A 141,259-nucleotide genomic window follows, 5' to 3' on the forward strand; every position below is an offset into this window, starting at 1 on the left:
TGGGGGATCGTTAGCCAGTGTAGACTAGGAAAATGCCTTAGGAAAATATACATTCTCATCATTCTTCTGACCAAGTCTAGTGATACTTTCTCCTATTTTTAGGTTCCTGTCAAAACCTCCCACAGTTGTGAACAGTTTGTATTTGAAAATAATGAGCATCACAAGGAAGTGATGTAAAAATACTATCATCTATACACGTAGACTCTCACAAGTATGATTTCTAATCTTCACAACCCAGCAAACTGAGTCCTGTCATTCCCATGTTATTAACAAGGATCTGAAGATTAATTCACCCAAAGCCACACAGGTAGAAAAAGGCTAAGTTGAAATTTTAAACCAGGTCTTTCCACCCCCAGGAACTCATGAAAAGACTAGCCTTCTAGAGGTCTCCTACCCCTAAATTAAATGTGCTCATCTTTTTCCTACCTGACTATATTCGTAACTTTCTTTGATGGAATTCTGTCCTCTCTGCTTCTCTCCAGGGCTTTAATTCTCCCAGTGAAGGCATTTATTGTCTCTTATTTTCCCCTCTCAGGACATTGTTCATCTTCATTCTGAAATGGATTTGTGACCTGTGATTAAGGCCCAGTATTCTCCACCTGATCACTCCTTCTCTCAGTGTTAATTATAGTCATAGAAAGTTAATAGGTTCAGAGCAAGGATAGGGTGAGGCCCAGAGATGTTTTTGTAAGCTCAGTTTACAGGCCGAATGCTCAGTTCCAAAGGGAAGTGTGCTCAATCCATGGGTTAGAGCCTAGATTCATAACATCCTATAGAGGTCATTTTTTTCCCAGGGCCCTCTGGTCCATATTATAGCTAAATCATTGGAATGCTGCTAAATAATGTGCAGATCTCTGAAGCAAGGAGGTCTCAGAGCTGCATTTACCCACACTCCTCATTTCTCCACCTTTAGCATTATCACCATCACTATTTTTCATCTTTATCGTGTCCTTCTGCAGAGGCACTCAATAATGTACCCATTGTGCAAGTAATCTAAAATCCTTTTCGGCAAGCAATAGTATTTAGTAGTAATAAAACACTAATTTGTCTACCAAGTGACATATTTATAGGAGCAGTTTACTTTGACATATTTTTATTATTTCTACTCATTTGCTAAGTACTTTCCAATACATATTTATGAAGCACATGCCTTTCCCAAAACAGTAGTGAAAAAATAAATCATATTATTTCTTTTATTAGTAGCAGCATGGTTTGTAAGTTCTAGTGCCCTGATTTTGTTACTTCTGGCAAGAGCCGAAAGAATTAATGGTGATTGAGCACCTACTAGGTGCCAGACTCTCTATGGAAGGCATTTTGCATAGATTATCTGTTAAATTCCCCTGAGACAATGTAATTTTACCAATAAGGAAAATATAATTCCCCCACAACATAGATTTTACCAATGAGACAAACACCTTACCTTGCCTGAGTAATTTGGCCAGAAAGAGCCCCGCAGCATTTTGAACCTGGATCTTTTCCTTATCCAAAACCCCAAATCATCATTCTACTTCATCAGCCCCCTCTTAACTTCTCTGAACCTAGTAAATTATGTAAAATATAAAGTATTCCTTTCTGAAAGAGGCCATGTAGATTACCCCAGAATGGAACAGAGATAAGACACAAGATGTTAACCCCAATTTTTCTATAGGAGGTAACTCTCTAAGGGAGCTATTCCCTAAGAAATCAGTGGTAGGGTATTTTCCAAAGGGAAGGGCCAGTACAAGAGTTCTACTCATTGCTGGGGACAGGACTGGTTACGTAGCTTGCAGGGCACAGTGCGAAATATGGGATGCTTGTTCCAAAAGTATTAAGAATTTCAGGATGGCAACAGTAGAATATAAGCACAGGGCTCTGTGCAACTGTACTGGTCATACTTCCTTGAAGCTGGCCTTGCCCGGACAGAAGGAAGCTGTCACTAATTATCTCCCAGGCATCAGAAGCCTCATAATAATAATATGAGGTTAAGTCCCATTATAGGCCTGGAAAAGTCTTCAGTGCTTTACGTAAACCATATGAACCTAAAGCAATTATAAGCAGCAGGTCTTATTTTCCCCATTTCACAGATAAACTGAGGCTTAAGGAGTCTAAGTCATGCAGTCTCTTGTAAATTCCCTAGGGGAAATTGGGAAGAGCTAATAAAGTAGATCTCTGATGCAGCTTTTTATGGTGAACTAAGCTGAAAAGAGCTCAGGGTGTATATAGCCTTGGCTGCTCTCTGGGCAAAATATGGAAAATAATCTTTTTTTTTTTTTAGGATTTTATATTTAAGTAATCTCTACACCCAACATGGGGCTCAAACTCACAACCCCTAGATTAAGAGCTACATGCCCTTCCGACTGAGCCAGTGAGGCACCCCAACAAAGAGTTTTATCAAAACGTTTACATATTCACAGCTGAAGGCAGCATGAGGATGGAGAGAAGAGTTTAGAATGAGACAGACCCGAGTTTGGATTCTGTTGCTATCACTTATTAGCCTTATGTCCTTAGCCTTGCTGGGCTCCTATTGTCTGTACAATGGAAATGATTCCCCATGCTAGAAGGGTGTCTGTTCTAAGATCTAAATGAGATGTGTACAAAGGGCCTAAGCACATGAGAGCCTTGAAAAACTTGCCTTCTGGACTTGGGGCTGCCCACTGGATGTCTAATTCCTCCATGCAACTCCCTCCTTTCTAGTAGTGCCCCATTTCCCAGAAGGCCACAGCATGTGCTTAAGAGAAGCCTGACCCCAGCCCTAAGGCTATTTTCTTGTTGGTCTCAGCCAATCACAGACCCATTTCCCTTGCCATGATTTAGGTGTGGGCTATAAGAAAGCAATTCTGTGCTAAGGTATGAGGTAAATCTTCTCTGGCCGGAAGTTGAATTTTCCTGGTTCTTAAAAGGACCCAAGGCCCGGGTTCCTGCCTATAGATACTGTCATGTCTGGATTGATGCTCAGAATGGCCACATCCAGAATTTAATGAGGAAAATGAGCTTGAAGACAAAACCAACACAAAAGGAAGGCAGAGTGGAGAAATCAAAGAGGCCTTATACCCCTTCACACTGAGCCACTGAACAAGCCAAACTCGGACTCCTTGTAACTGGAGATAATGTCCTTATTGTTTAAGCCTCTTTAGGCCAGGTTTTGTTACTTGCAGTGGAGAGCAGCCTCAAGGAGACATGGACCTTTTTTTGCCTGAGAGTCTCTGGGGGCTCAGGTGCCTGACTTAACGTCATCAAGTGCCAGCCCTGGAGTAGGGACTCAACATTAATTTTTTTCTAATATCAAACCCAGGACATACAAGAATCCTCTGTAGAAAGCTCTATAAAAAGCTACTCTGGGGAATCAATAACTATCTAGATCTAGAGAAAAAACATCCCTGCGTTCCTCATTTGCCATCTTTAAAATGCATTAGAGCCCACCCATTCATATAGTTAACCATTACTGAGCTCCCAGACTGCAGAGAGAACAAAAGGAAAATTGACATGGGGGCTCTTAAAATGGATCTTGAGCTCGTGGGCAGACAAGTGAACAGAAAGAGAGGCAGAGAGGGGTTATGATGTCTATCTAGACAACACTTGCTGCATAAAAAAGGGAGGATGTCAGGGTGAGTGTGCACCTGACACAGCAGACACATAAGCAAAGGGAGCAAAAGGCACTTGGGCAAAAGAGCCAGCCTGGCCCGAGGCCTGCTAGGCCAACGCACCGTGCAGCCTGCCCAGAATGGAGTGTGCAGTGGCAGCACGCAGGGTGAGGTGAAGCCCTGGTCTGAGAGCAAGATCCAGGGAGGAAGCAAGCTTGGGGGTTGGGGGGGGGCAGGATCCTGCAGGAATGTCACAAGGTGGTCTGGAGCAGCAGCGAATGGGGCAGCTTCCCGTGGCCAGTGAGGCCACCTGGGTGATGGCTGTGGCACCCTGAGTTGCAGTGAATTGTCCAGGGGAAGAGAAGTATGCAGATGGGAAACTAAATGTAACAAGGAGACCCAAAGGTCTCTGGGGTCCTGGGTGCCCGCTCCTGTTCTGCCATGGGGCCATCACTCCTCCTCTTTGGGCCTCAGTTTCCCTCTCTGGTTGGTCGTGACTACCTGGACTCCTGAGTTCCATAAAAAAAAGAACCCTTGAGTGATTGGGGAGACTGCTGTGCAGAAATTACCTCTGTGGGCTCAAAATGCCCAAATGTCAGGAGCGGCAGGGATTTGCAACTCCTAGCTTAACGTATTTTTCCCTGCTATGGTTGCAGAAATGGGCCAGCCCCTCATGGTGTGAGGATACCGAACATTAATTTCTCCCAGGGTCCTCTCTGCAAGCAGCAGTGCCGGGCTCCCCCTCATCTTAGGCTCACCAACCCTGTCTTCGTTCAGGCAGATACCCCGGAGCCAGCGTGCTGCTCGTTCCCGGTCCTCCACGCTTCCTGCTTCTGCCTCGGCTACGTTCATCATCTTAATGTCCTAGCTTCCCCCTGTAACTCTGACCCCCCTTTTCCTGCAGCAAGACACAACTAATTAATTACATGACAGGCTCTCTAACCAAGAAAGGCGACCTTCCTTTAAAAAATGTAGTCAGTAAACAATTCTGATCATTTCTCTACTTTGCCTTTTATTATTCTTTCCCTGGTGTCCTCCTCACCGCCCCCTGCCCACCCCCCCAGCCACGGCTACAGCCCTCAGATGGATGGCCACAGTGCCAATAACAGACAGGGGGGTTATTTCATACACTAGGGCACCAGGCTGTGGTACAGCTGGCAGGAAGAGAAGGGTAATTATATTGCATCTCGGAGCCACTGGCAATGAATTTCTGCATAAAGGACTAGATTTGCCATGTATTATTTACGCCAGCATCAATTTTCCCAGCTGGCTCTATTTACTGTGCAAATTCTCCTCTGTCTGTTTATGGGCAAGGCTATGGTTCAGCACCTTTGGCTACTCTATACTGTAGAGGGGCCCTGCAAGGCACTGTGCATAATAAACAAGTAGCTGGATTCACTGTGGTCACATCCTCCCTTCCTGTTAGATTATATCCCTGGGACTGCAGGGAGTTCACAATCTCACCTAGTCATGGTGATGCATGCAGGTGTGTGAAACCAAATCGGCAAGAGGGAAAAAAGGAATAACCGTTCTTTGGAACCTCACTAGGAGAAAGTGAAAAACAACCTTCTGGGGGGAAATTAGGTGGCTTTGGGGCTCAGGGAATTTCGTCTTTGTATTTTTCAGAACATGACATAGATAAAGGTTTTGCATTTACAAGGGCACTTCCACCTAGTACCTCAGAGACAAAGCTAGGGGAGCTCCATCTTACGGATGGAAAAACAGAGGCCAAAAACCCCCAAACAAAAACAAACAAAACAGACAGAAGCGGGGGCAAGCCGGAGGCTTCATGGCTCAGTCACTGTGTAAGGATGGAGTGCAGGCACAACTATGACACAAAGGGTTCTGCTCAGTTACTAGCATGCCTCTTCAGAAATGCCCTAAGCCAGGGTGAACTCAGCTCCCACTGGAAACATACATGATAGAAACAAGGAAGAAAACTTGGCACCGGCATGGATTTCTGGGTCCTTCCACCACAGCACCTCTCTCGCCTGTAGCTCTGTTTCCACAGAAAGAGAGGCTGCGGAAACAGAGATGCCTCTTCTGTCCAGCCCAAGAGCTTCGACTGGAATCCCAAGCGCTGGATGGCAGTGAACAGCAGGTGTTACTGTGCACAGAGTTGGGGGGCCCATGATGGCCCTCCCTTTCCCAATCAATAGAACAGTCACATCTGATCTCCCTGTGACGTGGGGCTCTGCTCTGGAGTCCCCCAGGTTCCAATGTCTACCATCTCCTGGAAACCTGTTGGCTGGGAGAAGACAGGAGGGAAGGGTAAGTTTTTGAGTGAAGCAGCCCAAGCCGGTGGCCACTTTGGTTGCAGGGTCTCAGCATCCAAGATGTCTCTATAAGACATCTGGGCCGATTCCTGGCTTTCCCCTGGGGCTGGCTCACCAGACGGGGAGATTTGGTCAGATAGGCCCTGCGCCAACTGCCTGACATCCCTGCCCCTTCCTCAATGTCCAGGAGAATCCGGGTGCTGGGTACAAAGCTCCAGGAGCGTCCAAGGGCAGGTTTGAGCTTCCCACTGTCCCTGTCTCGGGTCATGTGATTGGTCACCTGGGGAAGAAAGCATCAAAGACTTAATGCAAGTGTAGAGGACATCAGTTCCTACTGCTTCATTCTACAAGTGGGAAAACTGAGGCCTTGCACAGAGAAATGACTTCCCCAAGGCTCCATAAGTTAGTAACAGCAGGTCTTGCGTTAAGAACCGTGGGTCCTCACTTGTGCTCAACTCTTTCCATTAAATCACAATGCCTCAGGCTGGACTTGGACAGAAGGTGATGGGGCATGTGTCTGGGAAAAGCAGTGTTGTCTGCCCTTTGCTGAAGGGAAGCCAGCGGCGGGCTTCCCCGACCCAGCAGACAGGCATCCTGAGACCACGTCCACCCAGCCTTTTGTGTCAGGGAGTGCCTCTGTGTGTGGGGAGGTTGGGGGAGCTTTGAAAGGGAGGTCGTAATCTGGTCAGTCCGTTCTACTCTGCCCAGGATAGTCATAGGTAGGCGACCTGAGCCTCACGGCATCCTCTTAATAAGATTCTCCCCACCAGACCCCAACCAGGGGCAGGGGATGTGGCTTATTCGTCACCGAGTCCCCACTGCCTGAGCCAGAGGCACAAGCAGGTGATCACGTGCATTCTAAAGTCAGGAGAGGGAGGCCCTGGGACTCAAGAATACTGCTGGTGGGTGTAGAAATGAGAATACCTCCCTGGAAATTAGTTGGCATCTACACATTTAAAAATGCATGTACCCTCGGGGTGCCTGGGTGGTTCGGTTGGTTAAGTGTCTGACTTCAGCTCAGGTCATGGTCTCATGGCCCCATCGGGCTCCCCGTCGTGCTGTGTTGACAGCACAGATCTTGGAGCCTGCTTCAGATTGTGTCTACCTCTGCCCCTCCCTTGCTTGTGTGTGCTCCTTTTCTCTCAAAAATAAGTAAATAAACATTAAAAAAAAAAAAAAAAGAAAAAGAAAATGCATGTAACCCTGACTCAGGGAATATACTTTCAGGAGTTCGAGGAAATAATATGAAATGTGCAAAGAGATTTAGGTATCAGCGTGTTGTTCACTGGCGTCTTCCTTAAAATAAGAGGAAAACCAGGAATGACCTACAGGCCCCAAGATCATTATGGTATACGAGGGGCTGGCAAACTAATACCCAAATGTGGCCCAAAATTGTTATTGAAAATCAAATATGACTGGAACATAGCCATGCCCTTTTGCTCAAGTATTGTCTATGGCTGCTCTCATGCTATCTAGGCAGAGTTGAGTGGTTGTGATGCAAACCGTATGGCCATAAAGCCTCAACTATTTACTGTCTGGCCCTCTACAGAAAACTTTGCTGACCCCTGTAACCTAGGTATTAGATAAAATATATAACTGCTGGGGCGCCTGGGTGGCTCAGTCAGTTAAGCGTCCGACTTCGGCTCAGGTCACGATCTCACGGTCCGTGAGTTCGAGCCCCACGTCAGGCTCTGGGCTGATGGCTCAGAGCCTGGAGTCTGCTTCCGATTCTGTGTCTCCCTCTCTCTCTGCCCCTCCCCCGTTCATGCTCTGTCTCTCTCTGTCTCAAAAATAAATAAAAACGTTAAAAAAAATTAAAAATATATATATAACTGCTAAAAATGGCATTCTTAAAACATCTAAAGACATGGGAAATGGAATGAGTTTTTTAAAAAAATTTTTATTTATTATGAGAGAGAGAGAGAGAGGCAGAGAGAGAGGAAGAAAGAGAAGCCCAAGCAGGCTCCACACTGTCAGCACAGAGCCCAATATGGGGCTCGATCCCACAAACTGTGCGATCATGACCTAAGCTAAAATCAAGAGTCAGACGCTTAACCAACTGAGCCACCCAGGTGCCCTGAGTTTTTTTTTTTTAAACAAGGTTACAGTTTAGTTGGAAAGCTGGTTAAACATATAGGTATATATGCAGAGAAAAAAGATCCTATGGAGATATACAAAAATATTAATATGATTTCTGTGGATGTGGAGATTTATTGCAAATTTGATTCCTATATTTAACTATTTTGCCCTATGAGAAGAATGCAGACTTAAAAGGCAAAACTATTGAGATAGAAACCAGATTGGTGGTTGTCTGGGGCTGGGTGACCTTTTTGGGGTGACCAAAATAGTTGAGATCTTGATTGTGCCAGGGTAACAAGACTGGATACATTAGTATCTGTTAGCCAAACTTTAAATGAGAAGAGAGTTACTCTGTGTGAATTATACTCGAATAAACCTGTCTTAAAGTAAAAAGAAAAACAAGACTGTCCTTGACCCCTTGGCTATTTACGTCCAATCCCATCAAAATCCAGTGCTCGATGACCCAGGGAAGTTGGGCCAGGACCCTTTCCTAAAGGGCCACTTTCGGGTTTCAGAGGTTGCCATTTAAGGGAAGTAAACAGCCTAGAAACTGAATTAGAAATTGAATTCATGTGCCCCCTTGGCAAAGCCCTGGGATCAGACACAAAAGCAGCAAGCTGGCCAAGTCCAGTTCCTCACCATTACCGCCACGCCAACGTCCCGGGCCAGGGTCTTCAGCTCTCGAGCCATCTGCATCATCAAGGCCAAACCTGGAAGAGAAGCAAAGGGCGAGGGCAGCAGGGCACCCGGGACTAGGCTGGATGGGGACTGGATTTCAGAGCTGGGAGGCAAGGTCATGTCCCGGGCTGTGGGCTCTGCCACACCTCTTACCTTCCCTCTGCTGACCTCCCAGAAGTGGGGAGACCACGGCAGTGACCGAGTCCACAACCACCACCTTCACAGTCGCTGAGGCACTGCTCACCTGGGGAGAAGCAGGTGCCATGAACCACTTAGTCTCTAGGGGGTGTCCATTACAGGACAAGATTGCTCCTCTATCCGGAACTGGTAAGAAGTAAGTTCCCCAACCCCAAATATTAGCTGTGCAGGTTTCATGGACTTTCAGTCCCCCCACCCCACCTCCTATGTAGGTATGAGAGATTTTACTGAAGACTTGGGTGGAGAGAGAGGTTTTAAATCAAAGGACATCACAGATACACCAAAATATATTTGCGAAATCCCTGTTCCAAGTTCTATAGCCCTAGCCATGAATTTTCTTTTTCTTTTTTTAGGATTTTATTTTATTTTATCTTATTTTTTAGAGAGCACATACACACACGTGCGAGGGGGATAAGCAGAGGAGGGAAGAGAGAGAATCTTTCTTTTTTTTAATGTTTATTTCTTTTGAGAGAAAGCATGTGAACAGGGGAGAGGCAGAGAGAGAGAGGGACAGACAGAATCCCAAGCAGGCTCCCAGCTGTCAGCACGGAGCCCCACACAGGGTTTGATCTCACAAACTGTGAGATCATGACCTAAGCCAAAATCAAGAGTAGGGTGCTTAACTGCCTGAGCCACCCAGGTACCCCGAGAGAATCTTAAGCAAGTTCCATGCTCATGTGGAGCCCAACTCAGGGCTCGATCCCACGACCCTGGGATCACAAGCCGAGATGAAATCAAGAGCTGAACACTCAATCGACTGACCCACCCAGGCACCCCTTAAGATTTTACTATATTTTTTAAGTGTATTTACTTATTTTGAGAGAGAGAGAAAGAGTGCATGAGCAGGGGAGGGGCAGAGAGAGAGGAGAGAGAGAATCCCAAGCAGGCTCAGCATTGTCAGTGCAGACCCTCATGTGGGGCTCAGTCCCGCAAACTGTGAGATCACGACCTGAGCCGAAACCAGGAGTCAGATGCTTAACCGACTGAGCAACCCAGGCACTCCTTAAGATTTTATTTTTAAGTAATCTCTATACCCAATGTGTGGCTTGAACTCACAACCTTGAGATCAAGAGTTACATGCTCTACTGACTGAGCCAGCCAGGTGCTCCAGTCCTGAATTTTCTTAGCAGCCATCTTTCTCCTGATGGCCAGCCCTCCACCATCTTTTCAGGTCCCTCTTCTCCCTCTCCTTCCTACTCCCCAAATTCCTAACTTCCTGTGCTGAAGGGTTAGCCTTCTATTTACTTCACTGTCTCTTTCCAGATCATCATGCCTCTAGGGCCTCATCTTCTGCATCTGAAGTGGTTCTAAATATAGACTATATAGACAGCCATCTGTTAAAACCATAAACTTTTGTCTTTACACAAGCATTAGCATCTTGGACCTAACCTCCCTTACTCCTTATATCCAAGTCATTTGCTGATTCTGTTTCTACAGCTTTCTTTCTCACTTCATGCCGACCAGATCTTGGATATTCAGCATTATCTGGCCTGTCTTTTGCATGTCTTCGTTCATCTTCCAGTTTCTGACTCTCGGCCATCAGCTTGTCTAAGAGAAGACGGCAGAAGAGAAGCTAAAGCTGAAATCAGCTTAACTCTTCCTCACTCTGGGAGAGCAGGTTGAAATCTCTGGCTAAAATGGGGACAGCCAGGCTCTCACAACTGTCATCCGTGGCAGACAAAACCTAAAGCAGCCCCTTGACCCCCACCTCCAGGTGTACAAGCTCTCATATAATCCCCTCCCCCCAACTACGGGTGAGTCTTATGGCTTGCTTCTGACTAATACAGTGTCAAAGGTGTTGGAATGTTACTCTCTTGTCTAGGCTACGTTATACGGCAAAGGTAATAAAACATCACTCCCAAGATTACATTATGCTATATGAGACTGCGTGTTGCTCTCATTCTTGTGCTGTCTTGAAAGCAAGTGGTCATGCTGTGAACTGCTTACGGAAAGAGCCACATGGCAGACAACAGGGGGCAGTGTGCCAGCAAGAAACTGGACCCCACTAGGAAATGAATTCTGACAACAACCTGAGTGAACTTATAAGTGGATTCTCCCCCAGTTGAGCCTCCAGATAAGAACACAGCCCAGCTGCCATCTTGATTACAGACTATTGAGATCCTAAGCAAAGGCCCCAGCTAACTGTGCCAGACTCCTGACCCATAGAAATTGTGAGGTAGTAAACATGTGTTGTTTTAAGTCATTAAATTTATGTAATTTGTTATACAATAATAGGATACATACTATCATAACGGTCTTCCAGTAAAAAATACAGTCATTTGACTTGGGAGTTGAGAGATTTGGGTTATTTGCTTAGTTCTTATCCTTATTATGTGGTGACTATAAATAACTTACTAAACTTCTCTGGACCTCACTCTCATCTCTAGAAATAGAGGGTTGGATTAGATCAAGGCTACTTGACTTCATGTCTCAACACATATGGGTCATAATCAGCAATGGCTCCTATGGCAAGTATCTGTTCAGTACATTCTGAAGTTTGTAAAAATGATTTACTTTACATGCACATGTTATGCTTTGGGGTCAGAGTTTAACATGAATTGAGCTATTCTTTTTTTTTCTTTTTTTAATGAATTGAGCTATTCTAAGATGTCTTTCTAAATCTAGTAGCTCATAAATCAGTGCACCAAATCCTAAGTACCTAGGCAAGTATAGTGCAGTACCAATCCAAATGCCATTCTAAACTCCTCTTCCTTGTTAACAGGATTCTGAAGGTTTTCAGGTACTGGGCAGAAATCTCCTGACATCATGGAAAGTGGGCCCAACTCCTAGTCTGAGATACACATAAAACTCTGTTTTGGCCAACTAGATATAAAGCAAAGTCTACTAATGGCTTCTGAAGACAGATTTTTCTTTCCTGATAAAAGGAGAGAAGTACAGAAAAGGGGCCATCTATTACTGCCCTCAACACCAGGGTTGATGTGTGAAGACATAAGGCTTAGAGCTATAGCAGCCACTTTGCAATCATGAGGGGAAAGAGCAAGAGAATCAGACACACCACCCTAGAGCCCTGATACTGTGGACCAGCCAACCTCCAGACTCATGTGAGATAATTAAATGTCCTCAAGGTTCACATGTCTGTCAGGCAGACTCTATCACTTGCCGCTGAAAGTAATCCTAGCTGATCCTGTGGGGGAATGAATGCAGAAATGAGTATGACATGATCCTTGCACTCAAGGGTCTTACTGTTTAGCGGGAAAGATGGGCATGTAAACAATGAGGTACTCAGGAATGGATTTAGCACTCAGGAGTCCCATCCTGGAAGTGGCATGCACAGCTAGAGTCACCAGATTGCACATCTGCATTTCCAAACAGTCTGTCGTAGGGCACCTGCCCACATACAGATCACCCTGGCAAGTTGGGTGAAGCAGGAAGGGACAGAACAGTAGGCTCACCTGCTGGGACATAGCGCCTCGGAGGTCCTGCAACACGTCCAACATCTGGAAGATGTCAAACGCACGAACCACCTGGATCCTCTGGAGAGCTCCTGCCTAAAGAGGTGGGAAAGAGAGGGAGGGGCTTTCAATAAGAGGGAGCAGGGGATCAAGCAAGTTAAAGAGGGATTTTAAATCTGAGCAGACGCATCTAGACATAAGGACTCAAGTCCAAGATGGCAGATGGGTTTTGTCTACTGGGCCAGTTCTCACACTGGTGGTTGCCGGGGGCTGACCTACAAAGCCAAGTCAGAGTGAAGTCGGGGAAGTACGACTGGCAGAGCTGGTTAGGAACGTCTGCTGAGGGCAAGCAATGGGAAGGAAACACAGATGCTGGGTGTTTGCCAGCCATGACTTAGGGTGCGCAAGGGTTGGATTACCTGGGAGATCAGTGCGGTAGCATCCCAGCTAGGATAATGTCATAACAGGGGAAGCTTGAAGAGTACAGGAAGTATTAATAGAAATGACTATTAATCCAAATGGCCATAATTCTTGCAGTATAAGGGATACTTGGGTCTTTCTGTGTCAGAACCTCAAAGGAACTCAACCCTCCTACCCCTTACCTGCTCCTCCTCATCTGGGGTTCTAGCCTGAAGCAGCTGGAGGAGGCGGGAGGCTGTCAGTCCTCCATTGGAATCAACGTATACAACATTCTGCTGCAAGCTATAGGCCACATTTGCAGCCACACAAAGACATACCTGAAAAGACAAGGCATTGGGAAAACTTGAGCCCCCAAAATGAGAACTCCCCACCAAATCCTGTCCAAAGCCCAGTGACACGATCGAGCCAAGTTCAAGCCCCACTCCTCATCACCCATCCTCTCTCTTCCAAGTTCTGAGTCACAAGCACATTGGGAGAAGCTCCCTCAGGGATACGGAGCTATGCACCCACCTCCCCCTGTCCTCCTGGCTGCTGGCCGCACATGTACCTGGGTTTTGCCGCTACCTGGGCCTCCTACAATTTCAGTCACTTCTCCAGTGTAGAGACCAGCATCAAGCAGTTTGTCTAGGCTGATGAAAGAAGAGGAGGAAGGATGAGAATCAACCCAGGGGACTGGAGGGAACAGAGGGGAGTAGGAACCAAGAAGAAAAGGAAGACATTCCTTCCCAGCACTGGTTCTGCCCAGACGATCTGAACATCTCTGGGGAAAGAGGGCACGGCTACAAGATCCTGCTTGGGGCCATCCTCATCTGTTCACTCTCAGCCTAAAGATCACTCCCCACAGAGGTCTCTGCTGCCCCATCAAAAGGTCCTCCTTCCTGATCTGAATCTCAGTCCCTTGTGGGTTTCCTTTAAACTCTGAAATAATTATAGATTCATTAGGAAGTTGCACAAAAAAAAATCGTACAGGGGTGTTGCATGTACCCTTCGCCTCACTGTCCCTAACGGCAGCCTCCTGCACTGTAAGATACACTGTACCACAGTACAACATCGCCAGGCAACCCTAGTGCAATCTGCAGAGCTTATCCAGATATCCCCAGTGTTATGTGTGTGCGCGTACAGTTCTATGGAATCGTATCACACGTGGTTTATGCAACCACCACAATCAAGACACAGAATGTCTCCATCACTATAAGGCTCCCTTTATAGCCACCCTTTTATAGCCACACCCCTCCATTCAACCCCTACTCCCCTAACCCCTGGAAACCACCAATCTGTTCTTTATCTCTATCATGTTGTTTCCAGAATGTTATGGACATAGAATCACACTGTATGCAGCCATTGTGGCTAGTTTCTTTTGCTCAGCATCATTCCCTTAAGATCCATCCAAGTTGTTGTATCCATAGCCGTTTCTTTTCATTGCTGAGAAGGAGCCCATGGTAAGGATGTACCAAGTGTGTTTAACCACCCACCCATTGAAGTCTGTTCTAGCTGTTTCCACTTTGGGGCAATTATGAATCAAACTGCTATGAACATTTGTGTACAGGTTTTTGTGTAAACCTGTTTTTGTTTCTCTGGAATAAATGTGTAAGAATAGAACTCCTAGGGGCGCCTGGGTGGCTCAGTCGGTTGGGTGTCCGACTTTGGCTCGGGTCATGATCTCACAGTTCGTGAGTTCAATCCCCACATCGGGCTCTGTGCGGACAGCTCAGAGCCTGGAACCTGCTTCGGATTCTGTGTCTCCCTCTCTCTCTCTGTCCCTCCCCCACTCGCACTCTGCCTCTCTCTCTCAAAAATAAACAAACGTTAAAAAAAAAAAAAAGAATAGAACTCCTAGGGGGTGATTGGCTGACTCAGTAGAGCATGCAACTCTTGATCTTGGGGTTGTAAGTTCGAGACCCACGTTGGGTATAAAGATTACTTAAAAATAAAATGTAAAAAAAAAAAAAAAAAGAATACAACCTCGGGGTTGTGTGGTAAGCATATATTAATTTTATAAGAAACTACTAACCGATTTTCCAGAGTGGCTATGCCATTTTACTATCCCACTAAGAATGTATGAGTAATCCAGTCTCTCTATATCCTTACCAGCATTTGGTATTTATCACTGCTTTTTAAATGTTTGTTTATTTTTGAGAGAGACAGACAGAGCATGAACAGGGGTGGGGCAGAGAGACAGGGAGACACAGAATCCAAAGCAGGCTCCGGGCTCTGAGCTGCCAGCACAGAGCCCGATGCAGGGCTCAAACCCACTAACCGTGAGAGACCATGACCTGAGCTGAAGTTGGGACACTTAACTGACTGAGCCACCCAGGTGCTGCTATCACTACTTTTTATTGTAGCCATTCTGGTAGGTGTGCAGTAATATCTCACTGTGGTTTGGTTTTGTTGTTTATTTTTTTAATGCTTATTTATTTATTTTTTAGAGAGAGAGGAGAGAGAGAGAGAGAGGGAGGGAGGGAGGGAGAGAGGGAGAGGGATCATGAGTGGGGGAGGGGCAGACAGAAAGGGAGACAGAACCCCAAGCAGGCTCCGTACTGTCAGTTCAGAGCCCAGCACAGGGCTTGGACTCACGAATTGTGAGATCATGACCTGAGCCGAAATCAAGAGCCAAACGCTTAACTGACTGAGCCACCCAGGTGCCCCTCATTGTGGTTTTAATTTGCATTTCCTTAATAACTAATAATGTTTGACATCTTTTCATGTGATTATTTGCCACCTGTATGTCCTCCTTGGTGAAATATCTGTTCATGTCTTTTGACCATTTGCTAACTGGATTGTTTCACCATTGAGTTTTTTTTTTTAAGTTTATTTATTTATTTTGGGAGAGAGAAAACTTGTGTGTACATGTGGGAGAGGGGCACAGAGAGACAGAGAGAGAGAGAGAGAGACAGAGAGACAGAGAGAGACAGACAGACAGAGAGACAGAGAAAAAATCCCAAGCAGGCTCTGTGCAGAGACTGAAGTGGGGCTCGACATGGGGCTTGAACTCATGAACCGTGAGAGATCATGACCTGAGCTGAAATCAAGAGTCAGATGCTCAACCGATTGAGATACCCAGGTTCCCCTCACCATTGAGTTTTAACAATTCTTTATATATTCTAGATGCAAGTCCTTTGTTGAATATGTGGCTTGCAAATACTGTGCCCAGTCTATAGCTTGTCTTTTTGTCCTCTTTTGCAGGGCAGAAGTTTTACATTTTGACTAGTTTTTATTTTTACTTTTTTGATTAAAAATTTTATCTTTTTTTAATTGATCACACGTTTGGTGTCACATCCAAGAACCCTTTGCCTCACCCTAGTTCCAGAGATTTTCTATATTTTGTTCTAAAACCTTGACAGTCTTAGGGCACCTGGCTGGCTCAGTCGGAGGGTGCAACTCTTGATCTAGGGGTTGTGAGTTTGAGTCCCACGTAGGGTGCGGAGATTACTTTAAATAACATCTTGAAAAATAAAAATAAAGATAAAAGCTTGACAGTTGTACATTTAAGTCCATGATCCATTTTCAATTTTTGTGTGAGATGAGGGGTTTAGGGATACTTATTACCCCATGATGCCCACCAGCTCCAGCACCACTGTTGAAAGATTATATCCTTCCTCCACTGAAGTGTTTTTGGACCTTTGTCAACAATCAGTTGGCCATATCTGTGAGTGTACTGCTAGGTTCTCTACGCCACTCCGCTGATCTGTGTCTTTTGCGTGGCCAATACCACACCAGTCTTGATTACTGCTTTATAGTAAGCCTTAGCATGTGGCAGACTGATTCCTCCAACTTTATCCTTTTTTAAAATTGTTTTAGTGATCCTACATCATTAGCTTTTCTGTTTAATTGTTAGAATAAGCCTTATCTCTACCATCAAAAAAAATCCGCTGGGACTTTGGTAAGAACTGCATGAAGTTTTTAGGGCAGTTTGTGAAGAATTGCCGTCTTTACTCTGCTAATCCACGAATATAGTGGGTCTCTCTATTTATTTGGGTCATCTTTCATTTCTTTCATCAGCAAGTTTGAATTGTCAGCATACAGCTCCCATACCTGCTTTGTTAGATTTAGACCCAAGTATTTCATTTTCTTTGGGGCAACTGTAAATGGTATTATGTTTTAATTTTCCAATTCCACATGTTCATTTTCAGTATACAGAAATGCAATTGATTTTTATGTGCTGATCTTGTATCCTGAGGCCTTGCTGAACTCACTCAGTTCTAGGAGCTGGTAATTATTTTCTATGTGCTTGTTTTTGTCTGTCTTCCCCATTTGGCCCAGAGCACCCACGGGCAAGGACTAGGCTCCGACACTGGCATAGTGCCAGAAACACAGGAGATGAACAGTGAATGTTCCCAGAGAAGCAAGTGATAGAAAAGTACCAATTAGTTCCTATATTGCCAAAACCCTGGCTGCAGAAGCCTTGGGATAAACTCAAGACACAGCCAATTCCTAATCCACATCCTGTCCTTGAACCACGATGAAACAGGTCACTAACCACTTTCCACTCCCTGCCCGACCTGTGGGCTGAAGCTTCTCTATCTACACCACAGCCCATACTAATGGCTCCATGTCCTGACCTCATGCATCCCTTTCCCAGCCCTGCAAACCCCTTCCCAGGCCCCAGTACTCTGCAAAGGTTCTGGAAGACCTCCCCTGACCCTCCTGTGTACTCCAAGCATCACCTCAGTAAATACTCCATCTATTTCGATTCCAAGGACTCCATGATTATAGGCACACGTCCCTGCCAGTCAAAACACTCTTATCACCACTCCAGTAGCCTGTGGCTTCTCCCGCTGGGACCAGACAATCCCTAGCTCCATCACGGCAGCGGTTCTCCTGGGATGGTCCCCAGACCAGCAGCAACAGGGTCACCTGGGAACTGGTGTGTAATGCAAATTATCAGGCCCCGCCCCACATCCGCTGCATCAGAAACTGGAGACTGTATCTGATTTCAACAAGGCCTCTAGGTGATCTGGATGCGTGCGCATGTTTGAAAACCACTAGGCTAGACTAGTGATTCTCAATCCTGCCTGCATATTAAAGTCTCCAGAGGAGTTTTGAAAAAGAGGCCTCTGTCAGCAGTTCCCAGACTTGTCCGCACAGTGGAATCACCTGGGAACTTCAAAAACGACTGATGCCTGGGGCACCTGGGTGGCTCAGTTGGTTGAGCATCTGACTTCAGCTCGGGTCATGATCTCGCAGTTTAGGAGTTCGAGCCCCAAGTCGGGCTCTGTGCTGACAACGCGGAGCCTGGAGCCTGCTTCCTATTCTATGTCTCCCTCTCCCTCTCCCCCTCCCCTGCTCGTGCTCTGTGTCTCTCTCTCAAAAATAAATAGACATTAAAAAACAAAAAGTGTTAAAAAAAAAAAAAAAAACCTACTGATGCCTGTGTCCCATCCCCAGAGAATGTGATTTAATTGGTCTGCAGGAGGCATGGGCTTTGGAATGTTTAAAGATTCCCCAAGTGATTCTAATGCCCAGACATGTGTGGGACCCACTGACCTAGAGTAATTAAGTCAGAATTTTTCTTAACTTCCCATTTGATTCTAACGTGTAGCCTGGGCGAAACCACTGGTACTGACTCTCCAGACAAGAATCAACCTCGTTCTTGGCCACGAGGACCACGCTGCATAAGGAATTCTCAAATCCCCCTCTCCGCTGACTTCTTAGCTGTGTTCCTGTGTTTTCATTTCATGCCTCCTACTGCCCACAGGGCTCTCCTACCGAGCACTTCTAACTCGGGGCATGCGACGTCAGAGAGAGACACCTCGCCCCGCCTGCCTGGTGCAGCAGAAGCACACCCTGCTCTTACGACTTGCTTTGAATCCGAGTGATTTCTGGGAGTTAGCCTCCCCCTTTCCCTTGGGATTGGCTTTTAGTCTTTTCTTTTCCGGCCGTTCATTCCAACATGACCTAAGTACCTCACCATTTCCTGAAGGTCTTACTCTAAAACGAGGGAGATACAGAGACAGAGAGACCTAGCTCCAGCCTTGGAGATACAGAGATACAGAGAGACCAGCCTTCAGGGAATCACCTGTCTCCCCCAGTCAATACAGCTTCTTACAAGGTCCACTTCACTCTCTATTGTCCTTGTAAAGACTGACATTGCACATCAGGCTCTGAGATGGCCTACAACAAAGAAACTCATTTAATTTGGGTTAATGAAGCATTTCCTCAGCGTGACAACAGAACTCCCCACCTCCCTTTTAAAAGTTACATCCAGGGGCGCCTGGGTGGCGCAGTCGGTTAAGCGTCCGACTTCAGCCAGGTCACGATCTCGTGGTTCGTGAGTTCGAGCCTCGCGTCGGGCTCTGGGCTGATGGCTCAGAGCCTGGAGCTTGTTTCCGATTCTGTGTCTCCCTCTCTCTCTGCCCCTTGCCTGTTCATGCTCTGTCTCTCTCTGTCCCAAAAATAAATAAACGTTGAAAAAAAAAATTAAAAAAAAAATAAATAAAAGTTACATCCATCCGTTAACTGTCCAGAGAACGTTGTGAGGAGGGCAGAAACCCAGCATATCATCTGATTCCTCACAGCCACATCCCACCAGGTAGCAAGGCCTGTTGCGCATCTTTTCAATGCGTCTCCTGCTGTCACCTGCTCTCGATGGGACTCACGCACTCCACCGCTACTATCTCGGTCTTGGCCTCTCTCCTGCGAGTCTCCCTAGTCCGGTCCACCCTGCACACCTCTGCCTCCGTGCCCACAGCTCATTTTCACATCACGGCCTCCCTCCTGGAGGCAGGCAACAGGACAGAGCAGTCCGAGTCAGAAGTGTGACAGGTACAGCCTCAAGGGCCAGTTATTAGTTGTGCGAACTTGCCCACGTCACTTAACTGGAGTTCCGGTCTCTTCATCTAGCCAATGGTGGTTTTACCTGTGATGGTGGTCGTGGAGAACAAAGGAAATAATGTACTGTGGAGTGCTAGCATGGTGCTGGGTTCTTGGTAGGCACTCAGAGAAGACCCATACGTTCCTCAATGCCCACAGCCTGCCTCCACCTCAGAACTTTCCAGAACCACTCTGATTTCCTTTTCTTTAAAAAAAATTTTTTTTTTACATTTATTTATTTTTGATATAGAGAGACAGAGCACAAGTGGGGAAGGGGCAGAGAGAGAAGGAGACACAGAATCCGAAGCAGGCTCCAGGCTCCGAGCTGTCAGCACAGAGCCCGACGCGGGGCTCGAACTCACAAACGGGGAGATCATGACCTGAGCCGAAGTCGGACGCTTAACCGACTGAGCCACCCAGGTGCCCCTCTGATTTCCTTTACAACACCCCACTGCAGCCACAGTCCTGACCATTTATGACTTGACTTCTCCCTAAACGCTTCCTCTGCCCATGTTGCTTTTCTAAGCTCTCTAAGCCCAGAGGCCAGGTCTGCTTCCGGTGAATCGCTCCCTCCTTATGCTGCCTCCACACATGCGTACACCTCTCTTCTGTTCACCTGCTCTCCTATCTACCCACTAGACCCCACATTCATTAAGTGCAGGAGCCGCGCCATACTGGAACACCTATAATCCGCATGTATCTGGCACCTAGTAGGCATGCAGTGGGTGCTTGAGGGGTAAGAGACTCGGACCGCCAACCAGGAGGAACAAGCACCATGCTGTATGAATCTTGCCAAGAGAACGTGTTAGGGAAACAGCAAGGGCCAAACCAATCCAGAGACCTTTCTGGTGGCAGAGTTCCTCATCAAATTCTGCACGAACAGGCCAGGAAAGAGGTCAGACTCCCTTGGCCAGAAACTGGCTGTGGTCTTCCAACTCTTTCCCTTCCAAGACCACACAGCAGAATATAACTACTCCTCCATGGAAGCTCCCTTGGCTCCTCTTGCTGCAGGGTATGGGGCACACACCCGGCTCCCATCAAGTGTCTCAGGGCTTTTCCCACCACTCCACGCCCCTCAATCTCTAGGGCTAAACTCAAGCTTGCTTAATCATCACTAACTCACAAGGTCACTGAAGAGATTACATAACCTAATGTCAGTGGCTGGCACGCAGGAGGCACTCAATGAGTGTCAGTCTTGCCATGTTCTCTCGCCCTATCCTTTTTGTTTTATTTATCTTTGAGAGACAGAGCACAAGTGAGAGAGGGGGCAGAGAGAGAGGGGGACAGAGGATCTGAAGCAGGCTCTGCACTTACAGCAGAAATCCTGATGTGGGGCTTGAACTCACAGATAGTGAGATCATGACCTGAGCCGAAGTCAGACGCTCAACCGACTGAGCTACTCATGTGCTCCTTGCCCTGTCCTTCAGTGAAATGGGAAGCAGGGCCAGAGAAGAACTGCTTTGATCTGCTGAATAATAATGAAATACTGACATTTTGTGTGATAGGATAGTGGTTCTCAACCAGAAGCAATTGTGCCCCCACAGGGGTCATTTGGCAACATCTGGAGACATTTTTGATTGTCACAACCTGGGGAGAAGGGAGGTACCACTGTTATCTATTGAACAGAGGCCAGAGATGCTGCCCAAAATCCTATAATGCACAGGACAGACACTCCCCCACCCCCCGCCCTGGGGCAAATAATTACAAATCCCAAAATATTAGAAGTGCGAAGTCAAGAAACCCTGTCATAAGGTAAGACAACTCAGAAGTCCTGGCCATCTGCCCATGCTGCCCTCATCACAGCTTGAAAAACCCTGCTCTCTCTAGATTCAAGAGTGAAAGGCGGTACGGGAGGCAGCCCGGTCCTCCAGCCTCTCCCCTTCTTCCCCAAATACAAACCTTCCAATGCCAGTGGACAGGATGGCTGTGGAGGTCTTTAGTTCCTCGTACAGATCAGCGCCATTGAAGGGGAAAGCTGAGAACTGAGCCAGCAGCACCCTTCTCAGGGCAACCAGGGCCTACGAAAGGGGCGGGGGCAACTCAAGATGGGGCCTGGATCGCTTCAACCCAAAGCAGCCCAGAGCACACAGCAATGACCCGCCAAGGGAGGGGGCATCCCAGGGTCTCATACGCTGCTGCCACCCCAGTTTTCAATCTCTGGGAGCCCTTTGCTCCTTTGACTCAGGGTTGAGCATTTAGAGACACCCAAGTTTGTAGCGTGGAGATAGCTCACCTTGTAAGACAAGCCACACTTCTGGGCTACATCCTCCAGGTCTGCAGAAACCAGGTCCACCACTGAAAACAAAGCACACGTGGTTGATTGGCAGGAAGGGAGGCGCCGGGCTTCCCACACGTGGCTTTTCCTCTTCTGTAAAGCGAGGTGACGGTTCTACCCCGGGGCAGGCAGTCCCAGGCGGCCTACGTGACAGCACAGAGCCGTGGGGCCTGGCGGGGCGCCTGGCACCCAGTAGGGGTTCTGCCCTCCCCAGGGGCTCGGTTGGCCCCACTCCCGCCTTCCCGAGGCTCTGCAGAGCGGTGCGGGGCAGAGCACAGGGGTGCGGGGAGGACCCCTCCTGGCTACGCCTAGTCCGCGCTGTGCCCAGCTGGGTGGCGCGCACGCGGTCACCTGTCTTGATCCCGCGGCTCTTCAGAAGCTGGACTGTGTCCTGCGTGAGGCCCGGGCACAGCCCGGCCCTGAGAACGCCCATGTTCCCTGGGGGTCGGTCCGGGTAACGCCGGGCTCGGGGCTGGTCGTCCCGCGGGCCTCCGCGGGGCCCTCTCCCTTCGCCCCGGCGGCACCCTGCTCGAGAAGGGGCGCAAGGCGGCAGCGCGGAGGGGGCGCGCCCCACCGGGTCTCCGCGCCTCAGCCCAGCTGCTCGCGCCACGCCGCGCTTCCGCCTTCCAGGCGCCAGGACCTGGCTTGCAGCGCCATCTGCTGGCCGTGCGGCGACAGGGCGGTTGGGGCGGGAGCCGGCCCCCAGTCCCCAGTCCCCAGTTCCCCGCCCCACGACACTCCACCCCCGTGCTCCCCGGCGCCCGCCGCGCGCTGCGTACTGGACCCGCTCTCCGCCCGCCACGCCCCGCGCCCGCACACGCCTCCACCCGCCTCCGGGGGCGCGCGCGCAGGTCGTGCTGCGCGCCCCCGGGCGTCAGCTTCTGTTCTAAACGCTGGGCCGCGGAGTTCGACCCGACGGACCATCCCTGCCCTCAGGCACCTACGTGTTAGTGGGGAGGACAGTGAAGAGGAGTCCAAGATACCGGGTAATTACAGATTTCTATGGTAGGTGCTCAGAAGCAGCAGAGAGGGCATCTGCGGCTCTATTTTTGAAACAACACTTTCTCTTTTGGGGGATGAATTAACAACAAAAACCCTGATGATTTGGAACACAGAAGATATGATTTGGCGTTTTTAAATATCCTTTGCTTTGCCTCGTCCTCTGGGAAACATAAAACAACTTTACAACTCCTCACAATCCAATAAGGCGGCTGCTGTTTTTATCCCCAGCTTCCAGAGGAGGAAACTGAGGCTCAGCGAGGTGAAGTCACTTGCCAAAGGTTTACACAACCTGTAGGTGCAGAGCGGGACTTAGAGTGGACAAATCCACATGTGAGTGCAAACCCACTCTAACCACTCCCGGAGTTATGTGTCGGTTTTCCTACGGTTAGGTGGTTTCCTTGAGAACAGAAACATGTCTGGCCCATATTTGTATCCCTGTGCAGCATCCACCGTTGTCACTCAACACACAGAGACGCTCGGGGTGAGGATGTGGCACATTTAGAGTTCTAGCAGCAAAACCTGGCTGTATGTGGGCTGTGAACCCCATGAGCCATCTGGACTTTCCCTGTGCCTACTGACATAGTTGGGGTTTGCTGCCCAGGATTTCTGGATATAGAGCCTCAGCATTCTGGAGACAAACTCCCCCCTCCCAGAGACCCATTTCAGTGCTGCCTGTCTCCCAGGGCCCCTGCCGACTCCCACCTGCCCCCGGGAGCCTTTCTCTTACCACCTGCTCCTCCTTCCCAGAGCAGCTCCAAAGGGAACAGGTGGTAAGCATTTTGAGATCTTCAGAGAAGGACAGGGTTGCTGTAACCACAGAGCATTAGAACTGGAAGGGGCCCAAGGGATGATGTAGCCTGTCCCTTGTACGCCACTCCTCACACTGGCCCTGGGCGGCAGCAGCCTCCGATCAAGGGGGAGGCTGGCCCCTAATTGTTACACTCTGCCGTGATTATGAAGTCAGCTCATTGCACCCCCAGCCCACGCAAACTAAGGGTGGGTCCACTGCCCCCAGTTTCTCTCTGCTTCCTGTCAGCTGTGTGGTGACGGCTGCGGTCCCCAAACAGACAAGATGGCATCAAAGGCACTGTGTAAAGTGGGAGATGGGGGGGAGGCCATGCTGAAGAAGGAAAACCTCAATGTTCTGAATGCACTCTATCAAATGTCGAAGCCTTTTCCAAACCCCAAGTCTATGAACAGGACCGTCACTACCAAAGGACTCCCACTTTCCACAAGAGGCAGTTTGGTTAACTTCTTGGAGGAAGATACCATCAATCTACCGTAAGACACAAGTCTGGTCCTTTCCTTCTTTCTAAGGCCGGAGCTGAGGGGCAAGGAGAGGGTCCCGGAAAAGCAATGCTGCTTCCTTGACCTGTCACAGCTTGGTCCCTGAACTCCCCGGGAAGAGCACGGCACGTGTACAGGTTGCACTTTGGATGTCTGACCCCAAATCAGTTCTTGGAGGCTTGGAGGCCTCCTGCTCCAAAAGGCCTTCGAGGATTAGAGTTTTGTTGACGGTACTTTTTATCCTGCTTTGTCTAGCTGTGGTCCTCCCCACTCCCACACCCCCATACAGACACCCCTAGTCCATTCCATTCCCCATGGCTCCTCTTCCTCAGTCCCCCCTTTTGGTGCCTTTGCCTGCCTGATTATGTCCCCCCAATAGTCTGCCTGCTGTCAGCCTGAAGTTTATTGTTCTTCCTCAGTGATTCTGGGTTCTCTTTAGTTTGTTCCACAAAATTCTCTGAGCATCTCTAAGGTATCTGGCCTAATGTCAAGTTCTAGGAATGCAGAGTTGAAAAACCCAGCCCCTGCCTTCAAGGAGCTCTCAGTCTGGTGTGTGTGTGTGTGTGTGTGTGTGTGTGTGTGTGTGTGTGTTTGGAGATGTTTGGCAAGAATCAAGAATAATAAGCCCAATCTGTGCTATGACAGGACACCTTGAGGAACCAGACAGGGCTGTCACTGTCTAGAAATTCTTAATAATTTTGAAGAAGTGGCCCCATGAACTGTGTAGCTAGTCTTGATTACATGAAAGGGATATGACATCCAGTCCCTAAGGGACCTATAAGTAAGCAGGTGTGGCTAACGTGACAGATACTTGTAGGAAATGTCATGGGATATGACAGGAAAATCTTGGGCTAGGAGCCCAAGTTCAAATCCAAGTTCTATCACTTAAGATACATGACTATAGACTAATTAAGATCAGGGACCTTCAGTCCCTCATTTGCAAAATGGGGCTAACACCCATCCAGCAGAGCTGTCATGAAGAGCATAAAAAATTTTTGTCCAGCATATAGCTCAATACTTAACTACTTTCTGTGCCCACTTCAGCACTGCTCTTTTGAATGAGAATCTAAAACAGATATTCTTGGGGTGCCTGGCTGGCTCAGTCGGTAGAGCATGTGACTCTCGATCTTGTGGTTGTGGGTTCGATCCCTGTGTTGGGTGTAGAGATTAGCTTAAAAAATTGCTTTAAATCTTATAGATAAATAGAGACTCATTAGGACAATCTGAAGTATAAGTGACCTAAATACAAGACTCCAGCCTACAAAGGGCCTTGATGGGGGAGTCACCTATGGCAAATGTTCACCAAAGGCTAGCATAGAAGGTTTGGGCGGATCAGGATTTCTCAGGAGGTAGTCTTTGGGGCTGGAACTCAAGGAAAAGTTGGCATATCCATCAGCCATGAAGCCAGTGGTTGGCCTGGAGTGAGGGATCCAGGCATGTGTATTGATTGCTGGATCTGTCCGGAGCAGCTGGGGAAATGGGGTAAGAAGCAGAGGAGAGGAGCCAGAATGCACCAGAGGCAGATGGGAGCTGTGAGGCATGGGACCCAGGAGATCTGGGTTCTGGTTCAACCTCTGCCTTCAACTCACCTTGTGACCTTGGTTAGGGTACTTGGTCCCCAAAGGCCCAGTGACTGCTCCTGCTATACCACTGCTCTTCAAAATGTGGGTTGTGGTCCATTAATGGAGTTGACAGAGACCAGGATTATAAAAATGAAACAGAAGAATAGAAAATTCCAGAGCACATCACACATAGAGTAATTACTGGTTCGTGAAACGTGTTTCAGTTTTACATGTATGTATGAGTATACCAGGTTTCCAGGTAGTATGTATTTCTTCCTTTTGGTCAAGGAAAAAAAAAAAAAAGATTTGAGACCCAACCTTTTTGGATTCTGGACTACATCAGTAAAAAAAAACCCAACCAACCAAACAAACAAAAAAACAAACTAAGGAAACATGTACAAGGTTTTTCTTTGTAATAGCAAAGAATTGGTAACAAGACAAATGTCCATGTAATGGAAAGTGTACAACAGTTAAAATGTCTGAACCAGAACTGCATGTATCAATACAAATGAATCTAAAAAAACCAATGTTGAATGAAAAAAGCAAGCTGCTGACGGATATGACACCATTTATTTATATGAAGTTTTAAAATATGCAAAATAACAACTTGTGTAAGGATAGCGTACACATGTAACAAAGCTTTAGAAACACACATGAAGAATAAACACAAAATTTGGAATGTGCTGTACTGGTTACCTCTGAGCGGGAGGATGCAGACTGAGGAGGGGGGACACAAGTGTCAGGGGCTTTAACTGTACTGCTGAGGCTTTAGAAGGTGTACATGATTTGATACGTGTGTGTATTATGAAGTGATTATCCCAGTAAGTTTCATTACCATCCATCACCACACATGGTTATAGACTTATTTATGATAAGAACTTTCAAGTTCTACTTTCTTAGCAATGTTCTTCTTTTTGTTTAAAAAAATTTTTTTTAATGTTTATTCATTTTTGAGAGACACAGACAGAGCATGAGTGGGGAAGGGGCAGAGAGAGGGAGACACAGCATCTGAAACGGGCTCCAGGCTCTGAGCTGTCAGCACAGAGCCAGGCGCAGGGCTCGAACTCACAGTTCACGAGATCCTGACCTGAGCCGAAGGCAGACGCTCAACCGACTGAGCCACCCAGCTGCCCCTTTCTTAGCAACTTTCAAACATACAATATAGTAGTACTAACTATAATCACCATACATTATTATATATTAATATATTATTCTTGATATCTCGTGTATGTCTAAAATATTTCATAATTTAACAAAATTGGAATGGAAGAAAGGTTTTTGAGCTTTTACCCCAATATATTCATATTTACGTGTACTATTGTTAACTTTACATGCTACATATTAATAAATATTGTTAAATGTTGCAAAATCTAATTAGTAATTACTGTTCAACAGTAGCAAGTATTAGTAAAGCTTAATTATTTTTAATTTAGACACTTAGATATTTTTCCATACCCCACTAGATTGGTTTGGGCATTCCCCAGGGTATTTGCACCCTGCTGTGGAAGGAGGACTTAAGATTTTAGCAGTGTTTCTCAAATTCTGGGCCTCAGAACACATGCCTCAGAATCATCTGAAGATCTTATTAAAGATACTTTAGTAGCTTCCCCAGTCCCATCCCAAAGCGGGGCGGGGGGGGTGGGGGCAGGGACCAGGAATCTGCATCTTTCAGTAGGTGCCCTGGTGGGGTGAATGGACTGCTGCAGGGTGATAAGGATGTTCTGAGCTATTCAGAAGCATCTGGGGTTACTGGCGAGTCAGGCTCAAGGCCTGCCTTCGGGGAGCTTCCCAGCTGCATGGGCTGGGGTGGCCTCCTTCAGTGGCTCACCTGTCTCCCTCCCACTCAGGAAGCCGATGCCAGTGGAGGATTCTGAATGCAGCTCTGACGACACCAGCATCTCCCCACTCTCATCCACCTTGTTGAATCCCATCAAACTGGCTGTGACCCAGCCCAACAGCAGCTTCTTTGCAGGGATGCTAGAGGGGGAGCTGAACAAACTCAGCCTCTCCTCGATGGGCAACGACACACACAAGAGGGACCTGGCTCTCTGCCCCCGTCCATCGAAATCCCAAATAGTCCCTGGGGGCCTGCTGGACCTTGACAACCCTGAGCTGGACACAGACACCTCCTCAACACCCTCAGAGTCCTCTGTGGTCATGGATGTGCCGGAGGCGCCCTTCATCTGCGAACACACAGTCAGCGACTCCACGGCTGTGGTGAGTTTCCCTCTTCGTGCCTTCAAGTGCAGGCTTACTGGCCGCCCCCGTGTGCCAGGCACTGAGCTGAGCTCCACAGGGAGTGCGAAGATGCCTACCACCTGCATCCTGACCTCACGCTCCTGGCACAGGAGAGAGGCCGTGTCTGTAAAGCACTCCATTGCAAGCTGGATTGGATGCAGTTCTATGGGCAGAGTTCAGATCAAGTGCCACCAGGAATTCAGGGGGAAAGAAAAATTACTTCCAGGTGTAGGAATAAGCTTGGTGGCTTTGGTAGCGTTTAAGCTGGGATGCAGAGGTAGGATTTAAACATCCAGGGATGGGAGAAAGACATTCCATGGAGGGGTTGACACTAGCAACACCTCACAGGTGGGAAAAAGTGGGAGCAAACAGCCAGGTCCCAATGTAGGGCTCTCGCACTTTTCTGTGCCTACAGAGCCAACCGTCTTCTTAAAAATGAAATTCCTGGGCCTCATCCCTAGAGATTCTGATTCAGTAGGTCTGGGGTGGGGCCTGAGAATTTGCACCACGAACAAATTCCCAGGTGGTGCTGATGGGCCTCATGTTGAGTAGCACTGTTCCAGGTCCAGGACAGGGAACAGAGTGGGAGAAGTTAGCCTGGAGTCATTTTTTTGGAGGTCCTGCAACATTAGACTACTGTATAGATTTTTCTGTAAGCAGTAGAGAACAGCTTTTTGCAAAGCCTTCTATCTGGTGATATAAGGTGATATTTGAGCTGTATTTTAGGAAGATAAATCTGGAAGTCCCAGATGAGCAGTGTCTCTACAAGTGTGGTTCCCAGACCACCAACAGTGTCAGCATCGTATGGCAACATGTTTGAAATTTAAATTCTCCTCTCCTCCCCCTCCACCTGGGCCTACTGAATCAGAAACTGTGAGGGCCAGCAGTCTGTTTTAACAGGTCCTCTAGGGGGTTCTGATGCACACCCAACTTTGAGAACCACTGGCCTAGATGGAGGAGAAATTGGTAATGGGAGACCTGAGAGAAGACAGCATGGCCAGGAATCTGCAATGTTATAAAAACTCCCCCAGCTCCTTAGCCAGGCTTGGCAACCACTGTTGTAGCACAAAGTATGTGGGCTCTGGAACTACTGGTTTGAACTTTGGCTCTGTCACTCTGTGTGACCACGGGCCAGCCACCCGCCTTCTCTGAACCCGTAATCTCATCTGCAAGGAGTGAGGTGCACAAGATGATCTCTAAGGTCCCTCTCAACTAGTCTAGAAGAAATACGGGCTGGGGGCACACCCTGAGGTGGGTGGGGCTGCCCAGGGAGAGTTGCAAATGCTACAGGCCCATAGCATGCCTTATCCCTTCCATCAGACCTGCCTCAGCCCCAAGGAGGGACAGGGGATGGGAGTGGGGCATTCGGACCCATGGTTGGGGGTGGGAGGTGAAGGGAGGACAGCCTGGAGCAGGTCTGAGGAAGCCTGGTGGCGGGGGGTCTCTTCTTCTAGATTTCCTGGACGTATTCCCTGGGCAAGCAGCAGGTCAGTTTCTACCAGGTCCTGTTGCAGGAGGTGGTCAAGACAAAAGACAATGAGCCGCCCAAGACAAAGAATCGCCCGTGGATCTTCAACAAGATCTTGGGCACCACTGTTAAGCTGATGGAGCTGAAGCCTAACACGAGTTACTGCCTCACCGTCCGTGCGGCCAACACAGCCGGGGTGGGAAAGTGGTGCAAGCCCTACAAAGTGAGCCCTGGGAGAAGAGGGCCGGGAGGTCAGGGGATTTGGAGGCAACTCATCTTCTCGCTGGCTGCCTTTCTGCCTGGGCGGATGAGCATGAATTCCAGGCTGCTTCCTTCTGGGAGGTTTAAGGATTACACCACTCTGGGGCCCACTGGGAATGCAAACTAATATATTCACCAGCACCTCTGTAATGTTCAGCTTCCAAAGCCACTACTTTTGGGATTCTTCAACTCATAATAATCGTGAGTGGGCCAGGAAGTTAAGGGCACCGAGGGAAACACAGGGAAGAGGCGAAAGGGGGACAAAGAAGGGAAGGGAGGTGGGCAGGGGCACGGGAGGAGAGGCCCAGACGACTGTGGTTGGAAACCTCACACGACAGAGAAGGCACTGGTTTGTACCTGTTTCTGGAGTCCGTGAACAGGTGGTAAGGCTACCTAAGATCCCATTTGGCAAACAGCAAGGGGGTTGCAGAGATGAAGAGCTGAGCTAGGGTCAGGTCTGGGATGGAATTCTGAGGAGTTTGTTTTATTTCAGTTTGCAACCGTGGCCACTGACTTGAACAGCTTCCCCGAGAACAACCCCATCCAGATCACCGTGCAGCGCAAGGAACCCCAGCGGAAAACCGTCTCCATCGGGTTGGAGGAGATGCGGAAGCTGGAAGATCTGGAATACCTATTTCCCTACTAAGGAGGGCCCCGGGAAGCCCCTCACCTATCTTCAGCTTCAGCCTCAGCCCAGGGCTCTCAGGAACCAGAATCGTGAGATGTACCACCAGCACCATGCCAGGGAACTGCTGACCACCCTGCCCAGAGCCTGGTGGCGATGCTCCCAAATCTACACTCCTGGGCCCGGGCCTAGGCTAGATAGGAGCTCCATTCACCTGGAGACGCCACAGGCCAGGTCTGGTCAGCTACTGCCTACAGCTGCTCGGCATCCTCCTCCCCAGATCTGGGCTGGGTCCAGTCCCTTATTAAAGCACTGCAGGTCACCCAGCATACCGAATTGTGCTTCGTGTTGACAGCCGGGCTGGCTGCCATTCACCTTCCTAGCTTCTGCCAGGACTGAGAGTCTGGGTCGGGGGCTGAGGGGATATGGAACATATCCCCCTTTCCCTGGGGGAGGAAGAAATGTTAAAGACTAAAACGCACATACACTGGGATAAACAGCAACACTGGACAGAGGTGGTGGCAGCTTGTCGATTGTCAACAAGCTCTGGAAGGACGTGGTGCAAAGTGCACAGGTTATGGGGCAGGGTCTGCTCTAATCCTAGTTTTTCCTGGATGTGAGGGCACGGACAAACCATCTAAGATTCCTGGGCTGTTTCAGGGAGGTGAGAACCCTACGGGCAGGACAGTAGGGGTCCCATGAGGATCACGTGAGCACATAGAACGAGTGCACAGGGTAGGAACTCCGCCACTGGTGGCCCCCTTTGCCCTTCCTGCAGCCTCCCTGCAGAGACACACAAGGTGGAGACGGAGCACATCCAGATGATGTGCAAAATCACAAAGGCATGGTGGGCGGGGGATAAGAGGTTAGAAATGCCGTGGCCTTGAGTAGTCCGTACAAGAATCCAACTGCCAGAGCATTGAAACGGGACAAAGCAAAGGCAGGATGCATGGGAGGCAAGACTTTGTTCAAGCATTTGAGGACATCTGGTGGGGATTCCTTCCACTGTGTGACAGTCCTTATGGGGCAGAGAACCATCCTCCCATGTCACATCACACCCACTTCTGCTAGAGCCCTCACCACTGCACGCTGTTAGAGGGAGCCCCCTGGGATAGTGGTCACCTTCTGCTCTGTACCCTGAGAGCCCGGCACAGTGCTCGGTGCACTGCAGGAGCTCAGGAAGTGTGTTGTGTGAGAGAGGGGCGGACAAAAGAAGCCCTAGAACAACACTGGCCCGCACAACTCCATGGGCTGGTGAAGGTGTTCTCCATCTGTGCCGTCTGGTGCAGTGAGTAACCTTCAGCTAGCATCACAGAACTGCACTTCTAACCATGTGGAATTCTGGTAAACACAGCCACATGTCGCTAGCATCTGCTACACTGGACAGCACAAGCTCACATCATCCTCTGGCCACTATCCTATGGCTTCCACCAGCGCCCCCAGCCACAACGAGCCTCTCCCTCGTAGGCACAAGAGAAAGAGAAGAAAGGCCACCTCCCAGTCAGTATGGCTTTGGTGTAGCCCAGAGGGAAGGGTTAGACAGACTGACTCAGCACAGCCCTTGGGTGAGCCTTGGGGACAAGGAATTAACCCGAACACACAAAATAGAAGTTATTTATTTGGTCACAGGATCCAGGGTCTGATGCTGAATAGAGAGAACATTCAGGAAAGGAGGAGGGGCAGCAGCAAGGGTCTGGTCACTGCCTGCCCCCCCCCCCCCCCCCCCCAAGCAAGGTATGGAGTAACGGCCAACGGCTGAGCCCAGTGATATGTTCCCGTAACTTCGACCTCCTGCTCTGGGGAGGGACCTCACTGGGATCTGTCCAAGGACAGCAGACCACATTGGTTCACAGGGGCACCACCCTGGCCTTTGGTCTCTGTCAGGGTGGGCACTGGCAGCAGCTGAGTCCAGGTGGGAGTCCAAGAACTTGGGATTTCTCATCTCCTCCATCTGTGGAGAAGGGGAGGGAACAGCATGGGGATCCTATCTTGGGAAGGGGAGACTGCCATATAATCCCAGGAGCCTACGGGGGAGAACCTGTATTCACTTGGTCATTAAGAGACTGGCTACCATTTCTGCTCTGGCCACCCAAACTCACGCTGGGCACCCACTGCCTGCCCCGGCCGAGACCTCATCCCAGGGCCTGGCCTCTCAGATGCCCACCAAGGTCATCTGATAGCAAACAATGACAACATTTACAAGTACACGTGCTTTGGGTTCCCAAGTGTGTTCGCCTCCTATCTTTGATCTTCCCATCTACTGAGGCTTGACAACTCTCAGGAGGCAGGTGAACCACGCTCTCCAAAACCGCACAATGAAAGTCGGAACCAGGATTGGAACTAGGTGTGACGCCTTCAAAACCCAGTGTTCTAAGAACTACTGCCTCGTGCTGGAGGGACTCTGGGCTCACCCTTCGGAGAGCACCGTCAGGGTCTCCCATAATCACTGTAATTCTGCAGTTCTCCCTCTTAACCACCGAGAGAACGTGGCACCACACGCTGTCCTAGGCACCTGGAGAACCCTTAGAATTCTACGCCAGAAGGGAAAGGTGCAAGGAGTAGCCAACTTAAGGGCAGGAGAGCCAAGCACACCAACCGCCACCTCCCCAAAACTCACATCCGGAGGCATTTGTCCTTCCCACCACTTGCCACTCTCTGGCCATCTGGACTCCAGTCGACAGCATATACCTAAACGGAGGTGGGGGTGGGGAGAAGCAGGTAAGGTGTCGGGGGGTGGGGGGGGCAGGAGGGCCAGGCTTCAACCCCTACCTGCCCCACCTTTGCTCACGAGGTCAGCCATACCTCATCTGCGTGGCCTGGAAGATCAGCAGCCAGCTTCTGGCCCTTCACATCCCACACCTTCAGCGTGCTGTCACTGCTACCACTGACCAGGAGCCGGCTATCGGCTGACCACGCAATCTGGTACACAGCAGCCACGTGGCCACGCAAGGAAGCCAGGTACCTGGGCCAGGAAAGTGATGATGGGTATTAGGTCTGAAGGGGCCCTGTGCCCTCTGTATCTGGACAACTTTGCATGACTTCGAATCCAGTGTAGTCCCTGCTCAGCCCATCTGCCTGATAATCCCCCTAACACAAGTTGCTTGCTGACAAGTGGCATGGAGTAGTGGGCCAGGCTCACCTGGCACTTCCAGGTCAATACAGATTAGCTATGTCTATTTGGACAAGTCATTAGGACTTGTCATTTTGGACAAGTCTCTGAGACTCAGTTTCCTTATCTTGAAAAAGAAGGGAACGACCTATTTCAAAGACCGCTATACGGAAACCCACAATGGCCGAGACAGCAAGGCCCCAGCAAGGGTTTCCCTCGTCCCCTTTCTCTTCTTGCCCGTGCCTTTGCCTCTCTGCTGACCTGATTAACCTCAAGGGCACAGTATCTCGTTATACTGAGGCTTCTCAGACTTCAACGGGAGCAGAATCAGCTGATGACTTTATTAAGATGCAGGTTTTGATTCTTAAGGTCTGGGGTGGGACCCAAGACTCTGATTTCTATCAAGCTCCCAGGTGATGCTGCAGCAGCTGGTCTGTGGACCACACTTTGAGGGGGGCCAGAAAATGACTGCAGCTCAAGTCTACACTTCTGCTGCAATCCCAGCCGTCTTAAGGTCATTTCTCTCCTTTGATACAAAAGGAACTAGCACTTCAGTGCCCATTTATTGCCAGTCCTAAATATACCATCTCCCTTAGTCCTTGTAACAAAGCTGAGAGGTAGGTCTGCATATTACAAAAGAGGAGACAAGGCTCAGAACATCCAAATGCTTGCCAAGGCCACGCAGCAAGTAAGTGACACAGCCAAGCTCCTTCTAGAGGACCAGTGCCCTTCCTCTCCCTCCCCACGCCTCCACTCACCTGCCTGTCCTGCCATCCCACAGTTTGATGGACTTGTCAAAGGAGGCACTGGCGATGATGCGGGAGTCAGGGGAGAAGAGCACCTGGTTGATGAGGGCCTGGTGTCCCGTCATCCGTGCAAGGGGCTTCTTGTCCTCTGCTGGGGACCACAGGAATAAGGTGAAGTCGTCTGAACCAGACACTAGCCTCTCTGGGCCCTGGCCCTAGGAGAGGCAGAAAGCACACCGTGTTGGGCACGGTCTCAGACAGGACAGCCTGGCCTGAGCAGCAAACGCACCACTGATTGCCCAACACCAGCACAGAGGCCAGGACTAGGAGAAATGAGGCCCGGCCTGCTACCAACTCACATGAGACCCCTGGCAGTCACTTCCCGCAAAAGGAAATGTTATGCACCTGGGATAATTTCTAAGATACATAATCACAACAAAAAGCAAGGTACAGAATAGTGTACTAAAAAAGGGAAAGATTTTATGTGTGGGTTTGTACACACGTGTATGTATGCTGCATCCTGTGTACACATACACGTGTATGTGGAGGTATGAAGTCTCTGGAAGGAAAGACAGGACACTAGTAGCTCTGGATGTTTCCAGAAGGAAAGGATGGATGGGCAACAGAGACGGGAGACTTCTTCACCATCTACCTTTTTGTGTTCTTTGAAGCCTCGACCACATGAATGTGCTACTTAAATTAAACACAATAAAAAATACAGAAAATGCAATAAACAGATAAGCAAGTGAACACAACAGAATCACATGGTCCTATACATTAAGATTTCAGGATTAAAAACTAGGATTTTCATGAAGAACTTTCTGGAAGAGGAACGTCTGAGCTAGGCCTAGAAGGGGGAGGGGCCTGAGTGCCTGCAGAGGGTTTGAGAGACCAGTGGAGGAAGAGTAGGGAGCCGGGCATGCTGGCGGCAGGCACACACTCACCCGCACGAGGCTGTATCGGCTCAGAGCCCTTTCCTTCAACTCCTGCACTGTGGCCAGGTACCAGAGGGGAGAGGAAGAGATGAGGAACAAGGCTGATTAGAAAATCCAACACAAATGGCAAACACCCCCGGCCCAAGTTGCACACTAAGCCCAAGAACCGGCTGCTTCCCAGGCGGCCCTCTCCCACGCACTCACAGGACCCTCGGAGATCTTGGGCGTTAACCGAGGCCTCAGCTGGCTCGAAGGCGCCCGTGCGCAGGGCGTAGTCAGTGCTGAGTGCCATGGTGTTCACCCAGTGGCCGTGGCCTTGCAGGGTCCGGCACAGCACACCCTAGGGCAGAGGAAGACCGGTCAGACGCACACCCACCCTACTCTCCACCCTAGGGAACTGGTACCCCCAGATTAGCCCCAGAAGACAGCGACATGGGACTCAGAATTAGGTCCCTCGTTCATTGTGATCTTAATCAAATCACCTCTCTGGGCTGAAGTCTCTCCTCACTTACAAAATGCAGGTACTGGCCCAGATTGTTGTTTCCAAAAGTATGTTTCATGGAAAGGAACTTAAGTATGTGAGAAGAAAAGGGTTCCAGTCAAGTAACTCTGGGACGTGGCAGGTTTAATAAAGCTAACAACAGGCTTCCTGCAGCGGCAATTTCTGGACCACGTTAATGAACACTGGAACCTCCACTATCATGCAGCACCAACCACAGGAACCCACTGTTCCTGAAGCACCTCCTGCCACCCGGATCCCAGAACACACTGGTCAACATTCCTTCCAGCCCTGGCATCTCATGGCCCGAGATTTCCCCAGGCTGCTCTCTGGACCCTCCCAGCTCTTACATCGTGAGCCCTCCAGACTTTGATGGTGCGGTCCTGGGAGGCAGAGTAGAGAAGCCCGTCCCCTCCCCACCGGAGACAGGTGACTGACTGTGTGTGCCCGGTGAGGATGCGCTCACAGCGGCCCACAGTTGTATCCCAGACCCGCACGCTGCCATCCTTGGAGCTGCTGGCCACATAGCGGCACTCGGGGTTCCTGGAGAGGGGAAGGGAGATGTGGCCCCACTTCTGATGTGGGAACAGCAATAGCACCCCACCCCCTTCTTAGCTCAAAGGCCAGGGATAATGACTCAACAGCTTCCTGACTCCAAGACCCAGCTGCATTGCAAGGCAACTCTCAGGGCCCATGATGAACAGCCCCCTCTCAGGCAGCAACAGATTTGGAAGCCCTAGCCCACTGCCCGCCATGCCAGTACTGTCAGTCGGGCTGGCCATCCCACCCCCTGAGGCAAAACCCCTCTGCATCAAGCAAGGGAGGAGACCACCTTGAAGCCCTGGCTCCTCACTTCCCCCAGTTCTGTGAGCATCACTTACACGTGGAGGGGCTCCCAGCTCAGGCCTGTGATCCACTTGCTGTGGCCAGCGAGGGGCCTGCCCACCTGCTTCCCTGTGCTTGGGTCCCACAGGAGAATCTGAGGAACAGAAGCTTACTGAATAACCCTCTCCATCCTGTCCCTAGGTCCACCAAAGTTCCCGCCCACTGCCCCCAATCCATCTTTCCCTGAAGGCCCCAGAACCTCACTTGACCCATGTCCTAGGAAGGAAGCCCAGAGTCCCTGACTGGTTACCATGACCACCATCTACCTGGCCATTCTTGCAGCCCGAGGCCAACTTCTTGCCATCTGGGGACCAGGATATGCTAAGGACCCAGTGTCTGTGTCCTAGGAAAGCAGGGGAGGGAGAAAGCAAGGAGCACATATCTGTCTTTATCCCCAGTACCTAGCACGCCTGACATGCTGCAGAAAGTCCTCAACTAGCCCGAGAATAAATGATTGGTCAAACCAAAGGGGAGACGCAGTTTTCTAGGCAAAGGAAGAATTCATCCCAAGTGCTACAGCCGTGCATCCTGCTGCATAGATAGTACTTCCGCTAATAATTCCTTCCATGATACGTGGTATAAAGTTTCAAATCCTTTTTTTTTTCACCTTAACCAAAAGTAAGAAATGCATGCTACCTGGAAACCTAGTATACTCATACATACACGTGAAACTAAAACACATTTCACCAACCAGTAATTACTCTATGTGTGACGTGCTCTGGAATTTGCTTAAGGGTATGGAGCAAAGCAAAAATTATTCCCAATTTTCCAGATGACAAAACTGAAGCTTAGGGAGCAGGCCCTACCCACACAAGGTCACCCAGCTAGTGTGACCTCAAACTAGCAGCATCAGCACCAGCTGGAAACTTGAAATGCAAATTCTCAGGCCTCATCCCAGAACTAAAGAGACAAAAACTCAGGGGTGGGGCCCAGCAACCTGTAGGTTAACAAGCCTCCCTGCTGATTCTGATGCTCAAGTTTGAGAACCACTGTGGTGGGGGTTGGATTTAAGGCAGGTTCTCCTTGCTACTCAGCACAACTCACAACCCCACACCCTCTCTCTGGTCCAGTCTCTGGAAGTGGCTGGCTGGGTTCAAGGATAGCCACTACCTAGGAACAGGCAGCTGCTAACTGGGTTAAGGGGTTGAATTGGCTCTGGGCCTCCTCAGAAACTAAAGAGCTGAGTAAATGATCACCCACCTACCACTGGGTTAAGACCCTCCCTCTAAATGGCTAACTGCATACTGACCCTGGCATGTGAAATGGGGTGTCTCGGTGCTGAGATCCCAGAAGCGCACAGTGGTGTCTCCGGAGCCACTGGCCAGGTACCTGAGGAAGAAGAGAGGACACCTGACCTCTGCAGTGGGGACAAGGGGTAGGGCTTACACCAAAACAGGGCACATGTGCATTTTGGCTGCCTATTCAACTGTCTTCTACGCATACAGTCTGGGACTGGACTTTTCTCCCTCCCCTGAGGAGGAGAAGTATAACACTGATACCATATGGGAGAAGAACCCCCTACCTCAAGGCAGCCATATCTCTCTTCTTCCTTTCTAAAAGGAATGGCCACAGCCATAATCAGATTTAGAGTTTCTCGTTATCCGTGTAGGATTGCGAAAAGCAAACAAACTCAGTTTCACAGATGATGAAATAAGTCAGAAAGTGATTTGTCTGGGGCACACCGCCAGGAAGCCTACAGTTCAGCTCTCCTGAGATCAAGGCCAAGAAAGGCCCTTCCAAGGTGGGTGTCCTTCAAAACCAAACCCCACTGGGGAAGTCATCTACCTGGAACCCGTGCCCTGAGCTCAGGTCTATGATAGGCAGCCTGAGGTCCCATTGATTGTTAACTTGGGGTATCTGCCCCACCCCAGCCAGAGCTGTACCCCCACATTCTATTCCACGATTCTGCAACTGTCCTTACTTTCCTGTGGGGCTGAAGGCCACAGAAATGACTGCCTCGCTGTGACCTTCCAAAGAGCTGGTGCAGCGGGTCACAGCACGGACCCTGAAGATAGCCTGTGGCTGGTAGATGATGTCAAGGACCTTCTCTGTCTCCACTGCCTGTGACTCCAGCGTCCTCCCCAGTGATGAGACGATCTCAGCATCGTGGACAAAGAAAGCCAGCGGCACGGGATCCTCCTGGAGGGCAATGGCAAAGGGCAACTCCTCCATCAAAGGATAGGAGCCAGGGGTGCTCCCCAGTGTGCTGTGGCCAGGTGAAGCTTCACTCTCTCCAGCCACGGTGTGGGTACCCCCACCATGCCCACCCAAAAAGGCCTCTTTTATCCTCCAAGAGCAACGGCAAGATACTTAAAATAGTACTTTAAAATCCTTTATCTGCATCTCACAACAACCCTGGGAGGCAGGCATTCATATTCCCACTTGACAGATGAAAAAACTTGAGGCTCAGAGCAACTAATTAACGCAACGTCATATTGGTAACGACTAATCCAGAAAGAAAACTGAAGTCCAGAATTAGTGACAGTATACAGGATTATGCGGCGTTTTCTAAACTGCTACACCATGATGTACAATGTGTAAGAAGCATCCAAAACTCTGGCTGAAAACACAGACTCTGCCTTACCCCAGGGTCTGGTGTAGTAAACCTGGGGTGGGGTCTAGGTATTATATTTTTAAGCCCCCAGCCCCCCACCCCACCCCACTATAATGATGAATGGCCCCACTGGTTTAGAAGACCACGGGTTTTGAACCTGACATTCGGGTTCTAATTCCCAATCTACCACCTACGACATAGCATCGTACAAATAATTTACTGCCTCTGGGCCACACTGTCAGATGGGGATATTAACGAGGAGCTGCGTCGCGGAATCTGACGAGGTACCCGATGCGTTCAAAACGCGCGGTCTCTCTTCCCAGGTGGACCTCGCAGGTCGAAGCGTAAAGCGCTGTCACACGAAATACATCTCCTGACCGTCCCCCGACGTAGGTGGCACTGCCACGGACGCGCGCCAGGGTGGTTCTCCCAGTGTCGGCGAGCGCTGGGACCCCCGAAACCCCAGACCTTGGATCTCCCGGTCCCCTGCGGGCAGGCCCAGAGCAGGCCCTCCCGCCCGGGGGAGGAAAGAGGGACCGCCCGGGCCGCCGCTCACCTGGGCCAGCAGCGCGTTGCACACGAGCTGCAGCTTGTCCGGGGTGATGTCCACGGGCACGTCGAACGGGGAGCCCAGCAGCTGCCCGCCCTCATCCTGGAACTGCACCAGCAGCCGCTGCACGTCGCGCGCCGCCGCCTCGTCCTGTGCCTACAAGCGCCGCGGGGGTCAGCCACGCCGCCGGGCTGGAAGGCCCCCACTGCCGCTTCCCTCTGAGCTCGGGGACCCCGGGCCGGAGCGCCCCCACTCCCATTCACTCACACCCACCGCCGCCGCCGCCGCCATCCCGCGTTCGCACGTGGAGGAAAAAGACTCAGGCGGGACGGAGCGCCGCCCCCGGGGTAGGGCGGCGCTGCAGCCCGCGACAGCGCCCTCTGGTGTGGCGGAGGGGACGTGTCACGCCGTGCCGGCCAGGCTTCGACAGTGGGAGCACCTGGTACCTACTTCCACAGCCCCACCTTGGACAGGTGGCTGTCACCCCGACCCAGTCCATCCCAGTGTCGTGCAGGATACAAACAGCCTTTTGTCTCTGCAGAACAGGGATTTTTGCCCCACTTCATAGGTGGGGAAATCGAGGCTCTGAGCGGTTGACTTTCCCCCAAATCAGAGACCGGAAATGGCAGAAGACTAAATTGGGTTGGCTCTGACAGCAGCTCCTCTGCATGGGTGGCTTAGGAAACTAGAGCCTGTTGGGTTGCAGGCAAGAAATTATTATTCTTTTTAAATGGACCAAATCGATTCATAATTCTTGAGTACAAAAGCAAAAAATGTCTGCAGTTTTCAACACTGTAAAACAATAACAATAATGATGATAACGAGAGCAGTGTGTCAGGCATTGTTCCAAGCATGTCACACATATAACTCGTTAAATCCCCACCTTCCTCTCCCCACATTACAGATGAGGAACTGAAGTGCAGACCCACTAACATGAGGGCTCTTACCAGAAACCTGGGGTCTCTTGGCAGCTCTCCCCACATCTGGACGGTATCATGCTTGGTCAGGCTGGCCTCCTTAACCTGTCCTGAATTTGTTCTCTCCATCTCCACTATTACACTTTGGACTGAGTCACCGTAGTTGCCTACAAAAGCCTCTTCACTTGCCTCTCTGTTTCCACTCTTGCCTCTTCCGATGTATCCTCCACACTGCCACTGGGGTGACGTTTTCCAACCAAAAATCTGGTCTGTCACTCTCCACCCTAAAACCCTACAATGTCTCCCATAATAAGCAGGACAAAAGTCAAACTCCTTATGATGGCCCACTCAGCCTTACTTACCTCTCCAGCCACTCCTCTCTCTCTCTCTCTCTCTCTCTCTCTCTCTCTCTCTCAATTTTCTCTCTCTCTTTTTAATGTTTATTTATTTTTGAGAGAGAGAGAGAGAGCACAAGTTGGGGAGGGACAGAGAGAGAGGGAGACACAGATTCTGAAGCAGGCTCCAGGCTCTGAGCTGTCAGCACAGAGTTTGATGTGGGGCTTGAGCTCGTGAACCGTGAGATCATGACCTGAGCCGAAGCCTGACGCTTAATCAACTGAGCCACCCAGACACCCCACTCCTCTCTCTTTAAGATTAAATTCTTCTGGCTTTTGCTTAGTTCTTCTAAGGTATGACCCTTCTTACATCGGTGCCTTTGTACGTGCAGACTTCTCTGCCTGGAACTTTGATGGGCAGAGTTGTGTCCCTCCTCCCCAAATTCATATGTGGAAGCCCTAACCCCCAAGGTGACTGTATTTGGAGAGAGGGCCTATATGAGAGTAATAAAGGTTAAATGAGGTCATCAGGGTAGGGCCCTAGTCTGATAGGACTGGTGTCCTCAGAAGGAAGAGATACCAGATATTATCTCTCTCTCTCTCCTCCTTTCCCCTCTCCTCACATGGAGAAGAAGCCATATGAAGACACAGTGAAAAGGTGGACATCTACAAGCCAGGAAGAGAAACCTCACCAGAAACCAATGTTGGTGGCACCTTGATCTTAAACTTCTAGACTCCAGAACTGTGGAAAAATACATTTCACTTATTCAAGCCATCCCACCTGAGGTGTTTTTTTTTTAAAGTTTATTTATTTATTTTGAGAGAGAGTGAGAGACAGAGAGAGTGCAGGAGTGGGAGAGGAGCAAAAGGAGAGGGAGAGAGAGAATCCCAAGCAGGCTCCACCCTCAGTGCTGAGCCTGATGCAGGGCTCAATCTCATGACCTCCAGATCACGACCTGAGCCAAAATCAAGAGTCAGCCCTTAAGGTACTGGGCCACCCAGGCGCCTCCTGCCTGTGGTATTTTGTTATAGCAGCCTGAGCAGCTGAAGACAGGGACAATTCCTCATTCTTCAAGTCTTGCCTGAAATATACATGCATTCATTCAACAAATGTCTCTGCCAAACATTGTTCTAGGAACTCTACATATATTAACTCATTTAATCATTCACTCAGGAAACTTTCTCTGAAACAATGCCATGTTTCCCTATTATGTGTTTTCTCAACATCCTGGTATTCTTTGTATTTAGGAATCACAGATCCATGGAATTATTTCATCCATTTATTCATTGAATATGGTTGAGCACCTACTATGTACGCACTGTGATAGCCACGTGAAATATGTAAGTGAACAAAATAGACAAAAATCCTTGCCCTCATGAGTGGTCTCTGCTTTCACTGTCATTCACAGTTCCTGCTACATAGTGGATGCTTACGAATTGACATGGAGTGAATTACTGAATCAGGATTTGAATCTAAGATTCCTAGGACCTAAAGTCAGAGAACCTCAGTTTTCTGCCAGTGGCAGGATCCTTTATCCCATTGCTTCATTACTACAAGAGCACTTGCCCCACAAAGGGGCCCAGGGTTTAGGACACCATGATGGCAAGGAATCCCTTCTTCCATTCATTCCTTCATTCATTTATTCAGTCAACAAACCTGCAACAGACAAATATGCATCAGAGCTGGGCCTTGGGTCCAGCAGGACAGTAGAACCTGTCCACAGTCATAGCTGTGTGTCCAAGGTTACCGATCAAAGAGCAGAATCTTCAGTGCGTTTCTCTGCCATGGTCAGGTAGGTTTGAAGATGTATGGGGGGAGGGGGCAGAATTGTGATAAGTGAAGAAAAGCATCAACAGGAAGACACTATTCATTCATTCATTCATTCATTCATTCAGGAAGCCCGCGTTGGGCACTCACTCTGGCAGCCTCTGTGCCAGGGTAAGTCAAACTGCAATGAGATGCTGTCTTTACCCTGTGGGAGGGAGCTCACAGCCTAGGCTTGGAGACACTGGGAGGTGAGAGAGTTCTGAGTCCAAGTAGGAACAGACTCAAATTTGTCTCAGGAACCCTCAGTCAGATGAGAAGAAACAAGTCCTGCCCCAGGGGAGACCTGTGTTGTTCTTCCTTCTTGTCCCAGGAAGACCCTCTTTTGATGAGGGAGACTCAGTTGATCCCAGGAGAGGTCCCAGGTAGATGGGGGCGGGGGGTATGGTCCTCGGGCTCAGGGAATTCCAGACTGACCTAGCTCTGACCAAGAAGAAGCCTATAGTCTAGTGGGGGACATTAAGAGCCCACCCTCTCTGTCTACTGGGAGGGTAGGCTGAATGCATCCACTCCACACGGATGGGGGACACAGGAGAAGGCATGCAAACCAAAACAAAGCACCCATTTCCACTAAACTTGAACTAGTAAGCCCCTCTGTCTTTCAGAAAAGGAGGGACATTTCAACAATGAGTACTGGAGGGGTTGGGGAGTTGTGGGCAAGTGGAAGAGAGGGAGGAACTCTCCTCCCTCCAGAAGGGCATTTCTGGAAGTCTCCAGTTGGTCCTGGACCTGGGCAGCTGCTCTAAGTCTGCCAGCCCCTCAGCTGTCACTCTGCTCCCAAAATAGCAGTGATTGGGGGAAGGGAGGGGAGATTGTTTATCAGGGATGGAGGGGGAGAAGGGGCATTATAGCTGTGTCTCCCTCCTTTCTGGATCTTTCTCTGCTCTTTGTGGTATGAATGCCTGAGTCCAGGACTGCCCCTGAGTAGGACGCTGGGGCATAGGTTAGTCAGCACTTCCAGGTGACTAATGACTATCCACTCTGGGGAGGAGAAAGGCCCTGAGTATCAATGACAGACTCCAGGGACACCTGACCCTGTGGCCAAATATGGTCCGGAGCTACTGGCAGGGGCGATAAAACCTCTTGGGTGGGGGAGGGAGGCAGATTAAGGCTTGGTGGCCAGGGGGTGGCTCACAAGGGAGCTCAGCCGAACAGCATCACAGGAGGACAGACCAGGAGCACCGTCCTCTGAGAAAGTGAGCCCGCGTGGAGAGTTCCTCAGACCAAGGAGGGAGAAGAGGGACTGAGAAGAACTTTCAAGGCTTGCAGTGAGAATTCAGGCCTCCGGCGTGGTGGCTTCACCCGCCCAGCTGGGAGGGAAGGAGAGGGAGGCACGGGGGCTCTAAGATTCCTTCAGCCATGCTATTCTGCAAGCAGGTGCTATCATGTCCTTCTGAGCAATGGATTTGGGGGTGATAGGCATGGGTCCTTTCCAGGCAGAACCCTCACCTTCCATCCCAGTAGAAGGAGGCCCTGGAGCTCCAGACCTCAGGCCAGGAGTCTGGAGTGGGGGCTGGCCAGACTGAGCTGCTCCTGTCCTGACAGATGGCAGAGGCAGAAGCAGCGCAGCTGAAGGAGGAAGGGAACCGGCATTTCCAGCTCCAGGACTATAAGGCTGCAACAAAGAGCTACAGCCAGGCCCTGAAGCTGACCAAGGACAAGGCCCTGCTGGCCACGCTCTATCGGAATCGGGCAGCCTGTGGCCTGAAAACGGTCTGGAGCGGGCAGGGTGGGAGGCTGAGGGCCAGCACTCAGAGGCAGGGGTGAAGGCAGCCCCCCATCTTGCTGGGTATCAGACCCTTAAGCCCCCTTGTCCCAGCCCTTTCTGCTGGAGCCCTCAGGGCAGAGAAGGGCACCTCCCACTGCTTTCCTGGGCCCACTGCCTGACCCACTCCTCTGGGAGACAGAAATTCCTCCAGTTGGGAATCAGCCTAATGGGAACTGGCATCACGCCAGGGGCTTTTTCCATGTTATTTCACAGCATCTTACTAACAGCCCCGTGAGTCAGTTGCTGTTGCCATGCCCATATAGCAGATAAAACAAACTCAGGGCTCGGGGGGCTTAGTAACTCACCAAGATCTCCCAGGTCATTAGTAGCAGAGCCTGGATTCAAACCCAAGTTTGCCTAATGTCAGAGCTCATCTGCTCTCCCATGCCCAGTCGGGGGTCCGCCCTTGGTTCCCTGACAGCCAGCAGCTCCCCAGCAAACCCTGTCTGGTTGTCTCTGCGTTGGGCCTGCATTAACCCCGGCTGCTTCCCCTTCTCCATTTCTCAGGAAAGCTATGTTCAGGCGGCGTCAGATGCCTCGAGAGGTGAGTTCCCTTTCCCCAACCACTCCCCCATCCCCAACTCCAGCATCCCTGTTTTGTCTAAGAGGCTCTTTGTCAATTGAAGAAATGACAGATTGTGGAAACTCCATCCTAGGCATTGTAGGCGGGGCTTCGGATGTCCAGAGAAGGCATCCCTAAATGGCATTTTTGCAACTCGAATTATATATTAAATCATAGGTTGAGGGAAATTAAAAATTTTTTTCAAAAAAATTTTTTTAATATTTGGTTTTGAGAGAGAGAGTCAGAGCGTGAGTGGTGGAGGGGCAGAGAGAGAGGGAGACACAGAATCCAAAGCAGACTCCAGGCTCTGAGCCATCAGCACAGAGCCCGACGCAGGGCTTGAACTCCTGGACCGCGAGATCATGACCTGAGCTGAAGTTGGACGTTCAGCTGACTGAGCCACCCAGGCGTCTCTTAAATTTTTTTTTAATGTTTATTTATTTTTGAGAGAGAGAGAAAAAGAGAGAGAGAGAGAGAGGTGCAAACCAGGAGGGGCAGAGAGGGCAGACAGAATCTTAAGCAGGATCCAAGCTCTGAGCTGTCAGCACAGAGCCCGATGTGGGGCTCAAACCCACAAACTGTGTGATCATGACCTGAGCCAAAGTTGGATGCCTAACTGACTAAGCCACCCAGGTGCCCCTTGGGAGATTCTTTTATTAAAAGATGTTTCCAGAAATCCTCGTGTCTTGGTAATGACACACCCTCCGTTGTAAATTAGGGTATGCTCATCCTGGGGCTCCCCAGTGGTTCTGGGCATCAGCCCATTCCACTCTGTGGGATCAGGCTTCCTGAGAGGAGGAGGGAGGCAGTAGCCCATTGCACAGAGACTAGGGAGAGAAGAACATTAAAACAAAGCAAACCTTTAAATGTAACTAATTTCAACTTGCGCTTAAGTCAATGTTGACTTAAGTGCATTGTCAAAATGGGAAGTCTTTTCTTGGCTGCAAGTGTTGGGTTTTGATCTGGGCACCATTCTTTTAGGAGAAACAGAGACAGTGTGAAGTGAGCTCAGAAGGAAGGGAACCAGCTGGAGATGGGCCTGGAAATACACCCTGTGAAGAGCAGTTGAGGGACGTGGCAACATTTAGCCCAGAGAAAGCAATTCCCAGGTGGGATGGAGAGCTGCCTTCAAACACCTAAAAGGCTGTCACAAGGAAGAAGGATCGGATTTCATCTCAGGGTTTCCAGGGCTGAACTTAGGATAAGAGGGCAAAGTTACAGGGAGATATATTTCAGGTCTGAAGAGGGGAGGGCTTTCTTGATGGAGCTGCCTGGCTGCCTTGAGAAGGAGGGAGCTCCCCATTGCTGGAGGTATGCAAGTATCCATTGGATGCATGCTTGGCTGGGATCATGATGTAGCAGAGACTGAAATATCAGGAGCTAGACGCGATGACCCTTAACTTCCCTTGAGACTATGATTCTTACTGCCTCCCTCACAAAGAGGGAGCCTGGGGCCAGATAATCCACATGGGTGGATGATCTCCAATGAAGACACAGTGGCCCTGGAATTGGGGACAGTGGCAGGGGAGGGAGGAAGGCGATCTGCAGCCCAGGCCCCTGAGGCCCCGTCTCCCTCATTAGCTATTGACATCAACTCCTCGGACATCAAGGCTCTCTATCGGCGGTGCCAGGCGCTGGAGCATCTGGGGAAGTTGGACCAGGCCTTCAAGGACGTGCAGCGCTGTGCCACCCTCGAGCCACGGAACCAAAACTTCCAGGAGACACTGAGGAGGCTCAACACCAGTATCCAGGAGAAGGTGAGCCGGACCCCTACCCACAAGCTTTGGCTGCCTCCCCCCACTCCTAGTGGATGAGTTAGGGAAGCAGGACACCAGAGCAGGTCTAACCCTACCTCCACACTCTTGGGTGGAGTGAATGCATGGCACAGGCAGGTGCCAGAGAACAGCCGAGCAGAGGCACCCATCTTTGAGTGATCGGAGATGCTTGTTCCAGGAGACAAGCCAGCCAGGACTAGAACACGGGTCTTTTAAATTCCAGATGGAGGCTTTAAAAAGAAATTGTAACTTAGTATGTATGCGACATGATCTTCTCTTTCTAGGAGGACAAAAGCAGTACTGAGGGTAAGGTACTGCTGGATGATAGAGCCAGTAGGGAAATCTTTTCTAGGAAAACGAAGTGGAGTGGAGGAGAACTAGGATCAGAGATGAGAAATTCTACACCCTAGTCCTGGCTTAGTTGCCAATTTTCTAAGGGATCCCTTGGGGTGTCAGTTCCTCCTCTGTAAGAGCAGGAGAGTAACTGATCACTAAGCTCCTTGCTCCAAGACTCAACGACTCCTCTGTGTCTGGGGCAGCCCCATGGTGGGACCACAGTACACTTCCAGAGTGCAGACTCAGGGGCTGAGTAAACACAAAACTGAGGAGTGACCAGAGAGGGGGTGACAAATGAGAGACCCACTGGGAGGAAATGAGCCCCGATGGAAATAGGCAGGACTGTGGAGGAGCAAAGCAAAGTGGTGGGAGGTACGGAAGGAGCTGGCAAATGGTGGGAGTGGGGCAGTGGGGTGGTGGGTGATCAGTTAGGTCATTTTATGGTAGATTCAGAGCACTGGGGTTGGGGGTGGGGGTGTGAGGGATGAGACAGCCAAGCGTAATGGTTAAAAAATTTTTTTTTAATGTTTATTTTTTTGAGGGAGAGAGACAGAGCATGATCAGGGGAGGGGCAGAGAGAGAGAGAGAGAGAGAGGCAGAATCTGAAGCAGTCTCCAGGCTCTGAGCTGTCAGCACAGAGTCTGATGTGGGGCTTGAACCCACAAACCACGAGATCATGACCTGAGCTGAAGTCGGCCGCTTAACTGACAGAGCCACCCAGGTGCCCCCAAATGTAATGGTTTTAAATTGAGTGAAGAGGTGCTTGAAAACTGCTTCAGGTTTCTGATCTTAGAAATCGAGTTCTATTTTAGCCCATTTTTAAAGTATGTGATAGCTAATTATTTACTAGACTGCAAAATTTGGGTGATGATCCAAGCCCTCCAAGTTAGCATAGCAAACTTAACTAGACTGTAAGCTTTGTGGAGTGAGGACTTGATTTTGTTCACCATTCTATCCCCAGCATCTGCAACAGTATCTGGCATGTAGTAGTTATTCAGTAAGGGTTTGTTGAATGAAGGAATGAATGAATGAATGAATGAAAGAAAAAGAAAGAAAGAAAGAGAAAAAGGAAGAAAGAAAGAAAAAGAAAGAAAGAAAGAAAAAAAGGAAGAAAGAAAGAAAGAAAGAAAGAAAGAAAGAAAGAAAGAAAGAAAAAGAAAGAAAGAAAGAAAGAAAGAAAGAAAGAAAGAAAGAAAGAAAGAAAGTGTAGGGGCCCAGAGTAGATACCGTAATATTTACTGAGCCGCCTGGAACGTGGACCCCTGCCTACCTCCTTCCCCACTCCCTCCTTTCTCCTCAGCTTCGTGTGCAGTTCTCCACAGACTCAAGGGTACAGAAAATGTTCGAGATCCTCCTGGATGAAAACAGTGAAGCGGACAAGCTGGAGAAGGTGAGTGCGGGACAACAAGCCGGCCACCAGAGGGCGCACTCGGGACCCCTCCTCCTCCCCCCTCCCCCCCTCCCCGCCTCTCCCCCTCCTCCCCCCCTCCCCCCCTCCTCCCCCGCCACGGCCGATCTTCCGCTGCTGGCCCCACCGGATCTCAAGACAGTAACGCCTTGACCGGTCGCGGAGGAAGAGGAGGGCGTATCCTTGAAGAACGTGGACACAAACGGGCCAAAGGTTAAGCACTTTAGAAAGCACCTGGCTATAAGGGCCAGGACTAGGGTGAGACCAATGAGGGCAGGGTTGGAGTTTTAAATTTTTGAGATTTTGTTCACTATGATTTTTTTTTTTTGCATTGCATTGCATTGATTTTGATATTTTAAAATATTGCATTAGATGTTACTCACCTTGATTGCCGAGGTTTTCGGTGTCCCTGTAAATGGTGCACCCAAGGCAAGTGCCTCACTTGCCATACCCAGGTTTCCACCCTGAGAGCTGTTGAAAACAACATGTTAAAATAATGTTCTAGTCCATTATAAAATATTGTAAAAGGTCATCCTGAAATATGAGAATAGTTGCTCGTAATACCATCCTCTTAGCCAAATTTGTTGCCTTTTTTTTTTTTTTTAATGTTCCCTTCTGTTTTTTCTTCAGGGGGAAAAAATTGAACATCTGAATGGTTTTTGTTATTTGTTTATTTGAGAGAGAGAGAGCTGAGTGTGAGTGGGGGAGAGGGGAAGAGACAGAGAAAATCTTTAAGCAGGCTCCATACCCAGCACAGGGTCCGAAGCGGGGCTCAATCACACGACCCTGGGATCACGACCTCAGCTGAAATTAAGAGTCAGATAGATGCTCAATCGACTGAGCCACCCAGGTGCCCCTGAATATTTTATAGTTATAAGAATTGGGCAGACAATGCGTGGAGAATTTTTGTTAGTTTTATGATCAATAAGTCCATGTAACATGCAAATACCTTTTATAACAAACTGATGTGAGGACTTAATGAGTTGCTACAGATAAATGCACTTGGCGAGTAAATGCACTTGGCGAGTACACAGCCCTTGACTGGTAGAGTGTTAGTGGTCCTGATGGTACTTGCCCGGGAGTCTCTAATCAGCCTCATACCCAGCGTCCCACTCCCTCTCTCTTTGCTCACCTTCTCCTTCTCTCTCATGAGTTCTTCCCCTAACTCCAGGGTTTCAGGTTTTGCTGAGGCCTCCTCCCCTGATCTGGGGCCATTTAAGGTATATGTATCCTCCTCAAGGTTTTAGGGTGGGAGGACACTGGAGGACTTTCTAGCTCAACTGCCTAATTTTGCGGTCTGGGACCCAGAGAGGTACCATGACTTGCCCAAGGTCACACAGCTAGCATACAGCAGAATCAGTCCTCATACCCAGGACCCTAGAGACCCCTCTCCTCCGCTGTCTGCCCACCAACCACCACCTCCCTGAGAACGCCTGTAACTTCAGATTGCCCAGAACAGGTAAACAAGCAAACCCAAAATGCTGAAACCATATTCAAGGGAAAAATTTTAAAAGAAAACAATTCACTTCTCTTAAAAGGTAAACCGTGGCATATTCATAATTTTCAGGGTTTATTTGGGCAAAAGTGATTCAAGTGGAGTAGCAGCAAAACAGGAAGTGGTTAGGAGCATTGTACCTACAGGAGCCAGGGGAAAGGCTTCTAGAAAGACCTGGGTGGAAAGAAAGCAATGCAATTATTTGATTGGCTATAGCTTAAGCAGTTACATTATTTGGGAAAGCCTAGTTGGCTGTGATTGACTGTTCTTAAGTTTCGATTTCTTAACCTTGAGACATTACAGGCTTCCATTTGGGTTTGCTTACATTAGCTACTAGGGCATTAATGCCACTCAGTCTAATGGCCTTCTTGTTTAAATAATTTAAGACTTCAATACCTTGGTTTAGTACTTATCTGTAAGCATACATACACGGTTTTGTTTAATGTAAGTGCAATCAGAGTTAACCTACTTCCTAATGTTTTTTCCAAGTTGCTGGGTGATCTCGTTTATGGCTTCGTGGCTACAGTATATCTCATCAAGTTGGGCTGTATGTCAGTTACTTTGTTTCTTCTGTTGTGTCATGTTCCTAGGCTAGGTATCTGGGAGCAGGATTGTAGGGGAAGAACCCAGTATAAAGATGTTTTGGAAACCAAGTCCTTAACCAGCCCCTGCACTTGGCCCCTGCCTGAGGCCTTGGCAGCCAAACCTCCCCCCCCCCGCCCCATCGTGTCCTCCCTCCTCAGGCTGCCAACAACCTCATCGTCCTGGGGCGTGAAGAAGCAGGGGCTGAGAGGATCTTCCAGAACAACGGAGTGGCCCTGCTGCTGCAGCTTGTGGACACCAAGAGGCCCGAGCTGGTGCTAGCGGCTGTGAGGACCCTGTCGGGCATGTGCAGTGGCCACCGAGCTAGGGTGAGGGCCTGGGTGTGGCACAGGTGGCTGCCAGCCAGAAGATCTGGAGGGTGACATGTGGACAGTTAGTGGGTGGCATAAATAGACCCAGATGCCAAGTGGAGAGTGTCCCCCCACCTCCCGCCATCCTCAATTGTATGGTCCCGGATCAACAGAGATTGGTCCTCTGCATTTCCCTTTGAGCTGGAAATGCATTTATGCAAAGATAAGGCTAGTGAAAGTTTATGAGGAAGAGCTGAATGCAAAGGTTATGACAGTTTACATTGTATCGTCCTAAGTCTTCCAAAGCCCATGTATATTTTACTTGTAAAGCACATCTCAACCTAGACTCACCACATTGCAAGTGCTCAACGGCCCCATGTGGCAAAGTGGCTACTATATTGGACCGCCCAGGCTTAAACCTCTGGAAAGGGGCCTGGCTTGTGTCAAGAGCCTGCCTAGACCATGGGCCCCGTGAGGTGTGGCTGCCTGGGCTTAGTTCCCTACTGCAGGGGCATGGTGGGGATGGATGTCACCCACTTCCTAACCTGCATGGCAGCTGGAAGAGAGGGGCAGGCAGCTGACTCATTCTTGCTGGGGGTATAGGCCACAGTGATTCTCCATGCCGTCCGGATAGACAGAATCTGTAGCCTCATGGCCGTGGAGAACGAGGAGATGTCTCTGGCCGTCTGCAACCTGCTCCAGGCTGTCATCGACTCTCTGTCAGGAGAGGACAAACGAGAACATCAAGGGAAGGAGGAAGCGCTGGTCTTAGGTAGGAGGCATTCTTCAGGTTTTTTTCCACGGGGGTGGGGGCCAGGGAGAGTCGGTTGCCACCTTAGACGGGTCATTCCCTGTAGGTGGAGGTGGCCTGGTTTTATTTTTATATTTATTTTCTAATTAAAAGAGTGTTAGAGGCATAGGAGCATCATTTTCAATAACTGAAAGGTGGAAGCAACTCAAGTGTCCATGTGCGGGTGAATGGATAAATAAAATGTGGTACGTCCACACAACGGAATAGTATTCAGCCTTAAAAAGGAAGGAAATTCTGACATGTGCTACAACATGGATGAACCTTGAGGATGTTATGCTAGGTGAAATAAGCCAGTGACAAAAAGATAAGTACTGTTTGATTCCACTTATGTGAGGTATCTAGAGTAGCCCAAATCATGGAGACGGAGTGCCTGGGTGGCTCGGTTGGTTAAACTTCTGACTTGGGCTCAGGTCATGATCTTGCAGTTTGCAGTTTGCATTTTGATCTTGCAGTTTGAGCCCCACGTCCAGACAATGCCTCCCTGCCTGCCTCCCTCCCTCCCTGTCTGCCTCCCTCCCTCCCTGTCTGCCTCCCTCTCTTCCTCCCTGCCTGCCTGCCTGCCTCCCTCCCTGCCTGCTTCCCTCCCTGCCTCCCTTCTTGACTACCTCCCTCCCTGCCTCCCTGCTTCCCTCCCTCCCTGTCTGCCTTCCTGTCTGCCTCCCTGCCTGCCTTCTTCCCTCCCTTCCTTCCTGCCTGCCTCCCTCCCTGCCTGCCTGCCTTCCTCCCTCCCTGCCTGCCTCCCTCCCTGCCTGCCTCCCTCCCTGCCTGCCTCCCTCCATGCCTCCCTGTCTCCCTGTCTCCCTGCCTCCCTCCTGCCTCCCTCCCTGCCTGCCTTCCTCCCTCCCTGCCTCCCTGCCTCCCTGCCTCCCTCCCTGCCTACTTCCCTCCCTGCTTGCCTCCCTCCCTCCCTGCCTGCCTCCCCTCCCTTCGTCCCTGCCTCCCTGCCTCCCTGTCTCCCTGCCTCCCTGCCTGCCTCCCTCCCTGCCTGCCTTCCTCCCTCCCTGCCTCCCTGCCTCTCTGCCTCCCTATCTCCCTGCCTCCCTGCCTCCCTCCCTGCCTGCTTCCCTCCCTGTTTGCCTCCCTCCCTCCCTGCCTGCCTCCCTCCCTGCCTGCCTCCCTCCCTGCCTCCCTGCCTCCCTGTCTCCTTGCCTCCCTGCCTGCCTCCCTCCCTGCCTGCCTCCCTCCCTGCCTCCCTTCTTGACTACCTCCTTCCCTGCCTCCCTGCTTCCCTCCCTCCCTGTCTGCCTCCCTGTCTGCCTCCCTGCCTGCCTTCTTCCCTCCCTTCCTTCCTGCCTGCCTCCCTCCCTGCCTGCCTGCCTTCCTCCCTCCCTGCCTGCCTCCCCCCCTGCCTGCCTCCCCCCCTGCCTGCCTCCCTCCCTGCCTCCCTGTCTCCCTGTCTCCCTGCCTCCCTCCTGCCTCCCTCCCTGCCTGCTTTCCTCCCTCCCTGCCTCCCTGCCTCCCTGCCTCCCTCCCTGCCTGCTTCCCTCCCTGCTTGCCTCCCTCCCTCCCTGCCTGCCTCCCCTCCCTGCGTCCCTGCCTCCCTGCCTCCCTGTCTCCCTGCCTCCCTGCCTGCCTCCCTCCCTGCCTGCCTTCCTCCCTCCCTGCCTCCCTGCCTCTCTGCCTCCCTATCTCCCTACCTCCCTGCCTGCTTCCCTCCCTGTTTGCCTCCCTCCCTCCCTGCCTCCCTCCCTGCCTGCCTGCCTCCCTCCCTGCCTCCCTGCCTCCCTGTCTCCTTGCCTCCCTGCCTGCCTCCCTCCCTGCCTGCCTTTCTCCCTCCCTGCCTCCCTGTCTCCCTGCCTCCCTGCCTGCCTCCCTCCCTGCCTCCCTCCCTGCCTGCCTCCCTGCCTCCCTGCCTCCCTCCCTGCCTGCCTTCCTCCCTCCCTGCCTCCCTGTCTCCCTGCCTCCCTGCCTGCCTCCCTCCCTGCCTGCTTCCCTCCCTGCCTGCCTTCCTCCCTCCCTGCCTCCCTGTCTCCCTGCCTCCCTGCCTGCCTCACTGCCTTCCTACCTCCCTGCCTCCCTGCCTGCCTCCCTCCCTGCCAGCCTTCCTCCCTCTCTGCCTCCCTGCCTCCTTGCCTCCCTCCCTGCCTGCCTTCCTCCCTCCCTGCCTCCCTCCCTGCCTGTCTCCCTCCCTGCCTCCCTCCCTGCCTGCCTTCCTCCCTGCCTCCCTCCCTCCCTGCCTGCCTTCCTGCCTGTTTGGGATCCAACCTAGAATGAGGACAAAAATCCCTAAGATGCAGGGAAGTCAGACAGGGCAAAAGCAAGAAAAAGCATTTATCTTTTAATCCCCCAGCAGGTGGGGAAGACCTGGCATCCCTTCTGAGGCTTGAATGCAGGCTCCCAGCATGCCTGAATCTACAGGGAGTAAGATGTCTGTAAGAAGTATAAATTTCTTGTCTGGAAAACATTTTGTTAAATCAGTTTATAAAGAGCTACATGAAGTGTCCCTGGCTCTCTGCCAGTCATGCCTTGGAATAAAGAACTTTCTAAGAACCAGAGCTATTCAAGGATGGCATGGGCTGTTATAAAAGTCAGTGTGCGCAGTGGCTGGATGGCCACTGGGGGGTAATGTTTAGGGATTTGTCTCCTTTTTGGGGGGTGAGATGGGCAATTCTATACTCTCCTGGGAAATTCCAACATCCGGGATTCAGGGGATTCCATATTTCCAGAGTCCTTCTAGAAGCCTCTGCCGTTCTTGGTCCTATAGACCTGAGATTCCCTACTCTCTATTTACCCCATCCTCTCCTTCCTTAGATACCAAGAAGGACCTAAAGCAGATAACCAACCACCTGCTTGACATGCTGGTCAGTAAGAAGGTGTCTGGCCAGGGCAGGGACCAGGCCATGAACCTGCTCAATAAGAACGTCCCCAGGAAGGACCTCGCCATTCACGACAACTCACGCACCCTCTATGTGGTGGATAACGGTGAGGAGGTGGGAGGGTCTGCGGCTCACTCCAGCCTTTCACGTGGGCACCAGAGTACCTGGCACTGAGCAGACGGCAGAAGAGGTGTGGCCCTTGTCTGGGAGAAGTCTTCAGTCCCAACTGAAAAGCCAGGAAAAGGCGTTAGCAGTTAGAACCCACCAGCAGGCTGGTGGGGATACCGATCAAGACTGGGCTCTTAATTTGGGGCCTGAACACACCCGAAAACAGCTGGGCAGAGTTACCTGACAAGCGGGGGCAATGCCAAAAGCAAACAGGACCCCACCAACCATAGGATAACGTTCCTGAAGCCCTTGGTTGGCAAAATACTTCATAGGCCTTCTGGAAGGGAGAATTGGCATCTACTGTCCCATATATAGGTTCTAGCAGATGGCCATTATATGTGTCAGCTCCGGGGCGGGGGGGTTACCCTTCTCCCAAGTCAACTTTAATTGTTCAGGAATCACACCCATGGCTTTATCATCTACTGTGACGAACTCCCACAGGTTGGATGACATATAGACCATCCTTTGATCTACAAGGTTCAAATTAGCTTTCACCGGCTTGTCATGTATCCTCTTGTGATATTGTGCTTCCCTGTTTGGTTTGCACAGATCTCAGCAAAGTGCACTTTAACAAATGACTCTAGTGCTTAAACCTTCTCCCTCAACACTTCCCCTCCCCTTCCCAGTTCTGGTCTTTTCTGCATCCATTACAAAGGGTGAACAGCAGACCTCTTTCTCTCAGCGAGAGGACCTGCGTCCAACCACAAGCTAATGGGTAGGGCAGGTGGGAAGCAATATTTGTTATTCCAGGCACCAAAATAAGTAGCTCTTGGGTAAACAGAACATGGATGTACAAATCCTGTCACACTAGTGAAAAGATGCCTTGTTGAGGTTGTGTGTTGTACAAGCTGGTCTGGGAGACTTGCCTTGGGAACCATCAGGACATCCAGCCGAAAGTGAGCGTTTGGGTTCAGGGAAGGGCAATGATGGATGAGGAAGAGGTCCAGAGTGTCCTAGAGGAAGAGGAATGAGATGCTCAAAGCATGTGTAGGAATGGAAGGGAAGCGTGGGGGATGGGCATTGGGGAGGTGGTGGGAAGTGAAGCCAGTGCATTCAGTGGCTCTCTTTGAGAGCCGGGCTGGGAGTTTGGGTTGGTTCATCAACTGCTTCCCATGACTCCCCAGCCCTGCCGGTGCTTTTGTGCGGGTGGTAAAGTATGCAGGGCAGAAAACATACTGCTGACATTTTTTTTAATTTATTTATTTTGAGAGAGAACGTGCATGCATGCACACACAGGGCAGAGAGAGAGAGAGAGAGAGAGAGAGAGAGAGAGAGAGTCCCAAGCAGGCTCCACACTCAGCACAGAGCCCAATCTGAGGCCTGATCTCACAACAGTGAGATCATGACCTGAGCTGAAATCCAGAGCCAGATGCTTAATCAACTGAGCCACCCAGGTGCCCTTGAGCACTTTTTTTTTTTAATTTTTTTTCAATGTTTTTTATTTATTTTTGGGACAGAGAGAGACAGAGCATGAACAGGGGAGGGGCAGAGAGAGAGGGAGACACAGAATCGGAAACAGGCTCCAGGCTCTGAGCCATCAGCCCAGAGCCCGACGCGGGGCTCAAACTCCCGGACCGCGAGATCGTGACCTGGCTGAAGTCGGACGCTTAACCGACTGCGCCACCCAGGCGCCCCCCTTGAGCACTTTTAATTCCCTCCTAACATCCAGAGTTTCACGCCTCCCAGCATCTACCTCTTCCCACTTATCTGCACCAGCTAAGGTCTGACGAACTCCTAGCCACTCCTAAAACCTGGCTCCAAAGTCAAGCTCTCAGTTATCCCAGAGGCAGCATAACATAACTGTTAATATCGTGGGTGTTGAAATCAGACGTTGCTGGGAGAGCGCCGTTACAATGTCACTTGCCAGCTGCAAGTTGCTTTTGGGCAACTTAGTTGACTTCTCCATGCCTTGGTTTTCTGCTCTGAAAAATGGGAATTATGATTTCTAACCAGTAGTTTTTTGTTAGGATTAAAGGGGGTAATGTGTATGAAGCTCTCGGCACATAGTAAGTGCTCAAAATAATTTACAACTCTTTGTTGGAGCAAATCACCCCATCTGCAGTGTTAACCACTCTGTCTTTATCACACCTGCTGTCCTCATTACACCTTACTATAATCTTTATATGACTGTTCCTTATTGCGTTTTGAACTTTTTGAGAAGAGGATTGTGTCCTTTATTTCAGTATTCAGTGCCTAAAAATTGCCCGTTGATTTATCCACTTATTCATTCATTTATTCAACAAATACGCAATGATCGAATTAACCTGATGGGTAATAGGAAGTCACTGAAGATTCTTCCACAGAAGAGAGAAGAGATAGCGATCATAAATAGCGAATGTAGCAATTACTAAATAAATAAAATGATGTGTCTGGATTGGCCCCAAATGGTTACCATACATCACCTCACTGAGTCCTCAAACTCTCTGTGGTAGGTAGCAGTGTTCCCATTTTACAGAAACTGAGACCTGGGGAAGAGAGAATATCAAATAGTATTTGAGGAAGGCTATACCATCGAATGTTAACACTGGTACTCAGTCCTCTGAGATCAACTACCACAGTGGGAGGTGGATTGCTTACCTAGGGGCAGACTTAGGTGTAGAGCCCGGGCCTCTTGGCCCCATTTCAGTGCCCTTCACTCTGGATAAGCCATGTGCTGTGTAAAGGCAGGCTGGAGAGAAGCTGGCGTTAAGACAACCGAATGAGAGGGTGTGTTTGTGAGGAGAGACCCAGCAGGAAGCTGACACTTGCCATCATCTGCCCTGCAGGCCTGAGGAAGATCTTGAAGGTGGTGGGGCAGGTTCCAGATCTGCCATCCTGCCTGCCTCTGACTGACAACACCCGCATGCTGGCCTCTATCCTCATCAACAAGCTCTACGATGACCTGCGCTGTGACCCAGAGCGTGATCACTTCCGCAAGATCTGTGAGGAGTACATCACGTGAGTCTCCTGGACGCCCCGCGGGGTCGGGCTCTGTATTAGTTATCAATGGCTGTGTAACAAATCACCCCAACACGGAGCAGCTTAAAATAACATCAACTGTTTATTATCTTACAGTTTGACAGCAGTTTGGGAGTGGGTAGGCTGGGTGGGTCTGGCTGTGGGACTCTCACGAACTTACAGTCACATGTCGTCCTGGGCTGCAGTCATCTGAAGGCTTGACTGAGGCTGGAAGATCTGCTTCCAAGGTGGTGCACTCATATGGATGGCATGTCGGTGCCGCTTGTTGGCGGGAGGCCTCGGTTCCTCCCGGTGTGGACCTCCCCGTGTCATTACCACGTGGTAGCTGGTTTCCCCTAGAGTGAGTGATTCTAGAGGCCGAAGCGGCGATGTCTTCTATCACCTAGCTTCAGAAGTCACACACGATCACTTCCACCACATTCTATGCATGAGAAGCAAGTCATTAAGGATGGTCTACATTTAAGAGGGGGGGAATTTGGCTCTACCTTTTGCACAGAAGAGTGACAAATATTTTGGGGCTTATTTTAAACCTACCACAAGCTCCTGTGGTTGAAGGAACAAATGTCCGCTCATCAAGGAGGGAGCGAGACTGGGCTCTGTCAGGTTTAAGCGCCATGTGGCCTTGCAGAGACTAGACAGGAGCCTGGGACTCTCAACAGTGGAATTCCGGGTCTCCCCACTGTCACTCAACCATCATTGTGACTCAGATGCTCTCTCTGCGTCTCCGTTTTTTTTTTTTTTTCTGTGTGCCCTCTCCCATTCCCTCCCACTGCTATGCGGTCTTTTAACCCTTTATTCCAATGATCCTCAGACTTGTAGATTATTCAGATTTCTGGGACCCTACTTGACTCAGTAGTCTGGGATGTGGCTCAGGAAGTTACATGTTTAAAAAGTATCCCAGGTGAGCCTTGGGAGAGCGGAGCCACTCTGCTTTTCCTTTCTCCCCTCCCGGGGTTGGCACAGTTCTCCTCTAAAGGGCTGGAGGAAATATTTTATATTTGCTGGGATGTGCAGCCCTCTAGTGTATACTTTAAAAAAAAAACCCTTTAAACCACGAAAACCATGCTCAGCCTCCCGGACTTGGCCAAGCAGCTGAGGTTTGCCAGCTCCTGCTCAATCCTGTCGCTTCACCTGACCCCCAAATGTTTCCCTGAAAGCTCTTCAGGGCTTCTCTGGTCTTTCTCTACCTCAGCTTCAGCTTTGGCAGCTAACTTCTTGAGTCTCTCATGAGGTCCCAAATTGAGTTCCAGTAACTGTCACCCAGCCAGACCTTGTGAGGGCAGAGGATTTTGAAGGAGGGCCCCTCCCAGCCAGAGGCCTGTGGAATGTTGCCTCTGCACAGGCCTGCCCCTGGACCAGCCACCAGCCCCTGGACCAGTCATGGAGGTTGAGTGAGTCTCTGAGGCGCCTGAAGAGACCTCCCCTCGCCCCCCAGCACAAAGGGTGTAATCCCTACCCTGCTCTATCAGGGGCCGGGGTGAGTGGAACCAGCACAGAGGGCAGACCTGACTGATTGTGAAAGGCTCTGGCTTCCCTGGCGCTGAGTGGAGACAGGAGGTACAGGATGCAGAATGTCAGAACCGGAGGGGCTCTCGGAGCTTCCAAAGCTGCCTTCTCTCCGACAGGGACTTGCTCAGGTCATCCAGCCTCGCAGAGGCAGATGTGGGACCAGAGCCCGGGTCTCCAACTCCTGCTTGATCTGAGGTTCTCCTGCCTAGTCCGGGTCGCCCTCTTTCTTTCATTTGTAACAGCTGCATTTCCACTGTGCCCGTCTGCCCTGATCCCTCCCATCAAACCAACCGTGGCAGATCACCAAAAGATCAGAGGACTTGTCATGAGTGACATCCCCATGCGGAGATTCTCCCACAGGGTAGATGGTCGTAGATTCCAAAAGCAAGGCAGAAGCCTCACCCACTGGGGGAAGGGACCGGGACCAGACGGGGGAGTCACCACCTCCGGCTACTGTGTGACTTGGTCACATCGCAGAGTGATGCAGCGTGCCGGCCTCCACGGTAGGGCCTTTTGTGTTGTTGTGGCTGCTGTTCTGTCCCACTAGACGGCCCAGCTGCTGGGAAGCCTGTTGACTGACAGCTGTCACCTGCAACCTTTCCTGGGGACTTGCCTCAGCTGGGGACAGCCACGTCACCCTTCCCAGGGTGGCCAGCATCCAATGACTTGTCCCTCCCCCCCCAACTAGAAACAGCCTGGGTGTGTGTCCCAGCTGTAGCACTCATTACAGGTGGAGGCTCTCTGGTGACTGAGTCGCAGCCTAACGTGTCCCAATGCTCAGTCTTGCTTCCTTCCCTTTTCCCCCATGAACTGATCCCAAGAACTCTCCCTAATAAACTTCTCACATGTCAATCCCCATCCCTCTGAGTGTGCTTCTTGGGGGACACAGCCCATGTCACGTCTGTTATATCACTTGTCCTCATCATAACTCTGATAAGTAGTAAGACGACTACTGTCCGTTTATGGGTCAGGAAGCTGAGCTTCCGTGGATTGCCCAAGGTCACCTGGCACACGAGTGGTGGATCCGGGTTGTGAATTCAAGTCTGTCTGCCCCTCAGATCCCACACTCTTCCCACCCACCTTCAGCCAGTTCTCTTAACTACCTTCCCTCTATTTTAGGAGCAAGTTTGACCCCCAGGACATGGACAAGAACGTGATTGCCATTCAGACAGTGTCGGGGATCCTGCAAGGCCCCTTTGACCTGGGCAATCAGCTGCTGGGACTGAAAGGTGTGATGGAGATGATGGTAGCCCTGTGTGGCTCGGAGCGTGAGGTAGACCAGCTGGTGGCCGTGGAGGCCCTCATCCATGCCTCCACCAAGCTCAGCCGCGCCACCTTCATCATCACCAATGGCGTATCGCTGCTCAAAGAGATCTACAAGACCACCAAAAACGAGAAGATCAAGATCCGCACACTGGTGGTGAGTGTTGGTAGCAGGCTTCGTGCCGGGGCACCAGGGGCACCAAGATGAGCGAGGGGTGGCCCCATCCGTGAGAAGACCGTGCAGTAGGGGGCGCTCAGCCCTATCCATGGGCCCCCGCAGAGCAGGGTGATAAGTAGGAGGCTGTGAGAATGGAGATTCAGGCGGGTGGGCGCTGCTATTTACCCCTGGGGACCTTTGCCTCCACGCTTTTCAACAACGCTGACACAGAGGAGCTTCTGTCCAACCGGTATTTTCAGAGCAAACTCTAAAAAGTCAGTTTGTTTCCTTAATCAGTTTCTAGGTGGCACAGATGACCGGCTTCACTTTTTCCAATTTCATTTAACAGAAAGTATTTTCGTGGGTCTTTTACTTTGCTTGTAAACAATTACAGTGAGGATCGGAGTCATTGATGTTTTGTGGTGGTTGTTTGTATCAGTTTTTAAAACAAGCTGGTTATAGCTTCTGCCACCGTGAGTTTTCTCTTACGGAAGGCCTGTTTTCCCAATAAGAGTGCAGTTTCTCCCTGAGGAAATTCTGCACGTCTGAGTTTGTTACATACAAGGTCTGTCTGCCAATATCTTTCACCATTGCAGTTTCTGATGAGATTAGTATTGTCTTGTGCTCATTTTGCAAGACAACAGACACAGAGCCATCTGTGGGGTCAAAATGGTGGTGGAAAGGGGCAGAGTAAAAACTCCAGCTTTTGGGAACATCTGCCCTATCCTGGAAGCCTCAGGGAAGGCATCTTGGAAGAGGTGACCCCTGAGCTGAGGTTTGTAGTATGCACAGAGGTTTATCGAGGCAAAGAAAAAGGGGCAAAGGGACCAGTTTGAGCAAGGCCTTGTCCCCAAGTGTCTCTGATTCTACCAGCGTGTCCCTTCCTCCCCAGGGGCTCTGTAAGCTCGGCTCTGCAGGTGGTACAGACTATGGCCTCAGGCAGTTTGCTGAAGGGTCGACAGAGAAGCTGGCCAAACAGTGTCGCAAGTAAGGGGGTCCCATTTCCCTGGGCCCGCCATCTCCTCTCTGGGGTGTGCTCTAGTGGGGCCACATTGTGAAACGCTCCTCACCTGCTACCCACTAACCTGAAATGGCTCCACCATCTTGACCGGAGCCATGGCACTCTTCCCCAGCGCTCTTCCTCCCCGATTTCCAGGTGGCTGTGCAATGCGTCCATAGATACCCGGACCCGGCGATGGGCAGTGGAGGGCCTGGCCTACCTCACGCTGGATGCTGACGTGAAAGACGACTTTGTCCAGGACATCCCTGCCCTGCAGGCCATGTTTGAGCTGGCCAAGGCAAGCGTGGCCCTGACCTCTGGCCTCAGGAAAGGTCTACTGGATTCAGGCTCACAGGGTCCTCCCCTGAGCCTGGGAAATTGGACTCCTGTGTCTTTATCCTGGCCCTGCCCCTACTGCCCACATAAACCAGATTGGTTATTTCCCTCTGTCTGGCCCTCATTTTACCTGACCGTAAAATGGGCTCATGATTCTTTGTGGCTGCCAGGCAGTGGGAAGATGAATAAGAGAATGGTGAGGTCCTGAGGGACTGAGAGCCAGTGGCTAGCCCTTTCTGGGACCCTCCCTCCTTCCCAGCGCTGGGCCAATCCCTGGCTCTTTTCCACCACCAAAGGGAGAAGGAAGTTATCACCAGGGCCAGACCAGAGGAGTCTAGCCCCCACCCCATCCCATGGCAAAGCGTGTTGGACTGGGCTTTTGAAAGAGGCACAGAGTACCAAAAGGGTGCCCATTTGTGCCCCAGGGGTGCTGTTGCAGGTGCAGGAGAAATTTCTGCCCACCCTGCTTGAGTAGAGCTGGTTCCTCCTCCCTCTGTGCCGCCTGCTTGCCTCCAAGCTGGGCAGCACCAGCCATATTCCTCCCAAGCCAACTCACCAACCAGGCCAGGGGACCGTCTTGGAAGCAGAGATTTGTTCTAAAGTTTCCTTTCTGCCTTTCCCCTCCTTCCCATCACCCGGTAACTCCAGACCACGGACAAGACTATCCTGTATTCTGTGGCCACCACCCTGGTGAACTGCACCAACAGCTATGATGTCAAGGAGGTAATCCCCGAGTTGGTGCAGCTCGCCAAGTTCTCCAAGCAGCACGTGCCTGAGGAGCACCCTAAGGTGAGGATAGGGATGATGCTGGAGGGTCACCAGGCCAGCTTAGAGGTGGAACCGAAGGACAGTGATGTCTGGGTGCTATGTGTATGTGCTGGGGAGGATTTGTCACAGGACACAAATAATTTGAAGATGATCATGGCAAATCTCTCCCATTAGGTGACGCTCATTTCCCCCTTACTTAAAAAAAGTTTTTTAATGTTTATTTTTGAGAGAGAGACAGAGAGAGAGAGAGAGAGCGCACGCGCGAGCACGAGCGGGGGAGGAGCAGAGAGAGAGGGAGCCACAAAATCTGAAACAAACTCCAGGCTCTGAGCTGTCAGCACAGAGCCTGACGCGGGGCTCGAAGTCACAAACCTCACAAACCGCGAGATCATGACCTGAGCCTAAGCCGAAGCTCAACCGACTGAGCCACCCAGGCGCCCCTCCCCCTTACTTTTAATGTTCTATGGGGAGTGGGGAGTGAGGATCCAACCATTAGTCTGAAAAACCAAATGGAGCTACGATGAACATTTTGCAATTTATGTTGCTGGTTTCATGAACATCAGACCGTGTATTTCATGTTTCCAACAATTACAGAAATTTTGTTTCCTGGGATATCTGGCTTTGGGGATCTGGGTGTTAAGTAGAAATAATGGACAGGGGAGAGAGGCCCGTCAGCGGTAGCCCAGATGTTACAAAATCTCCTTGGGGCCCTCCCCAGTGATTCCCTGCACTCAAGGGTATGCTTTGTACATGATTTGAATATGAACATATAGATATTTCCAGCCAGTAAAAGATTTAGATTTTTGTAAATCTGTCAGCACAGAGCTCAATGTGGGGGTTGAACCCACAGACCGTGAGATCGTGACCAGGGCCGAAACCAAGAGTCGGACATTCAACTAAATGAGTCACTCAGGTGCCCCCTCCTTGCCTCCCTCTTATTGAGACCCTCATGATTATGCTGGGCCTACCCAGATAATCCAAGATTATCTCCCTGTCTCAAGATCCTTGATTTAATCACATCTGCAGAGTCCTTTTTGCCATGTAAGGTAATATTCACAGGTTCTGGGGATTCGGATGTGGACATCTTTGGAGGTCATTATTCAGCCTGCCATAAGCAGTCAGAAATGCACCACCTTTAGTTCCAACGTAGATTGGCCTGGTGCCTGGGCTCTTTCCCCATTGCTACCCTTTTGTCTCCCCAGGACAAGAAGGACTTTATAGACATGCGTGTGAAGCGGCTTTTGAAGGCTGGTGTCACCTTTGCCCTGGCCTGCATGGTGAAAGCAGACAGTGCCATTCTCACCGACCAGACCAAAGAGCTGCTGGCCAGGTGGGGCTGCAGTGGGCCAAGGCTGGGGTCTGAGGGAGCTGGGGGTGAGAGGCTGGGCAGGGAGATAGAGATAGCAGGGAAGTCAATGAGGGAATGAGCCATTGGAGGGATCTGGAAAGGAGACGGAGGAGATCGACATTGAAGAGTGATGTGGCAGGGCAGGTCATCCCAGGTGGAGGTTTGCATTAGGAGGAAAGAGGTCACTGTCTATCCTGGTTAGCTGCCTCCCAGGCCCTGAGTGGGACCTGCTATTCCAAAGATGGGGAGGCAGACAGACTCACAGGTACAATACAATGCATCGGGTGCCATGATGGGGCAAATACAAAGGGTTGGTTGGAGAACAAGCAGTGGCACCCACCAGCCAACTGGAGGGGAGGTGGGAGGGCAGCCAGGATAGGCCTCTTGGAGGATGTGGTAACTCAATGGAACCACGAGGTGAGAAAAGGAGCCACCTAAGTTCCAGGGAGGAAGAGTTCCAGGCAGAGGGGACGGAGGGAGAAGGAGTCAGTGAGATGAGATTCTCCTGCAGCATGTCTGGAGCATGGAGAGCACAGGAGGGAGCCATGCTAGTAGGACCAGAGAGGGGGATGAGGGTCAGATCACAGAGGTCCTGGGCTGCATCTGCACTGAAGAGTTTCTCCTGGTTGATGGGCAGCAGGGAGCCATTTGTTGCCTTCCCAAATAGGGATGGGGGCTCTTTGCTGCCTCACTTGGCTTTACTTTCTCCCCAGCTCCTTACATCCATGGCAGTATCTTGCCAACCTGCCTAATGATGGGGCAGGTGCAGCACTTTCCAGGGCTTCACTGGGTCTGACTGGCTGGCCTGCTGATGCCTGGGAAAGGTTCACATGATGTGTCCTTTATCCTTGCCCTACAGGGTATTCCTGGCACTGTGTGATAACCCAAAAGACCGAGGAACCATTGTGGCTCAAGGTGGTGGCAAGGTAATTGGTGGGATAAGGTTCTTGCCATCCTAAAAGATGATCCACTGGGGAGGAGCAACGGTGTGTGTGTGTGTGTGTGTGTGTGTGTGTGCTCTTTGCCTGGTCCAAAAATAAAATATGCTTGCTCCAACCTAACCTCCTTGGAACACTGTCATTCAAGTATCTGTCCTGTCTGTGCTTATGGTCCCAAATCAACTTCTGCCTGATTTTACAGTGTGTCATGGGATTTACTGTGGAATCCCATTCATGCTCCTTGCTATGGGAAGGAAGCAAGGTACAGATACACAGACCGTGGATGTTGCTGTAGAAGACTTGTCTTTGGGTCCTTGCTTGTCTCCTTTTTAGCTGGATAACTTTGGGCAAATGACTGTCTCCCTGAGCCCCAGTTTCCTCATCTGTAAAATGGGAGGGGGGATCACACATTCACTCTGCAGAATGTCACAAGGATTACAGAAATACTCTTAAAGTATTGGTTCATAGTACGTGCTCAGTAAGTGTCTGCCGTGATGATTAGGTTTGACTTAGTCAGGAAGTAAAAAGTCAGTGTGTCGATCTGTTTATTTTTCCAAAAACAAATAGTATGGATGGGGAATGTGGGGGAAGACACCAAAGTGTGCTGGGAGGCAAGGGGAGCCATCCATGGTTACATATTTAATCGTTTTCTGTGATGCTCAAGGGTTGTTTATGTTGTAGAGTCTTCCTGAACTCCTTTTTTTTTTTTAAGTTTATTTATTTTGAGAGAAAGAGAGAGAGAGGCAGAGAGGGAAATCTCAGACAGCCTCTGCACTGTCAATGGGGCTTGATCTCATGAACCATGAGATCATGACCTGAGCCAAGACCAAGAGTCAGACACTTAACTGACTGAGTCAACCAGGCACCCCTAGTTGTCCTGAACTTCTAATGGAATAGGCAGACAGCAGCTAGAGGAAGAGGATGGGGAGAGAGGTCTCTGGATGTCTGTGACCAAAGAGTGACCATGCCCTCTCTTGCAGGCACTGCTTCCCCTGGCTTTGGAGGGCACAGACGTGGGCAAGGTGAAGGCAGCCCATGCCCTGGCAAAGATCGCCGCCGTGTCCAATCCAGACATCGCCTTCCCGGGGGAGCGGGTGGGTGCTGGTGCCGGGGCAGCGGAGGGGTGGGGGAAGGGGGCATTGGGAGAAGTCTCCTTTGCTCCTAGGGGCCTTTGCACCCTACCCCAGGCCTGGGAGGGGGCATGGTGTTGTCACAGAGAGGACAATGAGTTGGAGGTGCGTGGCTCTGCCTCTGACTAATGGGACTGTCCTCTTGGAAACTCAGTTATCTCATCTGCAAAGTAAGGAAAGTAATCCTGCCTCTCAGGGTCATTGTGAAGCCTGAGTCAGACAGTGGGCGGGCAAGGAATTTGGAAATTCTAAAGCCCAGCTTCTATTGATGTTTGGGTCTGGGGGAACGTGGTCTCCACCCAACTCACTCCTTGACCCCTCCACACAGGTGTATGAGGTGGTGCGGCCCCTCGTGAGTCTCCTGGACACACAGCGGGATGGGCTCCAGAACTACGAGGCTCTCCTGGGCCTCACCAATCTGTCTGGGCGAAGTGACAGACTCCGGTGAGTAGGGTGGGGAGAGAGCAGCGCGGAGAGATGTGCCCCTTGCAGGGTTTGGTGGAAATTTCGTGTACACACCCTGTGTACTTTCCTCTGAGGACAGGATTGAAGGCAATGGGCAGAAACAACAGTGGGAGGGTTTCGAGTTAGCACATAGTGAATGTAGGAAGGCAAAGGATATTATTTCTTTCTGATGGAAGTAGTAAAAAAAGATATCCAGATGGATGGGTGGGGGTAAAACAGATTCCTTCTTGGGAGCCAAGGAGACAGTAGAGAGCTTTGGGTTGAGATTCTTTCAGTTGGTTGCAAGTGGCAGAAAACTCAACTCAGAATGGTTTAAGCATAGAGGGGATTTAAGGACTCATGTAAATAAAAAGCCTGGGGTGACCAGAAGCAGGTGCAGCTTGATACAAGGGTTACAAAGCTTCCCCACCTCCCCACTTTTTCTTTACCACTTTCCCTACTTTTCCCACGTTCCTACTTCTGTCCACTTCTGCCTGTGTTGTCTTAATTATCAAATGGGCTCTTCCCCTCGATTGTGATCACAAGGGTTGCTCCAGACCTCACATCTTCTGGGCTTCATAGCCAGCAGGAGAGAGAGAAAGACTCTCTTCTGCACCAATAATACAGAAGAATCTCCAGCCTGGTGACATGTTCACCCCAGACCCCATTGCTATGGCCAGGGTGTTATGCTGTCATTTAGCTTATGCCCTTTGGTGCCTCTCCTGGAGCTGGGGGTGGGATCGATGTTGTCCAAACCCTGATGAGGGCGTGGGAGGGAACCACCAGCAGGGTGGAGTGGCCCTTGGATGGCCCAAAACTCCAAATGCTCACTCCAGAGGACTCAGTCGCCTCCCTTCCTCCACCTCTCAAACCCTAGGCAGAAGATCTTTAAGGAGAAGGCCATGCCAGACATTGAGAATTACATGTTTGAGAATCACGACCAGCTGAGGCAGGCGGCCACTGAATGCATGTGCAACATGGTATTGAACAAGGAGGTGAGGCGGACTCAGGATGGGAATGGGGCAGGTGAACCCAGGAACCCCTCAATCTCTCCCAGATTGCAGTCCTCTTCCCTGTAGGGACTCTGATTGGAATATATGAACCAAGGAGACAAAGAAAAACACAAAAAGTAGTATTATTCCTAGCTGGGGCTTTGACCCCACAGTTTGGGCCAGCTAAGGTGGAAGGAACCATTTCCCTAAGTTATTTATGTCAGAATAATCTCATAACAGAGAAGAATACAAGACCAGGGTCTTTTAGAGATCAAAAGAGGCTAGACCACTTACATTTATTGAAGCTCCACATATATATAAAAAAATGAGAGAAAACACAGTTGTACAAACAACTTTAGAATATTTTAAATGTTAACAGTTTAAAGAACTATTGCTGTTTCTATGGAAATTGCAATGCACTATAACTGTGTTCTTCACAGAGTAATTACAGGATTTATAAAAAATAAAATGAATTCAGAACATGCCAATGGCTTCATGGTCCAGTAATGGAGACCAATTATAACCATATGGTAAATGAATGCCTTCTTTCCATCCTGCCAGAGTACTGCTATGCCTGTAGGGATAACCTCATCAGAGGTAACAGTAGGGCCAAAGTCTGAGGCCCTTCATGAACATGAGGGCCAGGCCATGCGTGAGACCCCTGTTTTCCCTTGATTCTTAACTCAGGTCTTGGATCTTCCCACTGGTATACTAGGAAAACCCAACCCATGAAAGCCTGTTGAAGTAAAAAATAAATTTTTTTAAAAATTTTTTAAATTTAATTTTATTAAATTTAATTTAATTTTTTAAATTTAAATAATGTATCATTCAGGGCCCTTGTTTCTTTATTGACCATATGTCTAGATGATCTATCCATTTCTGTAAGTGGAGTGTTCTGTAAGTGGATGTCTGTATGATTTATGCTTGTAGCGATGTCTCTGGTACTTTGTCTCACAGGATCCCCCTTAGGAACTCTTGTAGGGCTGGTTTAGTGGTGACGAATTCCTTCAGTTTTTGTTTGTTTGGGAAGACCTTTGTCTCTCCTTCTATTCTAAATGACAGACTTGCTGGATAAAGGATTCTCGGCTGCATATTTTTTCTGTTCAGCACATTGAAGATCTCGTGCCAATCCTTTCTGGCCTGACAAGTTTCAAAAGAGAGATCAGTCACGAGTCTTATAGATCTCCCTTTATATGTTAGGGCACGTTTACCCCTTGCTGCTTTCAGAATTTTCTCTTTATCCTTGTATTTTGCCAGTTTCACTATGATATGTCGTGCAGAAGATCGATTCAAGTTACGTCTGAAGGGAGTTCTCTGTGCCTCTTGGATTTCAATGCCTTTTTCCTTCCCCAGTTCAGGGAAGTTCTCAGCTATAATTTCTTCAAGTACCTCTTCAGCACCTTTCCCTCTCTCTCCTCCTCTGGGGTACCAATTATGCGTATATTATTTCTTTTTAGTGTATCACTTAGTTCTCTAATTTTCCCCTCATACTCCTGGATTTTTTTTATCTCTCTTTCTCTCAGCTTCCTCTTTTTCCATAACTTTATCTTCTAGTTCACCTATTCTCTGCCTCTTCAATCCGAGCCGTCGTTTCCATTTTGTTATGCATTTCCTTTAAAGCATTTTTCAGCTCCTCATGACTGTTCCTTAGTCCCTTGATCTCTGTAGCAAGAGATTCTCTGCTGCCCTCTATACTGTTTTCAAGCCCAGCGATTAATTTTATGACTATTATTCTAAATTCACTTTCTGTTATATTATTTAAATCCTTTTTGATCAGTTCATTAGCTGTTGTTATTTCCTGGAGATTCTTCTGAGGGGAATTCTTCCGCTTGGTCATTTTGGATAGTCCCTGGCGTGGTGAGGACCTGCAGGGCACTTCCCCTGTGCTGTGGTGTATAACTGGAGTTGGTGGGCGGGGCCGCAGTCCGACCTGATGTCTGCCCCCAGCCCACCGCTGGGGCCACAGTCAGACTGGTGTGTGCCTTCTCTTCCCCTCTCCTAGGGGCGGGATTCACTGTGGGGTGGCGTGGCCCGTCTGGGCTACTTGCACACTGCCAGGCTTGTGATGCTGGGGATCTGGCGTATTAGCTGGGGTGGGTAGGCAAGGTGCACGGGGGCAGGAGGGGCAGGCTTAGCTCGCTTCTCCTTAGGTGATCCACTTCAGGAGGGGCCCTGTGGCAGCGGGAGGGAGTCAGATCCGCTGCCAGAGGGTTGGCTCCGCAGAAGCACAGCGTAGGGTGTTTGCACAGAGCGAGCAAGTTCCCTGGCAGGAACCGGTTCCCTTTGGGATTTTGGCTGGGGGATGGGTGAGGGAGATGGCGCTGGCGAGAGCCTTTGTTCCCCGCCAAACAGCTCTGTCCTCCCGGGGCTCAGCAGCTCTCCCTCCCTTTGTCCTCCAGCCTTCCCGCTTTCCGAGCAGAGCTGTTCACTTATGACCTCCCAGATGCTAAGTCCCGCTTGCTGTCGGAACACACTCCGCCCGGCCCCTCCGCTTTTGCCAGCCAGACTCGGGGGCTCTGCTTGGCTGGCAGGCCGCCCCTCCACCCTGGCTCTCTCCCGCCAGTCCGTGCAGAGCGCGCCGCCTCTCTGCCCTTCCTACCCTCGTCCGTGGGCCTCTCGTCTGTGCTTGGCTCCGGAGACTCCATTCTTCTAGTCTTCTGGTGGTTTTCTGGGTTAGTTAGGCAGGTGTAGGTGGAATCTAAGTGATCAGCAGGTCACGCGGTGAGCCCAGTGTCCTCCTACGCGGCCATCTCAAAAAATAAATTTTTAAAAAGCTAAACGGGGGGCGCCTGGGTGGCTCAGTTGGTTAAGCGTCTGACTTCGGCTCAGGTCATGATCTCGCAGTCCTTGAGTTCGAGCCCCACGTCGGGCTCTGTGATGGCAGCTCAGAGCTTGGAGCCTGTTTCAGATTCTGTGTGTCTCTCTCTCTCTGACCCTCCCCTGTTCATGCTCTGTCTCTCTCTGTCTCAAAAATAAATAAACGTTAAAAAAAAATTTAAAGCTAAACAGGATCCACCAGGGAGCTGGCCTAAGGCTGGCCTGGAGGGCTGGCAGCCATGTTGGAGAAAAGAGTGTATCCAAAGAAAGTCGGGGGAGGGAGAGTGGGGGAGAAGGAATAGGCTTCCCCTGGGAACATCAGCTGCTGTGACACCCCAAAATCAAAATATACAGTGCTCCCACCAAGAGAGAAATTCATTTCTCACTCACCTCATTTCTTGCTTACATTTGGATCTGCTGGCTTGCTTCTAAGCAATGACTTGGGATCAGGCTTCTTTGACCATCGAGAACTAGCCCCCCAACTGAAAAAGAACTGTCTCCCTCTCTGCCCTCTGGGAGTGGTCTCCATTTGAACAGGGAGTGAGCCTCTGGGAAAGGCACCTGTGGTACTCCACCATGGTGGCCTGAAGTGACACGTATCACTTCCTCTCACATTCCCTCACGAGCACTGGCTTATGGCCACATCGGTGGGGAATATAGCTGCTTCCAATCACCACTGTGCCCCACGAGAGGGGACTGCAGTGACTATCTCTGCCATACTCTCGCCTCTGAGGACCTCTGCCCCAGCTTCAGTGAGATGCGGGTCATAACCTGGGCAGCTGTGACTGACCTTAGACCCCTTTCAGAGCTCCACCTCTAGGAAACCTGACCCGACAAAATACCCTTAAATTTGACCAACTGGATTTTACTGTGGAGCAGACGGTGGGGGGGCCAGTGAGCTCTGAGACATATCAGGGCTCTGAGCCCCAGGAGGCTCTTCTGGCTTTAGGGCCCTTGGGAAGCTCATCCTTCACCCATTGAATGGTACAGCAGCTCTTGCTCTGTCCCCTGCCCTTGCCAAGCCCCTACCTTCCGGGACTGCAAAGCCATTTTATGGCAGACCCCAAAGACCCATCTGTTGTGGGAGAAACATTCCAGGCTTCCCCAAAGGGAAGTGAAACACGACTCTTTGGGCAACACCTACCATCCAGGAGCCTGTGCCCTTTCCCCTGATGTGGATAGCCAAGTGCAAACAGAGATGGCGGCACACACTCTATGGGGGAATCCCTTAGTCTCTTTAACCTTTTAGCTGGAGGAGTTTATTGCCCCTTTCTCCAGTTAATCAGAGAAGACTTCCTGGGGGAGGTGGCATGGGTGAGCTGCTCAAAGGAAAGCTCCAAAGGATCTTAGGTCAGAGAACACGGCTTCCAATGCCTCTTTCCCTCTTCACGCTGGCAGGTGGGGGCGTTTTTTTCATTTTTTCTCTGAGCCCTGTACCTGCCTCCCACAGGTACAGGAGAGGTTCCTGGCCGATGGGAATGACCGGCTGAAGCTGGTGGTGCTGCTCTGTGGAGAGGACGATGAGAAGGTGCAGAACGCGGCCGCAGGGGCGCTGGCCATGCTGACAGCAGCACATAAGAAACTGTGCCTCAAGATGACCCAAGTGGTGAGAGCAGGCCCTGGGGGTGGAAAGGGGACTGTCTTGTGTGGTCCTCTATGGGGAGGCCGGCCTCTGTGGTAACACTTCCCAGGCCCCTGGGTACCTGTTCCTACAACCTAAGAAGGAGCGTCTATACCGTCTGGCCCCCTACCTCCACGGCTGGGACTCCCAGGTGTGCTAACTCAGGTCCCTCCCACTGTACCTCCACCCACTGCCTTTGGTGGTGCTTACAGCTCATTAGTTCAGAATGATGACAAGGATGGCCACAACACTAACTACTGTGGGGGAGCCCCCGGGCTCCCCGAGAGGAGCATGGATGTGGTTGGGGTGCCACAGGGAGCTGGCGGTTGGGCAAAGAGATGGCAGATTCTCTCACGTGAACGCGGTGATCAGATCCTTCGGTGGGACTGTGGCCATCTCAGCAAAGTGGTATAAACACAGCTGCAGACCCGGCCACACTAGGTGCAGATGTCTTTAGCCCACCACACAACCTAGTTTGTAGGCGTCATCTCCACTGAAGGCAAAAACTGTAAACGTCTTGGTTCAAATGTACTCAAGTCTGCTTTAAAGGAAGGCTCTTTTAGACAGTTTGTGGTGGTGGTGGTGGTGGTGGTGGTGTGTGTGTGTGTGTGTTCCACAGGCGCTTATGCTGCCTGGCACCAGGGAAGGGTCTCTCAGCTGGATGGAGCTCATCCTGGTTGGTCCTTGGGCTTTAGCATTTCCCCATAAGGCAAGTTTCTCAGAACTGAGAGGTGTGTGAGTCACCTGGAGGGCTGGTGAAAACGCTTTCCCTAGATATTCTGCATCAGTAGATGAGAGATGGGGTGCCTCCAGCCTGAGGACCACACTTTGAAACCGCTGCCCCGAGGTGGCCTCTGCTGGAGTCACTGGTCACACAACATCTGTCAACAGGCTCCCACAGGGTGCTCTGCGACTCGCCCGCTTACTGTGCTGCAGACACTCCTCTAAATGTTTACATCGATTAAGTTGTTCTATCCTTCCAACAGCCCTGTGTGGTGGATATGGTTATTATTATCCCCATTTACCGGTGAGGAACACTGAGTGCAGAAAAGTAACCCACTCAAGATCACATCGCCGGGTAGTTGGGAAGGGATTGGAATCCTTCAAGATTGCTGACCCTCTCCCAACCACTTCTTCCTTCCGAAATCTTGGCTTCATTTCTGTGCCCGGGGAGCACTGGCACCGGACCTGTTATCAGTTACCCATCAGCATTCAACCTTCCCCCTGAACTCTACCGCAGCTAGCTGAATTTTCCTTTCCTTTCCTTGTGGTGCGCTCGGTGCAGAGTTTACCAAAATCTGCTTAGAAGCCGAAGAGCCTGTCCTTTCCCCCTGTGCCCGTCTCCCCATCTGTGAGTGGTGCCTGTGGGAAGCTGCCCCCATTGACAAACGGAGGGTGAGGTAATAAGTATACGAGGAAGCAAAGGGGAAATCCTTGGACTACTGCATAAAATCATAATCCCCATCCACGCCTCCTTGTTGAGCACTTTACTGTGCTCCGGCCACCATGCTAAGCAATTTCTTGCACCATATCACTGCATCAGAACAATGTGAAGAAGTAGGTATATTAGATGACAGAGGGGCTCTCGAGACTTGGAAAGGTTCAGAACTTACCTAAGGTCACATTTGGTTAAGTGGTTGAGCTGGGACCTGAACATTGATCTCTCTGACTCCAAGACCCATACCAATAAGTCTCCTACTCTGCTGCTCATGTGTGTCTGTTGAAGGTTGTAAAGTCAAGCCTCCTGGTTCTATGCTTAGCTCCAACTCTGTCTTCTGGGCCGATCAGAATGGTCTGGAGTCCTGTCTTCCCCACGCACAGTAGTTGGGTTGCTTCACAACCGGGAGTGAAGGAGAGAGATAGAGGAGGGATGGTGGAGTGCAAGCCCAGGGCATGCCTGGTGGTCATATCTCTAAGGGCACTGGGTTAGCAAGGGGTGCCTGGGTGGCTCAGTTGGGTTAAGCATCCAACTTCAGCTCAGGTCATGATCTCACAGTTCATGGGTTCAAACCCTGCGTTGGGCTTTGTGTTGACGGCTCAGAGCCTGGAGCTTGTTTCAGATTCTTGCATCTCCCTCTCTCTCTGCACCTCACCTGCTCACTCTCTCCTTCAAAAATAAATAAACATATATAAAAAAAGAAAATATTGCATTCTTAGCAACTATAAGAATATTTGTGGTAAGTTATGCATTGTTCTGAAAAAATTAAGAAGCCTATGTAACGACCTGGTTCATGCAAATATGAGCCAGAGGAGAAAAGCAGACAAAAACTAAAATTTATGCCTGGGTGGCTCAGTCAGTTGAGCGTCCAACTTCAGCTCATGTCATGATCTCATAGCTCGTGAGTTCGAGCCCCACATCGTGGTCCATGCTGACAGCTCAGAGCCTGAAGCCTGCTTCGGATTCTGTGTCTCCCTCTCTCTCTGTCCCTAACCCACTCACATTCTGTTTCTGCCTCTCTCAAAAATGAATAAACATTTAAAAAAAAATAAGGCCACCTGGGTTGGCAAGAAGCAGTCATTGCCCATGTGCTCAAGGCTAGAATTCTCCTTTCTGAACACTCTCCATCCCCATTCTAATTAGGCATGCAGGGGGCCTGTCCCTTTGCTTCTCAGATGCTTAAGAAAATAAATGAATGGGTGGATGTTCATTCTCTACTATTCCCAGATGTGTGACCATAGCTAAGTTACTTCCACTTCCTAGACCTCAGTTCCCCCACTTATAAAATGAAATGGATTGGACTATGTCAAGTTCCTTTTAGTTTTCTAATTCTTGCCATGGCTCTGGTAAGGAGATGGGCATCAGCCACCTAGTCCCGAGGGGCTCAGATAGGCATAAACTGAGTCCCAACAGATAACCAGACATGTGCTTGTCCTTTCAGAGCCCAGAATCTGGGCCTTACCAGTGCCTTCGGTTTATCTTGTCCCAAATATCCAGTCTCTGTGCCTCCACTGATTCCTCCAATCCTTCTTTATCCACAACTCCCCTCCAGACAACTCAGTGGTTGGAGATCCTCCAGCGGCTTTGCCTGCACGACCGGCTGTCAGTCCAACACCGGGGCCTGGTCATTGCCTACAACCTGCTGGCAGCAGATGCTGAGCTGGCCAAGAAGCTGGTGGAGAGTGAACTGCTGGAGATCCTGACTGTAGTGGGCAAACAAGAGCCAGACGAGAAGAGGGCAGAAGTGGTTCAGACAGCCCGGGAATGTCTCATCAAGTGCATGGATTATGGCTTCATTAAACCAGTGTCTTAGACAGGGGCCCACAGGGCTGCTAGGGCTGGTTCTGTACTATGAAGAGTCCTAAGCTGAGAACTCCTGGGGTGTCAGTTCAGCTAGGGATCATAGCAGTGACAATGAAGTCTCCATATAAAAGAAAAGACTTGACTGTTTCTTGAGTTGTCAATCTTCCTCTTTTCCCTAGGGAAGTTTGGATGTTTCACCGGCTGTCTTGCTCCCTGTCTTTTACATCTGTCGTGTTCCAAAAATTCCTAGAATGATTTTCATCAGTGATTGGGAAGACAAGTTGGATAATTCTTTCTGTACCCATTCCCAAAGCCAGGATAATGGGCTGAATTCTTTGTATTTTGGAAAATGGATTGTGTGGTAAGGTAGGACCTAATGGGTGTGTGAATATAAAGGTTTAGTGCTGATCTATCTGGAAGTCGAGCTGTGCTGGTTTTCATAGCCTGTCTCGCATATGTTTGAGTAAGACTGCCTAGAATTGCATGTTTTAGCTGCAGTGCCCAGCCCCATGCCCAGTCCCATCACTCAGCTGTGATGGAAATACAGTTTATGTTCAACAGCCTGATATGCATTTTTGCAATTTGCTTGGGAAAACCATCCCAGCAAGATGGGCATAATGAGTACAAATAAGATAAACTCAGAGTACTTTAAGAAAAGAAAGTTGATTGGCTCGTATAGCTTGTTTATCTAGGAAAAGTTTGACATTGTTAGATCCAGGGTTTAAATGTTGTCACCAACATTACTTTCTGTGTGGGTATCTTTCTCTCTCTCTCATACTCCCCCCCCCCCCCATATCTTGGCTTTGATTTCCTCTGGGTTGACCTTATTTTCTGGCAGGCTCTCTCCATGTGGTAGGAAAGATATTCCCAGAAGCTCCAGACTTACATAGTTATAGTTCCTAATTATGGGAGAGAAGAGAGAGGATCATTCTCAATGACCCAGCAAAACTCCCAGGGATGACTCTAATATGTCTAGCGTGCATCACATTTCCATTTATTGCATTAACAGAATAGAGAAGAAAAATGATATGGTTATCTGAATAGATGCAGGAAAAACATTTGATAAAATTAAACAATTTGTGATAAAAGTTTTCAATAAACTAAAAGTAGGAGACTTCCTTAATCGGACAAAGATCACAGAAACTCTACAGCCAGTGTCCTAGCTCATGATCTCCCTGAGATGAATGAGACAATACTTGCTATTACCAATTTTATTCAACCTTGTGCTGGAGGTTTTAACTAGGGTGATAAAGCAAAAAAGGGAAATAAAAAGCATAAAGATTGAACAATCAAGAAATAGAACTTTCAACTTACTCACACAGCAGGATTATACATGAATGCAACCTGAAAATATCTACAGGTAAGCTTTTAGAAATAATAAATTAATTTAGATACAAGGTCAATTTACAAAAGTCAATTGTGTTTCTGAATACCTGTACCAAGCAATGAGAAAATTGAAATTTAAAAGACAGTGCAATTTATAATAACATAAAACACATCATGGGGCTCCCGGTTGGCTCAGTCAGTTAAGCATCCGACTTCGGCTGAGCTCATGATCTCACCATTTGTGGGTTCGAGCCCCGCATCAGACTCTGTGCTGACAGCTCACAGCCTGGAGCCTTCTTCAGATTCTGTGTCTCTCTCTCTCTCTCTCCTCTGTCTCTCTGCCCCTCCCCCACTCATGCTCTGTCCTTCTCTCTCAAAAATAAATAAACATTAAAAAAACCCAACATATCAGATGCCTAGGAATGAATCATGGGAAAGATTTTGAAGGACTCTGTGCAGAAAACTTTAAAGTATTATTGAGAGAAAAAATGAAAGTCAACCTATGAGAGATATTACCATGATCATGGATTAGATGACTCAACATTATAGAGATGCAAATTCTCCCCAAATTTATATATATATATATATATATATATATATATATATATATATATTCTGTGAAATACCAATCAAAGTTTGAGTCTTTTGGGGAATGGAGACTGATAAATTGTTTTAAAAACATATATACTTACACACACACACACATACACACAGAATCAAGAATAGTAATGATTATCTTGAAGAAGAATAAAGTTGGAGCCAACTACTTGAACAGTTACTTCATAAAAGAGGCCAATACATATATAGTAAGATGCTCAATCTTACCAGACATCAGGCAAATGGCAAATAAAATTATTATGAGAAACCACAGTAGACACATCACAATGGCTAATATTTAAAACACTGACAGGGACACCTGACTAGCTCAATCAGAAGAGCATGCAACTCTTGATTTCTAGGTTGTGGGTTCAAGTCCCACCTTGGGTGTAGAGATTATTTAAATAAATAAATAAATAAACAAACTTTTAAAAATGTGCAAAAACAACCACCGGCAAAATCAAGCGCCAGTGAAACTGTGGAGTAACTGGAACTCTTATCCATTGTGGGTGGGCATGCAAATTGCTACAGCCACTTAGGAAAATGGCATTTGACAGTATCCTCTAAAAGCACAAGCACAGTCAGCATCTCCTAAGTACGCAGCCAACAGAAAGATGTGCACCAAGAAAACATGTATAACCATGAGATAACACTTTTCATAGCCCCCTAAGTGTAAGTAACCCCAATGTCCACAGAAAATGGATACATTGGCATACACCAATGCACACCAATGTAAGTGAACAAACTATTGCTGCCTACAATGTGATGGTAACTGACATAATACTCAGTGAAAGAAGCTGGACCTCCCAGAGTCTACTGTATAGGACATAATATGGGTTCAGAACCAGGCAAAACTAGCCTACGATCTTAAAAAGTCAATTTAGTGTTTACTTGCAGGGAGAAAGGAGTGGCTAGTGAGGGGGTGTGGCACAGAGAGTCTCTGGGTGTGTCCCAGGTCTGGGTGGGTGTGTCCCAGGTCTGGGTGGGTGTGTCCCAGGTCTGGGTATGTTCGCTTTCATCAACCTTATTATTTGTGCATTTTTCTGTATAACGCTGTGTTTTTAAAGAGTTTTAAAGAAGTGAATAATGTATTTCTGTTAGAGTGTGAGGATTACATAAAATAATGGATCCAAAGCACCTGGTTCTTTGTATATGAGTAGTCAGTATTAATTAATTAATTCCCTTCCTTTAGTCTGTTTGATAGTCCCTGCTCCTTATGGGCCAGTTGGAGTGTGATACCAGGATGAGCTCCCTCATTCGTGGATCTCTACTTCCACAGGTCACTTGCGGGGAATGGGGACATGGTTCCTATTTGCAAATCCTCCCAAGGAATGGCGGCCGTCTGTCCCCAGTGTGTTTAGGCAACGTAAGGGTTCTGGTCAGGAAAGCGGGCGGTGGTGAAATGGAGAAAGTTCTGTACACCAAGGTTCCGAGGCAGATTGGCCCGAGGGCGCCTGTGAGAGCAGCAGCTGGAGCCAGGGTTGGATTAAACCGCCCAGGAACCCCCACTATGTGTGTAGTCCCCAGGACACGCGGGTTCAATCATCTCTCCACGCGGCCTGCTCTGGAGCCCCTCGTCTTCTTGGGCATGTTGGAGTCCCGGCAGGGCGCGTGGCGCGGAACCTGGAACCACGCTAGTGCCCAGAGAATACGAGCTCGACTTTGTTTTCCCTGAACCCCAACACCAGCGCCTTTCACCATCGATAGCCAAATCCTAGCTCTCTGCCTTTGACTCGTATGCTTTAAGAATGTCAGCAATACGACAAAAAGGGGAAGGGTGTGCGTTTGCAGAATCAGAGGCGTGATTTCCTACCTCCTTCTCCCCCACGTCACCCACACTCACTCCCTTCCCCGGGGAGGGGACAGGGCGCACACATCAGGGCAAGTCAAATAGGAACCCACCTGCTGGAAGCATCCTATGGGGGTGGGGGCGCAGGAGCCGGAGCGGGGAGGCCACTCGGGCCCACCCGCCATAGCCACCTGTTGTCCTTCCAGGCGCGGATGCCCGGATCGGGCAGATGCTGTTGTAGCTCGGTGCCCCCACCTCCGTGCCACCCTAGTCCGGCGGCGTGCCCCAGGAATACAAGGAGCGGACACAGGCGGGGGGAGGCTGGAGCACGCTGGTGCCTCCTCGGAGACGCCTACGCGGTGGGAGGCGAGGGGGTAGGGAGGTTCTTCCAGCAGCTTGGCTCAGGTCCTTAAAGCCTCGCCTCTCCCCATCCCTCAGGGGTCTGGTCCGCTCCCGATCACCGTCAGCAGGACGCGGACCATTGCAGCGGGCGCTGGCCCGCGCGCTCCTCTCCGGGCCCGGCGTGGTCGCTTCTCGGCTCCAGCCTCTGCAGAGACTTCCCTAGAAAGACGAGCGTGGCGGTCTCAAGGCCGGGGTGACGTGGGCTGCGGGCGGGTGGGGCGGGTGGAGAGGGAGCGAAGCCAGACGCCACCAACCTGCGCGCACGGGGAAGCACAGAGCACACAGAGAGGAGGGGTCTCTGGGGCGCTAGAGAGGCAGTGGCAGCCTGGTGTGACAGCGAAGGCCCCTTTGCACGGACAGGTCCAAGGACGCTCAGTCGGACGCGAGTCTCCAGAGTTCCTGAACGTCCCTCTTCCCCCAGGTTCTGAGAGCAGGCAGAGGCGTGGAGAGGGAGTTCCCAAGGCACCAGCTGTGGATCAGACATGCGGATAGCTTACACAGTACTCTCCTTTACGATTGAACAATCTATAAAGGGGACACAGAAAGGGAAACGCCCCAGTACAGTAAAACACTAAGCCACAAAGAGGCGAAGACGTCTATCACCTCCCTTGTCTATAGGGTTCTGCCAATAGACTGACCTTTGGGGTTCCAAGATGGGTGGGCTGCTTCCCTCTCGATATTGAAGTCCAAACCGGAAGCAATGGAAATACCAAGGTAATCGATTTCCTCATAGCCAGTACATTCTTTCATAAAATGTGAAAGATTTCAGAGGCAACAGCCACACCATAAGCCAAGATTCTGGGATCCAAGTGAGGTGGTTGAGCCTTGGGTCTCCAGTACAAGCAGGTTCCTGAGATTATTTTACAAAGCGTTGTGTTTCCAATGATTGCCTTTGATCCACCGTCTTGAAAGCATGTGCGCAGGGCGGGAGCTGGGCTAGCTCACAGAGCCTGTGTATCCCAACCCAAAGATCAAGGAGACTGCTGTGGGTACAGTCCCAGAGGTTGAGGCCTTCGTGAAAAAAGACTTCCTTGGCCCTCTATTTGTGGTGGGTATGGGAGCTAGAAAGGAATTCCCTAGGGCAGAACCTGAGGCAGAGGAAAAGTGGGCTAAGGCTGTCGGGGGGAGTCTGGGAAGGGAAACAGCTGCCTAGCACCGTCTTTAGGATTGATTGGACTGTTCAGAGGGAGTTGGTAGCTGTTTAAAAAAACAAAACAAAACAGGGATGCCTGGGTGACTCAGTCGGTTAGGCGTCCTACGTCGGCTCAGGTCATGATGTTGGGGTTGGTGGGTTTGAGCCCCACGTTGGGCTCTGTGCTGACAGCTCAGAGTCTGGAGCCTGCTTCAGATTCTGGGTCTCCCTCTCTCTCTCTCTGCCCCTCCCCTGCTTGTGCTCTCTCTCTCTCAAAAAAAAAAAAATTAAAAAAACAAAACAAAATAGGCACCTGGGTGGCTCAGCTGTTCAAACTTCTGACTCTTGATTTCTGCTGAGATCCCACAGGTTCCTGAGCCCCTCATTGGGCTCTGCGCTGACCACACGTAGAGCCTGCTAGGGATTGTCCCTTTCTCTCCCCCTTTTCCCCCCTCACGCTCTCTCTGTCTCTCTCAAAATAAATAAATAAACTTAAAAAAAAAAAAAAAAGCTTGTGGTACAGACCCCAGGACACCTATGCACCCACCCCAAAAGCATAGTTCCTGTGACATTCTGCCTTCCACTAAGTTTGGGGATTTCACACCAACAAATCTAAAGGGTTGTCAGGTTCTTGTTTTTGTCTTTAAGTTTGTTTATTTATTTTGAGAGAGAGCAAGCGTGCAGAGGAGGGGCAGAGAGAAAGAGAAACCCAAGCAGGCTCGAACCATCAGCACAGACCCACAAACCATGAGATGGGTCGGGGTGGAGGGGGGGTGGTGAAATCAAGAGTAGGAAGCTCAAGGGACTGAGCCACCTGGAGGTCCCAGGTTCTTATGAAAGCCTCTGGCTGTAATGTAGATGGCAGTAGTTGGTGGATGAGTCATAACCCATGTGGTAGCCACATGGCCACCAGTGACGATGAAGTTACTGCAGCACGGTTTTTTACTCGACGTACAACAAGGAAGTATAAATACTCTTACACAAATACTCAGCACAAGGGGAACAGCACCCTGGAGTTTCTTGGGGGTGGAGTGTTCCCAGCACTCGAAGGCCAGCCCCCTGGCATGACAGCAGTTCCTGGGTAAGAAGTGTTAATTTAAAGGAAACACAAACTCCCAAACTCAAGAAACTAAGCAGAAGCCTAGGTTATTATCGCCCGGAGTGGCGTGGGGGAGAACAGAGAAAAGCTCTTCTTCCTTCTTCCGTCTTGAAAAAGCAACTTTGTAAGTGTCCAGCGCTGCCAGGAGAACAGGTGTGGCGAGATAGGAGGGAAGATGGCGGCGTAGGAGGACGCTGGGCTCACCGCGTGACCTGCTGATCACTTAGATTCCACCTACACCTGCCTAAATAACCCAGAAAACTGCCAGAGGATTAGCAGAACGGAGTCGCAGGAGCCAAACGCAGACGAGAGGCCCACGGAAGAGGGTAGGCAGGGCGGCGAGGCGGTGCGCGCTCCACGGACTGGCGGGAGGGAGCCGGGGCGGAGGGGCGGCTCGCCGGCCAAGCAGAGCCCCCGAGTCTGGCTTGCAAAAGAGGAGGGGCCGGGCGGACTGTGTTCCGACAGCAAGCGGGACTTAGCGTCTGGGAGGTCATAAGTGAACAGCTCTGCTCGGAAAGCAGGAAGGCTGGAGGACAAAGGGAGGGAGAGCTGCTGAGCCCCCGGACGACAGAGCTCAGTTTGGTGGGGAACAAAGGCGCTCGCCAGCGCCATCTCCTCCGCCCATCCCCCAGCCAAAATCCCAAAGAGAACCAGTTCCTGTCAGGGAACTTGCTCGCTCTGCGCAAACACCCAACTCTGCGCTTCTGCGGAGCCAACCCTCTGGCAGCGGATCTGACTCCCTCCCGCTGCCACAGGGCCCCTCCTGAAGTGGATCACCTAAGGAGAAGCGAGCTAAGCCTGCCCCTCCTGCCCCCGTGCACCTTGCCTACCCACCCCAGCTAATACGCCAGATCTCCAGCATCACAAGCCTGGCAGTGTGCAAGTAGCCCAGACAGGCCACGCCACCCCACAGTGAATCCAGCCCCCAGGAGAGGGGAAGAGAAGGCACACACCAGTCTGACTGTGGCCCCAGCGGTGGGCTGGGAGCAGACATCAGGTCTGACTGTGGCTCCGCCCACCAACTCCAGTTATACACCACAGCACAGGGGAAGTGCCCTGCAGGTCCTCATCACGCCAGGGACTATCCAAAATGACCAAGCGGAAGAATTCCCCTCAGAAGAATCTCCAGGAAATAACAACAGCTAATGAGCTGATCAAAAAGGATTTAAATAATATAACAGAAAGTGAATTTAGAATAATAGTCATAAAATTAATCGCTGGGCTTGAAAACAGTATAGAGGGCAGCAGAGAATCTCTTGCTACAGAGATCAAGGGACTAAGGAGCAGTCACGAGGAGCTGAAAAACGCTTTAAACGAAATGCATAACAAAATGGAAACCACCACGGCTCGGATTGAAGAGGCAGAGAAGAGAATAGGTGAACTAGAAGATAAAGTTATGGAAAAAGAGGAAGCTGAGAAAAAGAGATAAAAAAATCCAGGAGTATGAGGGGAAAATTAGAGAACTAAGTGATACACTAAAAAGAAATAATATACGCATAATTGGTATCCCAGAGGAGGAGGAGAGAGGGAAAGGTGCTGAAGGGGTACTTGAAGAAATAATAGCTGAGAACTTCCCTGAACTGGGGAAGGAAAAAGGCATTGAAATCCAAGAGGCACAGAGAACTCCCTTCAGACGTAACTTGAATCAATCTTCTGCACGACATATCATAGTGAAACTGGCAAAATACAAGGATAAAGAGAAAATTCTGAAAGCAGCAAGGGGTAAACGTGCCCTCACATATAAAGGGAGACCTATAAGACTCGTGACTGATCTCTCTTTTGAAACTTGTCAGGCCAGAAAGAATTGGCACGAGATTTTCAGTGTGCTAGACAGAAAAAATATGCAGCCGAGAATCCTTTATCCAGCAAGTCTGTCATTTAGAATAGAAGGAGAGATAAAGGTTTTCTCAAACAAACAAAAACTGAAGGAATTTGTCACCACTAAACCAGCCCTACAAGAGATCCTAAGGGGGACCCTGTGAGACAAAGTACCAGAGACATCACTACAAGCATAAAACATACAGACATCACAATGACTCTAAACCCGTATCCTTCTATAATAACACTGAATGTAAATGGATTAAATGCGCCAACCAAAAGACATAGGGTATCAGAATGGATAAAAAAACAAGAACCATCTATTTGCTGTCTACAAGAGACTCATTTTAGACCTGAGGACACCTTTAGATTGAGAGTGAGGGGATGGAGAACTATTTATCATGCTACTGGAAGCCAAAAGAAAGCTGGAGTAGCCATACTTATATCGGTCAAACTAGACTTTAAATTAAAGGCTGTAACAAGAGATGAAGAAGGACATTATATAATAGTTACAGGGTCTATCCATCAGGAAGAGCTAACAATTATAAATGTCTGTGCGCTGAATACCGGAGCCCCCAAATATATAAAACAATTACTCATAAACATAAGCAACCTTATTGATAAGAATGTGGTAATTTCAGGGGACTTTAACACTCCACTTACAGAAATGGATAGATCATCTAGACACACGGTCAATAAAGAAACAAGGGCCCTGAATGAGACATTGGATCAGATGGACTTGACAGATATATTTAGAACTCTGCATCCCAAAGCAACAGAATATACTTTCTTCTCGAGTGCACATGGAACATTCTCCAAGATAGATCATATACTGGGTCACAAAACAGCCCTTCATAAGTTTACAAGAATTGAAATTATACCATGCATACTTTCAGACCACAATGCTATGAAGCTTGAAATCAACCACAGGAAAAAGTCTGGAAAACCTCCAAAAGCATGGAGGTTAAAGAACACCCTACTAAAGAATGAGTGGGTCAACCAGGCAATTAGAGAAGAAATTAAAAAATGTATGGAAACAAACGAAAATGAAAATACAACAATCCAAATGCTTTGGGACGCAGCGAAGGCAGTCCTGAGAGGAAAATACATTGCAATCCAGGCCTATCTCAAGAAACAAGAAAAATCCCAAATACAAAATCTAACAGCACACCTAAAGGAAATAGAAGCAGAACAGCAAAGGCAGCCTAAACCCAGCAGAAGGAGAGAAATAATAAAGATCAGAGCAGAAATAAACAATATAGAATCTAAAAAACTGTAGAGCAGATCAACGAAACCAAGAGTTGGTTTTTTGAAAAAATAAACAAAATTGACAAACCTCTAGCCAGGCTTCTCAAAAAGAAAAAGGAGAGGACCCAAGTAGATAAAATCATGAATTAAAATGGAATTATCACAACCAATCCCTCAGAGATACAAACAATTATCAGGGAATACTATGAAAAATTATATGCCAACAAATTGGACAACCTGGAAGAAATGGACAAATTCCTGAACACCCACACTCTTCCAAAACTCAATCAGGAGGAAATAGAAAGCTTGAACAGACCCATAACCAGCGAAGAAATTGAATCGGTTATCAAAAATCTCCCAACAAATAAGAGTCCAGGACCAGATGGCTTCCCAGGGGAGTTCTACCAGATGTTTAAAGCAGAGATAATACCCATCCTTCTCAAGCTATTCCAAGAAATAGAAAGGGAAGGAAAACTCCCAGACTCATTCTATGAAGCCAGTATTACTTTGATTCCTAAACCAGACAGAGACACAGTAAAAAAAGAGAACTACAGGACACTATCCCTGATGAATATGGATGCAAAAATTCTCAATAAGATACTAGCAATTCAAATTCAACGGCATATAAAAAGAATTATCCACCACGATCAAGTGGGATTCATTCCTGGGATGCAGGGCTGGTTCAACATTCACAAATCAATCAACGTGATACATCACATTAACAAAAAAAAAGAGAAGAACCATATGATCCTGTCAATCGATGCAGAAAAGGCCTTTGACAAAATCCAGCACCCTTTCTTAATAAAAACCCTTGAGAAAGTCGGGATAGAAGGAACATACTTAAACATCATAAAAGCCATTTATGAAAAGCCCACAGCTAACATCATCCTCAATGGGGAAAAACTGAGAGCTTTTTCCCTGAGATCAGGAACACGACAGGGATGCCCACTCTCACCGCTGTTGTTTAACATAGTGCTGGAAGTTCTAGCATCAGCAATCAGACAACAAAAGGAAATCAAAGGCATCAAAATTGGCAAAGATGAAGTCAAGCTTTCGCTTTTTGCAGATGACATGATATTATACATGGAAAATCCGATAGACTCCACCAAAAGTCTGCTAGAACTGATACATGAATTCAGCAAAGTTGCAGGATACAAAATCAATGTACAGAAATCAGTTGCATTCTTATACACTAACAATGAAGCAACAGAAAGACAAATAAAGAAACTGATCCCATTCACAATTGCACCAAGAAGCATAAAATACCTAGGAATAAATCTAACCAAAGATGTAAAGGATCTGTATGCTGAAAACTATAGAAAGCTTATGAAGGTAATTGAAGAAGATTTAAAGAAATGGAAAGACATTCTGTGCTCATGGATTGGAAGAATAAATATTGTCAAAATGTCAATACTACCCAAAGCTATCTACACATTCAATGCAATCCCAATCAAAATTGCACCAGCATTCTTCTTGAAACTAGAACAAGCAATCCTAAAATTCATATGGAACCACAAAAGGCCCTGAATAGCCAAAGTAGTTTTGAAGAAGAAGACCAAAGCAGGAGGCATCACAATCCCAGACTTTAGCCTCTACTACAAAGCTGTCATCATCAAGACAGCATGGTATTGGCACAAAAACAGACACATAGACCAATGGAATAGAATAGAAACCCCAGAACTAGACCCACAAATGTATGGCCAACTCATTTTTGACAAAGCAGGAAAGAACATCCAATGGAAAAAAGACAGCCTCTTTAACAAATGGTGCTGGGAGAACTGGACAGCAACATGCAGAAGGTTGAAACTAGACCACTTTCTCACACCATTCACAAAAATAAACTCAAAATGGATAAAGGACCTGAATGTGAGACAGGAAACCATCAAAACCCTAGAGGAGAAAGCAGGAAAAGACCTCTCTGACCTCAGCCGTAGCAATCTCTTACTCGACACATCCCCAAAGGCAAGGGAATTAAAAGCAAAAATGAATTACTGGGACCTTATGAAGATAAAAAGCTTCTGCACAGCAAAGGAAACAACCAACAAAACTAAAAGGCAACCAACGGAATGGGAAAAGATATTTGCAAATGACATATCAGACAAAGGGCTAGTATCCAAAATCTATAAAGAGCTCACCAAACTCCACACCCGAAAAACAAATAACCCAGTGAAGAAATGGGCAGAAAACATGAATAGACACTTCTCTAAAGAAGACATCCGGATGGCCAACAGGCACATGAAAAGATGTTCAGCGTCGCTCCTTATCAGGGAAATACAAATCAAAACCACACTCAGATATCACCTCACGCCAGTCAGAGTGGCCAAAATGAACAAATCAGGAGACTATAGATGCTGGAGAGGATGTGGAGAAACGGGAACCCTCTTGCACTGTTGCTGGGAATGCAAATTGGTGCAGCCGCTCTGGAAAGCAGTGTGGAGGTTCCTCAGAAAATTAAAAGTAGACCTACCCTATGACCCAGCAATAGCACTGCTAGGAATTTATCCAAGGGATACAGGAGTACTGATGCATAGGGGTACTTGTACCCCAATGTTCATAGCAGCACTCTCAACAATAGCCAAATTATGGAAAGAGCCTAAATGTCCATCAACTGATGAATGGATAAAGAAATTGTGGTTTATAGACACAATGGAGTACTACGTGGCAATGAGAAAAATGAAATATGGCCTTTTGTAGCAACGTGGATGGAACTGGAGAGTGTGATGCTAAGTGAAATAAGCCATACAGATAAAGACAGATACCATATTGTTTCACTCTTATGTGGATCCTGAGAAACTTAACAGGAACCCATGGGGGAGGGGAAGGAAAAAAAAAAAAAGAGGTTAGAGTGGGAGAGAGCCAAAGCATAAGAGACTGTTGAAAACTGAGAACAAACTGAGGGTTGATGGGGGGTGGGAGGGAGGGGAGGGTGGGTGATGGGTATTGAGGAGGGCACCTTTTGGGATGAGCACTGGGTGTTGTATGGAAACCAATTTGACAATAAATTTCATATATTAAATAAATAAATAAATAAATAAATAAATAAATAAGAAAAAAAAAGAAAACAGGTGTGGCTACCAATGTTATCACAGTTGTCCATCATTGAGTTACACAACACAGCACGATAGCAGACTTTCTAGCAGTTAGCCATTTACTTGATTTACTTTCAACCGACCTGGCACAGTCTCCAAGTCCAGGTGTTTAAACAATTCTCCTTTGCCAGAAGGGCATTTGGAAAGACAGCTTTACCCAGCTGAGTCATACCTGGTTTTCTGCAGCTTTTAAAATTTTTTAAAAATGTTTATATAAGAGAGAGAGAGAGCGCACGGAGCGCGCATGAGTGGGGAAGGGCAGAGAGAAGGAGACAAAGAATCTGCAGCAGGCTCCAGGCTCTGAGCTGCCAGCACAGAGCCTGACGCCGGGCTTGAGCCCACGAACCTGAGATCGTGACCTGGGCCGAAGTCCGACGCTCAACTGACTGAGCCACCCAGGCGCCCCTCTGCAGCTTTTATAAAGGGATATTATCTACTGGATTCCACTCCTGAAATCATCATTGCAGTATATGCTAACTAACTTGGATATAAATGAAAATAAATAAATAGATAAATAAATAAATAAATAAATAAATACTTTAAATTGCTTTGTGTTTTTTTTTATTTTTTTTTCAACGTTTATTTATTTTTGGGACAGAGAGAGACAAAGCATGAACGGGGGAGGGGCAGAGAGAGAGGGAGACACAGAATCGGAAACAGGCTCCAGGCTCTGAGCCATCAGCCCAGAGCCCGACGCGGGGCTCGAACTCACGGACCGCAAGATCGTGACCTGGCTGAAGTCGGACGCTTAACCGACTGCGCCACCCAGGCGCCCCTGCTTTGTGTTTTAAAGTTTTTTGTTTTTTTTTTTTTTTTATTTTATTTTTTTATTTTTCCAACGTTTATTTATTTTTGGGACAGAGAGAGACAGAGCATGAACAGGGGAGGGGCAGAGAGAGAGGGAGACACAGAATCGGAAACAGGCTCCAGGCTCTGAGCCATCAGCCCAGAGCCCGACGCGGGGCTCGAACTCACGGACCGCGAGATCGTGACCTGGCTGAAGTCGGACGCTTAACCGACTGCGCCACCCAGGCGCCCCAAATTTTTTTTTAAAGTTTTTTTTTTTCTGCTTTGTGTTTTAAAAGAGCATATTTTTATCTCTGAATTTCAAAAGGCTCTATACTTTTAATTAAGTCTCAAATGTATCTAATACATATTAACCATAAGCCATATGTGAAAATGTATTGTTCTGTAGGCATGTATTAGATATATATTAAAAAGAAAATGTCTTTATTTTTTAATCTAGTCAAACAAGTTAAAATGCCTATGCCTCTACATTCATCATCATCTTAAAGAAAATCTTCTTGTAGGATTGACTTTAGTTATGTAAGTTTGAGGTAGTAACTTTTGAAAAAAGAACATGTTTCTCTACCATCATTATAAATGGAGTTAAAGATGCTCTGGATTAACAGAAGGAAGAGATAGCACAAGCAAGTGGGAGTTTTATTTTTATTTTTTTAATGTTTATTTATTTATTTTTGAGAGACAGTGAGAGAGAGAGAGAGAGAGAGAGAGAGCACAGGCAGGGGGAGGGGCAGAGAGAGAGGGAGACATAGAATCCAAAGCAGGCTCCAGGCTCTGAGCTGTCAGCATAGAGCCTGACGTGAGGCTTGAACTCATGAACCTCGAGATCATGACCTGAGCCAAAGTTGGACACTTAACCAACTGAACCACCCAGGTCCCCTATTTTTTTTTTAAAGGGACATTTTCTGCTTATTCACTGACTGTAATTTTCAGGGCCAAGCACTGCAGTTTGACTGGTTGCTTTGGAAAGAAACAAATGCCCAATCCAAGAAACTAAAAACCTAGAATATGCAAGAAGTTCAGAATGGCATTATTATTATTGGGACTGTTGAGTGTGTGGCCTTTTACATTCAAGAATATGGGACTAGGGGCACCTGGGTGGCTCAGTTAGTTAAGTGTCAAACTCTTGGTCTCAGCTCAGGTCACGGTCTCACAGTTGGTGAGTTCGAGCCCTGTATCGGGCTCTGGGCTGACAACACAGAGTGTGCCTGGGATTCTCTCTCTGCCCCTTCCCTGCTCACTCACTCTCTCCCTCTCAAAATAAATAAACTTTAAAAAATTAAAAAAAAAGAATATGGGACTATAAAACATATCACATAGAGACCCAGTTTATATGGAAAAAAGCACTCCATAATAGCAGACAACACGTTTCCTACTACTTTCCAGATAATTATATTATAATAAGAATGCTTATGAATTTAAAAAATCAGAGTTACTGTAGATGCACACAGCTGGTTGGTCAAATAGTTCTATGAGGCTTGGTTTAAAATTAGCTGTTTCCTGCCCCACCCCTCTTCCTGCTGCCCAATGGCGACCACTTCAATATTTCTTTTTTATATACCTCTGTTTCCAAATTGTGCAGTTTTCGGCTTCATATAGATATTATCTATTTGCTTCTGAAAGATTTAGTTCAATTACACTCCCTCCCTAGCTTCCTGTCCCCACCTCCTGCCAATATGGTTTCTATCACCATTTGGGGTTAGAAGAATATTCAGTGTTTACCTTGTTATGAATTCTCTATTCACAGCTGGGCTAGGTGATATACTGAGTCTCTTTTATTTCCTGTACAATTTTCTGCTTTGCTTGGAATTTACCATCATTTTGCTTTTTGTTTGTCTAGTTTTCTACACATGTAACACTAATTTATCTCCAAATCCTCTGCCTCAAGTGAGGAAACATTTTGGTCTTGTTGTTAATCATGTGAAATGTAAATACATTAAGTATACCATCAATAAACATCAATTCAAATTTCATGTCTTCAGGACATATTGCCCTTGGATCCTGACTGGGGGCTTTCTAGGGCCACCGCTCAGCTGTCATCCTGGGCTCTCCCTTCCCCTGTGTCCCCTGTTGTGTTTTGTTTTTTTCTTTTTCTTTCCCCCAGAGTTAGATCCTCGTATTCCCGATGGAACTGCTTGCAGGAGTATATTGTGGGAACAGGTCCAGGGCAATGAATGCTTGGGGCACCAAAGTTTCCCTGCTCCACCGTGAACATGGCACAGGGTTTTATAACGACCTGTTATGAGGATTGGTGTAGCTTCCCTCTTTTCCGAGGCTAGATATTGGCAGCAGCGGGCTGGTTGTCTTGCATAGATATTTTTCGGCCCTGAAGAATGATTAGTAAAGATGATGTATGTCTTTTGCCAACCCTTGCTGTCAATCCAGAGATCCGGGAACTCCTAAAGCTCACCTCTGCCATCAGTCTGGTTGTTCAGATAACTAGTGATGGAGTTTCCTCCTCAGGCTCTATGAGCTGCTCAGTGCAGAGAACTCCCTGCTTGGAGTGCTGTGCCAATATCTGGAGTTGCAGATCTTCTCTCTTCGCGTCTCCTGCACTCAGCAGCCTTAGCCCTTCTTCACAAATACTGAGGTCTGCTGGCGTGCCTACTGGCATTTCATTTTTCACTCTCGCTTTAGGGCAATTTTCTTTCTTTCTTTTTTCTTTTTTAACGTTTATTTCTTTATTTTGAGGGGGGAGGACAGAGAGAGGAAGAGGGAGACAGAATCCCAAGCAGGCTTTGCACATCATCGCAGAGCCCGATGTGGAGCTGGAACTTCATGAACCATGAGATCATGGCCTGAGACAAAACCAAGAGTTGGATGCTTAACCAATGGAGCCACCCAGGCGCCCCCTGGGCAATTTTCAATAAGAGAGTAGAGACATCTTTGCAGTGGTATCTTAGAGTTGCCTCTTCCATAAGCAGCAAAAAGAAAGGTTAAAAAATCCACCATGATTTAATTGTTGACTTGCAAAAACAAAAAAAAAAATTTTTTTTAGAAAAAAAGACCAGATAGATTACATCATACTGCTAACAGTTTGTAGGTGATAAATCTATGTTACCCCCTCCTCCATTGTTTATCCAGAATTAAACAAAAAAATCGGAACATTGACAGCGTAGATTTGCCAGTGGCAGAAAATAAAATGAACTGGAAAATGTAAGTAACTGAGTGTTAAAACCTTTTGATTTTGAACTAATTTAGACAGAGAAAAGTTGTAAAAATAGTACCAAGCTCCTTATAGCTCTCACTCTGATCCCCTAATATGAACATCTTAAAAAATCATAGTAGAATAAGTAAGAATAGATATGCTATTATTAACATTGGTACATTATTATTAATTAAATTACAGACATTATTGAAATTTCACCAATTTTTCCACTAATATCCTGGGGTGTGTGTGTGTGTGTGCGTGTGTGTGTGCGTGTGTGTGTGTGTGTGTGTGTGTGTGTGTGTGTTTAAGAAAAGGAAAAAGTGAGACTCTGGAAAGGAGTGGTTTGCTTTTTTAATTTTAATTTTTTTCTCCAACTGGAGCTCATATTATCCAGATGATCCTTCTGCATCTATTCTCTATATATTTTAACTTTCCTTTATATTTTCTATTTCTTTATCCTTCCCTGCTTGTTTCTGTAAGAGGTCCTGAATCTAATGCTGTAACTCAGGAATCAGTATTTTATCTCTGTCCATTCTGTGATTGATCTTATCTCCTAGGTTCTTTATTATATTGCCCACTATATTTTCCATACCTAATGGTTTCCCTTGGTTCTAATTTCCAGCCTCCTTTCATATGTCTTTTTATTTATTTATTAAAGTTTATTTCTTTATTTTGAGAGAGACAGAGACACGTGAGTAAGGCAGGGGCAGAGAGAGAGGGAGGGAGGGAGAGAGAGAGAGAGAGAGAGAGAGAAAGAGAGAGAGAATCCCAAGCAGGCTCTGCACCATAAGCTCACAGCCCGATGTGGGGCTCAAACTCACAGAACTGCGAGATTATGACCTGAGCTGAAACCAAGAGTTGGACACTTAACTGACTGAGCCACCCAGGCGCCCCTCATATGTCTTTTTAAATAATGTTTGTTTAGTTTTGAGGTGGGGGGGGAGAGAGAGAGAGAGAGAGAGAGAGAGAGAGAGAGAATGGGAGTGGGGAGGGGCAGGGAGAGATGAAGACAGAGGATCCGAAGTGGGGTCTGCACTGACAGCAGAGATCCCAATGCTGGGCTTGAACTCATGAACTCTGAGATCATGATCTGAGCCAAAGTTGGATGCTTAAGTGACTGAGCCACCCAGGCACCCCTCTCCTTTCATATTTTTAATGTCTTAACTCTTCCGGTATATTTATTACATTTATTTCAAAATCTTGGTCCATTCTTAGTCTGCTTCCTATGATATCTAACCCATTTTGTTGACTCCCTCATTAAGGAGTTTGGCACAAGGGTGTGTTGTGACTTTGGCAAGGGAGCTCAGGTTCCCCTGGAGGTACCAGACGGTCTGTGCTGGGGCAGCTCCAAGAGCCAGACCCTAGTTTACATCAACTGGATGAACTCAAAGAGAGTGAAGGAAACAAGCATTCGTGTGAACAGAACCAGACACCAGAAAATCACAGTTAAACACTTCAATTAATACCACTCCCCCAAGCACAGCCACTCTTCAGCTTAGGGCTCTGACCTTCAGTAGCCCAGAAAGAATCACATAGGGGAGGCACTTCCTATTTAGTACATCGTTCACTCTGAGGGTTTGGAGGAGGGGGAAGGTAATGAAGGGCTGAAGTTAGACACTCCCTAACCCATCATCCTGGCTGCCCTGATTTTATCACTGTGACTCCTGCATCATTGCTCCTGGAGAGCGTGTGTATGGGGTGGGTAGAGGAGGCAGAGTAGAATCCAAATCTCTCTCCTCTCTCTCTTTCTGTCCCTCTCTCTTATCTATCATCAATCATCTATCATCTATTTAATCTTTTTTCCCTCTAATTACCTTCTACTGTTATGACTCCTCTACCTCGGGGTTCAGCTACCTTTACACACACACACACACACACACACACACACACACACGTAGGTTCAAAATAGTCTTCTCCCAGAGGTTGCTCACAGACTTTTCCTAGTTCATTCTAGGATCCATGATGCTTCTCTCTATAATTCCTCCAGGGTTGACCTTGATGGTTGGAGGCAGAAGCTGGTGCTAAATTACCATCTTGGCAGGAACTCTAGAAATCATATGATATTTTGAAGAGTTAAAAAAAATTCTCTTCAAACTCTAAAAGGCTAATGTTCCTAAAAACATTTTGGTAAGCTGATTTTTTTTTTCTTTCTGTACTGCTTCATCTGAGTTCTCAATTTTTTATTAAATTAATCTGGGTTTTGTTCATGCTTTGAACATCACTCCATTTACTTTTTCAAAATTCTTTGTTTCTACTTGGATAACAAAATCTCTAACTCTTTATTTTTAAAAATAAAAATTACTGAGGCACCTGGGTGGCTCAGCTGGCTAATCATCTGACTTCGGCTCAGGTCATGATCTCATGAGTTCGAGCCCCAAGTTGGGCTCTGTGCTGACAGCTCAGATCCTGGAGCCTAGTTAAGATTCTGTGTCTCTCTTTCTCTCTGCCCCTCTACTGTTCATGCTCACTCACTCTCTCTCTGTCTCTCTTTCTCTCTCTCAAAAAATAAATAAACATTAAAAAATTACTTATGATCAGATTGGTAATTTTCCTTTAGGCCTAAAAGGATAAGAGATGGCGATAGAGTCAGCTGAGTTTCTTCTGATAAAATAAAAGACACAAGACCTTTTATACATAGAAGAGAGTTTCCAGTATGTGGTTTTTGTTTGTTTGTTTGTTTTGGCAATGAACTGAAATGATATGTGCTTAAATTAGAAGTTCCAACACACAAGGAAAAAATTTTAAAGCTGTGAAGTTTAGATGTTCCAACTGGGACTTTTTCTAAAGAATCTTTGAATATCCCTTAGGATACAAGGTGGTCGCAAATGTAACTTTTCATGAAGGGGGTCTCTATCAGACAAGGATATGATTGTGACTTCTCCGGCATTCAGTTTCATGTAGACTCTGAGAATAATTCACCCACCATGATACCCTGACACCCACTACCCTCTTCTTCCAGGCTGGTGGAGGTCACTGATGACGTAGGGTTTAGCCATTACTTTGACACTCCTTTGTGTCAAGGACAGCTCCTTTGACACTGTTGACTCACCTGACCTTGAAACATGCCCTCTTCCCTGGACTTCCTTGATACGGTGCGAGCTCCCTCCGTCTTTGTGTCTCTGTCTTGTCTCTGTCTGTCTCTGTCCCCTCACCCTTTTCCTCTCCCTCTTCTGCTCTATGTTCTGGGCGTTCATTCTAAGTCTTCTTTGCAGGCTATTTTGAAATTTTCACTTCATTTCCTTTTCCCATGATGGGAATATTTCTCAGCCCTTGTTTGAAAGAGGATATTCTCTTCTCATTTCTTACATGGTCTTCCTGGGTCATTTTTCCATCTCCATTTCTCCAGATTTTGTATCTGTATCTCCATCCTCGGCCTTCCTCTTGAACTCTACACTCATAAGTGTTTAAGTCTCTCTATCTCCTTTTACCACATCCACTCACTCACAGCATCCTGTTCATTTTTTTTTTATTGTGGTAAAAAACAAAAATGAACCACGCAACATAACATTTACCTTTTTTTTTTAAGTAGGCTCCATGCGAATATGGGGGCTTGAACTCGTGACCCTGAGATCATGAGTTGCATGTTCTACTGACTGGGCCAGCCAGTCACCCCAACATTTACCATTTTTGAACCTACAGTTCAGTAGTGGTGAGTATATTCACATCACTGTGAAACAGATCACAGCTTTTTCATCTTGTAAAACTGAAACTCTGTACCCTTAAAACAATGCCTCCACATTCCTCCCTCCCCCAGCCCCTGGCAACCAGCATTCTACTTTCTGGCTTTATGAATCTGACTACTGTAGATATCTTGCATAAGTGGGATCACACAGTATTTGTCTTTTTGTGACTAGCTTATTGCACTTTACAGTAATGTCCTCAAGGTTCATCATGTAACACAACTGTCTTCATTTTTAGAGGCCGAATAGAAATCCACTGTGTATGTAGACCACATTTTGTTTATCGGTTCAACCGTTGATGGACCCTTGGGTCACTTCCATTTCCTGGGTATTGTGAATAGTGCTGCTGTGATCATGTGTGTGCAAATATCTCTTCGAGGTCCTACTTTCAATTCTTACAGATAAATATCCAAAAGTGGGATTGCTGGATGATAGTACAGTTCTATTTTTAACTTTTTGAGGAAACTACACAATGCTTTCCATACGGCTGCACCATTTTACAATCCCATACAATGCAGAAGTGTTTCTCCTCATCCTCACCAACACTTGTTATTCCTGTTTTTTTGCTGCTGTTGTTTTTCTTATAGTGGTTATCCTAATTGGTGTGAGGTGGTACTTCATTGTGGGTTTGATTTACATTTCTCTGAAAATTAGTGATATTGAACATCTTTTCAATATGCTTGTTGGCCATTTGTATATCGTCTTTTTCCAAAGATGACATACACATCAAGTCCTTTGCCCATTTTTGAATTGGGTTATTTGGTTTTCTGGTAGTTGAGTCATAGAAGTTCTCTATACATTCTGGATATTAACCTTTTACCAGATGTATGATTTGCAAACATTTTCTCCCATTCTGTAGGCTGCCTTTTCACTCTCTTGATTGTGCCCTTTGACGTTTTAAAGTTTGATGCAATCCCATGTGTACATTTTTGCTTTCGTTTCTGTTCTGTTTATTTTGTTCCCTAAATATTTCCCACATCTGTGCAAATGGCTCCCCACTGCCACTACTCTAGTCCAGACCACCATCTCACTACTAAATGCTCAAATGCTTCCTGTGCCTTCAGTCTTCCTTCCCTACATCTTCCCCAACCCCAAGTTAATAATATGACACTTAAAAACCTTAAAACCTTACATGAAAAGGTTTCAGACCTAAAAACCTTCATAAATGCATAAACCATGACCTCAGAACCTGTTGGTCTGACAAACAACTGGACCTAATTAAATCAAGAACAGAGAACTCCAAATAAAAAGCTTCTGCATAGCGAAGGAAACAATCAGCAAAACTAAAAGGCAACTGACAGAATGGGAGAAGATATTTGCAAATGACACATCAGATAAAGGGTTAGTATCTAAAATCTACAAAGAACTTATCAAACTCAACAACCAAAAAACAAATAATCCAGTGAAGAAATGGGCAAAAGACATGAATAGACACTTCTCCAAAGAAGACATCCAGATGGCCAACTGACACATGAAAAAATGCTCAACGTCACTCATCATCAGGGAAATCCAAATCCAAACCACAATGAGATACCACCTGACACCTGTCAGATGGCTCACATTAACAACTCAGGCAACAACAGATGTTGGCGAGGATGTGGAGAAAGAGGATCTCTTTTGCATTGTTGGTGGGAACGCAAGCTGGTGCAGCCATTCTGGAAAACAGTATGGAGGTGCCTCAAAAAACTAAAAATAGAACTACCCTATGACCCAGCAATTGCACTACTAGGCATTTATCCAAGGGATACAGGTGTGCTGTTTCGAAGGGACACATGCACCCCCATGTTTATAGCAGCACTATCAACAATAGCCAAAGTATGGAAAGAGCCCAACTGTCCATCGATGGATGAATGGATAAAGAAAATGTGATATATATATATATATATATATATATATATACACACACACACAGTGGAGTATTACTCAGCAATCAAAAAGAATGAAATCTTGCCATTTGCAACTATGTGGATGGAACTGGAGGGTATTATGCTAAGTGAAATTAGTCAGAGAAAGACAAAAATCATATGACTTCACTCATATGAGGACTTTAAGAGATAAAACAGGTGAACACAAGGGAAGGGAAACAAAAATAATATAAAAATGGGGGGGGACAAAATAAAAGAGACTCATAAATATGGAGAACAAACTGAGGGTTGCTGGAGGGGTTGTGGGAGGGGGGGATGGGCTCAATGGGTAAGGGCCATTAAGGAATCTACTGAAATCATTGCTTCACTATATACTAACTAATTTGGATGTAAATTTTAAAAAATAAAAAATAAAGTTAAAAAATAAAAAAAAAGAACAGAGAACTCCATCTTTTTTTTTTTTTTAATTTAGAGAGAGAGCACGAGCAAGTTGGGGAGAGGGGCAGAGGGAGAGACAGAAAGAATACTGAGCAGGCTCCATGATCAGCATACAGCCCTACATGGGGAGATCCCACAGCCCTGAATTATGAACTGAAGTGAAATCAAGAGCTGGACACTTAATAAACTGAGCCATCCAGGTGTTCCAAGAGACTCCCATCTTGAAGAAATGAATTGTTTTTACACTAATGTTCACCAAATACTATTAGATCTCTGATGACAGAATCAGACCTGGCACATAGTAGCTATTGAATAGATTGCTGTTGAATGAATTAAGTGACTCAGAAAATGGTTTTTGAACATTCCTAACATTGTTGTCACTAAGTCAGTAATTATGTACTGAATCGTTATGTGCAGAGCCTCATGCTGTTTCTCTTCCCCAGAGCCTCTTGCAGTTTCTGTTCCCAAGAACCTTACAATCCATTCAACAAATATTTAGTGAGCACCTACTGTGTGCCAGTTCCTGTGGCAATGATGGGAGTATAGTATGGTACGATACAGATATGATACTTTGTTTCTGGAGCTTTTGATTCAGTAGGGAAGACACCCATAAAAGCAATTATGTAAATAATTATCCAACTAGAGTTGCTATAAGGGCTCTTAATGAAAAGCACTCTTAATGAAAAGCATTCCTGCTTAATGAAAAGCAGGAATCTGTGAGAACATAGGATTAGGGATAGTGGAGGTAGAAAGGAGCAGGTTGAGGGGATAAGATATATACACAGATACTAGTATAGCAAAAGAATGTGATCTGTGCCACAAGTCAAGCAGAGCACGAATGCGACTTAGAGAAAGTCCAATCCTATGATTGGGAAATGTGTTTAATATCCAAAGGAACCATTCTTTCATGGTGAATCCTGGGGCATGCAGCAAAGTTATGCAGCAAAGACAGCAGTCTAGGCAAGGAAAGAGATACATGTTTGCCAAACTTCCTCTAGATTCTCCCAGCATCACTTAGGGGCTTCTCAGAAATGCAGAATCTCAGAACTGACTCCAAAACTACTTAATCAGAATCTGCATTTTTAACAAAATTCCTCAGTGGTTCATACAGACTTTACAGATACCAGGATAAATGAAGACATCCTGTCAGGGGACTGTGACACATTTTGCACCTCCATCAACAAAAGGAAATTCTACAGTTGAGCACCATACCACCAAGGTCATTTGTCTTTTTTTTTTTTAATGTTTTTATTTATTTTTGAGACAGAGAGAGACAGAGTATGAGCAGGGGAGGGGCAGAGAGAGAGGGAGACCCAGAATCCGAAGCAGGCTCCAGGCTCCGAGCTGTCAGCACAGAGCCCCACGTGGGGCTCGAACCCGCGGACTGTGAGATCATGACCTGAGCCGAAGTCGGACGCTTAACCGACTGAGCCACCCAGGCACCCCATTTCTCTTATCTTTAATGGGTATGGCGCAACCAGGAAGTGCATTGGCTAGGTAGTCAGTTACCTTATTACTTTTTGCTTGTATGTGCCTCACTTTTAAAAATTTACGAGGGATGCTTGGGTGGCTCAGTTGGTTGAATGCCTGACTTCAGCTCCGGTCATGATCTCACAGTTGGTGAGTTCGAGCCCCGTGCCAGGCTTTGCGCTGACAGCTCAAAGCCTGGAGCCTACTTCAGATTCTGTCTGTCTGTCTGTCTGTCTCTCTCTCTCTCTCTGCCCCTCCCCCCCCCACACACACTCTCTCTCTCTCTCTCTCCTCTCAAAAATCAATAAACATTAAAAATCTTTTTAATTTACCTTAAAATGAGTATACCTTATTTTTGGCATGGTTTTAAGTTCATGGCAGAATTGATCAGAAAATACAGAGAGTTCCCATATACCTCCTATCACTACACACACACACATACAACCTCTCCCGCTGTGGGTATCCCGCACCACAGTGCACACTTGTTACACCCAATGAACCTACATGTACGTACACATCATGATCACCCAAAGTCCACAGTTTATATCGGGGTGCCCTCTTGGTGTTGTATAATTCATGGGTCTGGACAAATGTGTAACGACCTGCGTCCACCATTATAGTATCGTACAGAGTAGTTTTGTAGCAGGATTCTCACACAGACAGTCATGACACCAAGGCTTTTTAATTTCCAGGAAGCAACTTTATTCGTGCTGGCACCGCTCAGTTGGGTTCGTAAGGGAACTGAGGCCCGGGCGTGGCATAGTTTTTATACATTTTCTTTTTTTTTTTTTTTTGTCTCCCATATATGGTAACACACACAAACATGCAGTCTGTTTAAGTAGTCTCAGTTTACAAGGTCATGAGGGATGTTGTTATGCTGGCACGTAGCCAGGTTACCTTGAAGTTTTCTCTCCTTTGTTTTCCCTCTCTCCTTAGGGAGGGGACCCTACCACAGTTTCACTGACCTAAGAATCATCTGAGGTCATTTCTTGATCTAACAGGTACAGCACATACAGGAAGTCATTCTTTAGGTAAAGTCAGTTTCTATCTCAGAAAGAATCTGAAAGCTCCTCTAGCTGTTGCAGAGCCTGACCCTGTTTTGTTTTGTTTCAAAACATCAGAGTAGGGGCACCTGGCTGGCTAAGTGGAAGGCATGGCTCTTGATCTTGGGGTCAGGACTCAAACCCCATGTTGGGCATAAAGCTACTTAAAATAATAACAAACACCAAATGTGTGTATACACACACACACACACACACACACACATTTAAAAACCCTCAGAGTAAAATCAAGTATGTGAGCTCAGAGGCAGAGAGAGGGCCAGGGAAGGGAGAGCCCATTTCAGACTCAATGCCTTGTGTCTCCTTATAAGCTTGGTCCTTTTTGCTCGTCCACTTCCTTCCACTGGTGTTTCCAACTCAATACTGCCTTAGAATTATATTCTTCTCCCTGAAGCAGTTGGTAATTTAAGCCCCAGTCACCTCCAATCCAATCTTGGATCTAATCAATTTCACTTGCTTTGGCTTTTTAAAAATCAGTGTAAAAATGAATACTTCACTATTGAGTGAATCTCTTCACACTTGACCTGGTGCAAGTGGAATCAGCTGATAAAGTATTTTCTACGAATTTTCATTACATTCTCTGCGAGGCGTGTCTGTACTATTTACAGTTGAAGAGGGAGAAACTCGAAGAAATCAGGTAATTTCCCCAAGGCTTCAGTGTCAGAAACAGTCTGAGTCCACAGACCATGGTTTTTCCACTGCACCAAGCCGTTAAGTGCTTGCAGATTGCATTTGAAAGAGCCCCTAGGTAGGCTTGTAAATCATGTATTGACTGAAGACACTAATTGACATAACGCCTTTCTTTCCCTTGCAGAGAGTGGTGTGGAAGACAAGTGATCAGACCCAAATGCTACCTAGCCATTCTAGGGCAAAACAACTGTGATGGTTAGTTACAAAGTAGATTTAAGAGAATACAGACAATACATAATTCAAGGCCTCAAACAGGAAACCAATATATATTGGGAAGCCTGGATGGCTCCGTCTGTTAAGCCTCTGACTCTTGATTGTAGCTTAGGCCATGATCTCATGGTTTGCGAGATCAAGCCCCGTGTACTGTTTGGGATTCTCTCTCCGCCTTCCCTCTGCCCCTACACTGTTCATGCTCGCTCTCTCTCAAAATAAATAAATAAACATTTTTTTAAAAAAAGGAAACTAGGGGCGCCTGGGTGGTGCAGTCGGTTAAGCGTCCGACTTCAGCCAGGTCACGATCTCACGATCCGTGAGTTCGAGCCCCGCGTCGGGCTCTGTGCTGACTGCTCAGAGCCTGGAGCCTGTTTCCGATTCTGTGTCTCCCTCTCTCTCTGCCCCTCTCCCGTTCATGCTCTGTCTCTCTCTGTCCCAAAAATAAATAAACGTTGAAAAAAAAATTTAAAAAAATAAAAATAAAAATAAAAAAGGAAACTAATATACATGGTTCATGTTGATTAATGAATTCTGAGCCAATTTTCTACTAAAATCTCAACTGTAACACACCATTAAAACTTACCTACAGGGATGAGCACTGGATGTTGTATGGAAACAATCTGCAATAAATTATATTTAATATAAAAAAACTTATTTACAAACTTTTCATTGGAGCTGAATCTAATTCCAGCTCAACTGTTTTTAAAGTTTTAACATGAGGATGAGCTGATACAATGCCAAAAGTGATCAAGTTTATACTTTAATACTAAGCCCCCTGGAAGTCTGGTCATAACTCTCTGAGACAATAGTAACCAATGTTTTTTCCCCAGTAAAAAAAGTAATAAAATTGGTATAGTCCTGATGTGAAGCATCTCTGCACCTTCATGGAAACATACAATGGCTACAAAATAATGTTTTTATTCAGAACTGGATGATGTGTGTGTGCGCGTGCGTGTGTGTGTGTGCATGTGTGTGTGTGCGTGCGTGTGTGTGTGTGTGTGTGTGTGTTTCAAAATTAACTGGGGTAGGGGCACCTGGGTAGCTCAGTCGGTTAAGCATCCGACTTGATTTCCGTGGGGTCGTGATCCTGGGGTCATGGGATTGAGCCCCCTGTTAGGCTCTGTGCTGAGCATGGAACCTGCCTGTAGTTCTCTCTTTCTCCGTCTGACTTTGCCCCTCCCCCGCTCACACACGTGCGTCTTTCTCTCAAAAAAATTAATTAAAGTAAATATAAAAAACACAAAATTGGGGCGCCTGGGTGGCTCAGTCGGTTAAGCGGCCGACTTCGGCTCAGGTCATGATCTCGCGGTCCGTGAATTCGAGCCCCGCGTCCGGCTCTGTGCTGACAGTTCAGAGCCTGGAGCCTGTTTCAGATTCTGTGTCTCCCTCTCTCTGACCCTCCCCCGTTCATGCTCTGTCTCTCTCTGTCTCAAAAATAAATAAACATTTTTTAAAAATTTAAAAAAAAAGGAAAAAACACAAAATTAACTGGGGCATATTACTATCTCTTCTAAAAATGTGTTTTTGTAGTTTTGTGGAAGGTAGAAGGAATTGTGGAAATATTCAGATGAACACAAAAGTAGAGATAATAATACAGTGAACACCCTTGCACCCATCACTCAGCTTCAACAATTACCCTTTTTTCCAATCATCTTATTTCCACTCAGTTTCATTTTCTAGATGATCTTAAAGCAAATCCTAGACAGCATATTATTTTACTTATAAACATTTCAGCATATATCTCTATCAGATAAGGACCTTTAAAAAGGTATGAGCACCATGCCATTATCACATTTAACAAAATTGCTAATAATTTCTTATTATAATCTAATACCCAGTCAGCCACGGTCAGAGTTCCCTGATCGTCACAGGTTTTTGTTTGCTTGGTTGGTTTTTTACGTTTTGTTGTTGTTGAAGTCAGGATCCAAACAAGGTCCACACGATGCGTTTAGTTGACAGGTGACTTAAGTCTCTCATAATCAACACCATTAAGCCCCCTCTTTCCTCCCCTGTGATCTGTTAAAAAAAAAAATCCAGTTCACTTCTCCCATTGAACTTCTCACATTAACAGTTCAGGTGATTGCCTCTTTGTGGTGCCATTGAATTTCTTCCCGCGTGCCTGTGTTTTGTCTCAGACCCGGAAGATTGACCATTTAGGCTCGGTTATGTGTGTGTGCTGGGAGGAAGGGGTGAATCGCTAGAATACCTCATAAGTGGTGCTGCATATCTGCCAATGTACATAATGTCTCATCATAACATTCAGATTGGTGAGCAGGTTGGGTCTACCTGGGCCAAAATCAAGGCATCAGGAGGACGGCAGTTCTCTCTGGAGGTCTAGGGGAGAATCCATTTTCCGGCTTTGCCAGCTCCTAGAGGCCTCCAGTGTTCCCTGGCTCTCAACCCCCTTCCATCTTCAAAACCAGCAGTGGCTGGTCAAGTCTTTGTCACCTTGCATCACTCTGACATGGATTCTTCTGTCTCCTTCCACTTGTAAGGCCCCTTGTGATTACAGTGAGCCCTCCCAGATAATGCAGGAGATTCTCTTTATTTTAAGGTCAGTTGGTTGGCAACCTTAATTGTCTCTACAATCTTCATTCCCCCTGTCATGGAGCATAATCTCTAAGGTCCTGGGGATTAGGGTGCAGACATCTTTGGGAGGCTGTTATCCTGCCCACCATACTCATTCTCAGTGAGCTAAAGACCTGAGGGAGGGGACAGAGAGAACATTCTGAGCCACTTTCCTACACTTCCAAGAGCAAATGGAGCATTGGACTCATACCGACTGGGCACCTTTGGGGAAAGCATAATCACCCACTGGGACAGGAACATCAGGATGGTCTTGGAATTCAGGGTCAGTGCTGAGAACCCACAGAACTGAGATCCCCCCCCACCACAGTCTTCTCTGCTGTGTGTGATTTGTATAAACACTTGTAAAGGATGCCTCATCTCTCCTCCAAGTACACTTGTTTCGGTGAGGTTTCCACCCCACTTTGTCAAATGGCAAACACCATTCTTAAAAAGTCTTAAGCATGTTTATATAAAATGTATCTTTAAAAATTTGTTGTTTATTGCAAAAAAGTAAAAAGGAAGAAGGTGGCAATGTATCTTTGCCCGAAGAGTGAATATTATAAACAAGTTGCTTGGGTTTGAAAGAAAGACTGTGGAAACACTGATGAGGCTCTGTGCTAAAACTCATGGCTGCTATGACTGTCAGTCCCCCTAGTAAAAGTCTGACCAGCCACAGTGTCACTGAGCATGGACCCCAGCATCAATCTCCCTGGGTCTCTCATGGAGAAGGCTGAATTGGGTTTATATGGACCAACCTCATGTGCTGGCAGATGTCGCCAACACATGACAGTGATACTCTGACTTTAATGCAGTATTTCTCTTTCCATGAGAGACTGCCTGAACCTTCTAAGGTGATATGTCTCTTCAATCCCTTCTAAGATTCTATGTCCCTTCTCATTAGGTTGCTCCCTGCTTAGCTCGTTGAAGGAAAAAAAAATATATAAAGTTTGCCTTAACCTAGTGTGTGTGTGTGTGTGTGTGTGTGTGTGTGTGACCAATAGTGGCTCTTGGCATTGCTTGCTCGAGCAAACCCGAGTTTTACTTTTAATCTTCAGTAAATACTAAGAATAAATCACATTCTGCCCTCGCCCACCTCCTACCCAAAAACAAACAAGCAAACATGCAAGCTTGCTAGAGGGGCAACATTTCATCAAAGCACGACTCCCTTTTCCCAGACCTTCCAGAAGCTTCCAGAGTGTAGGACGGGGAGGGGGCAGTAGAAAGGAAGATGCTGTGCTGTGGCAATTATGACCCCAAAGTGGGTGGAAGCTGAGGTCTTTTGCAGGAAAAGTTGAGGAGACCTGGATAATGTGGAGACCAAAGGGGATGGATGGAAAGGTGGAAAGGAAGGATCCAGTTATACAGCAGTGAAATGAATGATCTAGATACGTGGATACATCTTTCAAACGAAATGTTAAGGAGTTGGAAGCAAGTTCTGCAGAATATATACAATATGCTACTATCTGCACGTGCTCGCTGTGTGAAACAATTTCACGTATGAGTGACATATGCACATGTAATAAAAGTACAGAGAATTGTATGAGTGTAGTAACTTCAAATCTAGAAAATCATCTTGGGTATCAGGTGAGTAGGGGACAGGTGGGATGAGGGAATGAGCAAGAGGTACACAAAACTATTGCTGATGTTTTCTCATTTAGCTGGGTGGTGAATACATGAGTGTTCAATGTATTATTATTTTCGTACTTTCCATACACCTTAGATATTTGACAATACGTTTAAAAATCAAAAAGCAGAACCCCAGAGATGACTACAGGTGGTGTCCTCTAGACTGTTCTCTTCGCTTTGGTTTTCTGGTAACTGGTCAGCATCCTTGTCTCCCTGGCCTGCCCCAGGTTCTACAGAGTCTCCTGCCAGGAGTGACCACATCCTTTCTGAGCATGGATTTGTTTGTTTGTTTTCGGTTTATTTATTTAGTTTAATAATCTACAATTATAAATTATAAAGTCCCAATGTGGGACTCAATCCCATGACCCTAAGATCAAGAGTCTCACGCTCCTCCCACTGAGCCAGCCAGGTGCCCCCGCTGCACGGATTTGAACGCGCTTGGGCAATGAGGCAGACTCATCAGAAACCTGTAGTCCTACATTGACATTTTTCCAGCCCATTAGCTTAAAGCTGCGGACTCTCCCCGTGCCCAAGGGTCTGGTTGGAGCTCATCCCTGCACCGGTCTTGAGAAGTGAGCGCGACAGCGAGCGCCCAAGGGGCCAGACTGCCACAGCCCAGACCCTGCCTGCCCCAGGCACCATAGTTGGCCTCAGTTTCCTTAGCCCCACATCCACTGAGACCTGGAGCTCCCGGGGAGAAGGTAGGAGAGTGTTTGCTGGAAGGACTCCAGTGGTCCTTTGGGCTGGACTCGGGAGTTGGAAGTGAGGAGATGGGGAAACAAACATCTGTTTACCAGAAATTTAAGAGGCCCGAGGAAGGCAGAAGGAGGTCACTCAGGAGAGGGGCAGTTGGGAGTCAAGACGGAACTGAATGCTCCAGGGGCCCCCAAATGCTACTTACGCCCCTGGGGGCGCGGGCTCGGATCAGTTCCCAGGCAGCTGACTCCTCGTCCCCTTCCCCCGGCTGCGCCGTTCCTTGGATGCCCCGAAGGGCGGTGCGCGCGGCCGGGTCCCGTTCCCCCCCGGGAGCGCGGCACGGAGCCAGACCCTTCGTGAGAGCGCCCAGAACACGTTCGTAATAAAATTAGGATGAACGCCCTGAAAACTGACGGTGTCGCGTAAGACCTGGGTGTGAAGTCTGCAGGAGCAGACGAATCCAAAAGACAATTTCTGTTTTCTTTCACCAAAATGCCATCGCCGGAGCCCTCCGGGGTCCCCCCAAACGGCGACACCCGCGGCCAGTCTCGGGTCCCGGTCATCACCCCTTTACAAATTAAAACACCAGCAAAAGGAGGCCGAATGCAACTTCTCGCCTTGGGGAGGAGGCGAGGGCGGGGACGGGGCGGGGGAAGCGAGAAAGCGGAAGCTTAATTTTCTGTTTCCCGCTAAACCACCTCCTCAGTACCCTAGGACAGAGCTCGAGGCTGGTCGGGGCTAGTCGAGCTGGAATCCTGGGGCTGCAGGCCTTTCGAGGAAACACCTGCGGAGCGCGCCGCCAGAGCCTGAGAGGTAGGGGGTAAGGGCTGGAGCGGGGTGGGGAAGGACTGGAGGGAGCGAGGTTGTTCCCGAAACTCCGTCCCTGTTGGCGGGGGGGACCTGCCAGCTTCAAAAAATTAATCAGAAAACAGAGAAGCAACAAAAAAGATCCCCCTTTCCCTCCCCCCAAACCCCACGTGTATCCACCAAAAGTAACCAAGGTTGTTGTCCTTGCAGAACCGGGTTCCCAGGTACACAGAATTGGGACTGTTGGTTTGTCCCACTCTCTCCCGCGCGGGGCTCCTCCCCGTGAGGTATCGCCTAGTTCCCCTGGTGTAAAGCGGGCGCCTTGCAGTCAAAATCCTGGTTGCGGACTTGGGAGGTTCCGTCGCATTCTGCCGGAGGGAGGCGCTCTGCAGAGGAGAAACCTTGGCGGGTAAGGCGTCTCCCGCGCTCCTTTGCACAAATCCAGCAAGAGCTGGGCTTCTTTCCCTCCCCAGGTCTGCGCCCGTCTCCCGAGCTCCCCTGCGCTCCTTTCCCGCTCGGGAGCTTTTGCCCGGCAGTCGGTAGCAACTTCCAACGACAGGCGCACAGTGAGAGATCGGGGAGCCGGGAGGCTGGGAACGCCGAGCGAACAGGGGAGGAGCGGGAGGCGCGCAGCGTCACAGCCTAGGTCTTACCACGCTGAGCTTGATAAAATTTCCCACTGTTCAGGAGCACGAAGAACTTTAGAGGTAAGAACCACATCAGTTACCGGGGCTCCTGAAAGTGAAGCCAGCGAGGTTGTGGCCCGGGGACAAGATAGGGTCAGTGTTCATTGTATTACAAGAAGCTGCGTTCCCAGGATGCCTGTAAGCCCCTGGCTTGCAAGGTCAGTCTTCAAACAGTAACGGCGTGGGGCAGGGTAGGAGGACTCCCAGGGCAGTCCACAAAGCCCTGTATCCCCCAACAAGTGGCTAAAAGAACTCCCGTGGATTCTGTCCAGAGAGGCTAAGCTGCGGTGAATGACTCCATTCCCCATTTGCACATGACTGTCATAGGACGCAGAAGGGACTCCTTGCAGTGGAGTGCCTAAGAGAGGGGGATGCCTAACGGTGCCCCCCCCGCCCACTGATGGCAGGTCTCAGAGCGAAGCCTCTACAAGGAGATGGCGGTTCTGGCTAATGTTGGCGAGGCTATGGCTGCCTTGAAAAGAGAAACTGGTTCCTCTTCAGTCTGCAGGGGGCAGAGGTGAGAGCTCCTATGGCCAGATGAGCCGCTAAGCGTGATAACGTTCCTGTGTCAGAAGTGTTCCTTAAAATGTCACAAGACTCTTATTTTGTTTAAAGAAGAAGATGAAAAATCACTTTAAAAAATTAGAAGAAAAAAGAAGGGACACCTGGGTGGCTCAGTCGCTTGAGCATCCGATTTTGGCCCAGGTCATGATCTCACTGTTGGTGGGTTCGAGCCCTGCATCGGGCTCTGTGCTGACAGCTCAGAGCCTGGAGCCTGCTTCAGATTCTGTGTCTCCCTCTCTCTGGTCACGCTCTGTCTCTCTCCCTCTCAAAAATAAATAAACATTTTAAAAAATTAAAAAAAAAGAAAATGGACAATCACAAGTTTTAGTACCTTTTGCGAATCAAAGAAGAGTGAAATGTGATGATAGCCTCCTGGTCGGAATACGAAATGCACAGGTGTTTATGCCTACCAGAAAACAGAAGTGGGGCACCTGGGTGGTTCAGTTGGTTAAGCCAACAACCCTTGATTTCGGCTCAGGTCATGATCCCAGGGTTGTGGAATCCAGCCCTGCAGCTGGCTCAGCGCTGAGCCTGGAACCTGATTGAAATTCTCTCTCTGCCCCTCTCCCCCGTGTGCTTTCTCTCTCTAAAATAAAATAAAACTAAACTTAAAAAAAGAAAGAAAGAAAGAAAGAAAGAAAGAAAGAAAGAAAGAAAGAAAGAAAGAAAACAGTAATCAATTGCAGTGTTATTGTCATAGCAACAGGACGTTAAGTTTACAACCATTCATAGTTATAGTATCCCTCAAGGCTAATGCACATGATCATAGGCCAGAGCAACAGTCTCTGAAGACCAGGCGTCTTAAGAGGATTCCTTTGCTAGGGGAAAAAAAAAAATCAAGGGGAATTTTATGAAATGGAATACTTCCTGCTTTTATGCACCCGTAATGGAAGGGACAGCATTTTCTCTTATTTTGCTGAGGTAATTTTCACTGGCAATTAGGAGTCCCTGCTGTTTTCCATGCCAAACACTAGATTTCCACTGAGAAGGGAGTTGGCAGGCCTGAAAAGTGTAAATTCACAATTTGCAAGGGAAAAGACAGGGTGGGGTGGTGGTTACTAGCGAATGAATATGGGGCATGCCAAGGTGTCCTTTTGGAGTATGCACGATTTGGGGCTTCAATACCCTAGTCCTATCAAAGGTTTAGTTTCTATGAAAAAATATTAGTAATAACAGGCACATCAATTTCTACTGGTTTTTGAGCTAAGTATATTATAACAAAATATGTTTTACTTTGTTTTCACCATCATTCATACATGTAATTTTTTTAAGTTTATTTACTTATTGGAGAGAAGAGAGAGAGCATGGGGAGGAGCAGAGAGAGAGAGAGAGAGAGAATCCCAAGCAGGCTCTGCGCTGACAGGGCACTAACTGATCTCACTGAGAGATCTTGATCTGAGCTGAAATCAAGAGTTGGATATTTAACTGACTGAGCCACCCAGGTGCCCCTCAGATATGTAATTTTTAATAGCTTTATTGGGGTGTTGTTGACATGAAATAAACTACACATATATATTTTTAAGTAAAGCTCTACACCCAACGTGGGGCATGAACTCAGACCCCAAGAACAAAAACATGTTCTACTAACTAAGCAGTCCGGTGCCCCTCAACTGCACATATTTAAAGTGTACAAGCTGGGGCACCTGGGTGGTTCAGTCAGTTAAACATCTGACTCTTGATTTCAGCTCAGGTCACGATCTCACAGTTGGTGAGTTCTAGCCCCGTGTCGGGCTCTGGGTGACAGCATGGAACGTGCTTGGGATTCTCTCTCTCTCCCTCCTCCTCTCTCCCTCTCGCCCCCTCTCTCTGCCCCTCCCCCACTGTTATGTACATTCAGCACAGGTCTTTGTATGGAAATATGTTTTCATTTTTCATGGGTAAATACTTAGGTGTGAAATGGCTGAGTCATATGGTAAGTGTGTGAAACTATCAAAGTCTTTTCTAAAATGGTTGTATTTATGTTCCCGCCAGGAGTGTGCAAGAGTTCCCTTTTCTCCATATGCTTGCCGACACCTTGTATGGTTAGTCATTTTAGCTATTCTGATAAGTGAGTAGTGCTATCTCAGTGGAGTTTTATTTGCCATTTCCTAATAACATGATGTTGAACAATATTTCATGTACTTATTTGCTCTTCATATATCTTCTTTGGTGAAATATCTGTTCAAATCTTTTATCCATCAAAAAAATTTAAAAAGAAATTTTAATATTTTTATTTTATTTTTGAGAGAGAGAGACAGAGTGCGAGTTGGGGAGGGGCAGAGAGCGAGGGAAACAGAATGTGAAGCAGGCTCCAAGCTCTGAGCTGTCAATGCAGAGCCTGACGCGGGGCTTGAACTATTGGACTGCAAGATCATGACCTGAGCCCAAGTTGGATGCCCAACTGACTGAGCCACTCAGGTGCCCCTAAAAAAATGTTTTTAAATGTTTATTTCCTTTTGAGAGAGAGAGCGAGGGAGGGGGTAGAGAGAATCCCAAGCAGGCTCTGCTCTGAGAGCTGCAAGCCCGATAAGGGGCTCAAACTTACAAATGGTGAGATCGTGACCTGACCTGAGACCAAGAGTTGGATGCTTAACCAACTGAGCTACCCAGGCACCCCATTGTACGTTAAAAAATTTTTTTAATATAATTCATTTTCAAGTTAGCTAACATACAGTATATACAGTGTGCTCTTGGTTTCAGGGGTAGATTCCCGTAATTTGTTACTTATATACAAAACCCAGTGCTCATCCTAACAAGTGCCTATCTCAATGCCCATCATCCATTTTCTCCTCTCCCCTGCCACCCCCATTAATCCTCCATTTGTTCTCTGTATTGGGTTTGCTTCCCTCTGTTTGAAATTATTTTCCCCCTTCCGTTCCCCCATGGCCTTCTGTTAAGTTTCTCAAGTTCCACATATGAGTGAAAACATATGATATCTGTCTTTCTTTGACTGACTTACCTCACTTAGCATAATACCCTCCAGTCCCATCCACGTTGTTGCATCCATTCTCCATTTTTAAATCGGGTTGTTTTCTTATTATTGTCTTTCAAGAATTCTGTATCTAATCTAGATACAAGTGATCAGATATATCATTTGGAAATATTTTCTTCTGGTCAGGGGCTTGTATTTTCATTCTCTTAACAGGTGTCTTGCAAAAAGGTGTTCTTGAAGTCCAACATATTCATTTTTTCTTTTATGTACTGTACATTTAGTGACATCTCTAAAAAAATGTCTACCAAGCCCAAGGTAAAAATATTTTCTCCGATGTTGTCCTCCAGAGGTTTTGAGGTCAAGAGACTGAACATACAAATGGACACTGGCCAGACCATATATGAACACAGAACTCTTGACCCACAATGCTGGAGCAACCACCTCCAGAAGCTAAACCACAGCCCATGCAGCGAAAGTGCTCAGGACTTGGTTAACAACTCCCAGATTCCCTGGTGTGGGGCCCCACTTCTAACTCAGAAGGAACCAAAGAAAGCTAAACAGGCTTCCAAACCAGTCACCCAAGATGTGCCATTTCTAGTAAGCTCACTTCCAGCTTCCCTAGAAAAACAACTTCAAATCAGGGCTTACCCAGGCGAGTGCCTCCCCCCTCCTCTCTCACTATAAAGTTTCCCCAGTCCCCTGCCTGCCTCTGAGTCTCTACCATCGCAAGTGGCTGACTCCCTTGTCACAGTGCACTCTGAATAAATAGCCTCTCATTATTCCCATTTGGGCAGTCTTCATTTATTTCCACATAGTTTCACGTTTTACATTTAGACCTGTGACACATTTTAAATAAATTTTTGTAAACGGCACCAAATATGAATTGAGGTTCATTTCTGTTGTATGTGGATATCCAATTGTTCCAGTCCTCTTTGTTGAAAAAGTAATTACACTTTCTCCACTCGGCATCTTTGTTGTCCATATATATGTGGGTCTATTTCCAGACCCTTTCTTCCATGAATCTGTTTGTCTTTATACTGGTTCCACACTGTCTTGTTTACTATAACTGTATTATAAGGCTTGAAATCATTTAATGTTAGTATTTCCATTTTATTCTTCTTTTAGAGAGATTTAAGTTTAAAATATCTTATGTATTTCCAGTGTTCTTTCTTGCTTCGTGTATATTCATTTTCCAACTAGTATCATTTTCCTGCTGCCTGAAGGCTGGCTTTTGCATTTCTTTTTTTTTTTTTAATTTTTTTTTCCAACGTTTTTATTTATTTTTGGGACAGAGAGAGACAGAGCATGAACGGGGGAGGGGCAGAGAGAGAGGGAGACACAGAATCGGAAACAGGCTCCAGGCTCCGAGCCATCAGCCCAGAGCCCGACGCGGGGCTCGAACTCATGGACCACGAGATCGTGACCTGGTTGAAGTCGGATGCTTAACCGACTGCGCCACCCAGGCGCCCCTGGCTTTTGCATTTCTTACATTGGAGTTCTACTACAAATAAATCCTTTCAGCTTTTATCAGTTTGAGAAAGTTTTTATATCACCTTCTTTTTTGATTAATTTTTAAAATTGAAATGAAACTCATATAATAAAAATTAATCATTTATTTTATATTTTCTTTAAAATTTTAATGTTTATTTATTTTTGAGAGACAGAGCATGAGCGGGGGAGGGGCAGAGTGAGAGGGGGGACACAGAATCCAAAGCAGGGTCTAGGCTCTGAGCTCTTAGCACAGAGCCCGATGTGGGGCTTGAACTCATGAACTGCAAGATCATGACCTGAGCTGAAGTCAGATGCTTAACCGACTAGGCCACCCAGGTGCCCTAGAATTAATCATTTTAAAGTGAACAAATCAGCAGCATTTAGGACATTCACAGTATTGTACAACCGCCACCTCCGTCGACCTTCAAAATATTTTCATCACACCCAGATAAAACCTCATTGAACGACTACGCACCAGCCCCCTCTTCCTCTAGCACTTGGCAATCAACCCTCTTTCTGTTTCAATGACTTTATCCATTCTGTGTATTTCTCATAAATGAAATTTTACAATATGTGACTGTCTTAGTTCAGGCTGCTATGACAAAAATACCATAGACTGGGTGGCTTAAACAGTGAATATGTATTCATCACAATTCTGGAGGCTACGAAGTCCAAGATCAAGGTATTGGCTGATCTGGTCTGGTGAGGAAAATTCCTGGTTTGCAGATAACTGCCATGGTGGAGAGAGCAGAGAGAGAGGAAGCAAGCTCTCTTGTACTTCTTCTTATCATGGCACTAGACTCATCATTAGGGTTCCACCCTCATGGCCTAATTACCTCCACAGAGTTCACAGCAGCTAAGACCATCCCCATGGGGATTAGGGTTTCAACATATGAATTCTGGGGGGGATATAAATATACGGTCCATAGAGTGACCTTTTGTGTCTTGCTTCTTTCACTTAGGATAATGTTTTCAAGGTTCTCCCATGTTGAAGCATGTGTCAGTACTTAACTCCTTTTTATGGCTGAATACTATTCTATTGTATGGTTTGTAGCACATTTTGTTTATCCATTCATGTGTTGATGGCCACTTGAGTTGTTTCCACCTTTTGGCCTTTGTGAATAGTTCTGGTATGAACATTTATGACTTGTTTGAGCCTAAAGGATTTGCTGGATCAGATGCTAATTCTATGTTTAACTTTTGTTGTTTTTGTTGTTTTAGAGAGAGAGGGTGAATGGGGGAGGGGCAGAGTGAGATAGATAGATGATAGATAGATAGATAGATAGATAGATAGAAAGAAAGAAAGAAAGATAGATAGATAGATATGTAGAGAATCTTAACCTCGATCCCCTGACCCTGGGATCATGACCTGAGCTGAAATCAAGAGTTGGACACTCAATCAACTGAGCCATGCAGGTGCCTCTACATTTAACTTTTTAAAGACTCTTCAAACTGCTTTTCACAATGACTGCTTCCTTTTTACATTCCAGCAGCAGTGTTATGTGATTCCTGTTTCTCTACCTCCTCACCAATACTTGTTATTTTCCTTCTATCATCATCATCATCTTCATCACCACCACCACCACCATCCTGATAGGTGTGAAGTGGTATCTCATTGTGGTTTGGGTTTGTGTGTGCCTAATGACTAATGGTGTTGAGCATCTTTTCATATGCTTATTGGCAATTTGTAAATCTTCTTTGGAGAAACATCTATTCAAGTCCTTTGTCCATTTAAAAAATTGGATTGTTTGTCTTTTTGTTGTTAACTTAATTTTTGAAAAACATTTTCACTGGGTATAGAACTCTAGGTTCATAGTTTGTTTTTCTTTCACTGGTTTAAAGACGTTTATCCATTATCTTGTTTTGTTTCTGAAAAAGAACAAAACAAAACAACAACAACAAAAAATCCTAATGTCATCCTTTGTCCTTCTGTGTGTATAATGTATCTTTTTCCTCTGGTTGCTTTTAAGATTTTTCTCATAATCATTGGTTTTGGTCAATTAAATGAAGATGCACTTTGGTATTGTTTTCTTTGTATTTTTAGTGCTTGGAGCTTGTTGAATATTGTGGATCTTGATCTTAATTTTTTACAAGTTACACCAAATTTGGAAAATTTTCAGCCATTTTTTCTTTTAAAATGTTTTTCTTATTTTATAGAGGAGAGTGATCTAGTCCCTGGTACTCTATTCTGTCTGGGAGTGGGAGTCTCATGTGTGTAGTTTTGAGACACATAGTTTCATAAGACATAATAAGAAAATCAGTGGCCTCTTACCCTCTACTCTGCCCCCTTTTTCTGCTCTCTAGGCATCCTCTTGCCTCTTTGGCTTTTTTGTTCAGGATTACTTATATATTTCTAAACAACATGCTTATGTTTACACACCTCCCCCCCCCCCACCTTAAATGCTGTCTGTTTCTGGAGATAATGACCTCCCTCCTCCACATTTCACAACCCCTTTTCTTCCTACATCCTGCCAGTATGATTACGTCATCATTTCCGGTCAGAACAATATTCAGGGTTGATAATATTATGACTGTCATTTTGTTTATAGCTATGCCATGTAATCAGTTACAGGTATGGTTTTTGATACTAGTTTTCATTTTGTTCTTAGAGTTATTGTCTTATGTTTGTATTTACATGTTTTCCCAAGTCCCTATTACTAATTCAGCCCCAAACTCTCTACCTCTTCAGCTGACTAACACATGAAGCATCCCATTGGTTGTATAGTGTCCATCCACTGAAGCCTGAAGGCATCTTGTTCCCATTTTGGATAGTGATCCTCTAGGCCTGCCCCACAGCTGTCGTTCTGGGGTCCCATCCAGAGGATTGTGTTGGCTTCTTTTCTTTTAATTTAAATTTTAGTTAGTCAGCATACAGTGCAATATTGGTTTCAGGGGTAGAATTCATCACTTACATACAACATGCAGTGCTCATCACAGGTGCCCTGCTTAATCTCCATCACCCATCTAGCCCATCTCCTACTCATCTGCCTCCATCAACCCTCAGTTTGTTCTCTACAGTTAAGGGTCTCTTGTGGTTTGTTTCTCTCTCTTCTCTTCCCCTCCTTCCCATATGTTCTTCTGTTTTTTTCCTTAAATTCCACATCTGAGGGAAATCATAGGTATTTGTCTTTCAATGATTGACTTATTTCACTTAGCGTAATACATTCTAGCTCCATCTACGACATTTCAAATGGCAAGAGTTCATTCTTTTTGATGGCTGAGTAATATTCCATTACATATATGTATACATATATATTTAAATTTTTTTTTACTGTTTATTCATTTTTTTGATAGAGACAGAGAGTGAGTGGGGGAGGGGAAGAGAGAGAGGGAGACAGAATCTGAAGCAAGCTCCAGGCTCTGAACTAATAGCACAGAGCCCGACATGGGGCTTGAACTCATGGACCATGAGATCATGACCTGAGCTGAAGTCGGACACAACCGACTGAGCCACCCAGACGCCCCTATATATATATATATCTTCTTAATCCGTTCATCAGCTGATGGACATTTGGGCTCTCTCCATAGTTTGGCTATTGTTGATCATATTGCTATAAACATTGGGGTGCATGTAGCCCTTCAAATCTGTATTTTTGTATCCTTTGGGTAAATACCTAATAGTGCAATTGCTGGATCATAGGGTAGTTCTATATTTAGTTTCTTGAGGAAACTCCCTACTGTTCTCCAGTGTGGCTGCACTAGTTTGCATTGCTACCAACAGTGCAAGAGGGTTCCCCTTTCTCCACATCCTCGCCGACACCTGTTGTATCTTGTTAATTTTAGTCATTCTGACAGGAGTGAGTTGCTATCTCATCATGGTTTTGATTTGTATTTCCCTGATGATGTTTCCCTGATGATGAGTGATGTTGAGCATCTTTTCATGTGTCTGTTAGCCATCTGTGTGTCTTCTTTGGAAAAAGGTCTATTCATGTCTTCTGCCCATTTCTTAACTGGGGTTGTTTGTATTTTGGGGGTTGGGTTTGATAAGTTCTTTACAGATTTTGAGTACTAACCGTTTATCAGGTATGTCATTTGTAAATTTCTTATCCCATTTGGTAGGCTGCCTTTTAGTTTTGTTGATTGTTTCCTTTGCTGTGCAGAAGCTTTTTATCTTGGTGAAATCCTGATAGTTCGTGTTTGGTTTTGTTGCCCTTATCTCCAGCAATGTGTCTAGTAAGAAGATGCTACAGTTGTGGTCAAAGACGTTGCTGCCTGTGTTCTCCTCTAGAATTTTTATGTTTTCCTGTTTCACATTTAGGACTTTCATCCATTTTTAATTTATTTTTGTTTATGGTGTAAGAAGTTTCATTCTACTGCATGCTGCCATCCAATTTTCCCAGCACCATTTGTTGAAGAGATTGTCTTTTTTTTCCATTGGATATTCTTTGCTGCTTTCTCGAAGGTGAGTTGACCGTATAGTTGTGGGTTCATTTCTGGGTTTTCTATTCTGTTCCATTAATCTATGTGTCTGTTTTTGTGCCAGTACCATACTGTCTTGATGACTATAGCTTTGCAGTACAGCTTGAAATCCAGAATCGTGATACCTCCAGCTTTAATTTTCTTTTTCAGGATTGCTTTGGCTATTTGGGGTCTTTTGTGGTTCCACAAATTTTAGGACTTTTTGTTCTAGCTCTATGAAAAATGCTGTTGGTATTTGGATAGGGACTACAATAAATGTGTAGATTACTTTGGGTAGTATAGACATTTTCACAATGTTTGTTCTTCCAATCCATTAGCATGGATTACTTTTCCATTTCTTTGTGTCCCCTTCAAATTCTTTCATTAGTGTTCTATAGTTTTCAGAGTATGGATTGTGTTTTCTTCTCTCTCTCGGGTTCTGTCTTTGGTTTCCTGCAACCTGTTTTTAAGGAAGGAAGCTGGATGAGGAGATAGCAGGACATCTTGGTTCACAAAGAATTGTCTTTTGATGGAGACCTGTGTAATTATGTGTGAGTTGGTCTAGTCACTCCTTATTTTTACTCAACTGCTACCAAAGAGTTAAAGATAAGCAGCTGCAGAAATGTGCATCCCTCACACTGCCCTTCCATCATGAGGTGTGGTTATCAAGATGATGTGTGCACACTTTCACTCAGCTTTACCTCTTCTGAGATTCCCTGTTGTCACTTAAAGTTTAGGAAATGCCAAAAGCCCACCTCAACCTGCCAGCTGGGTTGATCCAAACAGTCAATAATTTGTCCGTTTCTAATAAATTATGTATGTGTGTGTATATGTATATACTTACATATATGTATATACTTACACATATGTATATACTTACATATGTATATACTTATATATGTATATGTATATACTTACATATATGTAAAACTTACATATATATGTAAGTTTTCATGAGATGAGAACTTTTTGAACGAGGGAAAGCTTAAAGATCTGTTCCATAGCAACAATCCAAGAATAGCCCAGTCTCAGTGAGAGGAGAAGGAGCACCGAGAAAATCAATACACATCAGCACACCCCGGGGACATCACTGACAGTGAAAACTTTCTGGTTGCATTGCAGCCCCCGTCCTCATGTATCTTTGCACAATTTCTACTTTTCTGCAGGTGATCTGGGAGACTTTGCCACTCAGAGATTATGGCGCAAACAGTTACTAAAATCACAGCATCAAAATAGGCTCTTGATCATTTCTCAGTGGCAGTGGGCTTCCAGTAGACTTAGCTCCTCCCCTTGGCCTCTGCACTTATTTCATGCACGAAAGTGGCTTCAAACTCTGTGTGCATAAATGAAGTGACCAACTTCAGAAGAGTGGCCTCAAAGTGTCAGTTTTCCCACCTCCCCTATGCTTGTCCTCTTCTAATCGTTCTGTCTTCCTGTTTCTTATATTTCAGGGTAGGAAAAGGACCTGTGCTGAGAAGATGAGTCTCAAGGTTGATTTGGAAACAAACTTTGCTGAATGTGTCTTAAATGCAGGAAAGATCATCCTTGGGGATACACAAAGGAAAGAAATGAATCCTGAATTGCGGAAAAAACAGAGGGAAAACATCTTGAAAGCAATATGTGCTCTGCTGAATTCTGGTGGCGGAGTGGTCAAGGCTGAGATTGAGAACAAAGACTACAATTATGAAATCCATGGAGTAGGCCTGATGATGCCTTCAATTTTTAAAGACTATTTAGATGAGATGCAGCAGGGAGAACTCTTTTTGATTTTTGTGAGATCCTGGAACGCAGATGCCTCTGGTGTACGAATCGCTACCTTGTGCTCCAATTTGCACTATAGATACAGAGCATCTACTGATGTCATGGATTCTAAGGAAGCATTGGCATTCCTCAAAGGGAAAACTCAGACTCTTAGGAATACTGATTCCAGTTCATTAAGTCCACACAAAGTTCAGGTTGGTGTGCGAAACGAGTATAACATAAGGGCCTCAGCTGCTGCTGTATTCACTAGAACTCAGCTTCAGTACCTAGAAAAGCTCAACTTTACTAATTCCCTCCACGTTGAATTTAAAATGTTCTCAACAGAGGAGTCACAGTGCTTTCACGAGAGTCTCCCCAGTTGTGTTTCTGCATTTGCAAACACTGAAGGAGGGTATATATTTTTTGGTGTGCATGATGAGACCCATGAAGTCATTGGATGTGAAAAGGAGAAAATAGATTTTGACATGTTGAAGGCTTGTATTGATTCCTGTATTAGGAATCTCCCTGTCCATCATTTCTGTACACAGAAGCATGAGATAAAATATGCTGTCAAATTCCTTGAAGTACACAATCAGGGGACCCTCCATGGATATGTCTGTGCAGTCAAGGTGGAACAATTTTGCTGTGCAGTGTTTTCCAAGATGCCCAGTTCCTGGCAGGTGAAGGACAATTGTGTGAAACAGCTGGACACGAAGCAATGGATAGCTTGGATGATGGAAGCCGACCCAGGTCAGGGAGCAGAATCCACAATGATTATAATGTTCATTTGGGGGGACAGAAGGGGAGAGGTGAGGAGGGAGGAACTAGGGTATTATTTCAAGATCTAGGCAAAGAAAAGCACTGTCTTAATTGCACATGCCTGATTTGTGATTTCCGATAGATACAGTTGGTAGGTCACTGCACTTCACTCCCTCTGCCTATCTTGAATACCCTGCATTCAGCAAAAAGATGTTGCCCTGGGCTAATAGACCTACTAGAGGTTGGTGCAGGGGGCTGTCTGACCTAGTAATTTTTATTTTCACTCCCTTTCTTGTGTTCATTTTGAAGTCTCTTCTTTACCTTTCTGAATATGAACTCCTTTAATTATTCAGGAAATTCTTTTTCACGTGCACATATGTGTCATCTTTAACCCAACCATCACTTTTCCCTGCCTTTCCGTTCTTGGTCCCTGGAATAAATATTCTCCCTTTCTCATCGCCCCTCTTCCATTCTGAACCCAAACACAACTAGTCCATGGCTAGCTCTCTCCTTTCCTACTTTTCCTTTTCAAAGTGAACATGTGCTACTCACCAAGAATGATAAGCCAGAGTAGTATTGGTGATGTACATCCCACTTGGAAAAAGAAAGTCCAAGATGAAATGAGACAAAATAAATTAATGGTAACATCTTCAAAAATCCACAAAAATAAAGAACATTTCAGAGTCTTCTCAGAAATATGTATCCATTGAACTTTATTCCTTCTTTTTAAAAAATTTTTATTTATTTATTTTGAGAGGGATAGAGAGAGCACATGAGCGGGGGAGAGAGGTGAGGTGGGGAGGGGAGAGAGAGAGAGAGAGAGAGAGAGAGAGAGAGAGAGAGAGAGAGAGAGAATCTCAAGCAGGCTCCATGCTCAGTGTGAAGCCTAATGTGGGGCTCAATCTCATGACCATGAGATCATGGCCTGAGTCGAAATCAAGAGTTGGATGCTTAACCAGCTGAGTCACCCAGCACCCCAAACCTTATATACTTTCTAATTGTATTTTTAAAATGTAAGCATTCTAAAAAATAAAACATGAGTTTCAATAGAATACAATTAAATGAAAACTATTTCTCCATGTAGTACCTCACCCTGCCCAAGATATCAATAAACTTTCTTGAGTTGACTCAGAATGTATACACAAGGATCTGTGGGCCAAGGCTTTGGGTTCTAAGACAAAGTGAAAGACTACAACATAGCTTAGCTATAATTTGGAGTCTGCATTTTTGCATATTGAACTGTTACTTCTTACTTCCTAAGATCTTTCCAGATTTTCTGAGATGGTCCTTGCATTGAGTTTGTCATCCACTACACCCCGCAGCAGGACTGTGTGCACTCATAAGAATTTTGAATGTCTGGAAGCGCAGCAAAAACGTATCTTTCCAGGTAATTCATGTCTGGTTGCTTTGGAACATGTTGGTTGTTCATTCATATGAAAAAACCCTGGACTCCTATTTATATTATAGAAAAAAAATCAATTCCAGAAGGTTTAAGGACTTAAATGTCAGAAACAAACCCTTGAAACTTTAGTAGATGTACACAAATAATTTTGCATCATTGAGGTAGGACAGGATTTCCTACACTAGACCTAAAAATATTAACCTTAAACAAGAAGATTGATAAATTTCACCACACTAAAATTAAGAACTTATGTTACTCAAAAGATACCTTAAAGAGAGTGAAAGAATCCATGACAAACTTGAAGAAGATTATGAAATTCATGCAGTTGACAAAGAACTGGTATCAAGAATATACAAAGAATTTACAAAACTTGTTAAAAGCACAAACCACCTCGTAGACAAATACACAGTAGTTATAAAGATGTATTTCTCCGAAAAGGAAACACGCATGTCCAATAAACTTAGGAAGGGCTGTTCAAGCTATCGGGATGAGTGAAACGCACTTCAAAACCACAAGTAGATACCATCCTACACTATTTAATTGAAATAACAGATGTTGGAGACGTTCTGGGTAATCAGAATCTTTTTTTTTTTTAGCGAGATACAGAAAGAACGTGAGGGGGGAGAAGAGCAAAGGGAGAGAGAGAATCCCAAGCAGGCTCCATGCTCAGCACGTAGCCCAGTGCGGGGCTCAGTCCCACCACCCTGGGATCATGACCCAAGCAGAAATCAAGAGTTGGATGCTCAACCAATTGAGACACTCCAGCCCCCTAATCAGAATTTTTGTACATTGCTGCTATGAATTAAATTGGGTTAGGGGCGCCTGGGTGGCTCAGTCGGTTAAGCATCTAACTTCAGCCAGGTCACGATCTCGCGGTCCGTGAGTTCGAGCCCCGCGTCAGGCTCTGGGATGATGGCTCAGAGCCTGGAGCCTGTTTCCCATTCTGTGTCTCCCTCTCTCTCTTCCCCTCCCCCGTTCATGCTCTGTCTCTCTCTGTCCTAAAAATAAATAAACGTTGAAAAAAAAATTTTTTTTAAATAAAAAATAAATTGGGTTAATCCCTTTAGACTAAATTGGTCATTTGGATATTATACCCGTCAGTAACTTTTTCTAGTTTCTAGGGAAGCATGTGTACATATGCATCAAGAGATGTCTAAAATTGGAGCGATCCCCGTGACTGCTCTAGGTTACTATTTGTATTGTAGTATATTCACCTAGTGGAATACTATTCAGCAGTGAAAATGAATGTACTACAAATATATGCAAGCATAAGGCTGAATCTGAGTGACATAAGTATATCTTGTCATGACTTTACTCATAGATTTACCCAATTCTTTTATTGATTGTGTAGTGTTTCCTAGTATTCCTAAACATAGATGTTACTAATTTTAGCTGCTTTTATTGTAAAATATACTCTACGTACAGAAAGTACGTTGGGTGTAGAGATTACTTAACTAAATTTAAACTTTAAAAAAGAATAATTAGTACGCAGCAAAACCTGTGTAACCACCACCTAGGTCAAAAAATAGAACTTTGCAAACTACCCTGCTACCACTTCTTTAACCAGTCCTTTCTTTGATGGAATTTTATATGACACCTAATTTTTTTCTATTTTCAACAATGCTACAATATACATTTTTCTAAAAATGCCTTGAGGTGTTCCTTAAAGATAAATTCCAAGTAGTAACAATTGCTGGTACCCTTCGGTGAACGTTGCCAAATCGTAATTCAAAACATAGACCAGAATCCACCAAATGGTATTATCATGGCATTTCTCTTCTAGAAGAAGCTTGGAATCATTTTGTTCCACCTAAAAGAAAAGGACATGTGGAGATTATTTTGATGGCAACCACATGAAATTGATAAATGACTTTGGGAAGAATTGTCATTTTTACAACAGTGAATTTCCTCATAGGTGAACATGGGATGTTTGGCCATTTATTAAAGTCTTCTTTTACTATATTTCATCAAACCCAAGGAAACAATATTGTATTATTATTTTATTTACCACGAATAAAGAAAATATTGCCAATTAAATTAGAAGATGTATCTTGATTTCAGAGATATTAAAGTACACTTATAATCAGTGAAATAGGTTACATCTCTTGATTGTTTCTATTGTATCTGTATTGTTGCTATATATGTCAAATTTTATTCCTAGAATGATAAGTCAGCCAGAGAAAGACAAATACCATATGACTTCACTCCTATGTGGAATTTAAGCAAGAAAGCAAACAAAGAAAAAAAAAGAGGCAAACCAAAAAACAGACTCTTAACTATAGAGAAAAACTGGTGACTATGAGAGGGGAGGGGTGGGGGGTGGGTGAATAGGTGATGGGCATTAAGAGTCACTTATCATGATAAGCATTGAGTAATGTATAGAATTGCGAAATCAATGTATTGCACACCCGAAACTAGTGTAATACTATATTCTAACTACCCTAAATTAAAAAGTTTAAATTTATTACTAGAAGGAGATCCTTATATGATAATAATTTCTGATTGTGAATTGCTGGCATTTAGGAAAGCTCTTAGCTTTAAAATATACATTATACCATTTCCAAACATTTTACTTAATAATCGTATTAATGTAAAACCAAAGGTAGTTTTGAACTAACCTTTCCTATGTTTATATATTATTCCTTTACTTAGTTGAAATTGTTGCTCAATAATTTGTAAATGATGTTAAATTAAAATAGGAGGAGGAGGAGCCCTTAGTTTAGTCCATTGTATAGAAAATAACTTTAGTATTTGTCTGAGCCCAGACCAATGGTACTGGCGTGTCCAGATTACTTCCTGGCTACTTGATGTACCACAGGTATCTTAAACTGAACGTTTCCAAAATCAGTCTTCCATGCTGACAATCTCCTACTTGTTCTGTATATTCTGAATATTAATCTGTATGAAGTATTCTTTTCCTGCCATTTCTTCCACATTGTGTCTATGAATTGGAGAGTCCATACTCCATCCAGCCAATCACAGAAATCTGGATTCATGCTTGTGTCTTCCATCTACCCTGAATTTAAAATTTAAATTTTGTGTTTATTTTTTTCCTGGGGAGAAGGTTCATAGATTTTGTTAGAGTTCCGATTTGGGCTTGTGATGCCAAAAGTTTCAAGAACCCTTTTTATACATATGAAACACCTAAATCTCTTTTTAAAAAATACTTATAAAAATTAATTTTTAAAATTTACATATATAAAATGGGCTTTTTTCTTAAAGAATTCTAAAGGTTTTTAAAGGTATAGATTCAAGTAACCACCACCAGAGTAAAGACACAGAATAGTTCCATCACCCAAAAAAGGCCCCTTCATTCTGTCCCTTTGTGGTCAGAATTCTCCAATCCCTAACCCTTAGCAGCCGTTGATCTATTTTTCATCCCTATAATTTTGCCTTTCACAAAATGTCATGTAGGACACCTCATATAGTTTATAACCAATGATAGGTGTTTCTTCCTGATTTATGGAGACCTAATTGGCATATAACATCATCTATATAAGGCGTACAGCATGGGTTTTTTCCCCCTATTTTTAAAAAAATCTTTCATTTTTTAAAGTAATCTCTACACCCCACACGAGGCTCAAACTCACACCCCCAAGATCGAGTTGCATGCTCCACCACCTGAGCCAGCTGGGAGCCCCCAAAATGATTTTTTTCAAACCTGTACATATTACACAATGATGACCACAATAAAGTTAGCTAACATACCCATCACTTCACATAATTACCATACGTGTGTGTGTGTGTGTGTGTGTGTGTGTGTGTGTGTGTTGAGAACATCTACGTTCTCTCTTAGCAACTTTCACATATATCACACAGTATTGTTAACCCTAGTCAGCGTTGCCAGGTGCTAAGATGGCACCATAAGGCCTTTTTCTCCATCCTCATTTCCTCCTTTGTGCCTTTCACTTTAGACATCACAACACAAACTTCTTGGAGGTGCTTGCATGAGTTTCTTGTCTTGTGCTTTACTCATGAGTCCCCTGTTGCCTATCTCTCCATTCTCGCATCCTTCAGAGGGCTAACTCACAGCCATCCCTTAAGCAGCTCCGGTGTCTCCTTCTTCAGAAAGACTTCCACATTTTCTTTTTTCCTGAGGGCTCCCTCTCCTTGATGATTGCATAATGCTCTGTGCACTTCTTGCCCATTGAATTTACCACTTTGTATAATTATTGTTTGTCTCTGTTATGCCAGTCACTTATCATCTCCATTGGACTGGGAATTGTTTTATTTCCTATCACTAATGCATCCTTATGCTGACACGTGGTTGGGCCCAAATGTGGATTGAATCTATTACGGATAATGATGATTCTAGCTTGTTTGCAGATTCTCGAATTTATTCCAATTCTTTTCCTGTTTAGTATTACCAGACAGAATGGTGTATACACCAGAAAGCGTCTACAAGGAGCTGTTCTCAACACATAAAGGACTCAAAAACTTAATAAATAAGGAAATGTGCTCTTTCTCTCAAGGAATATTGATATTCTCTCGAAGCTGGGCTGTGGACGTGGGTCTGCAAGAGAAGCAGGGAGTCATCTGCGATGCTCTTCTGCTTTCCCAGAACAACACCCCACGCCTCTACACTATCCTCAGCGAGTGGGACCCAAGCTGGAAGGGCTACTCTAGGAAAGTCGCCCGCGTCTTAAAACAGACGCTGGTGAACACAGGTGGCTACACTGGGAAATTGTGTGTCACTCCCTTGATCTTCCTACTGAATCCTGATAATACAGCAACGACTCTTCATGATTTGGATTTGCAAATTTACCCCAACTCCTATAACCTTAGGACCACCCAGCACATGGAAGCTCTGTTACGGTCCCTTGTGATAGTCTTGCTCGGATTCCGATCTTTCTTAAGTGAAGAGCTGGGCTCTGAGGTTTTCAGCCTCCTCACAGATAAACAGTATGAGTTGCTTTCAAAGAACATTCGCATGACTAGAGAACTGTTTGTTCATGGCTTACCTGGATCAGGGAAGACCATCCTGGCTCTTAGGATAATGGAGAAGATCAGGAATGTGTTTCACTGTCAACCAGATGATATTCTTTACATCTGTGAAAATCAGCCTCTGAAGAATTTTGTGAGGTATGCAGCCTAACTATAATGATTTTTTAAAAATAATTTTGGCTGGTGTGGTTTTAAGTTCGCATGTGAAAAGTCATATTGCAATGACTAGGTCCAGATGTGTTTAAGAGTATAATTGGCTTCCTTTGTTTGAGTGGGGTAACTTGACTGTGTTTCTCTACATTTTCAGCCAGAGACATGTCTGCCAGGCAGTGACCCGGAAAACCTTCATGAAAAATGACTTCCAAAAGATTAAGCACATCATCATCGATGAAGCTCAGAATTTTCGCACTGAGGATGGAGACTGGTATGAGAAGGCAAAAGCCATCACTCAGAGAAAAAAGGATTGCCCAGGAATTCTCTGGATCTTTCTAGACTACTTTCAGACTACCCACTTGAGCTGCAGTGGCCTCCCTGCTCTCACAGCCCAGTATCCAAGAGAAGAGCTCACCAGAGTGATCCGTAATGCAGATCCAATAGCCAAATACCTACAAGAAGTAATGCAGGAGGTCAGAGAAAATCCTCCATGTAACATCCCGCCTGCGTCCCTGGAGATGGTTCATAAAGCTGAATGGGCTCAGGGTATTCCGGGCTACGTGGAGATTATGGAGTACTTGGACATGGAAGATATGGTGTTCCAAGTAGCAAAGAAATGCCACTTTCTCTTTAGGAATGGTTATTCTCCCAAGGACGTTGCTGTGCTTTTCAGCAAAGCAAGTGAAGTGGAAATATATAAAGATAAGCTTCTAAGAGCAATGAGGAAAAGAAATACATCTCAGCTCGATGGGGAATCTGATCTTTTAGTACAGATCCAAGATGCATCGGATATCATGGCCAATCACATTGTGTTGGACAGTGTCCGTCGATTTTCAGGCCTGGAAAGAAACATCGTGTTTGGGTTCAACCTAACAGCTGAGCCAGATATTTTCCATAATCTTCTGCTCTGTCTGGCTTCCAGGGCAAAGAAACATCTCTATATTCTGAAGGTTCCTATTTGACAGGAAGATCCCAGGCTAAGAAACAATTAGGTAGCTCTCATCTCTAGTTAACCATGAAACTATTTGATCTAAACATTGAATTATCGAGTATTTTATGAGCACTCACTCTGAGCCATGTACTCTCCTAGGTGCTGGGGATCAGGGGTAGGGTATCAAACTAGGCAGACAAGATTTCTTCTTTAGGGCAGAGGTAAATCACAGACAAGTAAACAAATACAAGTACAAGACATTTCAGATAGGGGCACCTGGTTGGCTCAGTTAAGTCTCCAACTGTTGATTTTGGCTCAGGTCATGTTGTCATGGTTTGTGAGATGGAGCCCTCCTGTCAGGCTCCATGATGACAGCACAGAGCGTGCTTGGGATTCTCTCTCTCCCTCTCTCTGCCCCTACCTCATGTTTGCTCTCCCCCACTCCTCTCTTTCAAAATAAATAAATAAATATAAAAAAAGAAATTTCAGATAGTAATTAGGGTCATCAGAATAGTAATTAGAGGGCCCTGAGATGCAGACATGGTGTGTGTGTGTGTGTGTGTGTGTGTGTGTGTGTGTGTGTGTGAACACGTAGGCAGGTATAGAGGGAAGAGCTGGTTATTCATGGTGGCTGAGGAAGCACTCAATGAGGGAAGGAGTCACAGGAATATCTCTGAGCCATATGTGCCAGGCAGACTCAGATATTGTGACTTTTAAAAAAATATTTTCACTATTTTCAATACAGCAATGGTGCAGAAATGCTTGATATCATGTACTGGGAGAGTATGAAGGACACAGAGAGGTCATGTGTCTGGCCTTTTATGGGCCAGGAATGGTTGTGGAATATTTCAAAATATAAGATCAGAAAGTACAAACTGCAATTTTTTAGAAACCACATTACACGATTCTTTTCCATTAAGTTTTTTTTTTAATGTTTATTTATTTTTCAGAGAGAGAGAGAGAGAGAGCACAGGCTAGGGGCAGAGAGAGAGCAACACACAGCATCTGAAGCAGGCTCCAGGGTCTGAACTGCCAGCACAGAGCCCAATGCAGGGCTTGAACTAGTGAACTGTGAGATTGTGACCTGAGCTGAGGTCCACTGCTTAACCAGCTGAGCCAACCAGGCATCCCTATGCCTTTCCATTTTTATTCTGTTAGTGATGGTAGTAATGCTGATCACTATCTTTGAAAACATTTTGTGTGCCTTTTGGTTATTTGGGATCTTGAGTCCTTAGCTCTGCTTTAATATTATTCCCGTGGAGAAAATAGGTTATTGCATGAACCTATTCCCCAGGGAGACACAATTCCCCAGAGAGACACATTGTATTTTATTTCTTTTTTTTTTAAATTTTTTTCAATGTTTATTTATTTTGGGGACAGAGAGAGACAGAGCATGAACGGGGGAGGGGCAGAGAGAGAGGGAGACACAGAATTGGAAACAGGCTCCAGGCTCTGAGCCATCAGCCTAGAGCCCGACGCGGGGCCCGAACTCACGGACCGCGAGATCGTGACATGGCTGAAGTCGGACGCCTAACCGACTGTGCCACCCAGGCGCCCCTGTATTTTATTTCTTAATTTTAAAATAAAAGGGCCTTAAGAAGATGAATGTACTGGACTTAAAAGGTCCATTTTGCTTTTAATTTAATCTAATAGCCAATGAAATTATAAAGTAAATATACAATATCTTTATTCTGCAGAATCTTGAGGATTTCAGCTAGTTTCTCAAAGGCTATTGCTATAGAAGAATTTAGGAAGTCTTTAAATTCAATGAAACAAGCCTTGAAAGACAAAGTGATGAAGCAGCCAAAAGAGACAAAGAGGGATCTTGCTAAGGACACAGATTGTGAAACAATACAGAATAAAAAATAAATTAGAAGCAACAAGAAATTGAAAACCCCGTTCCTGACATAGAGGAAGTCTTGAGATAATCACACAAATGGAGAGAAATTAGACAAATATTACTGTAGTTATCAAGGAGATCTATCTAGAGTGTGAGGATCCAGTAAGAATGGATGTGGAGTAGAAAAATCAATAAGTGGAACAATAAAAATGTTCTAAGATATAATTTGGGAAAATTATAAAATATATCTTCAGATTAAAAGATTTCTTAACAATCAGCAGACAAATCCAATTGTCTGATCCTTCTGGCTTCTGATTTCTCTGGAGCAATATTCAAAGGAACAAGACAATGGGCATGCTGTATTTCAATTACATTTGATCTCTTTTATTGGCTTATTGGTTCTAACTCTTTGTATTGTTATTTTAGTGGTAGCTTTAGGGTTTACAGGATGTATCTTTAACTTATCACAGTCTTCTTTCAAGTGATATGATACCATTTCATGTGATGTATCAGAACTTTACAACACTATCCTTCCATTTCTCTCCAGGCTTTGTGCTTTGTCCAGATACATTGTACTTCTATAAAAACCATAATATGTTGATGTTATTTTGCCTTAAACAGCCACTTGTCCTTTACAGAAGTTTAAATAATATGAAAAAAAATTCCTTATCCTTACCCATGCCATTACCATTCCCGGTGGTGTTCATTCCTTTGTGTCTTGCATCATATTCCTTCTGCTCAAAGGAATTTCTTTAACAGTTTTTATAGTGTAGGTGAGTTATTGATAAATTTGTTCAAATTGTGTACACATGGAAAAAGTACTTCACCTCTGCTTTTGAAACATAGCTTTGTTGGATAGAGGCCTAGGTTGGTAGTTTTGTCTTTCAGTAACTTACATATATTCCTTCATTGTCTTTCATCTTACATCATTTCCAAAAATACGCTGTAATCTGCATCTTTGTTCCTCTGTACACAATATGGTATTTTCTCTGACTTCTCTTAAGATTTTCTCTTTAGTCTTGGTTTAAGCAATTTAATTATAATAATGTTTGGTAGTTAATAAATTTCTTGGTGAAGGAGCCAAAATGGCACATGGAAGTTTTTTTGTGTGTCTCACATCCATGAAATACAGCCAGACCAACACTAAACCATCCTACACACCTAGAAAACTGAGGATTAACACAATAATCTGCACAATCTGAACCACAGAATTCAGCAGGTATGTGGCGCAGAGAGGTGAACTGGGGGAAAGAGAAGCCACGGAGGGCAGGGAGCCACTTTTGCATGCAGAAAGAGGACAGAGATGGGGTGGGAGAAGAATACGGGAAAAGCACTCCCCTCCCTCCGAAAGCAGCTGGAGAGAAAGTGGAAAAGTGGAAACAACCGCAGGGACTGAACAAAAAAGGGAGAAAAGAGAGGGTTTAAATTCTATTAAGATTCTAAAAACAGGGGTAGTGCAGAGCCTGAAACTCTGCCACTCAATACCTGGTGTTGCTGTCATGGGAAGGGCAAATCCCCAGGAGCAGAGAGCAAGGTCCTCAGGGTCATCAGGCCTCATGGAGGAGAGGTGGTTCTCCTGATGGAAGGACATATGGTAGATGTAGGGTAGCCAACCCACAGGCAAAGTTCCCAGTGGACCCCAGAGAACAACCACATTCAGTGGTGCTGGAACAAGGATGTTAAATGGCAAGTCTGGTGCCAGATGTGTGTTGTGATGTACCATAATCCCTGAATCGCTGCCACTCCACAATCACGTGAACTTTCTCTGGGGTGGGTTGGCACCCAGCCACAATCTCTGGGCATCATCAGCAGCATGGTCTTGAGAATGTTCCCGGGGACAGGTGGGCACCTGGCCCTTGCTCAGTGAGACCCTCCCCCCAAAGGTCTGAGCGGGTCAAGACTGCAGTCCCTCAGAAGTGAGGGGATGGGAAACAGCTGCATCTGAGATAAAACTCAGGAGGGATGTGCTGCCTGGCAAGCTGATGGCTTAGTCATGGACAGTAAAAGTGGGGAGCGGATGGAAGCTGGAGACAAAGGAGGGATATGCGATTGCTGGTCAGAGCACAGAGTTCTAATAGTAGAGACTGGGAAGCTGGGTGATGCCATTTTCACCCCTCCCATGCATGTGCATACACACCCTTAGACTCCACAACAATCTACCCCAGTAAGCTAAGCAGCACCATCTGGTGGAGAATGGAGCCATTACAGTAAGCCCTGCCCATCTGGGCCAACCTCACTATTCAGGAACACCACAAGTCTCTCCATCCTTTCATTTTATTCTATTTCATTGTATTCATTATTTTTCAAATTTCTAATCATTTTCCTTTTTTCCTTTCTTTTCTCATCTTTCCCTTTTTTCTGTAATCAAGCTCCTTTCAACAACCAAACCAGAACACACCTAGGATATAGCATCCTTTATTTGATTTTTTTTATGCGTTGTTTTTAATTTTTTAATTTTAATTTTTTTAACTTATTAATTCCTTTTCTTCTTTCAAAATGACAAAATGAAGGAATTCAGCCCAAAAGAAAGAACAGGAAGAAATGACAGCCAGGGTCTTAACACAGATACAAGCAAGATGTCTGAACAAGAATTTAGAATTTTAATAATACTAGCTGGGGTTGAAAACAGATTAGAATTCCTTTCTTCGGAGATAAAACTGAGTCAGGATGAAATAAAAAATGCTATAAGTGAACTGTAATCTCGAATGGATGCCACAGTGGCAAGGACAGATGAGGCAGAGCAGTGAATCCGAGATATAGAGGACAAACTTATGGAGAACAATGAAGCATAAAAAAAGAGGGAGACTAAGGCAAAAGAGCACGATTTAGGAATTAGAGAAATCAGCAACTCATTAAAAAGGAACAACATCATAATCACAGGGGTCCCAGAAGATGAAGAAAGCAAAGGGTGAAGGATTAGGTGAGTAAATCCTAGCAGAAAACTTCCCTAATCTGGGGAAGACACAGACATCAAAATCCAGAAAGCACAGAGGACTCCCATTAGATTCAACAAAAGCTGACCATCAACAAGGCATATCATAGTCAAATTCACAAAATACTCAGGCAAGGAAAGACTCATGAAAGCAGGAAGGGAAAAAAGCCTTTAACCTACAAGGGAAGACAGATCAGGTTTGCAGCAGACCTATCCACAGAAACATGGCAGGCCATAAATGAGTGGCAGGATATTGTCAATGTGCTGAATTGGAAAAATATGCAGGCAAGAATTCTTTATCCAGCAAGGCTGCCATTCAAACTAGAAGGAGAGATAAAAAGTTTCCCAGACAAACAGAAATTGAAGGAGTTCATAACCACTAAACCCACCCTGCAAGAGATTTTAAGGGGGACTCTTTGAGGGGAGAAAAGACAAGGAAGAAAGACCAAAAACCACAAGACTAGAAAGGACCAGAGAACACCACCAGAAACTCCACCTCTACAGGCAACATAATGGCAATAAATTCATATCTTCCAATACTCACTCTAAATGTCAATGGACTAAATACTCCAATTAAAAGACATAGGGTAACAGAATGGATAAAAAATGCTGTTTACAAGAGACCTACTTTAGACCTAAAGACACCTTCAGATTGAAAGTAAGGGGATGATCATGCTAATGGTCACCAAAAGAAAGCCGAAGTAGCCATACTTACATCAGACAATCTAGACTTTAAAATAAAGACTGTATCAAGAAATGGAGAAGGGCATTATATCATAATTAAGGGTTCTATCCACCAAGAAGTCCTAACAATTGAAAACATTTATGCGCCAAATGTGGTAGCACCCAAATACATAAATCAATTAATAACAAACATAAAGAAACTCATTGGTAATAATACCATAATAGTAGGGGACTTCAACACCCCACTCACAGCAATGGACAGGTCATCTAATCAAAACATCAACAAGGAAACAATGGCTTTGAATGACACACTGAACCATATGGACTTAACAGATATATTCAGAACATTTCATCCCAAAGCAGCATAATATACATTCTTCTCCAGTGCACATGGAACGTTGTCCAGAATAGACCACATACTGGGACACAAATCAGCCCTCAGCAAGTACAAAAAGATTGAGATCATACCGTGCATATTTTCAGGCTACAACACTATGAAATTCGAAATCAACCACAAGAAAAAATTGGGAAGGTAACAAATGCTTGGAGACTAAAGAACATCCTACTAAAGAATGAATGGGCTAACCAAGAAGTTAAAGAGGAAATTAAAAAGTATATGGAATTCAATGAAAATAACAATTTTCACAACCCAAAACCTCTGGGATGCAGCAAAGACCATCATAAGAGGAAAGTATATAGCAATCCAGGCCTTCCTAAAGAAGGATGAAAGATCTCAGATACACAACCTAACCTTATGCCTTAAGGAGCTGGAAAAAGAACAGCAAATAAAACCTCAAACCAGCAGAAGACAGGAAATAATAAATATTAGAGCAGAAATCAATGCTATTGAAACAAAAACAAAACCAGTAGAACAGAGAAAAAGCTGGTCCTTTGAAAGAAATAACAAAATTGATAAATTCCTAGCCACTTTGGTCAAAAAGAAAAAGGAAAGGACCCAAATAAAATCAAGAATGAAAGAAGAGGGATCATAACCAACACAACAGAAATACAAACAATAAGAGAATATTAAGAGCAATTATACACCAATAAAATGGGCAATCTGGAAGAAATGGACAAATTCCTAGAAACATATAAACTACCAAAACTTAAACAGGAAGAAATAGAAAATTTGGACTGATGCATAACCAGTAAAGAAATCAAGTTAGTAATCAAAGACATCCCAAAAAACAAGAGTCCAAGGGCCAGATGGCTTTCCAGAGGAATTCTACCAAACATTTAAAGAAGAGTTAAAAACCTATTCTCTTGAAGCTGTTCCTAAAAACAGAAATGGAAGGAAAACTTCCAAACTCTTTCTATGAAGCCAGCATTACCTTGATTCCAAAGCCAGACAAAGACCCCCACTAAAAAGAACTATAGACCAATTTCCCTGATGAACATGGACACAAAAACCTCAACAGGACACTAGCCAACTGAATCAGTTAAGAAAATTATTCACCACGACCAAGTAGGATTTATACCTGGGATACAGGGCTGGTTCAATATCTGCAAAACAATAAATGTGATACAGCACATCAATAAAAGAAAGGACAAGAGCCACATGATCCTCTCAATACATGCAGAGAAAGCATTTGGCAAATACAACATCCTTTTGTGATAAAACCCTCAAGAAAGTAGGGATAGAAGGATCATACCTCAAGATCATAAAAGCCATATATGAAAGACCCACCACTAATATCATCCTCAATGGGGAAAAACTGAGAACTTTCCCCCTAAGGTCAGGAACAAGACAGGGATGTCCACTCTCGCCACTGTTATTCAATATAGTATTGGAAGTCTTAGCCTCAGCAATCAGACAACACAAAGAAATAATGGGCATCCAAATTGGCCAGGAGGAGGTCAAACTTTCACTCTTCGCAGATGACATGATACTGTATATGGAAAACCCAAAAGATTCCACCAAAAAGCTGCTATAACTGATCCATGAATTCAGCAAAGTGGCAGGATATAAAACCAATGCACAGAAATTGCTTGCATTCCTATACACCAATACGAAGCAACAGAAACAGAAATCAAGGAATCGATCCCATTTACAATTGTACCAAAAACCATAAAATACCTAGGAATATATATATAACCAAAGAGGTGAAAAATCTATACACTGAAACCTATAGAAAGTTTATGAAAGAAACGGAAGAAGACACAAAAAATGGAAAAATATTCCATGCTCCTGGATAGGAAGAACAAATATTGTTAAAATGCCAATACTACCCAAAGCAATCTACATATTCAATGCAATACCTATCAAAAGAACATCAGCATTCTTCACAGAGCTAGAACAAACAATCCTAAAATTTGTATGGAAACAGAAAGACCCCAAATAGCCACAGCAATCTTGAAAAAGATTGGAAAGGGCTTGAAAAAGCTGGAGGCATTACAATCCCAGGCTTCAGTATGTATTACAAAGCTGTAGTCATCAAGACAGTATGATACTGGCACAAAAACAGACACTCACATCAATGGAACAGAATAGAGAACCCGCATATGGACCCAGAAAGGTATGGCCAACTAATCTTTGACAAAGCAGGAAAGAATATCCAATGGAATAAAGGCAGTCTCTTCAGCAAGTGGTTCTGGGAAAACTGGACAGCGACATGTAGAATAATGAACCTCAACCACTTTCTTATACCACACACGAAAATAAACTCAAAATGGATGAAAGACCTAAACGTAAGACAGGAAGCCATCAAAATCCTCAAGGAGAGGGCAGGCAAAAACCTCTTTGACCTTGGCCACAGCAACTTCTTACTCAACATGTCTCCAGAGGCAAGGGAAACAAAAGCAAAAATGAACTATTGGGACCTTGGCTAAATAAAAAGCTTCTGCTTTACAAAGAAAAGCTTCCTATTTACAAAGGAAATAATCAGCAAAACTAAAAGGCAACTGAAGGAATGGGAGAAGATATTTGCAAATGACGTATCACATAAAGGGTTAGTATCCAAAATCTAGAAAGAACTTACCAAACTCAACAACCAAAAAACAAATAATCCAGCGAAGAAATGGGCAAAAGACATGAATAGACACTTCTCCAAAGAAGACACCCTGATGGTCAACCGACACATGAAAAAATGCTCAACATCACTCAGCATCAGGGAAATCCAAATCAAAACCACAATGAGATACCACCTGACACCTGTCAGAATGGCTCACATTAACAACTCAGGCAACAACAGATGTTGGTGAGGATGTGGAGCAAGAGGATCTCTTTTGCACTGCTGGTGGGAATGCAAACTGGTGCAGCCATTCTGGAAAACAGAATGGAGGTTCCTCAAAAAATTAAAGATAGAACTACCCTATGAGCCAGCAATTGCACTACTAGGTATTTATCCAGGGATACAGATATCCTGTTTCAAAGGGACACATGCACTCTAATGTGTATAGCAGCACTATCAACAATAGCCAAAGTATGGAAAGACCCCAAATGTCCATCGATAGATGAATGGATCAAGAAAATGTGGTATAGGGGGCACCTGAGTGGCTTAGTCAATTGAGTGTCCGACTTTGGCTTAGGTCACGATCTCGTGGTTCATGAATTCAAACCCCATGTCAGGCTCTGTACTGCCAGCTCAGAGCCTGGAGCCTTCTTTGGATTCTGTGTCTCCCTCTCTCTCTGCCCCTCTCCTGCTCGCACTCTGTCTCTCTCTCCCTCAAAATAAATAAAACATTGAAAAAATTAAAAAGAAAAGAAAATGTGGTGTGTATATATATATATATACACAATGGAGTATTAGTAATCCAAAAGTATGAAATCTTGCCATTTGCAACTATGTGGATGGAACTAAAGGGTATTATGCTAAATGAAAGTTGTCAGTCAGAGAAAGACAAATATCATATGACTTCACTCATATGAGGACTTTAAGATACAAAACAGATGAACATAAGGGAAGGGAAGCAAAAATAATATAAAAACACGATGGGACAAAACATAAGAGACTCTTAAATATAGAGAACAAACAGATAGTTGCTGGAGGGGTTGTGGGAAGGGCGATGGGGCTAAATGGGTAAGGGGCTTAAGGAATCTAGTCCTGAAATCATTGTTGCACCATGTGCTAACTGACTTGGATGTAAATTATAAAAAGTAAATAAATTATAGAAAAAAATAAAATATTACTATGTAGTCACACTCAAAAATAAGTAATGCACCTCTCTCTGGACCAAAAAAAAAACAACAACAAACAAACCAAAAAACAAACAAAAAAACCCACAACAACAACCCATAAGGCATTTGCAGAAGGAGGAAAGAGGGGGTAAACTATAGTAACGAACAGTGGCTGACACTACCACAAGGCCAGGTAAGCCTTGTTGCAAACTCAGGGTTGAATCTCCAAGCCAGAAATTGTTGCTGGAAGGCTGAGGCCAATTCTGTCTGGTCCCCACTTGGTTAGACCTAGGCCTAGAACTTAAATAGCTATACTCAGGCTTTCTCGCTGTTGGCACTATTGGAAATTTGGGCTGGATAATTCTTTGCTGTGGGGGGCTTTCCTGGGGATTATAACATGTTTAGCCGCAACTTACCCACCCCCCAGTTACAATAAGCAGAAACATCTCTAGACATTGCCAAGTGTTCTCTGGGGGGCAAAAGCACTGCACCATACCTCCTTTGACTAAAATAGTTTCCAGAAGTGTGGGCAGAATATGCAAGTCAAACAAGTAACATACTACAGTCAAGATTCAGAACGTTAAAGATCTTTTTAATCCAAAAGAGAAAAGACTTGGGATCATTTGCTAAAAGAAGAATGAAGTTTATAGTACTTATTTCATTAGAAGACTGGATGCAAAAAGAATATGAGCAGTAGGTTCAAACTGCTATGGAACAACAATTTTGAACCTAGACTTCTCTCCCCAAATTATCATTCAAGGTTGAAGGCACAATAAATACATCTTCAGGCTTGCAACAACTGGGGATTTTTTTTTTTTATCAGTCATGGCCCATATCTGAAAGGGATACTGAAGAATGTACTCAGCACAAGAAAAATGAACTAAGGAGAAGGTTGTGGTTTTAAGAAAGAAGGGTGAACAAGGAAATCCAACATGGCGGAGAGGTAGGGGGACCCGATGTTCCCTGGCCCCTCAAACACAGCAGTGTTGATTGAGGCCCAAGGACTTTGAATTCCAAGAGTCCAGGCTGCAGAGTGACAAAGACATCTCCAGGGGCCCACAGGGACAACCTGGTGGGCCATAGGTGCGTGATCACAAACTGGGAGAGATAAAACTGGCCATGGAGGCACAGATGGTAGGGATCCCCTTGTGTGGAGAGACAAAGGGAAGAGAAAGAGTGGCTGCGGAAGCATAGGACTGTATCTGGACAAGAGAAAAACCACATACTGGGATGGACAAAGATCCAGTCTCCAACTGCGGAGTTTTCTCTGGACTGGGGCTTGGTGCCCTGTTTGTGCACCAGGGGAAAGGGGAGCCAGCCCGGTCTTGGTAACTAGTTCAGGGGTGTAGTCCACAGTGGGAGAAAGCAATCCTCTCCCTCAAGTGCTGTGGGAAGAAGGTATATAACCACTTAAAGGACAAAGACCCCGCCTGAGCCCGCCAGCCAGAGGCCATATATCGGTGGTGGGGAGCAGCACTTCCCCAGAACCAGGGCGCACAGAGCAGGACCCTTTAGGACTTGGGGGTTTATTTTTTAATTTTTTTTTCAACGTTTATTTATTTTTGGGACAGAGAGAGACAGAGCATGAACGGGGGAGGGGCAGAGAGAGAGGGAGTCACAGAATCGGAAACAGGCTCCAGGCTCCGAGCCATCAGCCCAGAGCCTGACGCGGGGCTCGAACTCCGGGACCGCGAGATCGTGACCTGGCTGAAGTCGGACGCTTAACCGACTGCGCCACCCAGGCGCCCCAGGACTTGGGGGTTTAAATCCCAGCTGACAGCCAGGGAGGTGCAGGAGTCGTGGGAGCGGAACAAACCACCTCATTCCCACTCCTGGCACTGCAAGGACAGCCTGAACAGAGTGGTTTGGGACACCCGGTCCGGGGAGGAGAGACTGGGGTGTTGCCATTTTTCTCCCCATCACCAACAAGGTGGGGCTTCAGGGAACAGCCAGTGGGCCCACAGTGGAGGTAGGACCTGCCTACACCAATCCACGCCCCTTCACACCTGGTAACTGGTATCTAGAGGAGTGGGATTGACATTGATGAACCAGACAGCCCCTCCTCCAGATCAGTGCTGCCATCGATTCCAAGTTACCCAGCAGTTTTGCATTTCCTGATTTAATTCTTGGACAATTCTTAATATATATTCATATATATATATATATAAAATATATATATGTATATATTTTTTTTCCTTCCTTTTCTCCTTATTTCTTCCCTCTGCTAGTCTGGTTACTCTGCTTGTTGGGTTGTACTCTGCTTGTTGGTTTGTTTAAGCAGACATATTTACTCTATTCTCTTTATACCTATTCTATAACCCCTTTATTTTCCTCTTTCTCTCTCTGGATTAAGTCATATAGTTTCTCTGGTCAATTTTTATTCTTTCCTTTTCTCCACTCCTGTCATTTCTTTCTTTGTATGGGATATAGCCTCTTCCATTAACAATGCCCCCACTCCATCATTCTGCTGTAGCTGGTGTTTTTGCTTTTTCTGTTTTTGGTTTGTTTTCTTTTCCAGAGCTACATCAACGAACAAATCAAAGTACACCTGGTGGATAGTCCAAAACATACTACGAGGAGGGAGATAAAGCAACCAGTGTCACAACAACAGAGAGCAAGTAACACACTCCAAAAAATGCGTCCTGAAGAGCCAGGGCCTGGACAGTGTAAGAAAGAAGGTAACATATAAATCAGTAAAACATAAAGTTAATCTATGTGTATTATTTTCTAATTGCCAAATAATTCAATAGCCTTCATACACGCAAACTACATCTATTAGAATATATAATGAGAGAGTTGCGGCAAGATGGCGGCTTAGGAGGACGCTGGGCTCACCGCACGTCCTGCTGATCACTTAGATTCCATCTACACCTGCCTAAATAACCCAGAAAACCGCCAGAGGATTAGCAGAACAGAGTCGCCGGAGCCAAACGTAGAATATATAATGAAAGGAAAAAATCCTATAGTAATTCCAAAAAAGGATCAATTAAAAATAACTGCAGGAGGAAATATACAAACTCCCTAGGAATAAAGCCATCATATGAAACTGAAGAACCCAAAAGAGAACTCGAACTGATGAAAAGCAGACTGTTTTTGGATAAGAAGACTCAAAACCATAAATATATCCATTTTCACCAAGTAATCTATAAATTCAATGTCATTCCAGTAAAATACTAATAGATCCTTCCCTGAAGCATCATAATGATTTTATAGTCATTGAAAGATAAAAAGCAAGAATATCCAGGAAAAATTCTAAAACAGAAGAAATCTAAGGGTAATCAGCATTACCAAATGTTAAAGCATATTATAAAGCTACAGTGATTAAAACAATGTGGTTCTGCTGTTTGGCAGGTCAATGGAAGAGACTAGAATGTCCAAAAATGAATTCAAATATGCGTGGGAATGTAGCAAATGCTAAAGGTGGTGTTTAGATGAGCTGGGAAAGAATGGATTATTCAATAAATGATGTTAAATGACTTGGGGACCTATCTGAAAAACGCTAAGTTTGTGTCGTACTTCACACCAAAATAAATTTCAGATGGACTCATACTTACCTATGGAATATGGAATCACAGATGTACATGGAGAAAAAGTAGGACATTTATCTTTAAATGTTAGTATAGGGAAGGACTGAATAGGGCCATCAATCAGAAATCATCAGAGAACACGTTTGACTATTTTTGTAAACAAATATTGATTATTTTAGAGGCGCCTGGCTGGCTCAGTCAGAAGAGCATGTGATTCTTGATCTTGGGGCCATGAGTTCGAGCCCCACATTGGATATAGAGATTAGAAATAAATACATTTTAAACAAATATATTGACTATTTTAAACAGAATTATCTTTGTAGCAAAAACACCACAACTAGGTCAAGAAACAAACAACTGGGAAGGTATTTGCAATGAAATTCAAAGACAAATAGTTAACTCCTTATTTTTAAAAAAGTGTCTACAAATTAAAGAGAAAAATAAACTCTAAGCTCCTAAAAGGAAAACGGGCAAAGGATGTGAATGTGGAACACAGAAAAGAGATTTAAAACAATTCCGTGACATCTGGAAACTTCAGTCATGATATAAAAGTATCAATTAAAAACTACAAGACAGGGGAGGCTGGGTGTCCCAGTCAATTGAGCATCCAACGCTTGAGTTCAGCTCTGGCCATGATCACATGGTTCATGAGCCCACACTGAGCTCTGTGATGAGAGCGCAGAACCTGCTTGGGATTCTCTCTCTCTTCCTCTCTCTCTCTCACTGCCCCTCCCCCACTGGCACACGCGCGCACACATACACACACACACACACACGCTTGCTCTCTCTCAAAAAACTTTAATAAAAAAACCACAAGCCATTACTCATTTTCACTCATTAGGTTGAAAAATCATTGAATTCAAACCTAATGGTTTTACTGTTTGACAGGGGGAAAGCCTTATCACTCATTGCCATAAAGTAGTACAACTTCTATCAAGAATCTGGTAAAAGCTCAGAAAATTTTTAATGTTCAAATCCCTTTATCTAGCAATTCCTCTTTTAGGAATTTATTCTACATAATGTTCAAACATGTGTGAAATGATTTCTGTACAGTTAATTGAAGTTCGCTGTATTTCATTTCTTTTTTTTTTTAAGTAGGCTCTACGCCCAATGTGGGGCTTGACTTCAAAACCCTGAGATCTAGAGTCACATGCTCTAGCAACTGAGCCAGCTCAGCGCCCCAAGTTCACTTTATTTCTAATAGCAGAAGACGGCAAAATAATAGATACCCATCTTACAGGATCAACTTGATTAACTTATGGCATATCAACACACTATAATACTACGAAGCTATACAGAACCAGAGATCTCTATATGTATTAACAAGATCAATTCTATATTTCATGTTGAACAAAGCAACATGTTGAAAAATGCCTCCCTTTTGCCTATAGAATTGGTAAAGTATGTGCTTGTAAATGCATTAAATATCTTTTCAGGCATACTAAGAAATTGGTAATAGTGTTTGGCTCTAAGGAAGGACAAATGAGCATCAGTGAGACACAGTTGAGTAAACAACAGTTTTTGCATTGTGTGGCTTTTGGATGTTTTTT

The 141,259-nt window shown here is 46.3% G+C and overlaps 5 protein-coding genes and 1 non-coding gene across 12 annotated transcripts; 4 read left to right on the plus strand and 2 right to left on the minus strand.

Annotated features, from left to right (window-relative positions):
- Positions 1-5,157: 5,157 nt before the first annotated feature.
- On the minus strand, positions 5,158-22,370 carry RAD51D (RAD51 paralog D). The gene is made up of 10 exons (XM_043583712.1): positions 22,061-22,370; positions 21,668-21,729; positions 21,334-21,452; positions 13,172-13,253; positions 12,807-12,941; positions 12,205-12,300; positions 8,747-8,837; positions 8,555-8,625; positions 5,952-6,116; positions 5,158-5,808 (listed from the first exon to the last, which is right to left on the minus strand). The coding sequence occupies exons 1-10, from the start codon at positions 22,140-22,142 to the stop codon at positions 5,725-5,727; spliced, it is 987 nt and encodes a 328-aa protein (XP_043439647.1). The 5' UTR covers positions 22,143-22,370; the 3' UTR covers positions 5,158-5,724.
- A 1,066-nt stretch (positions 22,371-23,436) lies between these two features.
- On the plus strand, positions 23,437-30,481 carry FNDC8 (fibronectin type III domain containing 8). 2 transcript variants are annotated; one of them, XM_043583714.1, is made up of 4 exons: positions 23,437-23,992; positions 27,408-27,777; positions 29,253-29,462; positions 30,021-30,481. In XM_043583714.1, exons 1-4 carry the CDS (start codon positions 23,784-23,786, stop codon positions 30,171-30,173), a joined length of 942 nt encoding a protein of 313 aa, XP_043439649.1. In that variant the 5' UTR covers positions 23,437-23,783; the 3' UTR covers positions 30,174-30,481. The 2 variants fall into 2 exon arrangements, with proteins under 2 accessions (XP_043439649.1, XP_043439648.1); XM_043583713.1 differs by having other exon boundaries at positions 23,444-23,992; positions 29,253-29,489.
- Positions 25,087-25,159, plus strand: TRNAE-CUC. Its single transcript has one exon. It is a non-coding gene; the product is annotated as a tRNA-Glu (tRNA).
- Positions 30,482-31,750: 1,269 nt separating the features above from the next.
- On the minus strand, positions 31,751-39,778 carry NLE1 (notchless homolog 1). Of its 2 annotated transcripts, none has more exons than XM_043583710.1 (13): positions 39,698-39,778; positions 39,437-39,586; positions 38,248-38,465; positions 37,576-37,655; positions 36,593-36,669; positions 36,323-36,420; positions 35,792-35,984; positions 35,147-35,282; positions 34,952-34,998; positions 34,020-34,222; positions 32,955-33,114; positions 32,770-32,840; positions 31,751-32,103 (listed from the first exon to the last, which is right to left on the minus strand). In XM_043583710.1, the coding sequence occupies exons 1-13, from the start codon at positions 39,719-39,721 to the stop codon at positions 32,091-32,093; spliced, it is 1,470 nt and encodes a 489-aa protein (XP_043439645.1). In that variant the 5' UTR covers positions 39,722-39,778; the 3' UTR covers positions 31,751-32,090. The 2 variants fall into 2 exon arrangements, with proteins under 2 accessions (XP_043439645.1, XP_043439646.1); XM_043583711.1 differs by having other exon boundaries at positions 39,704-39,743.
- Positions 39,779-43,349: 3,571 nt separating this feature from the next.
- UNC45B (unc-45 myosin chaperone B) lies at positions 43,350-75,473 on the plus strand. 3 transcript variants are annotated; one of them, XM_043583718.1, is made up of 20 exons: positions 43,350-43,450; positions 44,053-44,220; positions 44,783-44,819; positions 46,419-46,594; positions 48,249-48,338; positions 50,595-50,762; positions 51,348-51,516; positions 54,307-54,477; positions 57,305-57,476; positions 60,126-60,426; positions 61,319-61,413; positions 61,583-61,724; positions 62,411-62,551; positions 63,733-63,860; positions 64,738-64,804; positions 65,797-65,910; positions 66,275-66,390; positions 67,268-67,385; positions 71,650-71,805; positions 74,811-75,473. In XM_043583718.1, the coding sequence occupies exons 2-20, from the start codon at positions 44,053-44,055 to the stop codon at positions 75,069-75,071; spliced, it is 2,790 nt and encodes a 929-aa protein (XP_043439653.1). In that variant the 5' UTR covers positions 43,350-43,450; the 3' UTR covers positions 75,072-75,473. The 3 variants fall into 3 exon arrangements, with proteins under 3 accessions (XP_043439653.1, XP_043439650.1, XP_043439651.1); XM_043583715.1 differs by lacking the exon at positions 43,350-43,450 and adding an exon at positions 43,596-43,703; XM_043583716.1 differs by lacking the exon at positions 43,350-43,450 and adding an exon at positions 43,686-43,775.
- A 31,043-nt stretch (positions 75,474-106,516) lies between these two features.
- LOC122485234 (schlafen family member 5-like) lies at positions 106,517-127,612 on the plus strand. Of its 3 annotated transcripts, XM_043583719.1 has the most exons (6): positions 106,517-106,636; positions 106,841-107,039; positions 118,132-119,170; positions 120,441-120,566; positions 124,943-125,663; positions 125,833-127,612. In XM_043583719.1, exons 3-6 carry the CDS (start codon positions 118,159-118,161, stop codon positions 126,638-126,640), a joined length of 2,667 nt encoding a protein of 888 aa, XP_043439654.1. In that variant the 5' UTR covers positions 106,517-106,636; positions 106,841-107,039; positions 118,132-118,158; the 3' UTR covers positions 126,641-127,612. The 3 variants fall into 3 exon arrangements, with proteins under 3 accessions (XP_043439654.1, XP_043439655.1, XP_043439656.1); XM_043583720.1 differs by lacking the exon at positions 106,841-107,039; XM_043583721.1 differs by lacking the exons at positions 124,943-125,663; positions 125,833-127,612 and adding an exon at positions 122,365-122,618.
- Positions 127,613-141,259: the final 13,647 nt, after the last annotated feature.

Source organism: Prionailurus bengalensis, chromosome E1 (genome assembly GCF_016509475.1).
Source record: "Prionailurus bengalensis isolate Pbe53 chromosome E1, Fcat_Pben_1.1_paternal_pri, whole genome shotgun sequence".
NCBI lineage: Eukaryota > Metazoa > Chordata > Mammalia > Carnivora > Felidae > Prionailurus > Prionailurus bengalensis.

What these genes read in the sequence shown, in the direction of transcription:
- RAD51D (XM_043583712.1), bottom strand. Translation starts at nt 22,142, where the DNA reads ATGGGCGTTCTCAGGGCCGGGCTGTGCCCGGGCCTCACGCAGGACACA. An exon ending in AGTGTGGCTTGTCTTACAAG is followed by an intron (nt 21,453 to 21,667) that starts GTGAGCTATCTC and finishes CCCCTTTCGTAG; the next exon opens with GCCCTGGTTGCCCTGAGAAG. An exon ending in CTGTCCACTGGCATTGGAAG is followed by an intron (nt 13,254 to 21,333) that starts GTTTGTATTTGG and finishes TTCTTTCATCAG; the next exon opens with CCTAGACAAACTGCTTGATG.
- FNDC8 (XM_043583713.1), top strand. Translation starts at nt 23,784, where the DNA reads ATGGCATCAAAGGCACTGTGTAAAGTGGGAGATGGGGGGGAGGCCATG. An exon ending in GAAGATACCATCAATCTACC is followed by an intron (nt 23,993 to 27,407) that starts GTAAGACACAAG and finishes CCTCCCACTCAG; the next exon opens with GAAGCCGATGCCAGTGGAGG. An exon ending in AGTGGTGCAAGCCCTACAAA is followed by an intron (nt 29,490 to 30,020) that starts GTGAGCCCTGGG and finishes GTTTTATTTCAG; the next exon opens with TTTGCAACCGTGGCCACTGA.
- NLE1 (XM_043583710.1), bottom strand. Translation starts at nt 39,721, where the DNA reads ATGGCGGCGGCGGCGGCGGTGGGT. An exon ending in ACCCCATTTCACATGCCAGG is followed by an intron (nt 36,670 to 37,575) that starts GTCAGTATGCAG and finishes CTGCTTTCCTAG; the next exon opens with GACACAGACACTGGGTCCTT. An exon ending in CCAAGATCTCCGAGGGTCCT is followed by an intron (nt 34,999 to 35,146) that starts GTGAGTGCGTGG and finishes ACCTGGCCACAG; the next exon opens with TGCAGGAGTTGAAGGAAAGG.
- UNC45B (XM_043583718.1), top strand. Translation starts at nt 44,053, where the DNA reads ATGGCAGAGGCAGAAGCAGCGCAGCTGAAGGAGGAAGGGAACCGGCAT. An exon ending in CCTCTATGTGGTGGATAACG is followed by an intron (nt 54,478 to 57,304) that starts GTGAGGAGGTGG and finishes TCTGCCCTGCAG; the next exon opens with GCCTGAGGAAGATCTTGAAG. An exon ending in ACATGGTATTGAACAAGGAG is followed by an intron (nt 67,386 to 71,649) that starts GTGAGGCGGACT and finishes TGCCTCCCACAG; the next exon opens with GTACAGGAGAGGTTCCTGGC.
- LOC122485234 (XM_043583719.1), top strand. Translation starts at nt 118,159, where the DNA reads ATGAGTCTCAAGGTTGATTTGGAAACAAACTTTGCTGAATGTGTCTTA. An exon ending in GATGATGGAAGCCGACCCAG is followed by an intron (nt 119,171 to 120,440) that starts GTCAGGGAGCAG and finishes TTACTTCCTAAG; the next exon opens with ATCTTTCCAGATTTTCTGAG. An exon ending in CCTCTGAAGAATTTTGTGAG is followed by an intron (nt 125,664 to 125,832) that starts GTATGCAGCCTA and finishes CTACATTTTCAG; the next exon opens with CCAGAGACATGTCTGCCAGG.